At 37.9% G+C, this 144179-nt stretch overlaps 6 protein-coding genes across 16 annotated transcripts; 4 read left to right on the top strand and 2 right to left on the bottom strand.

Annotated features, from left to right (window-relative positions):
* Positions 1–25640: 25640 nt before the first annotated feature.
* Positions 25641–28220, bottom strand: LOC129249138 (uncharacterized). The gene is made up of 5 exons (XM_054888791.1): positions 28106–28220; positions 27920–28017; positions 27477–27857; positions 27262–27390; positions 25641–26812 (listed from the first exon to the last, which is right to left on the bottom strand). The coding sequence occupies exons 2-5, from the start codon at positions 28010–28012 to the stop codon at positions 25706–25708; spliced, it is 1710 nt and encodes a 569-aa protein (XP_054744766.1). The 5' UTR covers positions 28013–28017; positions 28106–28220; the 3' UTR covers positions 25641–25705.
* A 1671-nt stretch (positions 28221–29891) lies between these two features.
* LOC129247825 (uncharacterized) lies at positions 29892–36823 on the top strand. 2 transcript variants are annotated; one of them, XM_054887145.1, is made up of 8 exons: positions 29892–29989; positions 30065–30753; positions 30839–31757; positions 31821–32575; positions 32642–32728; positions 32796–33041; positions 33309–33438; positions 36088–36823. In XM_054887145.1, the coding sequence occupies exons 2-8, from the start codon at positions 30247–30249 to the stop codon at positions 36210–36212; spliced, it is 2769 nt and encodes a 922-aa protein (XP_054743120.1). In that variant the 5' UTR covers positions 29892–29989; positions 30065–30246; the 3' UTR covers positions 36213–36823. The 2 variants fall into 2 exon arrangements, with proteins under 2 accessions (XP_054743120.1, XP_054743121.1); XM_054887146.1 differs by having other exon boundaries at positions 30038–30753.
* A 1755-nt stretch (positions 36824–38578) lies between these two features.
* Positions 38579–40329, top strand: LOC129248182 (SUN domain-containing protein 3). 2 transcript variants are annotated; one of them, XR_008582606.1, is made up of 6 exons: positions 38579–38858; positions 38938–39366; positions 39435–39527; positions 39766–39932; positions 40007–40167; positions 40247–40329. XR_008582606.1 is itself a non-coding variant. In XM_054887643.1 (5 exons), exons 1-5 carry the CDS (start codon positions 38715–38717, stop codon positions 40035–40037), a joined length of 864 nt encoding a protein of 287 aa, XP_054743618.1. In that variant the 5' UTR covers positions 38579–38714; the 3' UTR covers positions 40038–40200. The 2 variants fall into 2 exon arrangements, 1 of the variants encoding a protein (XP_054743618.1); XM_054887643.1 differs by lacking the exon at positions 40247–40329 and having other exon boundaries at positions 40007–40200.
* Positions 40330–44252: 3923 nt separating this feature from the next.
* Positions 44253–103542, top strand: LOC129247810 (protein real-time). Of its 4 annotated transcripts, none has more exons than XM_054887125.1 (8): positions 44253–44403; positions 45024–45364; positions 94733–95710; positions 95773–96031; positions 96109–96230; positions 101953–102238; positions 102313–102413; positions 102479–103542. In XM_054887125.1, the coding sequence occupies exons 2-8, from the start codon at positions 45302–45304 to the stop codon at positions 102668–102670; spliced, it is 2001 nt and encodes a 666-aa protein (XP_054743100.1). In that variant the 5' UTR covers positions 44253–44403; positions 45024–45301; the 3' UTR covers positions 102671–103542. The 4 variants fall into 4 exon arrangements, with proteins under 4 accessions (XP_054743100.1, XP_054743099.1, XP_054743098.1 ...); XM_054887124.1 differs by having other exon boundaries at positions 44253–44529; XM_054887123.1 differs by having other exon boundaries at positions 44253–44687.
* Positions 103543–111092: 7550 nt separating this feature from the next.
* LOC129246912 (protein adenylyltransferase Fic) lies at positions 111093–142568 on the bottom strand. Of its 4 annotated transcripts, none has more exons than XR_008582527.1 (7): positions 142496–142568; positions 141630–142423; positions 141223–141569; positions 140945–141148; positions 140095–140232; positions 133828–134788; positions 111093–111111 (listed from the first exon to the last, which is right to left on the bottom strand). XR_008582527.1 is itself a non-coding variant. In XM_054885648.1 (6 exons), exons 2-6 carry the CDS (start codon positions 142290–142292, stop codon positions 134500–134502), a joined length of 1641 nt encoding a protein of 546 aa, XP_054741623.1. In that variant the 5' UTR covers positions 142293–142423; positions 142496–142568; the 3' UTR covers positions 133629–134499. The 4 variants fall into 4 exon arrangements, 1 of the variants encoding a protein (XP_054741623.1); XR_008582525.1 differs by lacking the exon at positions 111093–111111 and adding an exon at positions 133629–133734; XR_008582526.1 differs by lacking the exon at positions 111093–111111 and having other exon boundaries at positions 133629–134303; positions 134388–134788.
* On the top strand, positions 116337–133580 carry LOC129246911 (peroxisomal acyl-coenzyme A oxidase 3). 3 transcript variants are annotated; one of them, XM_054885646.1, is made up of 8 exons: positions 116337–116425; positions 126369–126531; positions 131314–131451; positions 131523–132013; positions 132070–132818; positions 132886–133040; positions 133105–133392; positions 133465–133580. In XM_054885646.1, the coding sequence occupies exons 1-8, from the start codon at positions 116394–116396 to the stop codon at positions 133573–133575; spliced, it is 2127 nt and encodes a 708-aa protein (XP_054741621.1). In that variant the 5' UTR covers positions 116337–116393; the 3' UTR covers positions 133576–133580. The 3 variants fall into 3 exon arrangements, with proteins under 3 accessions (XP_054741621.1, XP_054741622.1, XP_054741619.1); XM_054885647.1 differs by lacking the exon at positions 116337–116425 and adding an exon at positions 123188–123381; XM_054885644.1 differs by lacking the exon at positions 116337–116425 and having other exon boundaries at positions 126043–126531.
* Positions 142569–144179: the final 1611 nt, after the last annotated feature.

Below are 144179 nucleotides of genomic sequence, written 5' to 3'. Positions count from 1 at the left end.
TTACGTTCTGAACTTTGCTTACATTTCCCTCAGATTCTACGGTCCTATTTTCTCCAGCATTCTGAGAATCTTACTACCAATTTAAATAAGAAATCCATCCCCGACATTTGACATTCGGATGTACACGGCGAAAGAAAACAAGGAAATCAGCTGGTCTACCGATACCGCTTTTAATATATTCGCCTTGAACTAAACTCCTTGTCCACAGTGTCAGTTGTTCGCGACTACTTATACATATTCGAAAGCTACTTTTTTATTATTTAAATAGTTTATGTTACAAAATGTACACAAAGTAAAGATCGAGCACATGACCTATCGACTATGCCACGAGTTCAGTTGAAACTGCTACAATAAAGTGGCTTTTTGAGACAACAGCGAGGAGAACCAAGCAGGTTTGAATTTGATTTGGCCAGATTTTCCCCGAAAGAAATGAAAATAGCTTTGAAAGACTTATTGAGATGCATAAGTGATTCGCTCTTTATTTATAGAAAACTTGTGTGAACCTGTTTCCGTAGGAATGCGTGTTTTTTAACTGAAATCGGCGATATTTCATAACTTTTGCATTGTTTTTTTATCAAATATTTCTCTTTATAGGCAGCTCATAACACTTGAGCGTACTGTATTGGCGCACTTAGTGACAAACCTGGGCTTCTTATCGCTTTTGTGGATCTTGCAGAGCCCTTTGTTGGCAGTTCCTTATTGAAGTGCACTTCTAGGTGGGTTAGAGTCAGAGATAGGCAAAGTTCATTATAAATTTCGAACTTTGCTAAGCGTGTGCTTGAAGGCACCTGAAGATGGAGCGCAATTTCTAGAAACGTGTTAAAAAGCGAACGGCTTCACCCGAATAGAAATCATATTTTTCCTTTACTACCATTTTATCTATTATTGATTAGGTTCAAGCCTATGCAAGATCTCAGATCGTATAAGAAACCAAAGAAATGTGTGCTTAGTTTTCAAAGAAGGAAGAAGTTATGATCACCTCCGACTGATCGAATCATATGATAATAATATATTGAGAAGAAATTCCGAAAGGAAAGCTCGGACGTAAAGATCGATAATACTTTCATGTCGAATCAAGACCGTAACCGAAAATTGGCGCAAAAGCTATTCTTCTCAAGATCGCTTGCGTTCTTTACTGCGTTTTTTTACAGATATTAGCGATTTTATAAGTATTTCGCTCCGTTAAGAAGCAAAGGGCCGTAACAAGTTTTTTCCAAGCTGTTCTGTCGTTTGCATAAGTTTTGTCCTCCTTGCAACTTAGCTGAAGGTTCTCCATTTTGATTTCCAGCTGCCTTCTCCAGGTATGAGCTGGCCCTCCTCTATATCTGGTGCCTTGTGGGTTCCATGTAATGGCTTGTCTAGCGATTTTGTCGGGGGGCTTATGTAGCGATTGATCAATCTAATTCCAATTACGTTTTACAATTTCTGTATTGATCGGTGCAGTATTCCACGTTTCGCATCCATACAATAGATTTCACGTTCGATTCGAAGATTTTTAGTTTTGTACGGGGCGAAATGACGCCTAAGTTTCACACTGGGCCTAGGGCGCTGAAAGCTTGTACATCTTTTGTAAGCCGATTAACGACATCTGTCGAAGAGCCGCCCCATTTTTCATTCTGATGGAGCCTGAATTTATTTGAGTATTCAATATTTTTTTTTATAAAAGTATTGCTAATAAAATCATATAAATTCAAATTTTAAACTTTTTGAAAAAAAAATTACAAAAAATCAAAGATTTTTAAACATCTTAAAACTTGCACTTTATCGTACTAAAATTTAATAGACTATACAACTGCATACCAAAAATGAGTTTAGAAATTTTAATTAAAATCCGTACAATCGGAATGAAAATTTTGTAGAAATTTTCTAATTTTTGTATAAGATCTGAAATTTGGATTTATGTGGTTTTTTGAAGATAATAAGCTATACATTTGTACAAAAATAATGAACATTCAATAAAATGTATCAAAATCTTTATATACTAGCATTTTCTAGTGGGGTGTATCAATATTTACTTCTCTCAAGTTTCCAACTTCAACTTCTCTTACCCGTCTCTGCAGCAATCAACGAATAATGGATATTAAATAACCAAGGTTAATTCAAAATATAGAAAAATGGTTAATAGCTTAAATTACATACTTAAAGCCAGATACAGCAGAAGATAAACAAAACCGCAAAAGCCAATGGCTTACAATTGTTCCCACTTTTTGTATGCTAATTTATTAAAAAAAAATGTTTATGATGGATGGATGCACCGCATAACAAAATGCATTAAATGTATGTCTGTATGTGTGTTTAAATGTTTACAAGTTCCATTGTGTTGAATGTCAATGCGAAGCCTGGTAATACGAGACCACGAAAAAGTTCCCACCGTTAGCCACCTTAAAGCGGAGAATTAAACTAAAGCTTAATGTAATCTGTGACGCAGCGAATAAAGCTGAGACGGTTAGCGATGAAATCAACATCACAATAATGAATAACGGTAAATAGCGGTAAGTATAAAAAATGCATAAAACAGGAAACAAGGTGCTGATAGATTATTATTATTATTATTAGAAGGCCATTACGCACTGCGACCAGAGTTGATCTATTGTGCAAGACCTATTTTTGTAACCCTAGAGTTTAAGGCTTTTTATAAATTTTAGCACTATTGTGGGTTTGTTGTTCCAAAGATTACATGGAGATACTACGATACCACCAAGGTGGTGAAGTCTTTGTCTGCCCAGCGCAGGACATTCATAAAGCACATGTTCTGAGCTTTCTATATCCATTTCGCAAAAGCGGCAGACATTGGTCTCTGATAGACCAATGTTATTTAAATGATACCTCAGGCTGCAGTGACCTGTGAGGTATCCTGTTAAAAGACGCAGATCTACTCTGTTTAGTGAGAGTAGCTTGTCTGATATTCCTTTGTTGGGACTAAGAAATTGTTTGGCTTGACGCTGACCGGCACAATTTAGCCAGTGTGCAGCAAATTTCCTTTCTTCCCATTTCCTGAGGAATTCATTAATGTGGCTTTTCGTGAGTCCACAGAAAGGCTCAGGACCAGTAAGTTGCATATTTGCTCCTTGTTTTGCGAGGTCATCAGCCATTGTTGATAGAAGGGCTTTTAGAGCCGCTTGACTATCTGAGAGTATGTAGATGTGAGTACCTCTCATTTTCCTGCGAAGGCATTCTCTCACACATATTTCAATGGCATGTATTTCTGCCTGGAATATTGTTGGGTAGAGTCCCATCGGAATCGATTTTTTAAATTTAGGGCCATTGATTCCTGCCCCTGCTCTACCATCTTCCAGCTTGGATCCATCAGTGAACCATAATTGAGATCCAGGCTTGAAATTGATAGAATTAGTTCTCCAAGTTGTTCGTTCATTAATAATAATTCGGAAGTTTCTGTAGAGAATGGGTTTGGGAGATATTGTATCCACCCTGTGTAGTATAGGAGTGTGTCGAAAGTCTTCTAAGATCTTTAGATGTCCTCTCATATCTCCACTTTTAAGATCGGCGTTGCCTTTTAGTCTTAAGGCACTCAATCTTGCTTCTTTTTCAATTAAGATGGGAAGCGGTGGTATACCTAGGAGCACGCCCAAAGCGTCAGTTGGGCATGTTTTCATTGCTCCTGTTATACCGATGGAGATGAGGCGGTACAATTTGTTAAGATCGCTTGCCGCCTTTCGTTGCTTAACTTTGGGCCACCATGCTATGGAAGCATAAGTGACTATAGGCTTAACAACTGTAGTGAATGTCCAGTAGGTCATTCTGGGGCTGAGCCCCCATGTTTTACCAAAAAGCCTTGTGCAGGCATAGAATGCCCTTGTGGCTTTTACAGTAACTTTCTCAAGATGCGAGTTCCAGGTAAGCGCTTTGTCAAGGTTGATACCAAGGTAGTTCGCCTCTGTGGAGAGTTGTAGAGTCGATTCATTCAGGACAGGACATTTGATGTTGATATTCCTTTTCCTGGTGAACGGCACTAGCGCAGTTTTAGATGGGTTGATAGAGAGCCCTTTGTCAGTGCACCATTTGTTTATTATGTTGAGGGCTTGTTGCATGCGGTTAGAGATGGTCTCTTCATGCCAGCCCACTATATATACTACCAGGTCATCAGCATAGCCCTGGGTGTGGAATCCTAGGTTGTTCAGTTTGTGGAGAAGTTCATCTATTACTAGTGTCCACAGAAGAGGAGAGAGTACTCCCCCTTGCGGGCAACCTCTTGTGGCCTTGATAGACTTTATTCTTCCTCCTAATTCTGTACTGATCGTTCTGGATTTCAGCATCGATATAGTCCATCGTCTGATGGGTTTAGGTATGTCCTTTTGAGATAGGGCATTGTTGATTGCCTCATAGGACGTATTATCGAAAGCTCCTGTTATGTCAATAAAAGCGCAAAGTGCGATTTGTTTTGACTCAATAGCTTTTTCAATAATGGTTACCAGACTGTGTATTGCAGTCTCAGTAGATTTACCTTGTTGGTAGGCAAATTGAAGTTGGTGCAGTGGGAAATTAACCAAGTTATTCTCCCGTATGTGCTGATCCAAAATTTTTTCCATTGTTTTTAGGAAAAATGAGCTAAGGCTAATCGGTCTGTATGACTTAGGCAATTGTTCGGGTTTTTTCCCTACCTTTGGAATGAATACGACCTTTACCTCAGCCCATTTCGTAGGAATATAACCTAGCAATAGGCTTGCTTTATATAGTCTGGACAAAGTAGGGACAATGTATTGGCTTCCCTTTTGCAGAAGGCAAGGGAATATCCCATCAGGTCCAGGAGATTTGTATGGGCTAAATGTAGCCCATTGTACCCGATTTTCATGGAATAGCTTATTTGCCAGCTTTAGGTCCTCCCTGTCAGCATAAGTGGTAGGTTCTACCAACATTGTGGACTCATGTAAAGCATGGCATCCCGGGAAATGGGTGTCCAGTAGAAGTTGGCTAGTTTCTTCTGGGTTTTTAGTGTAGCTACCATCTGGCTTTTTCAGGGTACATATGCCGTTTGAGTGATCCTTTGATAAGGCTTTCTGGAGGCGGATAGCATTAGGAAGATTTGAAATCTTATCGCAGTGATCCCTCCAGGAAGCTCTCTTAGATTTCCTCAATTCTTTGTTGAAGTTGGTTAGAGCTCTTGAGTAGGAGTCCCAGTCCCCTGTTTGTTTAGCTCTATTCCATGATACTCTGGTTTCATGGCGTAGTCTTGAAAGCGTACTATTCCACCAGGGGACATCCCTTCGTGGTTTTTTCACTTTTTCCTGACAGCTCTCATGAAATGCAGACGTAATGTTTGAGTGGAGTTCGTTTGCCTCCATCTCAAGCTCAGATTTAAGCACCAGGTGATGCTTAGAGTAGTTAGCACTTTGTTCTAAGTTAAAGTGAAAGACATTCCAATTTATATTCCTTGGATTTCTGTAAATTGTTATGTGCGGTAAGGTAGCACCTAAGTCAAACCTGATAAGACTGTGGTCCGACATTGATGCTTCCCCGGACACATGCCAATTTGAGACTTCTGATAGTACATTTGGACTACATAGGGTAAGATCAAGTACTTCTTCCCTTATTGCATTCCTAAATGTTGGTTCATTGCCTTGTGCTGATAGATACTTATGTTATGTTGCAGAGTGAAAATTTGCTGATCATTTTTCTTTCAATTAGAATAAGGGGAAGAATATGCAGCAAATATTTATTAAAAAGGAAATAAAGCGTTTTTCAGTAAGAGCGCTTCAACTTTTTTTTTTAATAAAACACAAACGGTTTGACTTTTCTAACTAATTTTTTTTTATTATCGAGTTTGAACATATACATTTAAGTATGAAATTCGATTTCTTTTGCATGACCACCGCGTGCACGTTTTACGAAGTCCAATCGTTGAACCCAATTTTCGACCACTCTTTTGCATAAATCGGCCGAAATTCCAGCAATTTCACAAATCGTCGCCGGCTTCTTACTGTAGACCAATGACTTCACATAACCCCAAAGAAAATAGTCTAGAGGCGTCAAATCACACGAGCGCGGCGGCCATTCGACCGGTCCATTTCTGGAAATAATGCGCTCATCGAACTTACTCTTCAACAAATCAATTGTAGCGTGTGCTGTGTGGCTTGTGACCCCGTCCTGTTGAAACCACATGTCGTCTAAGTCCATACCATTCAATTCCGGCCAAAATTAATCGTTTATCATGTCGCGGTATCGATTTCCATTCACAGTAACGTGGCGATCGTTCTCGTCAACGAAAAAATATGGGCCAATTACGCCGCCGGCATGTAAACCGCACCAAACAGTGATTTTTTCGGGATGCAACGGTGCCTCATGAATCACGTGTGGATTGCTTTCTGCCCAGTAACGCATATTTTGCTTGTTGACAAAGCCATTGAGCCAAAAGTGAGCTTCATACTGAAGATGATTTTTTGGAAAATTTATAAATTTTCATAAAAAATGTCCACGATTATTTTCATAAAAAATTTGCACGATTTGCAATCGTTGCTCAAGTGTGTAGCGTTCCATGATGAAATGTATACTAATGAAGTTTACAAATGACAAGCGAAAAATAAAAAATATTGCGTCGTTCGCCCTCCCTATCGGAAAAAAGTTGAAGCGCACCTATTGAAAAACGCTATAAAATAAGATAAGAGCAACTCTCAAAGCATGCATAAAAAAGAAAAAGATATTTGTGTTTGTAATTCTGTTGGGTGTTCCAGTAGAAAAGATAATTTCGATTTTTTTTTTTTTGTACAGCTTAGCTTTCACAGTTTGATCTGCCTCTCATTGCAATCGTAACCAAAGTACAGAACCGCAATAAAGTTCTTTCTTTTATAAAAAAGTTCTTTCTTATATATTATATAAAAATAATGAATATTCAAAAAAATTGGTCAAAGCATTGATGTGCTACCATTTTGTGGTTGGGTGCATCTATATTTATTTTTCTAAAATTTCCAACTTTTGCTTCTCTTACCCGTCTGTGCAGCAATCAACGAATAATGGATGTTAAATAATTAAGATTTATACAAAATATAGAAAAATGGTTATGTGTGCTCCAGAGTTAGTGCTGGAACAAATTCTGCACTGCTCAGACGGTTTTGGTTGTCAGTGCATTTACGCCCAAATCTACTGCATTTCGATTTAGTTGCACTTTCTTTTATTGGCTTTTTTTTTTAATTCTATGTAAAACCGAATTTTTTCACTTTGGCGGCTCAGAATCAACGCTTTGCAAATCATACAAAAATTTTAGGAATCAGATCATTATTAATTTCGATGCCGATGGAAATGCAAAGTAGGCCCGTTTATTTTTTTTAATTCTTTTCCAAATCCTACATTTTTTCCTTAACGTGGCGAAACCGGACGCACTCTATTGAAGTATCGAATTTTGTAAGGAAATGTTCTTTGCCACGCAGCCAAGGAAATGAAGCAAACGGAGTCACATTCACGCACACAATAAAAAGTATGTATGTATGTAAGCACATTCACACACGCTTTTAGGCCACTATTCCGCAAAGCCGGCCACATTCTCGAAAAGGTTGCGAATAATAGTTGCATATGCACATACATATATACACAGTAAGTTGCCACCAAACGGGTTCCCGGAACAGGTTGCCGATCGCCACGATCTTTTTCACGCAAACTCAGCCAGCCAACAGATCGAGCCACCAACTAACTCGTTTTGTTAATTATTTTGCGTTTTTTTTACACTTTTTTCTTTCTTTGCTTGCACGCATCCACCTAAATGTCATTATCCTCACGTGAGCACTACTTAATGACAGTTCTACCGCACATCTTATCGCACTTCATGCGAAACTCTGCCTCGTCTTGTGGCATGTCATCACATTTTAACCGCTTTACATTCTCTCTCTCTCTCTCTATCGCTCTCTATCGCTCTCTAAATAGCTGGTTTCATTTGTTGCAGAATTCTGCGGTAGTTATTAGCCAACTGACTAACTATGCGGCTATGTTACGCATGAAATGAATTCTTAACTGCTTGCGACTCAACACAATTTTGAACGTTGCAGCACACAAAAAGAAGGAGAAGAATCGAAAATTGCATGTGACTAAAAAATTGTGTGAGTGCATGCAACGTGGCCAGCCAGACATGCAACATGAAACGCAATATGAAACCCATGCAGCATATGGCTGGTGTAAAGTGTTACCAGATGTATTGAAGAAATGTTTTTTTGGTTAAACTTTTTTTACTTTTCAACAGCAAGCAGTTCAGCCATTCAAAATATGAATAATAAGCATTTTACCAGTAATAAAATTTGTCGATGTGTTTTTGTAGAGAATTAAGTTGTTATATTTTGAAAACAAGAACGCCTGGCAGCACCACAAAACCGCCGGCGACATGCAATTACCAATATCAGCGTTGACCCATACACATACATACATATATGTATATATAAATATATGCATTTTTTTATATTTCACTGTTTGCATGCAACTAACCCACCACGGCAAGGCAATGGCAGCATTTGCAGCAGCGGAAGAATGAAAATGCACTCATCCTAGAAATTGTTGCATGCCACAGCGAACGCGCAAAAATCGTCCACTCACATGTGCATTGCATGTATGCAGTATAGATTAGAAAAGGAGGACGAGAATACAGAAAGAAAACAAAGGTGTTGCGAAGAATTGAAAAATTGGCAGCTCATTTCATTTTTTACTCTCTAAATACAGAATTGGATATAAAAAACTGGATGGCATGCACTTAAAATAGTATCCACACGCTGGGACTCAGTCGGTGGGCTGCCGGTTGCGGCCTGCGAGTCAACTGTGACACAACGGAGCTGGTGGTATTTACCAGAAAATATAAATCTCTACACTTTAGACTTCCCAAATTAAATAACCACGTACTCCCGCTTTCATCGGAAGTTAGGTATCTTAGAGTGATACTTGACTCCAAACTCCATTGGAAGCTACAGATTATAAATCGGGTAAAGAAGGCCAGTACAGCTTTCTGCTCCTGCAAATCTATGTTTGGCAAAAATGGGTACTAACTCTGGTCGTGCTATGGATTTACAACGCAGTGGTTCTGCCAATTTTAACGTATGGATGCCTGATTTGGTGGGAAGCACTTCGGAAGGGCTGTAAGTGCTGCCCTGAATGTCGTTTTGCTCTTACTTCCCATTGACTTTTACGTTATTTTCATCGCTGCGCAAAGTGGAATCAAGTTAAGGCAGGTTGGCCTCTGAAGGCAATCTCTAAGAGACATGGTAGCATTAGCATGGGCAGTTAACACCGTATTTCTCTGAAGTTCGAACAGATCTCTCTATCCGCAAACTGGAGTTTGATGATCGAGAGGGAAATCTGCACCGAAGATGGTACATCTGCCTTCAGTGACGGCTCCAAGATGGAATTGGCTTTTTCTGGTGTTTCAACTTTAAAGTTAGCGAATACTATGCAGAACTCTTTGCAATCCTGCAGACATGCAAAGTGCTTAAAGAAAGACGACGCTATGGTGCAGACCCGAACTAGTCAACTCCTGTAAGGAGGAGATCAAATCTATTATTTCGAAAGCCCTTTAACCCCAATACAATAAACGGAGGTTTCAGAAAGTACCGGGCACTCCACGCCATACAATTTCCAAACTCATAGCTGTGTTTACCGGTCATTGGAATATCGGCACACAAACAGAAAAGCTGGGTTTATCATTCAGTCTCCATGGCAGAAGCTGTGGCGACCTTTCAAAGAAGGAGACTATTGAGCACTTTCAGAACATTTCAGAAAAAGCATTACAACCACCAAAATGTACTATTTATTGTGGCTTTTAGCTGGTTGAATAATTGACCCGTTTTTCTTCGAAGATCAAAATGTAAGATCTGTTACTGTCATTGGGCATCGCTGTCGACAACTGATTGAAGACGTTTTGTGGCCTGCACCTTAAGAAATAAACATAGCCGATCTTTATTTTCTGCAGGATGAAGCTATAAGTCACACAACACGGGAAAGCATTGCATTAATGCGATCTTAGTTTCCTGGTCGTTTAATTTTACATTATGGTGACATAAACTGGGCGCTTAGATCATACGATCAAACTCCACTCAATTGTTTCTTGTGAAGTTTTTCCAAAAGTAAAGTATTTTGAATGAAAATAGTCAAACCTAAAAGAGTTTAAATTTTTGCATGTTTTATTTTAAAACAGCATCTACGCGCGTCTTTTCAAAGGCCCTTTATAATTTTTTAAGGAAATTCTCTTTGTCTTTTCTGTGTTTTTTTTTTTGTTTTTTTTTTTTTATTTTAGTCTTGTATTTGTATATAAAATTTTGTGCATCACCTTAACTAAATTTTAGCACGTTTTTCTAAAGTAAATAATTACTTTTTAAAAGACTTGAAAGTCTACTTTACATTTATTCAAGTGTGACTGCTCTTCCAAATTCGAGCAAACACTCCCACACTAAATATCTTTGCTGTCATATCTGACTTCACATCGCACGCTGACACAATTTCAGACACGACTTGAATTAACTTCAGTAAAAAGAAAGAGTAATAAAAAACACAAATAACAAACACTCCCTACAACATTTCCAATTTGTTTATAAACAAAGCAGAAGTAAATAAATATTTTTGGCATTTTGCGTTGATGGCGTGGCAAATGTCAACTGCTTTAAACGACCAAAACGAATTATACCAAATCGGGCTACACATCTGTGTAAAGTGAGCACGAAAAAGGTAAAAGATGAATATATTTTTACCCACACACGTACATATCTTCATGTAAATAAATTTGCCTATGAAGTGGTTTTGCCAAATTTATAAATTTGTGTTATTTATTTATTATATTTGAACTTTTGCTGAACACCGCAGATGATGCGTTAATTTATGAGCGATTCAGCTCGATAGTTGTCGTTATTCAATTTTTTATACGTACATATTCATATACATATGTATATTCATTGATATTTTTCTTACATTTTTTTCGTGGTAATTTCATTTGTTAAATCACAAAACCCTTAGGCTACCATTTTTGGAAAATGATAATCAATAATGCTAATCAACGCCTCTTTAATTCTCAATAGGTAATTGAGTCATGATTTGAAATTGATGGAAAAGTTTTTTAGTAACATTTTTTTTATTTTTTAATGTTATTTTCATGAAAAAAATGACTGTAACTGCAACTGTAAACAAAAATGTAGTTTTGTCATTAGTGTCGTAATGACGCGCATATTTCTCGTTTATCATATTTCTGCGCACGGACCTCAGTACTTAAGGGGACCCGGTGGTCTAGACATTTCAATAAATCGATTTTTTTTCGATATTTCGAAAGTACAGTATCTTAAGAATATATTGTGAAATTTTGATGCGGAAATTCCCAATATTATAGCTTCTACATCCCATTAACTAGGTAGAGAGCGGTCCACGCGCTCCTGTACCTCAAACTTTAAACTCATTTATCCCGAAACGACTCTTTTCGGCCTGATGTTGTCAAAAAAAAACTTCAAATCTCTTGAAATTTGAATAAGTTTTTCACAACATCAATGGCAATCGTCCGTACTAGAATCATGTTATTATTTCAATTATTTCGTATTTTTTCGATTAAAAAACTGAAAAAGGCACGATTTTTAGAGTGCCAAATTCAAAACCGTGTAATTTTGTCAAACAATTTTTTTTTTTTCATTCTAGTACGGGCTACAGTCATACTGATAAATATTTTTTTTCTGGTTTTCGTGTTTCAGATAAATAGAAGAGCCAAAATGGACAACACCGTCCAGGTCCAATTTTTCGCGCCATTTTTTAAATTATTAAAATAAAAAAAAAAAAAATTTTCATTTTTGTATGTAAAAGAAGTTAAATAAAAAGCTTCAAAAAATTTAAATATCGTTTTTCATTATTTTATTGTAAAAAAAAATTCCTGAAAATACCCTAAATTCTCGAGCTCTAGACCACCGGGACCCCTTGAGGGAGTTGGAATTTCACTCACTGGCGCTCACTCAACTCCACTATAAACAACATAACTATTTTGGTGTTCAAAGATACAGTATTTTTTTTAGGAAAATAAAATTGGATGTTTTGCATTTTGAGAAGTCTATTAGAAGCTGATAAAAATACAATTATATGTTAACAAAATTTTTTTTTTAATATTAACTTTTTTTCGATAATTTACAAACTAACTAACACATGAGCTGAAAAGTCCCGATCCTTACAAAGCTATAATATATTCAGCAACGTAGTTTCCATCAAGAACAATGCAATCATTCCCGCGCCGCTCTAATATTTCAATAGCATTTTGTAGAAAGCTGTATCTTTTGCCTCAAAATAGGCCTCTTCATTCGAGCAAAATTGCTTACCGGCAAGCACTTTTTTAAGTCTGCCAACAGCCAATAGTCGCTGGGAGCCAAAACTTGTGAATACAGTGGATGCGGGAGCAATTCTAAATTCAATTCATGTAATTTTTTCCTTAAGGGCGAGCCTGGTTTATGAGGTCTAAAAATTGCATCTCTTTGCGATTTTTTTTTTAAGGAAAAAATTAATTTAGCACTGCAAAGTTTTTTCTATCTTTTAATGAACATTTAAAAAGTATAAAAAATTTTTGTACTGGTTAAAATAAGTTGAAAAAAATGTTTAACATAGATATTAGTAGAGCGCTGCAACGCTGGAGTTTCCAACTGGCGTACAAGATACAGCTCGTAATTATTATCTAAAGCAAAAACTTCAAATGGATTTCTAATTATCATGATTTTTTATTCTAGATGAACTAAGAAAACTGAGAGAAATTTCAAAATTTCAACTTTTTGGAGGTTTTAAAGAAAAAAATGCCTTTCTATAAAAAAAAAAATTCACTTCAACTTGGTATAAAAGTCTTGAAAAATTTTTTTAAATCTATTTTGTTAGTTCAAATAGAAGAGAATTTAATACTGAAGGGAACATTTCCAAAGGTTCATTAATTTTTTTTCATTCATGTACGCCAATTCAAAGAAATCATAAAAATGAAAAGTCGTCCGGTCACAGCGTAACTACGTAACGCTCGTCTACCTTTGGCTTTGTATCTACGGAAATAATGAGAATTAGGACTGTAACTTTGTGTGAATATTCTGAAATATATTAGGAATCGCTTAAAATGGAAAAAAATTGATTTTTTTGACCTTATAAACCAGGCTCCCCCCTTAAAGAAGAGTTTGTTTGAAAATAGCAAAAGAATCGTCACTCTTAGCACAAAAACTCACGAACTAATAAGTATAAATAATATCATGAAATTTTAACAGCTGTCTTTTTAAGGTTAAAACTAACTGAAAAAGAAGTGAATGCAATAATATTAGTTCCATCTACGTGTTAAGCCCGAGACTTTTTGGTCCACGTGTTATAAAGAAAATTCTAGTAAGAACACTCAAATTTTGGGGAGTCTGCGTATTTATGGTATGTAAATACATTTAGGCTGCTTGTCGAAGGTCTTTGATTTTTACATCCGATCCTTTTTCCATGCCTACCTACTTGAAGCTTAGAATGCAATATTACGGTCCGATCGATTTAAGATTTAAGTTTGGAGAAGTTTGGTGAAGTTAAAAATTAAGCTAAGCTTCTTACATACATACATACGTGTGCGATGAAATAAAATTGAATTATATTTTTTTCTGAATTATTTTTATGTCCACAAAGAAACCCACTGACAATAGTAGGCTGCTTTATTTTGCTAAGTAAAGTGCCGGACTCAGATGCTAAGCCTTAAGCAGTTAAGAAACCAAAATCAAACAAAAAATACCGAAAGAAATTTACACATTTTCTAAGCAAATTTGGGCATCGCTAATGTAGATATACAATATATATGTATGTATTTATGTGCATGCCTGAATGTATTTTCCAGCACGTCAACAATAAAATTACTTTCAATTTTCATAGTCGCGTAATTTAAATAATCTTAGTACATGAATTTGTAAATTGAATGGTGGCAGAGAATGACTCATTTTTTGTCATTCCGAAAGGCAGCTGATTTAATTTCTTTTCTAAGGTCGAAGTATGCGAACAAATTAGTCAAGCATCAAACAGCTACAAAACTAGTTTTGCAAAGTTAAGATTCAGCTCATGTCTTGCAATTATTGTCTAGAAAATGTTAATAAAACTAACAAAATTTTTAGTGCTACTTCAAATATTTTGAATTCGTAGATAAAAAATTGGCACCTTTTATCAGAGTTAATATCAGTTTTTGCACGCGAAGTATGTAAAAATATAAAATTTTAAATTAAAAGTCAAACAAAAAATCGAAAATCAAATGCTTACTCACTTTTTTGACATTATCCTTCGAAGATAACGTAAAAAATATCCGCTAGTCGCTACTGTAAAATTTCATTTGGAAATCTGTTTCGTAAATCCACATAAAAATGCTTCCAAAATGATAGAAGTGTTTTTGATGGAATATGATGGGTTGAATTTTGGTTGAAAACTGTGTTTTGCTGAAGTTGATGTGATGTTTGGAGGAGAAAATGTTGTTAAAAATCTCTTTTTATTCTTTGTAGATGTAGGCAAGAAGGATGATTGAGTTATTGATTAGTCAGTTGGTGATGAATGAAATACTGTTTTGTTGTTGTTATTATTATTATTACATATTCGCATATGTAGGTTTATTAAGAATTTTACGTACTTTCAACAGCAGACTGATGAAATATGATTAGAAAAAATAGAATCTGCGACGTTCTGCCTGCTATTTTTAAAGATACGTTTTACTTGTTTTTACTTTTTTTATTATGTTTTTTTTTTAAGAACTGCTGTTACTTTTGTTTTTACTTACTGATTTGTAAAATATTTTTTTGATTTTTTTTAGAATTGTTGGTATTTTTTTACTAACTTGGAAACAAATGTTTTTTTTTTTGTTACTTTTTTTAATTTCTAACACATTTTTTCTTTTTTTTTAGTATTTAGTATGAATATGTGTTGTTATTTAAAACTCACGCAATTAGCACATTTTTTATTTACTTCTCTAATTCGCATACGCATTTCGGCTATTTTAGGTCACAGCCAGAAAACCAGCTAAGGAAGACTTCACAAGTAATTCAACACGCGAAAATTAGAGGAAAATGTAAATTTGGCACATTATGTATGTACACAAAAAATTTATAAAAATTTCGATCTCTCCTTATGTATTATATATACGTAGCTATTTTTCACGTTTTTTTATGACTTGTACTTTTTCAAGTTTTCATTTGCATTTTTAAACGATTTATCTTTACTAAAGAAGAATTGACGGTTTCTTTCCAACTTTGCATCACTTTTTTTCTTAAATTTACTTAATAACCATTTTTTAGAACCTTTTCACTTCTTCCAAAATAATTACTTTTAGGCTTAAACGTTTGAACACGAACTTTGTGACGCATTTTTGGCTTTGCGCTATTTTTCTTTTAAGATTTATGCCATGCACTACATGCCTTTGCTTTTTGTTGTATCGCATAGCACACACTCTTCTACCCGCGTTCGCGCAATCCTTTGCTAGAATTCCAATTAACTTAACTTTGCTACGTTTTCCGAAAATCAAGTTGCGCTTAAGTTCAACGTTAAAAAGTAACTGATTGACTACCAAGTCTACGCTCAAGCCGCCGATCACTGCATTGGTAAGATCGCTTTACACTCTCCCGGCTGGGCACTTTCTTAACATCAGTTTTGCTTTAGTCGTTTGTCTAACCAAAAAGACCGGCTTCAACAAGTCCAAGCGCATTGCCAGTTTGTTAGCTGTTAGTTGTTGGAATCGCGTACGAAAGACTAAACAAATACACTCATTTCTGGCGCTAATTACCTTTACTCCCGGCCAGTCTAATACTTAAATATCATTAATTTCAAATGCTCTCAGTTGTTCCAACTCTCTCATACATCCCATGCTGAAGCTTGTTTCACCTGGGGCTGATCGTTGAGCGCACTTAGCCTGTGCAATTGTGTGTGGTTTGATGGTATTCCCAATGGGTTTATCGTATGTTCGATTGTGTTCGTTTCGCTTGCGTTCGCATTCGAACATGTTCGTTCGCTGCGCATAATCTTATTTACTGTCTAGCTGGGCTTTTCGACGCGCTAAGAAACTGGTTAGTTGGCTTACATAAAAAGCGGTCGCCTCACTTTGGATATTCCTGATTCTTAAGTATTGTTCTAACAGACCGTACGTGCCACACTAATAGCCATCGTGGCTTACGAGGTACGAGAAATCGACACGACATTGACTTTTTGAAAGCTATGTATGAGCAAGAAGAAAACTACATACATACATACGTACATATACGAGCACATATGAAGCATAAGAGTAAAAGAAGACACAACAATTCGCTTGAGTATGTGGCCCAGTCTTTGCTAGAGGCAATGACATGGCAAAGGCTTAGTTGGCAGAAAAATTTTATTTACAAAATAAAAGACGGCGCATTCATTGAACAACTTCATGGTTTTGGGAATTGAAGTTCATTAAAAAATATTTGAGCGACTTAAGCAAAATATTGTCAGATTAGTAAAAATATAATAATTTATGGTTTATTTCTGTCTTTTGGCGAAATGTTTTAAACCTGTCTAACTCTAATGGCAGAGTATACAAAAACAGATTCTGAAAATCAAAATCGAAAAAGTTGAGGTCTGAGCACACTCTAAAACGCATGTTTAAAAATGCTGCAGCTATCAGATCTCAGATCTCACAATAAACAATGCAACTTATAAATCACTTTAAAAAGCTTGAAAGCTTACAACTTTACTATATCTGTGCAGTAAGGCGGGTCGATTTAAAAATCGCTCATTGCTCTGTGAAAATCGTATTCTAGGGATCAAAATAATAAACTTTGCCGAAGGAACCATACCTCAAAAACGAATTCTGATGTCCCCCAATTTGGGTCGAACGAAAAATCCCACTTTGACCCATTTAGAGTGCTCCAATCGAATCCAAATGTATGACCGACCCCCACTAACTTTGGACGGCCGTTCCACCCATGCCAGTGGCACACCCACCGGAACTCCCCTGGGGGGTTCCGCATACAATCATTTCAAAATATCACCATTTTTGGCCTTTACATGAGAAAAGAAACTAAAAAGTTACACCCAAATTGGGAGACATCAGAATTCGTTTTAGAGGTATGGTTCCTGCGGCAAAGTTTCTTATTTTGATCCCTAGAATATGATTTTCACAGAGCAATGGGCGATTTGTTTGCCTCCCCACAAATCGACCCGGTCTACTGTGCAGTTATGTCATCTCCTTGAGTATTTCATTACATTTCGAATACTTTTCTTCAACACGACTGAATCTAAGTATGGGATGGTATACAGTCTGTATCAAAAGAAAAGAACCGGTTTTTTTCTTATAACTTCAAGATATATTTCGTTCTGCCTTTTACTGCGTAATAGCCCCTCTCAAGGGCTACGACGCCAGTGAGAACTCAAGTTAGTGTCGTTCGAAACATTCCCGTAAGCGACACCAATAACCTCAGCTTATTGAAATAGATAGGCTTTCACGTCGGTTGCCATAGCCGAAGGGGTTGGTGCGTGACTACAACTTGGAAGTGCACAAGTTCGAGTCTGCGAGCATGAAACATCAAATGACAGAAAAAATGTTTCTCTAGAAACGGTCGCCTCTCGCCAGGCAATGGCAAACCTCCGAGTGTATTTCTGCCACGAAAAAGCTCCTCATAAGAAAAAATCTCTTTTACCGTGCGGAGTCGACTTAAAATTGTAGGTCCCTTCATTTGTGGGAAAACATCAATGCAGCAACCACTACCTTGGGACTGTGAAGGTGCTGTTGATGTTTTAATAGTGGGGTCTGTTCTTTAGGTGGCCCATAACGCCAATTTTGCTTTTTTATACTGTCATTTAAACGAAAATTGGCTTCATCATTCCAAAATATAGCGCTTACCGTACGAAGTCGTTCCAATATTGTTTCGCAGAAATTTTTGCGCAAATTGTAATCGTTAGGCTTAAGCAGCTTAAACGAGATTTGAATTTCGAAGGGGTGAAGTCTAAGACCTTCCTCAATATTTCCAGCACAATCATTTTTGGAAGTACCAGGGCAGCCTCTCTCTTGCGCACAAACCGACACAAATTTGTAGCGACCAGTTCAAGATTTTCATTTGTTCTCGATGCCTGGCTGGGCCCCAGCTGTGGCCGGTGGCAAAAAGAACTTGTTGCCCGAAACCTTCGCATCCATGAATGAGTCAAGTTTTCACTTGAGACTTCACGTAAACGTCGAATATTGTAAAATCTACACACGAATCATTGGCCTTGAAATACGCTTCGATTGCGAACGCAATGTTGTTCAACCGTCCGCTGCGACATCGTGATTAAATAGTCCGCATTAATAACTAAGCTAACGCGGTCCCCTCCTCATTCACAGTTAAGGAGATACTTTAAATTTGAAATCTAATTCTGCCACCGGGCACCTTGCGCTTTAAAATAAAATTATATATTACTGCACACGCAGGAGGGGCAAGTGAGGACAACATTTACCAATTTTGTTCAGGGGAAAAAATAAACTCATGGCTATTTTTGAACTCGCCAGAAATAGTTATAGTGACCCGCCCGCATAGTTAAAGTGTCAGTCCAAGTAGAAAAAACAAAAACAACAAAGAAAGTTTACGTAATATTGATTGAATACAAACTAACCCGGAATGTAATTTCGAAATAACTTCATTGCAACCAAAAGACTTGCATCAATCACTGAGGATTACCATCTCCTTTACTAGCATTTAGCAGAAGAGAACTTTTGTCTAGAACAGAGGAAACATAAAACCTAAAATGCGTAACGTGTAAGAATTTTAATGGATTTTTTTCGACCACAAAGCCAATTGGTGTATCTCCTCCATAGCAAATCATAGAATGAAATAAGACAACCAAAAGAACAAAAAAGTTTACAGTCAAACCAAAATCAAAACACAAAACGCAGCAAGCAGATCAACTGGCCAGCCAAACGGTCAAGTGTTAGTGGGAGAGACAAGAGATGTAGTACTTGTACGAAAGAGATGTGTCCATAAAGAGTCGATGTATTGCAACAGTTAAATTTATTGGCAACACGTTGCGGGAAATTGTTAAAGAAAGATATGACAAAGAAAACAAAACAAAACAGGTGATAACAAAACGCTAAAAAAAATATATTTTATAAGCAAGAAGTCAGAGAAACACTGAGGTCATGAAAAGAACAGAAGCGACGGTCATAATGGACTAAGAAAATATAAAAATAAAGAAAAGCAAGTTGAGTTGGAGCATACAAGGGACCACTACTGAAAATTCCAAAATACAAGTCACTACACCAACTTGCATAGAGTGGACAGCGGGCGACGGAAGACAACGATATGGTCCGTGCAAATAACCCAGCAGTAAATTTTCCTCTTTCAATATCCAGCTTTAACAACAACAAATACTTTCAACTCGCAGTTGAGATAAGACTAAGTTCAAACCTTGTTGCTTAAATGCCTAAATAGTAGACAAGTTTTCTGTAATAGCGGATGGGCCTGGTGGTGAACGAGAACAAAACGAAGAACCTCCTGTCATCAAACAAACACTCGCGTATCGCACCCACACCACTGTTGATAATTATAATTCCGATCTTGTAAGTGACTTCAATTATCTAGGAACCAGCATTAACAAAACTTGCGTGGACTTCCACATATGGAACCACCTTTCTGCGAAAGATTTTCAGAGCATATTCTGTGGAAGATTTTTGGGCCTTTGCACTTTGGCGACCGCGGGTATCGTAGGCGTATGACGACATAGACACAGCACGGCGAATAAAGATCCAGATCCGAATGGATACAAACGATCTGACTCTGAAATTATTCGATGCGGTACCAGCTCGTGGTAGCAGAGGAAGAGGAAGCCCTTCTCTGTCTTGAATTAATCAGGTGAAGAAGGAGTTGTCCTCACCTGGTATGTCCAACTGGCGCCGGTTAGCATGAGAAAGAGACTGGCGCGCTTTATTAAACTCGGCTAAAATCGCGTAAGCGGTTGTCGCGCAAATCAAGAAGAAGAAGAAGATAACTGCTAGCTCAAGTTGCGCTGCCCTCAAGGCTATCCCGAGAGAAAATTCTGATGCTAGTTTCGCGTTGACCTAAAGTTTTTGACTGAAATTACCCCTCACTATGCGTGAATATGCTAGCTACATATCGCACCCTAAATACAAAAGGGTCACAACTCAAAATTTTCCACACTCGAGGAGCTTGACTTGTTTACAGTAGCACAGAAAACAAACTATGTGACATATCACGCTGAAATTTGCCATGTAAGCTTATAACAGTCCTACCAAAAAACAAAAAAATTATTTTTGCCATATGTCATCCGCGGACCGTTTTATTGATAACGTCTCGTTCATATTTGAGCAGAAGTACATTTTGAGTTGTGACCCTTTTGTATTTAGGGTGCGATATGCGCGGAGTATCATTTTTCTATGCATTATATATGATACGAATTACATTATTACCCATTTTCAAGGTCATAATGCAAAAATAAAAGGTTTTATTATGGGTTTACAAATTCTCAATGTGAACTTACATATATTTTTCCAATACAATTTTATACTTTCTCATTTTTATTTACATTTTCTCATTTCAACTTTCATTTCTCAATTGCAATTTACGAATTCTCAGATTCAATTTACACTTTCTCCTTTCTCGATATAATACGGGGTTTTCCAATAAGAGGTGTTATTTTGACATTCAAAGAAAAATGATATTTTTTAATATAAATGATCGGATGTTTATTTCATTATAAAGCGGAAGGTATGCCGTTAATAGTGGAAAATAACATCAGGCAAATGACCGCCACGACCACGCTTACAGGACAATATCCTTTTCATGAAATTTTCCATAACCGAATTGCAAAGTGGCTGCCCTATGTCCTTGATAGCGTCACGAATTCCATCTTTGAGGTCTAGAACCGTCCCTGGGCTGTTGGCGTAGACCTTCTCTTTCACGTGGCCCCAAAGAAAAAAGTCACAAGGTGTTAAATCAAAAGATCTCGGTGGCCAATTGTGATCACCTCTTTTTTACTTTTCCCGTAAAAGATCAATAGTTTCGGTACTTGTGTGGCACGCCTTGTTGAAAATAAAAGTTGTCCAGATCAATACCATCCAATTCCAGCCATAAAAACTCGTTAATCATCTCCCCTATTTAACACCTAACACCTGTTATTGGAAACCCCTTTATTACATTTTCTCATATCATCCTACATTTTCGCATTTTGAACTTGATAAGGCGTAGTGTTATTGAGAAAGTATCGTATAGAGCCATCTTCATTCACCAGATTGTTTCAGAGTCGGAATTTCCGCACACTCAGTGCACTGCCGATGTCCACTATCAAATTAACATCTAAATTGATAGTAAAAAGTATTGCACAAAGTAAGTAGTATGTAACTACTCTTGTTGTGGGGTTGTTTGATTTTCTGCTGCTGTCTATGGCCAACATATTTATGTATTGTATGTATGTAAACACAACCATACGCGCCAAACGTAGGTATGTACGGTGTTCTAGGTACTGCGTTTGCTTGTGGGCTCCTTCATATATCATTAATTCAATGGGGCATTCAAGGTAACAAGAAACGCTGTCGCCGCAAGGAAGGCCTTGCCTTAAGGTGTTTAAGAATGATACACCCAAAGATATCGGACTCTTACCGTTGCCTGTGCAAGTGTGCGTGGTAATCTGGTAAATTGTTTGCTTCTTTGCCCACACACACACGCACACAGCAGCGTGCTCGAAGAATTCTTTTGTGATAATTAGGTAAGCGATTTGGTGGATACTGCAATTGGTTTCGTTTGATTTCAGGTGTGATAAACAACAGTAATTGGAAATGAATGGTTGAGATATGAGTAAATGATAATTTGTTTCTTTTATTGTTGTTTTTTTTTATTTTTATATTAGCTGTGTTTGATAAAGTGTTTAGTGCGAACTTACACACACATACATACTTATACTGGGATGATTGATGGAAATACAAGTGTGTGATGTGTGATTAAATTTAATTCCAGGCTTAGTGTACTTATGTACGTATTAGGATGGCTCGAAAAAAAATGCTTTCTTGATGCCATCTCTAAATTTATTCTATGGTAAAGGAAATGAGACACCCAAATATTATTATTTTTTTAATATTATTTTTATTTAATAATTCTTTGTTCTCTTTTACTTTCTCTTCACAAATGTCCATAAAGCATAGCTATTTTATGTTAAAAAAAAATATTTATCTCGTTTTTTTTTTATTTTTGGTATCAAGCGTTGAGGGCAAAAACTGAAACAATTTCGTGTCCCATTTTGTGGCCAGAGAACAAATTTGGTGGAGAACGATTTTTTGGGTCATCTTATTATACATGTAAAGGGTGATAAATTTAGAGGTATCGGACTTAAATCGAAATAAAACAACAAAAATTCAAATTGATTGGGAAATCTTTATTATTTTTGTGTAGAATCATGCATGATATTTATTTTTTAAAGACAATCCCTTTCAAATGTTGGTCGCAACTGCGCCATAATTCGGCCGTCCGTAAACACCAATATTTAATGACTCGCTGGAAGACTTCTATCGGTATCTCGTGAATAACTTTAGTAGTGTCGGCTCCAAATACCTCAATCGAAAGCTGGTTTATCTACAAAGCATTTAAACTTTACATACCCTCTTGGTGGAAAATCCACTGGTCCGCAACAAGAGATAAATGTGTCACCGAAACGACTACGCGGTAAATCCATTGCTTCACGGGCTGTATGGAAAGTAGCACCATCCGCTCTTTGTTGGGACCAAATGTTGTGAAGATCACAGACTTCAATTTCCGACATTAAAAAAAATGTTTATCATGGAGCGATAGCGTTCGCCATTCCCTGTTACTTTGATGCCAACCTCGTCTTTGAAAGTAGTCACGCATGATCAGTCAAAAATGCCCTACTGGAAAATGTATCTCCAATCCTATCAGTTCAAAGTAATCCCCATGAAATATTATGCACTTGTGCCAACGTTTTTTTCCAATCTTCGAAGCACTTCAAAAAATCATTTTTTTATCTTGTTCAGCTCGTCTTTCAATGCCGTCCTTATCTCGTCAATCGTAGCGTAGCGTCTTCCTTTCATGGCCCCTTCAGTTTCGGGAACAAGAAAAAGTCACAGTGGGCCGATCGGGGGAATACGGTGGCTGTGGCATCATTAGTGTGTTGTTTTTGGCCAAAAAGTCGCGCACAATCAACGATGTGTGAGCAGGGGCGTTATCGTGATGTAAGAGCCAATTTCCATAAATCCGGGAGTTTCTGGTGGATTACTTCACGCAAATTGCGCATAACTTGCAGGTAATATTCCTTATTGACCGTTTTACCCTGTGGCAAGAACTCGTGATGAACAACGCCCCAGCAATCGAAGAAAACGATAGGAAAAACTTTTACATTCGACCGAGCCTGGCGCGCTTTTTTCGGTCTTGGTTCGTGCGGCAGCTTCCATTGAGACGATTGAGCTTTGGTTTCAACGTCATAACCACTATTCGGCACCAGAGCAAATTTTGGTCGTCGCGGACATAGTCTAACATCTCATTAGCAGTGTTCATACGATGCTGCTTTTGGTCTAAATTGAGCAGTTTTGGTACGAATTTTGCGGCGAACCGTCTCATGCCCAAATCATTGAAAAAAAACGAATGGCACTAGCCAATCGATAGGCCCTCAGCAACTCCTCTAACGGTGATTCGACGATTGGCCAATACCATTTTGTTCCCTTCATCAATTTTTGCATCTGTTGTTGTAGTGCTCTGGCATCTGGCGACGTTCTCGGCCTTCTGAGAACATTTTGTAAATAAACGTTGCTTTGGTCCAAAGTAGCTTCTCCGTATGAAACAGTCAGCATTCGGAATGCATCCGCGCACTTAATTTCGCTTTTTGCACAAAATTTGATACAGGTTCTTTGATCCATCTTTTTGAAAAGGAAAAACTCGAAGTCGAGCCGAAACACGGGCAAGCAAAGCAGCTGTCAACAATTAACTGAACATTCAAAATGGCCGAACTCGTCGACATGAGTACTAATATATCGCTACAAAAAAATCAAAATTCGAGTAAACGTAACCTGTGAAAATTCAAAATTCGCGATACTTTTTAAACATGCCTCCTATACCACCTTGATCAAAAGGTTCCCGGAATATATTCTGAAATTTCAAAATATAACTTTATTTCTCAAAAGTGATATTGCCGCCTTCAAAGTACTCCCCATAAACTGCAACGCACTTACGTCAGCGTTTCATCCAGCTCTCGAAAGATTTCTGGAACTCTGTTTTCGGTATAAAGCTTCCGGTCTTCAGGTTTTCCATTACTTCCTGTCGGTTGTTAAAACGCGTTCCGCGTAGTGGTTTTTTGACTCGATAAAACAGAAAAGCAATTGCAGGGAGCCAAATCAGGTGAATTCGATGGCTGTTCGATGGTATTCGTTTCGTTATTGCTCAAAAATTCACTGATAATCATGGCAAAATCCACGAGTTGCTTTCCCACAAATCCTTTCTTTTTTGGCGAATTGTTTCACGTAAACGTCTCATAATGCGCAAATTCCTTAGTCCTTATTAACTGTCTGACCTTTTAGCGAAAATTCGAGATGGGCAGTACCGCTGTAATCCATAAAAAACATAAGCATCACTTTCTTTTTTACGGAAAACCACGTGTTTTTTTTTTGCCTTGGTTCATTCGGAGCTCTCTACTTACTCGGACTTACAGAACTCAAATCAGTTGACGCTCTAAGCGTCACCTGGCGGTTGGTCGGGGAAATATTTGGTGAAGGGGGTAAACTACTCTTTATCGACGATATTTTGGTGTTGAAAGTGGGCGAAATCGGCCAAAAGCCACACCCACTTCGCATAAAACGCCAATTTTCAAAAAAGAGCCAAAAAATCGCGGTTATAAATAAAGCAAAATTATTCAAATTTGTTAAAAATAATGAATCTAAGAAAAGGAATACTAAGCAAGTAAAATTTAGGAAAATGGGCTGTGCCGCGCTGACGACTTAATAAAACTTGGTACACATGTTGCGCCGCATTTCATTCAGATCCAATATAAGGCCTCTTCTATTCGCCACTTCTCTGCTCGCTTTCTCCCTGTTCGACTAACTTGACGAAACATTTGCATGCAAAAGCAACAACAAAATTGCCGAGTAACATTCGTCGCTGGTTATTACTCATTAGACTGGTATAACTCACTGTCGTACAAATGCATGTAATTTAAGGCAGCTCTATTCCTGCGTTCCCAAGATATGCTCATTTATACCAGTTGCTTCATATATTCGCCATTTGCTAACGCTTGGCGAAAATAAGAGGTCTCATATTGTATAATGCTTCTGTTGCGTTCGTGAGTGCCGAGAAGAAGAATCATTATCTCCGGTACATCTTCACTTAAACGCACATGTCCGAATCAGCGAAATCGTATTTTCATGCGTTTAACTATGCCCGTGTCACATATACATATACATACAGCCCGACATACATAGCTATAAATGTTTACCTGAGCGGCAGAATTAAGGGCGAAAATCGCTTATAAAATATAACAATGAACTATTTGCCTGCTTGTTTATTACCAGAAGTGCTTTAGAACTGACCCAAAGGAATCTCGCGCTTCCACGAAATCGGGATGGGGAAATCAGTTGCTAAGGCTAAGGGATACTACAGATATTGCAACGGTATACTATAAGCTAATATATATATATTTATTACAAATAATAGGAATTTACACTAGCTACACATTTACATATATACATGTGCATATGTATGCATGTACAATACAAGTAATAACAATTTTACATATAAACAATATAATACTTTAAGAACTTTATAAAGTACATTTTTGTATAATACTCTGTTATTATTCAATCAAAATCCGCCAGCAGACCGGGATCAATTAAATTCAAATTCGCATAGACATATTGAAAGTCGAATTGCGGCATTTCACGCTCCTGCTCCTTAATCGAGCGTAAGCCAATATGCGGACGTAGGAAGCTGTCGGCTAAGGGAAACCAACGCAATTGTATATCCGGGTCGTGATTTTGCTTAGTGGCCTCCAGCATACGTTTCCGATGCTGCATATAAGTAATGCGAAAAATTTTTATTTTCTTCGCCACGTAGTCAGCGTCCAGGCCATAGCCCATAGCGGCGGCAATATCTTCAATAGCAGCAGTACGCATTTCGCGCGAACGATAATCTGGATCGTTGAGATCCCAAAGACAGCGATGCGACCCATAGAGACGTAAAAATTTTACAGAGTGCTTGAGTGACCATTTACCTTCAAGCAGATCATCTTCTAGCCCATTCCAAATGAGTTTCATAGGTGGCTGGCTAAAGATTTGGTGATCCGCGAAAGAGCAACTACTCATGCCATTACTGTTTTCGTTATTTGGAAGTGGTGGTGAACAAACTCGGCACGCAGTTGGGGAAGAACATGCGCTTAAAGCAAGCGCATCAGTTGATTTATAAGCAGGCGCATCCAGAGCTGAATGATCCACAGGCTTAATTTTATTGTGAATAGCCTGTTTACCATCTATAGCGCTTTCATTGGCATTTACTTGCTCCATTCTTGTGTTCTCAATGTACTCCTGCACCATTGGCCACCATACGAAATTCGGTGTGTAATTGGTATCTTTCGAGATTTTTTCCATCTCTAACCTGTAAGTGGCAAAGAAAGTTTGTAAACGCTTTCGCAAGCGTTGCTTAGACAGCTGCATTATGCGAGAAATATCTTCTAACGCATTTTCTTGTTGAAACGACTGCTGCTCAATCTTTTCTGTGTCGTTCAATGACAAGTGCCAAAGCAACGGATAAGAGCGTAGTAGAAAAATAAACTGCAAGGACTCGTGCGTGGTCCATTTTCGTTGTTCGGCAACAACACTTTCACTTTTAATTGGGGAGCTAACTTCAATTTCGGTTGGCGGGGACATCTCGTTCACTGGATAACTTTCATTTTCCACTGTTTTCTGATTCTGAATAAAAAAGGTAGTGTTAATACGAGTATAATGCGACTGGTTTTAAACTATTTGGTAAAAAAAAGAGATATTTTGGTAAAGGCATTTTTAATTTTTGTTCCACAAATGAAGGGACCTACAGTTTCAAGCCGATTCCGAACGACAGATATTTTTATGAGGAGCTTTTTCATGGCAGAAGTACACTCGGAGGTTTAGCATTGCCTGCCGAGCGGCGACCGCTATTAGAAAATACTTTTTCTTTATTTTGATCTTTCAGCGAGATTCCAAATGGTACCAATGCACCAACCCATTCGGCTATGGCGGCCGCCGTTCATTTGTGGAACAACATCAAGACGCACACCACAAATAGGAGGAGGAGCTCGGCAAAACGCCGGTAAGGGTGCACGCGCCAATTATTTATATATTTTTAATTTTTTTTTAAAGTCTGGAGTTACGATAGTCATTACCTCCACGGTCTCCTTTTTAATATACACCTCTTCGTATTGAGAAAAATCGTTGGTTTCTACTGTAAACAACGTGTCGGGATCTATGGTAAACACGACCACATCTTCCAAATCCGAATTACTATCGGCATCCTATTACGTACATACATATATGTATATGCACATATCACATGTAAATGTATATTAACTTAAGGGAAAAATAATATCGAATATTGTACCTCTTTCTTCCTGTTTCTCTCGGATCTAGGCACTTTCCTTAAGAATGAATCCGCTAAAGCGAACCACTTTAACTTAGTTTTAGCGCCTATCCCTTTACGTATGCGCTGCTTAATGCGCCGTTTTTCATAACGATAGGTTGCCCGGAGCACATTGATCTTTTGCAATACTTGCGCACATGTTCCACCATCGCCCATAGCCGCTGTGATATCCATAAGCGCAGCCTTACGCAGTTTCCGATTACGGTTGCCAGGATCGGAGGTGTCCCAGAGACATGTGTGAGCTGCGTAGAAACGCAGGAGACGGAAAAGCTGATTATTATTCCACTTGTCATTGACGGCATCTAAGTTGAGTGGAAGCGGCGAGCCGCATGCATTCGTAAGCTAAGTGATATGAAGAGATTAGTGAATAGATTTTCCCAGGCAGCAGGCATTAATTATATCACCTGTTTACAATCAGCTGTTGCCATATGTTGGGCTTCATCCTCTTGGCGTGGCGTCCACGTTTTGGCAGTGCCACGAAAGGAGTAAGTGGTCATTGTAACTGTAGTAAATAGCATGTTTTGTTATGTATTATGCAGCTCAAGACAATGAACAAAATAAATACACGAAATTATTTTTCATATTTTTACCTGAAGAAATTACCAGCCAATCCTTGCACGATTTCTGTGCTTAAAATAGCATTTACCTGATTGTACCCTTATTTTACTTTTATCTATTTATTACAAGCTCACGAGCCGCGGCGGTCAATTTAAAAACAAACAAATAAGCAGTGTTGCCAGCTTCACGAATTGTAACCCTATTCATAAATTAATAGTGGGATTGCCTTGCATGCACTTATCGGTTCTATTTTGGTGGATTTTAACGCGCACACTTCAAGTGCGCATATGCTGTGTAGTTAAATGGCGATCCATTCATATTTATTATTAGCCTTGGTTAGGTTAGGTTATGGTGGTAGTCGGTCTGCACGACCAACTCACTTAGACCTTACAGGTCCGTTGTGATACCACTGTGCTACACGGCAACCTCATTTATGTTCCTTCGTGGAACCGTTTCGTGGCTCTTATGAAGCGTAGTATTGATGCCAACCCCGCGCCAGATAGTTCTGTAAGAGAATTAAAAAAGTATTTACCTAGACAACCTGCACTGATTTTAGCTAGAGCTGGACAATTGCAAAGGAAGTGCTCAACTGTTTCTTCCTCTTCATGGGAGAAAACTCCTAGTCTCGAGGAATGCCTGCCAAATAGCCAGTGACCGGTTACACAAGCCACGACCTTCGAAATATTATCACTTGAGAGACTAAGCAGTTCCTTTGTTCTTTTCTTGTTTATTTGCGGCCATAGTATCCTAGCTGTTAGACACGTATCTTCATTTCTCCATGACCTATTGGCCTCTTGGATAAAGTGGTTTTTTACTATTAGTTTACTCGTGGCCATGAGTATTCCAATGGTACTTTTATCACTCAGCAGTTGGAGAGCGGTACCCTTTCTGGCTAGCTCATCTGCTTTACAGTTTCCCTCAATATCTCTATGTCCCGGAACCCAAATAAGGCTGACCTTGAATACGTCACTAATATCATTTAGAGCTGCCCGGCATTCCTGTGCAACCTTCGATCTTAGTAAAGCCGCATTCATTGATTTGATGGCCGCCTGGCTATCCGAGAATATATTTATAATCGTTTTTGTTACGGCGTGCGTATTTAGGTATGTAGCCACTTCTTTTAAAGCTAGTACCTCTGCCTGACGCTGCAGTAGTCTGGTAGTCGAACGGATAGTTCTAGTCCTAATTCCTTCGAGAAAACTCCGTAGCCAACCTTGTCGTCTAGCTTGGAGCCATCTGTATAAAAGTTTAATTCTCCCCTTCTCCATGGCCTTGTTGTATGTCACTCCCTTCTTGACGGTATACTCGTCTTGAAGAGCCTTTCGAAGGTGAGTCTAGGGATAGAGTAGTCTATTTCTTGTTTATGACTATTCAGAGAGTGCAAAATGGAAGCGTGGCCAAAGCACCGGTCTTTCCATAGTGCCATACTTTTTAGTCTGAGCGCCGAGGCGGCGGCCACGTGTTTTCCTACCAGATTTAGGGCAGGTAAGTTGATTAGTACTTCCAGCGCTTTGATTGGAGTAGTCCTTAAAGCCCCAGAGATGCATAAAAAAGCTGTTCTTTGGACCTTACTCATGATTTTAGCGTGAGTCACCTTATTAGCCTACTGCGCAGTAAATGGCAACAAATGCTAACCACGCAATAATGAATATTTAGTAAATGGAAATATTTATATTCAATGAAAAGCATTTTTATTGGTTTAAAAAATTTTGCATAGGGCACAAATAATCCCTATGCCTCTGCATGGGTATGGCATCACTGTTAGGCATCAAGAATAAGATGAAGCAAACAGAGCACAAAACATTCTGTCAAAGTTGTTGCTGTTTTCAACTTTTGTACATAGGAAAAATTTTCCGCTTCTTGTAATAAAAGAATACTACACAAAAAACAAAGAAAATGTTGAAAACTTAAAACAGGTAAGAAACAACTAAATTTTCATCGGCCGTGGCTGAGTAGTAATGCAGAAGTTCGAAAACGTTAAATACGCATAGACAGCCACAAAGTAAACACGTCGTGGACCCCGCAGACTTGAAGTCGAAGAAAAAAGTTGAAATTTGCAAACACCTAGATTTTGAAGAAATAAGTTGGTCAGTGAAAAGTGTTGTGAAGGACAAGTTTCATTTGAATTTTCAACGCAACGCCAACGCCTTAACGAAAGTGAGCAGCCGTGGCGATGGAAAATTTGCAAGGGCGCAGCGGTAGTAGTGGTACTTTTTTCAAAAAGAATTCAGATGCGGAAAAATTAGCTGCTGGGCGTTGTGGCACCTCGGCACATGTAGGCGCAGGCATTGGAGCAGCAAACAATTTCGCAGCAGTGCAGGATGACTGCAATTGCATTGGAAATGGCAGTGGCAGCGGTAGCTGGCTAACTTGTGGCCAACAACACATACAAAATAACAATAATAATAACTCAACAGAATCAAATGTTCAGGCCAAGTACAATGTTGGCATAACAACAACAGGGGTGGCAGCGGCTGCTAGCATTGCGACCGTTGCGTTGGCAATTTCGACAACAGATGCGTCATGTACCGGCATTGGAATTAAAAGTGAAGGTGGTGGTGGAATCGAAGATGACAGTACTGAAAGAAAACCAGCTGGCGTACGCGCAGGCTTTGCCACGGCAGATAGCACTTGCAATGCAATGGCGGGTGCAACAGCCAAGAGCATTGGCGATCTAAAGGTTTGAAACTCTTTGCTTATATTTTTGAAACATATGTTGCCAAATTCAAAAGCTCACATGTAATTATATATACCTTTTTTTGTAGCAAAATTGCGCCTCCTGCATTGCCCTTACTACGCCTATCCCGTCACAGGATGTAATGGCAGCGGCGGCTGTTGATGTAATAACGCCCAGTGATTTCAATGCGTGCGCATTTGATGTTTTTTCAGCAGCAGCCGCCGCTGCGGCCACAGGAGTGGTATCCCGCAGTGCCTCACTCAACAACTCCACCGAGAATCTCAGCTACACCAGTGATAACTACTATGCGGATGACTTATTGCTGTTGGAAGGCGACGATGACATTGACGATGTAGATGTCGATGCGGAGGAGATTTCGCTCAACTCAGATGATTGTGTTTATGCATATCGTGGTGACGGTGCGGATTTTGATCTCGCTTTAGATGCCATTGCCGGACGCGGTCATGGCACTAGCAATACCTGTATGGCCGATGATGAAACAGACTTCCTTGAAATGGATTTCGAGCCAGATCCGTTGTCAGAGGTGGAGTACGGTTCGGTGGAAACGGCGCCTGGTCACGCAGACGCCTTCCTAATGCAACGCGATGCTTGCCACTTGAGTGGTCGTCATTCAGCGACACTGAGTCACTATACCAACGCTACAACTGGGGCGCAGCGCTTGCTTTTCAGTTCGCCAATCGATGACAGCTTGCCACCGCCACCAACCAAGACACTTCAGTCGCAACTACTTTTGAGCAAGAACTACGCACGCATCACCATGCATTTGGATCAAATTAAGGGAGAGAATGGCGACTGCAATGCTTACGAGCGCACACACAGTGACCGCACCTCAGCGCTGGGAATGGTCGATGACACAGTCGATGCGGTGCCCAAAACTGGTGTGATCAATGCGGCTCATTCGCTGCCCAATGCGTTGCTCTCGAATTTCGGGCGTAATGTACTACACACAAAGGAGGAGAGCAAAGCCAACCCCTCGAAAGTAACAGGTCCGTGACTAATGTTTTCTTACTTCACAAAGTGTTTATATTTTTCAATGTTAATTTTAACAGGCGCCAAACCAAAACGCTATTCAACATTCTCTACATCCTCATCTACATCTTCCAAGAACTCTTCGAAATCTCGCAATTCGCTGCGCTCGACATATGCACCGACAACGCTCTCCAATAGCGCAAGCTTTGATGAGCGCAGTGCCAGCTGTACTGAATTTCGGTGCGCAGCGCCCAAGATGGGCGCTAGCACAGAAGATTGCATGCATGCTGAAACCGGCCTAGTCACCAACACAGCCACAACAACTAACGACTGCGACGATTCGAGTGCGAATGATGACACTTGCCTGGATTGCTTAGAGAAAGAATTTTTGGCCAATACCATTGGTAAGGCCGTGGATTTGAATGAGTGTCCCAGTTGCCGCAAACGCAGTAGCAGCAACATAGCGCTCTTCAAACGTGCCGCACAAACATCGACTGGCGCTACGCGTTGTCGTAGTGGTTCTCCATTGATCTTCAGAGATACCCGTGATGATTGCATTTTCGAAACCATAGGCGGTGATAACTTGCAGCCAAGAAATGTGGACTGGGCGACTTCGGCTTTCAGAGATATACGCATGCTGAAGGACGATAGATGGCTGGGCGATAGTGTTAGCTGTGATGATAGTGGACCGTGTGCCGGCAATAATAAACTCAAGCCGCGCGTACGTACGCGTGTGCGTGCACGCACTTGTGACGCTGAGGAGTTGCAGCACTTGAAGAGCGAAGAAGAGGGGATAAACCAAAGACGGGCAACGACTGACATCAACAACGAGCATGTAAATATTTGCAAAACTGGGGGCGCTTGTTTAACTGTTAATAAACTTTTGTTAACTTGCTTGCAGCTGCTGAAGAACTTAGTACTGACTGAAAAGGAATTTGTCACAGTTGCCACTTTAAACTTAAGCGAGGAGTTGCTAGTGCAGGCACTGGTAAGAATAACCGAAAAACGGCGCTGAGTATTTGCGTGCCTTACGCATTTCTTCACTTCACTTTCAGGACAAACTTCATGTATCATACAATTTGGAGCTCATTAAATCCTACTTTTATTATGCCTCGAATGCTGCCAATACAACAGCAACAACGACAATGCCTTTAAAGTTGAAGATGCATAAAAACGTTAAAGAACTTAAAGATTTGAAACATTTACTAATGCATGAATCGAAGAAACATTGCAACCATCATAAGCTGAAATGTTTGATTGAATTTGCCACACGGCAGCAGGTGGACGTGCAATTTGAGCAGGTAAATATTTTGCGAATTTAGCCACAAATGCGTTTTATATACCGCAGGCAGGCAATGGCAAACCTCCGAGTGTATTACTGCCATGAAAAAGCGCCTCATAAAAACCATTTGGCATTCGGAGTCGGCTTACAACTGTAGGCCTCTCTGTTTGTGGAACAACGTCAAGACGTACACCACAGCTAGGAGATGGAGCTCTGCCAAACGCCTAACTAAGGTGTAGGCGCCAATTACTTACTTTATTTTTATACCTGCATTTACTTTTTCAAGGTTTCCGAGGAGACTTCAACAATACTGGTGCCCATCAGAGTCACCGACATACTGCAACATTGGGTGCGAACGAAAAATCTCGAGGTACTCAAGCATTTAGATAAGCGCTTTGCAGAGACAAACGTTTTGGGTAAGTTGTTAACGACTTAAAAGTCACAAATTATTTGAAAATAAATAAATAAAGGTAAAATTGCCATATTTACTGATAGCTTTTCGGTAATACAAGGGCTATCCAACATTTACGGTAGTAGTCAAATTCTCTCCCAAATACGGGATTACTTAATAAAAAATGGAGACAAAATACGTATCGTCTGGATGCCAAGTCACAAAGGCATTCTGGGAAATGAATCTGCAGATCTAGCGGCCAAATACATGTACCGATCCCCAGTCTTTCTATTTACTCCACTTGTCTCTAAAGACCTTCAAGCCTACATAAACAGCTATCGCCTTCGACAAAAATATGCAGCCACCCAGCCACCAGGGGGGGTCTCACTGGTCTCATACGCCGACGACTTGATGGCCTATGCACCAAAGTAAACGACTACCTTGCCCGCCTTTCTCGCTTCTTCACTGCGAGAAACCTAAAACTTTCTCCCACTAAATCCACGGCGACCCTTTTTACCACTTGGACAAAGGAATATTGGCAGTCACCTTTGACAGCTTGCTCTCCTTCTCCGCGCACACAACCGCTATTGCAACGAGAGTACAGAATCGCAACAAAGTCCTCAAGTCGCTCGCCGGCAGCACTTGGGGCAAAGACAAAGAAATGTTGCTGTCGCCTTTCAAAGCAATAGGCCGACCGGTTCTTAACTATGCTGCGCCTGTCTGGTCGCCCGGAACCAGTGATACGCAGTGGACGAAGCTCCAGACCTGCCAAAATACTGCTATTAGGACAGCGCCAGGATGTCTCCTGATGTCCCCAATTCAACACCTGCATGACGAGGCTCACATGCTTCCTGCTCGGCAAGCAGTTTCTGCTAGGGTGTCACCGTAGGCCTCACCCATGCAGACACCTGCTTGAGCCTGAGCCACCTCCCAGGCACATCAGGAGATACTTCCGCAACTACGTGAACGAGATCCAGGACAAAACAGACAGACCACTCCAGGATCAGACAGTGCACAGACAGGCCATAAACGACATTCATCGGGAGGCCCTTACCACCTTCTTAAGCTCCCGACCCCCGAATGCCGTTATCGGAGTCCAATCACCACCTATTGCAGACGAAGAGCTCCAGCTTCTCCGAGAGTCCCGCGTAACCTTGGCACAATTACGTTCTGGATACTGTAGCAGGTTAAACTCCTACTGATCCAGAATCGACCCCGACATACTAAACATATGTCCGGCATGTGAAGGCACCCCGCACGACCCTAACCACCTTTTCACATGCCCCATCAAACCCACTCATCTAACACCCCTCTCCCTCTGGACCCAACCCGTCGAAACAGCTAGTTTCCTGGGTCTACCGTTAGATGAGCTAGACGAAGACGACCGGTGATTACACTACACTGACAGGGTGAAGATACTGCTACAACAACAAAAATATGCATCGTGGGCGCAATTCAGGGACCCGTATATAGCTTTTAACCCAGAGTGTGAAAAAGCAATATATGCATCCACATTATCAAGGAATCAAATTTCTGTATTCGTACGTTTAAGGATCGGTCACTCTAAGCTAGCCCATGAACACCTTCTTCTATCCACGTCTCCTCCCACATGTCCTCTCTGTAACGATCAACTTAACCTTATACACATAATAGACATCTGTGCAAATTTAAATACTAAACGTGTACCTATCTTTGGTTCCAAAAACCCCTCTGAACTTTTGAAAAATACCACAACAGAGAATGTCATTAAAATATGTAACTTTATTAAGGGGTTACTTGGGTTTCGTCGGGTAAAAAAAAAGCCTACTTTCAATATTTTTTTTTCTATATAAAACATTATTTATTTAATTCAAACTTTTTTCTATCTTATAGATACATATTTAAAGAATAATTTCTGAAATTTTCAAAAAAATTTATAACTCCTCCATTGTGACGTCATTACCGGTGACCCCTCGAGCAAAAGGTGCGTCCGCGTTGTCAGCATAACTCCTGGCAGGCTCATCAAATATGAAAAAACAAAAATAAGTGCTTTAGTTAAGACCATAAACTCGTGCTTGAACGAAGGAAAGAAAAAAAAAGTAAAAATTGGAATTTTGGCAGACATTTTTGCAAAAAAATGAAACTTTCTGTCAAATTTGCTTGACATGTTTTTTTTTAGTAGTTGTAATTGAAAAAAAAACAAAATCCTTCGTTCAAGCACGAGTGAATTGTATCTTGAACACCTATGTTAAATTTCATCAGGATCGGTTGAGTAGTTTTCGAGAAAATTTGACAACCGACTTTGAAAACACGGTTTCGAGAAAAACGCGTTTAAAGTTTTGAGTAACAATAAAAGTGGCTTGGAGCGCACACATTCCGAAGGCTGTATCTCCGAAACTATTATTGGGATCGACTTAAAAATTTAGGATAATATTCCTGAGATGTTGTAGAAATTAATAAGCCAAAAAAAATATCGATTTTTCGAAGCCACGAAACCCATGTAACCTCTTGGCCTAATTGAAAGCTTGTAAAATTGTCATTTATCCTACACCTTATAACTTAAACATAACCTTATAATTACCAAGCACCGAAGTCCCAAGCAGCTAATCTGCGCTTTTTTTTGTTTTTAAGTTAGTGTAATATTTTATATTATTCTAATAAATAATAATAATAATAATTTTTCTTTTTTGTACAGGCAAAATTGCCAATATCATACGGCAGGCGCAGCAACGTTGCTCACAACGACGGGCACTGCCTGAATATATAATGATACCACAGTACTATCCTGCTGGAGTTTTAAGGCTTACAAGAAAATCTTAAATTTGCTACACTTAAAAACTGCGATTTGCATGGCTGTTTTATACATTACGTTCAAGCATAAAAACAAAAAACAAAAAAAAAAAAAACAAAAAAAATTATACTATGAGTTATTTCATGCGCAAACGAAGGCAACAATAATCACACATAATCATACGCATATACAAATTGATGTTGTTATGCATAAACGAATGCAATATTAAAACTCAAACACAGAACTACGAGTATATAGAATTATTAATATCAAAATGAAGTAACAAAAACAAACGGAAGTAAACTTAATTATGTATTACTTACTAGTAATTATTAAACATATGACATATAAACGTCAAGTAATCTACCAACATAACGCAACTTACACAGATTAACTGATATGTTTGTATGTAGGCATAGCAAATATGGCAACTCGATTGTTTAGCGTTTGTTCTGTTGAGGCAGCGTTTGCTCAAGCGCACTGCAAAACGTTGCATGTAAAATTAATTTATTCCTTTATCTATATATTATATATATTTACATATATATTATACACCATTATATTTATATACTCAAACTTTATATGTTGAAGCAAACAACAAAATATGATATAAATATATAATACAAATTAGTCGATAGCATTTAGGATGTTGTAATTTTGCACTCATTCACCTGCATCAAGCGAATATTAAATAGTTCACATTCATGCAGCTAAAGCATATACATGGATGTATGTACCGTAAATTTATTGTAGTATGTGCGTAGCAGTGCATGCGCGCCCCTATATGGAAAGCAAGGAGCTCTGTCCACAACCAAAATCTCTGCAGCACACAATTCGGCATTGCATAGTTCACTTAGATGTATGTATGTATGTATTTAGAGAGATGCAGTGTAGAAAATATGAATACCTAATACGTATGTACGATGGATAGCGTTAATTAGTGCGTTTAATGTTAAAGACCAACATTTTTGAAAATCACTGAATTTAATTTCTTTTTTATGTTTCTTGTTTTTTTTTTTTAATTTTTTTTAAGTATTCTAATGCGTTTGATATTTACGCGTTGGCGCTAAGGCATGACAACTTATAATAAAAATAAAAATGCATAGTTAAAAATATATACTTAAAAAGGCATAGCAAAGCAAGGCAAATAAATTACTATATACACAATCACATACATTCCTTCTAAAGTTTTTAATAAATTCACGCTTTAATCAAATCGTAGTTGGGAAAGTTCATTGTTTGCTATAGATGAGTGAGAATCTTTGCCATTGAAAGGCCATGCAAGCGTTGACTGTGGTGTGGTGCGATGTTTTGTATTTCTCTATGTAATTCCCCCAGGGTTCCCTCCTTTCATAAATATAATGATTTTATACCGTTGAAAAAATTTTCTTGGATGGTTGGTTGGTTGAAGTGGTGATTCACCAATAATCCAATTAGCGCCTCCGCGCCCTTTTCTTGCCATACAGAGTTTGATAGAAAAGTAATGAGCCTTCCCGCGCGGAGCGTCTGCCAAGCGATCAACCGAATCGGCTGGTAGGGGAAAATGATCGTCGGGCCTTCCCCTTCCACTAGAAACCGGTCCCAGTTCGCTGGCAACAGCGGCGCATTCAGCAGCGCTCCGCGCGTGAAAGCTGTTTTAAAAGTGTGTTAGGATTTAGCAGTGGAGAAAATGCAGTGATCGTTGGAGCAGCGTTACTCGATCGAATACAGGAACTTGTACCTCCAGGAAGCACTGTAAACGCGGCATTTTACAAAGAAGTGCTCCTTCGTCTGAAAAACCGCGTCGTCCGGGTTCGGCCCGACCTCGTCAACAATTGGACCCTTCATCACGACAATGCGCCGGCCAAGTTGGGGGTTCCGGTGCTTCCCCACCCTCCCTACAGCCCAGACCTGTCCCCTCCGGACTTCTTCTTGCTCCCGCGCTTGAAAAGAAAACTGAAGGGGAGGCGTTTCGACTCCATCGAGGCGATTCAAAAAACTGTGACTGCCGAATTGAACGCGATTCCGGCGGTTGAGTTTAAAAAATGTTTCCTGCAGTGGAAGGACCGCTACCAGCGGTGTATTGACGCTCAAGGGTCCTATTTTGAAGAATATTAGTTGTATAAGCCAAAAGGTTTAATAAAACTGCTTAAAAAAAATAAGACTCATTACTTTTCAATCAAACCCTGTATATTCTATTTGTCTCAAGAACGTATACTATTTTTGAACTATTACGTTTCGAAGCTTTGTGAAACCGAAATATTCAATATTTATTCATCCGAGATCGAGTTTTCTGCTAGAAATTTATCGATTTTGTTATTAAAAACTATATAATATTTTAAACCCGATTGCAAACTTTCACACCCATCGCATTTTGAATTCTACCAGTAGGTCTCCATTGTGAATGCCTCCTTTTTTACGCTACCCAAACAAATACACAAAACAATCAAATTTTACCCTTCAAATTTTTTTAAAATTTGACTATCGCCAAAGAAATAATGTAAACTTCAAAAACACACATTTTGTTGTTTTCTACTGCGAATACACAGGCGATGGAACCGAGTCGCACACGAGTTTGCATTTGCTATTTGATATCGACATTACTAATTACCTTCTTCATCTACATACTAGTTTCGAGCAATTTGGAAAACAATCGGAAACTCAGCCGACTGCGCGAGGATGTGGATGAGATTGCGGTGAGTGTGTAATTGTGAGAACCACTGTAAAAATAATGACCTCCCTACCGCTTCTTCCTCTCTACCTCCTGCCCCTTAGCATGTTGTGCTGCATACCGTGCCAGGACAGGGTGACACAAAGCATTTAAATGAAATCGTTGATGGCATTTTGAAGAAACGCCTTGCCGGTATCTGGGATGATTTGTATGCGATGAAAAAACAATTACGACTCAGCGAGTGTATGGGACGTTCAACGGGGTCTGCACAGAGCACGGCCGAGGGTGGTGAGGGTGCGCTAATGGAACGTTCAATGCCAGCACGTGTCAACTATGCGGCGGAGGAGTTGGGCGCAAAGGTGCTAGATGTGAAAGCGGAGCCGATTGATGGTGGAAATGTGGTGAGAACGGCGCTGGGGTTAAAATACAGCGCGAATCCGCCCATAAATATGTTAAAGCCAGGCATGGAGCCGGGTAATTGCTTCGCTTTCAAGCGAGTCAATGCGGTAGTCACCATTAAATTGGCGCAGGCGGTATGCAATACGAGTTCCGTGTGTTTGTGTAACTAATGGTGATTAAAATATTTTTAATTCACACGCAGATATACGTGGAGAGTTTTGAGTTGGAGCACCTTTGCAAAGGGAATGCGCCCAACAATGACACAACGAGTGCGCCGAAGGACTTTGAAGTTTATGTGAGTTTTGTTTTTGTAAAGATAAGTAATTTTGAAGAATATCTGCTACGAAAAATATTGCGTGTTCTACAAAGAAAGGTGAATTTTTAAAGTTAGTCAGATCGATGTATTTTGTGGTTGTGGCCTAAAAGTATGCAGCGAGATTTAGAAAATAACGCATTTCGCTAGAATTACTCGCAAAAATAGTTTTGCCGAAATAATTTCATATCAAATTTTTAATGCTATTACATTTTTACAGGGCATCATGGCCACTTCCTGGAAGGAATTCAAAATGGGAGAATATACTTATACAAATCAACAACCACTTACGCAAAATTTCGCAGTGAAGTGTGAGAATAAATATCTTTACATGCGTTTCAAGTTCAAGTCGAATCATGGACATCTGGAATACACCTGCGTTTATCGGTTAGCGATTTATATGGGCAAATGAAAGAGAAAATATTTCACTAATTACACTCACTGCGCTTTTCTCCTTGCAGCGTGGCAGTCTATGGTCGTAGTCAGAAGTAAAGAGGGCGCTTTGGGTCTCCTATTTCGTGCGTATTTGTTCGAGGACGTTGCTGAGTAGGCATTTTATTGTGTATATCGTGCATTTTGTACATAACGGTGTATTTATTAAATGGATTTTTTTATAACTGAGGTATTGTATTTGTTATAAAAAATTTACACCGCTTCAGCTTTCATTTATGTTTTATGTTATTATTTTTATATAATTGCAGAAAAACTTTACTCAAAAATTGTTTACATAAGTGCCATGTGAATTGTATTTGTAATAGTTTTTTTAATTTATTCTGTTAAAATATATTAAATGATGATTTTAATTTAATAATGATTTATCGCGGCATGGCATGAAATAAAAGTGCTTTATGTTTACCCAAGTTAACTTACCAGAAATTTCGAGAGGGGCTCTTTCCAAAATTAGCGATCTAAAACAAAGCCACACTAATCTAACTTTGGGTTTTTAGAAAGTTTCGGTGAATTTTCGCATATAAAAAATAATATAAGAATTTTGCAAAATCTTACTGTATTATTTTCTGAGGCTTGAAGTGTACTTCCTTTGTTATTATGACTCTGATCATATTTTCTGGACTCAAGTATTTTGCTTCTGACTCGTTGAAATGGAAAGGATGTATTCGATCTTGCTCGGAATTGCAAAAATCAACACGATTAACTTTTCAATTGGATTCGGAATGCAGAACAGGCCTGAGTGTTACTTTTGGAAAAGCGTTGGTTAGCTGAATGGTTTAACAATTGTGTAGCATCGAGGTTAAACTATGACAAAGGGTGATCAGATTGGAGGTACTTTATTCAATAAGGGTTTTTGATAGATGTTGTTGTAGCAGCAAAAACATTCTCCATACTTACATACGGGGAATGCTGCTGAAGTGTCCTTGGCCTGATATAAATCCGGGTCGTTTCGGTAACGTAGAACCGACTGTCGTGGAAACGGGTTTTTAATAGATCACGCGTGATTACTGTCAAACTGCAGTAAATGTATAATTTTTTGAGTATTCATTAACATTTCGTCATGGAAAGGCTTACACCTCAACAACGTTTACTGATCATACAAAATCGACGCTCTGTGCGAAGTATTCATCGCGTGCTCAGGCCGACTTATGATGTTCAGCGATGAGGCCCATTTTTGGCATAATGACTACGTCAATAAGCACAATTGCCATATTTTGGGCTGAGGAGCAACCCGAAAGCATTCAAGAACAGCCATTACATCCATTGAAAACAACCGTTTGGTGGGTTAGGGGAATCATCGGACCATATTTCTTCAAAGACGTGGCTGGCGCGAATGTAACAGTGAATGGCGAATGCTATCGCACCATAATACACGACTTTTTGATGTCGGAAAACGAAGAACGTGATCTGTAGTCCTACCTGCCATACAACCTGTGAAACAATGGATTTACTGCGTCGATGTTTCGGTGAGCCATTTATTTCTCGTCTCGGACCAGTGGATTGGCCACCAAGATCGTGTGATATCACATTTTTGGACTTTTATTTGTGAGGGGAAGTAAAGTCTAAGTGCTTTTTGGGTATAAGAGCTTGGCATGAGCCATTGGAAGCCCACATTATTAAAGTTATTCACAAGATACCGACTGAAGTCCCCCAGCGAGTCATTCAAAATTGGTGTTTCCGAATGGCCGAATTACGGCGCCAACATTTGAAAGGGATTATCTTAAAAAAAATTGTTCTACACAAAAATAATAAAGTTTACCCAATCAATTTGAATTTTCGTTGTTTTATTTCAATTTAAAATACGATACCTCTAAATTGATCACCCTTTACAATAAAACAGTTTACCTTTGCTCAACTTGTCGGAACAGCTTTAGTGCTCCGAAGTCAATCGGTTGCAGAGCTTCATAATCAGTTCATTGGGGTTCCCAATTCTGCCATTATTTTTTTCTCTTTCGGAATAACTTGACTTATCAATATACAAAAAGCTATGCTTAAGACTTGAACGCCAAAGAAGTCTAAAAGTCGGCAAATAATCTCGTCTCAAGTTGAATAGTCAGTCTTATATTTAAGCAATTTTCCAACACTTGAATTATACATAAAATAGTGGGAAGTGTTTCAGTGGAAGCAAATATGCAAGGCGTACCCTGCAGGAAATCCACTAATACCGAATTGATTTACTTATAGGGATTTACATTCCCTTGGTAGCCTGTCCTACGTTACCGGAATGACTCGGGGTTTTCCCAACCAAGTGCTGCCGCCCAGTAAACTAGCCCTGTCTAGTGTACCATATCCCACAACAACAACAACAACTTATATGGAAATTGTATTCATGAGTAATTCGTGTTTCTTCTCTGTTCATTTTTGAAGTTGATGTATTTTGCATGGGAAAAATTTAGGAAAAATCAATTCTCTAGTCGATCGCTTTTTCGATAGCACCGAGTTCGTTTACTCAATTCGGCAGATTAGATCTTAAACATTTTGATTAAGTTCTTTCGTTAAGTTCTTCGAATAATATAAGTGAAAAAGAAAAATGTGTTCTAATATAGCTCACAGTGTTCCACTGTTCGGATAGCTGATAGGGTGTAGCATCCGTCAATATGCGCCAGGTTTAGTTCTTCGTAGAGGCGAAAAAGCTTTAATATTTTTAAAATCTTATTTACATTTTTTTGTACCTAAAGTGGTTTAATTTAGGTTAGGTTAGCCTGGTTGGCAATAAGCCGCGCATAGACCTTTTGGTCCCTAGCGATACCAGATGGAGACCGACCTCTATGAATACCTGAAGTAGACATCATGTAGGATGTCAGCGCTTTTAGCGAATCTAAGTAGGGCTGGGAGCTCCGCTTTAGAGATGTCTTCCAGACCCTCAAACAGTGGGGCTCCCAGGCATTTTAGTCGCGTTTTTAGTAATGCCGGACAAGCGCACAGAAGGTGTTCTAAAGTCTCCTCAACATCCTCTCTGCATTTCCTGCATTTGTCCGTGTTAGCAATCCCTATCTTGTACGCATATGCAGCCAGTAGATTGTGGCCTGTTAGCATACCTACGATAGTTCTGCATTCCTTTCGCGAGAGCGTAAGTACGAATGGAGTCAGTTTTTTGTCGTTAGTTCTACACATGACTTTTGCTGTTTTGCATGTGGTCAAGTTAGTCCACCTAGCTTCCACTTGCCTTTTCATGTGGTCGTCCATTTCGTTGTATATTGTGTTTAGCGGTTTTGGTATGTCGTTCTCTTGATCAAATGGTAGCCTCACAGCACTTTTTGCTATCTCATCTATTATTTCGACCTAAAGTGGTTTGATATAATAACTTTTAATATTTAAAATTTGTGATTTAAATTTTTTTAAATGCAAACTTGTGTCAGTAATTTACTTTTATTAAATTTCAGAACACCATATATGGTAATTTTTCAGCATGAGACGAATCAGGAACAAGATAGAAATCCTGTTACGGCGCTAAGTTCACTGTCTCATTGATGCCACTACTCACAATGCAATATTAAAGTGGTTCTCCCTTCTGAACCAGGAAATTTTTTTCACTACTTTACATATTCCCTGCAGGGACTTATCTACATATGTATATGTGTATAAAAGTGGTGGTAGTAGCAGCTGTTCGCTCTGAAAAACCGCTATTCCAAACAAATGATAGGTGTACTATTATTGGTATGTGGGTGCGTAGATATGTATATATTACAAGAATAATCAATTGTTTATATCGCATATGTATATGTGTGCATAAGCACAAGTATTTTGGTGAGAAGCAGACAATAGAAAGTGGGCAACGTCGAAAGTGATGAGTGCGAATGCTGAGTGTATTTATATTATTTAAAGTAGAGAAGAGAGAATTTACAATAAATACATACCTACATATGTATTTTTGTTTTTAGAGGCGTATAAAGTTATAAGCGGATAACAGGAATTTTAGAGTTTAAATAATTTGATTATTTTTTAAAAGTATGTACATATCTACGAGTATATTTAAATCCCTTTTGATGCTCTGTGAGAATTTGAACAACGACGAGAGTGAGAGAGCAAATAATAAAAACTGGCGCTCAAAATGTGCATAAAAGTGGTAACAGTTTGATGCTTTTCAATGCAGATACACAGCCAAACATAAGCACTTATGTGTGTGTATATATACACATCCCAATGAAAAATATTTATGTATGAGATGCATGTACATATATATGGGAGAGGCGTCAAAAATGTAGGGGTTTCAATCAATGAAGACCCACTTGAGCAGCTTATTTGCTCACGGTTTGTGACATTTGCTTTCTATTAGGAGAACAACACGGACGCACAAAATTATAGAACGAAAACAGCACAATTTTGTAGCTACTTTGAAGCACTCTTCACAAGTAGAATGCAGAATTGAAGAATTTTTTTATGATTTTTCCGGAAACGTTCACTAGTGGTAAAACAGAAAATATACAAAATTACAAGTACAAAGTGGCCGTGGCAAAGTGTTTTGTATTTCGCGTTTGAAAGCGAAAGAGGCAGATACATAAAAATAAAAAATAAAATCAGAAAAGCGTTAAAAGTAAATGCACACGCACACACATAAGTACATAAGTTAATAGTCAAAGAACACCTTGGTTTATTGTGTAATGTCTGCGAACTCCAACAAAACTGGTTGAGAAAACTACCAAGTTGAAGGGTTAGCCTAATTTTCCAGCAGCATTAAAAAAAACAAACAAAGTAAATACAAAATACCAAATAAAATAAACAACGACGTCTGAACTAGACCAACCAGCAAATAAACACCAATTAGCGGAAATCGATTCTGCCTTTGTGAATTTGTAGAGATTTCTTAGCCAGTTGGTCTAACTGTCGGTCGTTCGCCTTGTGTGGCATTCGCTCCGCTACATAAGCAGCAGATAGTCAGTTGGTCGCTCGCTGGGTCGGTCGTTGGCGTGTGGAGGCTCGAAACCAGCCACTAATTTTTCTTTTGTTCATTTTCATTTCCCTATCAATTTTTACTTATGAAAAACTCGCTCACCGCAGAAAATTACCTACACTTCTCTTTGTAATCAGTAATTGGTGACAAAATAAACTGTGTCGACGAAAAGTGGAAAAGCTGAAAGCACAACAAATTCTACAAAAAAAAGTGACGCCAGTCAAAGAAGCTAAGAAAATACAATAAAAGTGAATATAAGACTACTTATACACATTAAAAGACAACAGCAGTAAAAAACCCAAACAACGAAGCAAATACTGGTGGCATAAAAGTATAAAAGAAGAAGCAGCAGAAGCTAGGCGCATTTCTTGCTCACGAGTTTTCTTGTAACAACAGTGGAGAAGAGCATTTAACAATGGTGCAGAAATTCCAGTCGCCCGTTAGGGTCTACAAACACCCATTCGAGTTGGTAATGAAGGTGAGTACAGCAAATAAGGTGGTGCCATTAGTTTTAAGGTAGTCTGACGTTATTGATGATGCTCATGTAATAATAATTGTTTACTTTACACAATTTCTACTTTGGAGAACAGTAAAGTGCTGTTTCATGCCCAACACCCAACAAATAAATCACATTGAGATAGAAATGGGCACATACGAGTGCAATTATGCGAATAAAATAGGTTTTGCAATATTAAAATATTTTTGTTGCGTAAGGGTAAAGTAACTTTAGTCTAATAAATTGCGTAAATATTTTCGTTAGAGACTTTATCGCTTTGGGAGATTATAATATACTCTTTCAAGTACCTCCTATGCGAATTTCGTATGTGAAAAAATGAAATAAAATTACTTTAAATTTTATTGAAAACAACAATAAAGTAATAAAATAAAGCAAATGCTTAAAACTTTGTAAAATATAAACAATTATCCATGACCGATTCTTATTATTTCTGAATTGAATCAACTATGTTTTGATATATAAAAGTTGTGTATGAAAATATCACTGTTCTTATCGATGCTTGGACTTAAAAAAAAATCTTTTTATTAGTATCACTAAATCGTTTATCTGAAGAACGCTGTTACCCTTGTTATTTTGCACATTCAATGTTGATAATTTTATTAGCAACAAATATGACATTATAACAACAACAAGAACACAATAAACATGATATTATAACAACACAAAACCAAAAAAATAAAAATAAAAATAAAAAAAATTATGAAGCAAAATTAGTAATGCAGTCATTAAGTAGATTAATTTCAATTCCGCTTTGTTTTTTTTTTATTTTTTTTTACGGTTTTAACTCAGAATTTCGATAGTCGAGGAATGACCCAGATTTATATCCGGCCAAGGATTGTCACTCCAGCAGTATTCCGCAAACATTTAGGAGGAATGTTAATGTTTTACAATAACAACATTTACAAATACAGAAAGCATATATTAGGAAAAAACCAACAAAAATTGCCAAGCAAAATTTGTATTCTCTTTATTTTTTATTTTTGTTTTGCAGCCAGGCAGTTTTAACTGAGCAAAACGAATAGCGAATGCCACTGAAATAGTTAGTTTAAATTTTTTACACAAAATAAAGTACATATTCTAATAAAAACTTTATATTTCGAATTAAAAAAAATTTTAAAACTTTACAAAAATCAGTACATTCCATTTCTATTACAATTTCAAAAACTGTAATCAGATTTTTTAAATCTTTTTCATATATAATATATAAAGCAAACTGTCGAAATTACAGAGGCATATCGCTACTGAACTCAGTGTACAAGGTCTTCGCAAATATACTATATGTGAGGCTGAGTGAATGTGCTGAAGATAACTGATGCTAGATGCTTAGACTGGCAGATGGCACTTATCGCATTAGGCACAATGCCGAACTGGAGGACATAGTTAAGAAAGAAACTATAATAAGATTTATTAAGTCTCAACGATTCAGATGGCTGGGACATGTGGCTAGAATGCCAAGGGTGCGATCAACGAGAAAGGCACTAGATCTTCGTCCAATTGAAGAAAGAAAAAGGGGACGCCCGAGGAAAAGGTGGATAGAAGATGTGGAAGCTGGTCGTAGGAAAATACACGTGCAATGTTGGAGGGAAGTGGCTGTAAATCGTCATAGATGGCAAGAAGCTGTGAAGGAAGCAATGGTTCACGAAGGACTGTCACGCTAAGAAGAAGAAGATTTTTTTTTGGTGGGTGAGGTAAGGTTCAAAATGCTTTCGCCCTTACAGCGAACGTCGTCTACTGCGTCGTGTGGTGTGGCCACTAAATCAGTCCCTCCTCCTCTCCTGGGGAGACTCCCCTCCCGGAACTGCTTTGTGCATTACTTCGGGAGGGCCCAGAACGGTGTCCATGAAAAGGACCAATTCTATTCACCCACGTCTGGGTCCACCATATTTGTAGCCAGCATTCATGCTATAGGCTCGTCTTCTTGTGTCTCTATCTGCGGGGCTTCATGTTGTCGGCTTATCTTCTAGTCAGGTATATTAGCATGTCGGTTAGGCATCTCTGTCCATGTCAAGTTTCTTGGCACGTAGGACCCGCTCTATATACGTGCGAATAATTTGCCAATTTTCTGCGCTTTCTATCATTTTATCAGTGATGTTGTCAGCTCTTAAGGGGCCTAGTCTGCCTTCGACAGCTTTGCGATCTAGTTTCCATCTCTCACATTTGAAGAAAGTGTGATCTGCGTCGTCAATAAGTGCATCTCCGTAGATGCATTTAGTGGTTTCTGACTTGCCTATTTTGTTAAGGTATTTGTAAAAGTATCCATGTCCAGATAGCATCTGTGTAGTATAATAGTTTACCTCGCCGAACTGTCTATTATACCATTTGTCTAGATTTGGTATAAGTCTCTTCGTCCATCGGCCTTTCGTCTCTGACTTCCATCGCTCTTACCATATATGCAGTGTATGTGCTCTAATTTACTGCTTTGCGCTCGTTTTGGTGCGGGCTAATAATGAGTACTGCTGCTTCTTATAAAGTGCGATAAGCTGAAGCAACACGGAGGGCGGCGGTTCTTTGGGCCTTGGCCAGGATCTTGCGACGACACTCAGTTTTAAGTGTGTCCGCCCATACTTCACATTCGTATAGTTAAATGGATACCGTCGTGTCCATGAGCAGCTTCCACCTGCTTGCGATGGGTCCTCCGATGTTAGCCATTAGTCTTGATAGCCTTGAGATTGTTTTGGTGGATTTTTCAGCAGCGTACTGGATTTGTGCCCAGTATGTCAGCTTGTTGTCGAGTTTGATGCCCAGATATTTCACCACTTTTGAGGTTGTTTTGTTCTCTGTGTAGACTGGCATTGTCACTTCTACAGGTATGCGCGCTCTCGTGAATAGTATCAGTTCTGTTTTTTCCGGAGCTAAGCTAAGATCTTGCGAATCGAGCCATGTCTTGATTCTTGTCATCGTTTGTGTAAGTTTCCACCTTGCTCCGTCTACATCTCGTGCGGTAATTACTGCTGCGACATCGTCAGCGTATCCTACTAGGTAGCAATCGTCGGGCATGTCGTTGGTGAGGATGCCGTCATAGTTAGTCTATATTTAATTTGCATATATGGAAAACTGCGATTAGTCAAAAATTAATTTGGTTTAAAAAATTATAGATATTTACAACTCAGTGAGTCGAGACTTAGTATGTGTAACTTAATTTAACTTAATGTAATATTTTTCCCAGGTATACAGGTATATGTAAAAGTGTGTTGGTGCTTAGATAAAGCTTTAGCGAAATTGAGCCTATAAATTCTCTGATACATTTCCGAACTAATTGTTATGGGAAATTTACCGAAATTACCTGTATGTGCCCACGAGAGTTGGTTCTAAGTTGTCAGAACGATCCGGACTTATATCCGGTTAAGGACTGCTATTCCAGCAGCATTCCCCGTATATGTATGGGGAATGTTTACGCGGCTATAACAACAACAATAAAGCTACTCAAGAATCAGAGTCATGTTTTATTTTAAGTATATGAATATACAGAAAATAGCAGGAAAAAAAGAGCAGCACTAGCTCAAGGCCATCAGCTGGTTTTACAATAAACTAGGATTAATTACAATATTTGCTAGTCTTATATTTAAAATAAGGAATACATATTATATATGCGTAATACAAGTAAATAAAATATATCTAAGTATAGGTATATTAAATTAAATGAGCTATGTTACAAAGTAAAAGAAAGTTAGATATAGTATTTATTTTTGATAATATTGTATTTACTAGAAGTTGTGATGGGAGAGCCAAAACTACTTCGCCTGGTATTGGTAAACTGGGTGCATTCATCTAGGATATGCTTTACTGATGTTCTAGATGACCCACAAAAACAGCAGAATGCATCTCCAGAGTTTAACAAGTAACTGTGAGTGATCTGCGTGTGACCTAAATGAAGTCGTGAGAACAACAAAATGTCTGCATGCTTAGATTCCGTTCGATAGGTAGGCTTTACTCTGGAGGGATTAATTGTCGCGTAATGATGAAAGTACTCAATAGAGCCTTGTTATGTAGGTAATGCCTTATTAGACGTTTTAAGTCAGTTTTTTCCAGAACGTCAAAATACAGAGCCGGTTCCTTATGAACACTTTTTGCGACACAATCAGCGAACTCATTGCCCTTAATTCCGCAGTGACCTGTTATCCAAATCAATTTAATTTCGTTTATTTGTTTGACAAGTAAATCTCTAATACGAGTTACTACAACACTGTTATTGTTGAAATTTCTTACGGCATCAATGGTCAGTACAAATGCAAAATTTACCTTTCTTTTTGGAGGCTATTAGAGTGGCTTAATATATAGCAAAGATTTCACTAGTAAATGGTGAGCAGTGATTGTGCATCAAACCTTTTTTCAGAACTAGTAGATCCTCAGATATAAGCGCAAAAGAGGTTGAGAAGTAAGTTTTGGAGCCATCAGTAAATATGAATTTGAAAGATTTTTGATTTAACTCTCGTTTGTGCTGAAGGAAAATTTGTCGGTAGATAAGACCACAAGTGTAGTCCTTTCGATAACCTTGAAAGCAATTAACAAATGACGAGTTCGAAAGAAGCCAAGGCGGGCACTTACTGTTGGTTTGACGAGTAGGTTTAAAATGGATGCTACTCAAGAGATACAATTTGCCGCCTTTGCCTTTGTGTCAAGCGTGCCATTTTTAGAGTCGAACTCAAAATATTCTCGCCGGTTTACTCTTATTTCAGAGTCGAGCACGAAAAAGTGGGGAGCAATAAGAGGCAATATTTTTTGGGAGAAACAAAATCACACTTAGCTGTCAACTGGTTATACTTGTATACACTTTGTTCTATAAGTACCACATACATAACACTGTTGGAAACTACTGGCGAGATTTGAAGTTGAGTGTTCGATTAATTAAGTCAAACACCTTTACCATTCTTGTTGTTATTAAAATGTACTTAAATTGGAAAGGTGCTCATTTCGGCCTTATTTACATGTGCTGCTTGAAGCCAGTAAAGCCACTACCAGTTCATTGTAATTACTAGACAGAAGCTCGATGCTTATGATATGAAATATTTCAAAAGCGTGTTACGAAAAAAAACAAAAAAAAAAGGCAATTATGTAAGAAAAAAATATTTCAATGGCTAGCGTATTGATAATTCAGATATCAGACTGCCAAAATCTATGAAACAAATTTTTATAGCAGTCGGTAAAGACGTGCACAAAAATGGAACACTGTGCAAAATGAAAACAACTCATTATTGGGATATTCTCATAAGTGCTTAGATGTTATTTACAGCTCTTGGCAACAGCAAAGTTTGCTTGTCTCGCAGCCAATTTTGTTGTGAATAATTAGCATCTTTTCACAGCGTACACAGAAAAATATTATATAGCCGTAAATATGTAATTATGTTTGCATGTACAAAGTAGGCGTCCAAGTGCAACAAATTTTACATAGCAGAAATGTCACAGGATCGTATAAGACTTTGCAAAACAAATGGAAGACGAACGACAGCCAAGTGAGCGCGGAAAATAAATACTTCATACGAATAGCTTTTTCATTTTTGTTGTTCAAGGGTGTTAAATAAAAATGTGAATAGAAGCAGACTTGCATATTAAATGTTTGCCAGCCAGGCGAGAGGGCACTTATTTTTCACATAATTATTAACAAAACCATTGTGAAGGTAATTTGTATATCCGGTTTCGAAGGCAGTTACTTTCAAAGCGCGGAAAATGAATGGAGCGCACGTATAGGCATTCCCTATTGAATTGTCTCCACGTGCAGTCTGCGTTTCGCCAACAATTCATAGTCGCACTTTATTATCTGTATCTGACGTCTTCTTGTGCATTATCCACAAGCACATGCATGCTTACATACGTATGTATGTATGAATGTATGAGCTATTAATTCAAGTGGTTTGAGCGGAAAAGCTATTATTTTATATTATATTTTGCTTGCATAAGATTCGCGATTCGCTACAGAACAATTTTATTTAATTTCTTTTTGAGCACTCGTATCTCAATTTTATGATTTGTTTGATGAAAAGTTGACGAAAGACATAATAAATGTAGTGTACACACACATGAACAAATATAAAAAGATTTAAAGATGCTTTGTTTAACCTAGAGAATGGCAACTATTATTTAATTTATCATTAAAATGACACTTACTTTTTGCAAAAATGGAAAAATGCAAACAGGCAGTCAGGCATATGCACATACGTACGTACGAACCATTTAAGCTTTTGAAATCGTTTTCATTTTATAAATGTTTTTACAAAAAAATACATTAACAATGCCATCAAAACACACCGGGTGGGCTGGTATGCGAATGCGCCAGTCATAAACACTCATCAATAGAGCAGACCTTCAGCCATAATCACTCTCGTATTGTATGAAAGACGGGTGCAGCAGTCTTTTCGCAAGCGCAATAAATCGGTTTTGAAAAATTAAATGGAATGTATATCTTTTTTTGCTATTGTTGTTGTTATATCGTAAGACATGCAAAGTAGAATATAGAGACTTAAAAGCTAATAATGGAAAATTTCTAAAGTGAGATGTGTAGAGCTGTATGCATATTTCCATTCGGATGTATGCATGTCTGTATGAATGAAGGGCCTTTTCCTGCATTTTTTCGCTCTTTAACTTAAGTATGAAGACATAGTTTATGACTTCAACGAGTATGGAAAAGAATTAATGTACTTCAATATTGCATACAAATGTTCAAATACTCACTAACTTTAGCTAAAAGTAAAAAGATTAAGTTGCGGATTTGAAAAGCAGATAGTTAAATGGCGTAAAGTGCTTCTACTTTGAGGAGAGTATTTCAAATAGGCCCTTATATCTTTAAAGAATCGAACATGCTAAGGAAATCCATTAATAAATAATAAGCTAGATTCTGTCAATAGTGGACAGCATCAAAAGTGACCAAGGCGGTCGGTTCTACGTAACCGGAACGACCCGGATTAATATCCTGCCAAGGACAGTCACTTCAGCAGCAGAAATATTATACAAGCAAAAACACGTTTCTTCCTGTTGATATTGACAGGCACCTTGGTGTATGATGCTGTGAGCTCTTGGTCCTTTTGCTTTTTTCTTTTTTTTTTTTTGTGGGAGGGGAGGATAAAAATGTCAGAAACATTCAATTGATGCCGTCGCGCCAATGATATGTGGGGCACGCTCTCACTAAAACAGACCTCACCTCTTCGGCTGACTTCCACCCCGGGACCGCATTTGCACTACATCGAGGGTGGAGCCGTGATTGTGGATAACAACCACAACAGAAACCTGCGCCCAGGCTCTCTACCTATGACGTATGGAGGTTGTAGGTCGGTGATAGTCGCCATTACTCCATTAAGAAGTAAATGGAACTTGGAAAGTGTGCGGTAATCTCGTGTGCATTACCGTCTTGTCTGCGTATGATATGGTCGTAAGTCATTAACTTGAGCGTCCGTAATTGTTCTCGGTATGTTTGAGTCGACCTCCTCTGGAACACTGTTTCATGTTAGCTTATGCACTTGTCGGAAAGTCCGGTGTGATCAGACGCGGCACAGGGCGTTAATATTATTTTGCTCTAGCTGCCGTCTAGCTCGTGTAGCGTACGCAATACTTGTTTGGTAAACTTGCATGCAGCATCCCAAAAATGTTTTGAAATGCACAGACTCCCAGTTAAATTAGTCTCGCCCAAGGATAGTGGCTAACTCATCACTTTTTTACAAATCTTGGACAGTAGAAGAGTACCTCTCTGGGCAGGTAGGACAGAGTGGTGAAGTGGAGAGACCAAACCTATGCAGATAATACTGAAAGCACCCATGCCCGCTTAGCAACTGCTATAGGAAGTAATCCACTTCTCCGTGTCTTCGCCGTAACCACGTGTCAAGGTTAGGGTTAAGTTCGTGCGTCCAGCGGCCTTCAGAAGAATGAACCCATCTTCGCTGCCATTCGTCAAGTGACGCCATTCGCTGTGCCAACTTTTGGTCCTTTGTAGGTTTTGCACCTTGCCTTGCATAGAGACGGTTTAGTTCACGTGCTCGGATATCTAGTGGAATTTTTCCCGCAATCACGCAAATTGCATCATCAGATACTATCCGGTATGCACAGGCTACTCGCAAAGCACTCACTCTTTCCCTCGTAGGTGTATTTCTCGGGCTTCGGATCAAATGGGAGCGGCATATAGCAGGATGGAGTCTGTCACAGTAGATAGAAATCTCTATCTTGCACCTTGGCCTCCCCTAATATTCGGTAGCAACCGTGTTAGAGCATTTGCAACTACGGCGCCTTTCGTACTGACTTTCACCGCGTGCTCTCTGAAGGTCATGCGCGAGTCAGTCATAACCCCTAAGTACTGTATAGCCGGCTTGGACTGGATGTTGAGACCTCCGACGTTTACCGTCAAGTTCTCCCACTTCTTCTTTTTTCTGTTGTTGTTGTTGTAGCAGCATAAACATTCCCCATTCTTACATATGGGGAATACTGCTGGAGTGGCAGTCCTTGACCGGATATAAATTCGGGTCGTTTCGGTAACGTAGAACCGACTGCCGTGGAAACGTTCTTCTTTTTGCTCAAAAAGACTGCTTCAGTTTTTTGCGCTGCTAGCTGGAGTTTGGCTTTGTATAACCAGCTCTCAATTCTCGCTATCGCACCGTTGCAGGTGAGTTCCACGTCAATGACCTGTTTCCACATTGCAACCAGCGCAATATCGTCTGCGTATCTTAACAGGGTCGCATTCATGGGCAGCTCCATTTTGAGGATGCCATCGGACATTTTGCTTGAGCGTATTGGCGGGCATTTGGCATGGCAAAATTAGAATTTTTATAGTAACACTGAAAATAGTAGAATAACGGTAAAAAAATAATATTTTTGACTTGGAAAATTTACAATAACAAATATTTTTAATATATTTCTTTGTTATAAAAAAAAATAAATAAATTTCCAAGACATTTCTTTTGATTTTTTGATATTCTAATATATAAAATTTAATCATATTTTATGCAACCATGTTACATAAAATAACGTTTTGGAACCCCGTGATCTCAGCTGTGGGAATATTTTGACGACCAGCTGAGAGTGTTTTTACGTACAATGATAGTGACTGAGTGATGTATATCTTTGTTGTCGTCTTTGCGCACTTCATTGCTTGTCTGTTTGTGTACTACAGCTGTCTATTTTACAAGTGTCCTATATTATTGATGTACGAAGACATTTGCAAAAATTATACATATTCCGGCAGTGTGCCACCTTGTACAAAAAGCAGATAATTTTTACTTAATAAAATACCATCACATCTACCTTAATTTAAATCTACAGAACTAAACATTTTTTTCAGATTTCACTCATATGCTTGGTGGGCAAAAACTGTCTGGTGCTGAAATCTGCACAATAATTAACTGTTTCAAGTTACAACTTACATTTCTATGTACATGTTCGAAGCCACGAAGTAATCTGTACATTTTGGCGCTCAAAATATTGCCGAAGCAAGCATCTGCTCCAGGTAGAATTCTAATTACTTTTAGTGATTTCTCGACAAAATCAAAGCTCGGGAATCTGGTGCGGTTGTTTTGTAGATTTTCTCTACGTTCATCGACTGCATTTTGCTCAAGAAGTTTAGCTAATTCATCTGTGCTGATATTTAATTAGAAAACTTTTTTTTTCTTCCAATACTCTTTTAGTTCTTGTGACTGCAGCAACTGAAATTGATGCATGCAGCTTTGAATTTGGCATTTGCAGCGTTGCTCTTTTTTAATTAAATTTACGTTTTGCAAAATATTTGTGTTTGATATTAAAAATAAAATTACAGATTCGAGATGGGAGAAGAGAATATTGAAAAACTTTTGATTAATATCGATAGCATTGAAAATTATCGATGACTTCATGAAGGCTAAAGTGCCATCGATACTCTGAGATCTCTGAGCTTAAAACAAAATTATTGAAAAGTTCAGATTTTTACGTTAATAAAAAAATTAATTAACATTAAAACTAAGATTATCCCATTTACGCGGCTTTTGAAAAGCAGAATGACAGACCTTGGTGACACTGACATTTTTTCCGTAAGGCGTTGCTCCTTCATGATTCAGTGACGGAATAAAAGCTCACAAGGTGGACCCCTTCTTAAGAACCTCAAAAAAATCTTGAAGCTTGTCACTGAAGAAGATATTAAAAAAAGTGCGTGTAGCGTAGTACACATAACAGAAATGAAACTTTCAAGGCAGACAAAGAAAGAGGGAGAGACCCGAGAGAGAATGAGAGAGAGAGAGAGGGAAAGAATATATATCTAAATAAATTCACAACACTGGCAGAGAATACAAATAGACAAAATTTACAAAAAACGGAGAAGGGTCGGCCAGTGTAGGTAAACGCCGGACACAAACCGAGACACAAACGCGCACTATTCCGAGCGTTTATCACCCGCACAAACGCAGCGATTTCAGGACCGCAGCAACGGCACAAATTACCGCAAGGCAATACCAATAAATCCGACGCAGGAATGGATAGCACTTTAAGGTACGCACAAGCACTAGCCAGGAAACGGAAATAAGCGCCAAACAGGAGGCACCAAAAAAAACGCCAAAGAAATTGGGACCAAAAAACGCCCCAAACAGTAGGCATCAAGGAAATATAACGCCAAAAAGTAGGCACCAAAAATATATTTCCTACAAGTTTGCACTCATAAACAAGCGCCAAAAAGTAGGCAGTGTTATTTCTCACTAGAAATTACCAACCACAAGGAAAAACTCAGGAAAAATAGCCTAAAGTGTATCCAAGATATATATGAGGTATAGCTCTCTCTCCTTTTTCTTTACGTTACATCTTTTTTCTCTCTCGCGGAACGAAAATGCCCAAAACGTTGCATTGCCTTGAAATTTTCCTCTCCATTCTCGCTCGTCCATTGACGCCTAAGAAGTTTCACTTCAAAAATCCACTCCTACTACGTGGAGACTCAAAAAGTAAACCATCTTTATCTTCCGGATCTCTTAAGATTCATCAATGAATCCAAGAGATTTGGATTTCAAACTAATTTTTCCGTCTTACAACCCACATTTTATCTTTCCCATCTCTCTATTATTTCTACTGAAATCGACCCGAGTGTAGTACAATGGTCTCCTGACTGAGTGCTTGGACTTGTCCAACCGCCCACAAATCTAATCTAATCTAATCTTCTTCTTCTTCTTAATTGGCGCGATAACCCCTTACGCGATTTTGGCCGAGTTTAACAAAGCGCGCCAGTCATTTCTTTCTCGTGCTAACCGGCGCCAATTGGACACACCAAGTGAAGCCAAGTCCTTCTCCACCTGATCTTTCCAACGCAGAGGAGGCCTTCCTCTTCCTCTGCTACCACCAGCTGGTACGACATCGAATACTTTCAAAGCCGGAGCGTTTGTATCCATTCGGACGACATGACCCAGCCAACGTAGCCGCTGGATCTTTATTCGCTGTGCTATGTCTATGTCGTCGTAAAGCTCATACAACTCAATCGTTCCATCGTCTGCGATATTCGCCGTTGCCAACATGCAAAGGTCCAAAAATCTTACGCAGAATCTTTCTCTCGAACACTCCAAGCGTCGCTTCATCGGATGTTGTCATCGTCCAAGCTTCTGCGCCATACGTCAGGACGGGCATGATGAGAGTCTTGTAGAGTGTTAGTTTTGTTCGTCGAGAGAGGACTTTACTGCTCAGTTGCCTACTTAGTCCAAAGTAGCACTTGTTGGCAAGAGAGATTCTACGTTGGATTTCAAGGCTGACATTGTTATCGGTGTTAATGCTGGTTCCTAAATAGACGAAGTCTTTTACAACCTCGAAAGTATAACTGTCTACAGTGACGTGGGTGCCGATACGCGAGTGCGCCGACTGTTTGTTTGAAGACAGGAGGTACTTCGTTTTGTCCTCATTCACCACCAAACCCATTCGCTTGCCATCTAATCTAATCTAATGCACATTAATATCGAAAAATCTGTTTTTGTGGTGTCCTTAAATTTTACTTGGCCTGGTGCATATAATACGTAACCACCTTTTAACTTTGCCTTAAGTAAAATATTCTGCCAAAAACCATTTTTTTAAATACATACATGAATTTGAAAATTTCTTACACAGGTACAAACATACATATGTATGTATGTAGCAAATATGTAGGTAATATACATTCATACGTCAAAGTATAAAGCAGCTAATGACGCGGCTTGCAACGCGAACATCCGCATGCTGAACAACCACGCGTGATTTACAGTAATTTCACACATTCACACAAGTAGCCGATTTAATGAGGCACTTAATTATAATTATAATTTTCAACGGATAATTTTGACTTCAAACAGCAAGAAAATTTCATATGTGAGGCGTTTATTTCGAAAGTGGTGTAAGTTCATTTCCAAAAAGAAAAAAATATTGAATGCACATTCGATTTATAAAAAATGTCTAGTATATTTATTTGTTATAGTCTACAAAGTACCTACAGACTACAAATTATCATTAAACAATTTAGAAAATATATTATTTTGGACGTTGATGAAGTGAACGGATGGTTATTACTTTTGATATTATTTTTTATTTTTGTTTTTTAATATAATTCTTTTCTAATTAATTTTATAGCCAAAATAAAATTTAAAACATTGTGTTTAAAGTCTAATACATTAACAGTTTTAAAAAGAAATGACTTTGTATTTGGAGAATCATTAAGAAAATGGTGTAAGTTCATTTCCGTGTAACAACAAATAAGTAATTTTAGTTAAATTCAGATAAAAATTGTTTGCATATTTCTAAAATCGTTGAAATATGCGCTTCGTTGAAACCGACTAGCGGTTTACTGTATCGAATCGAGAAATACAGTAGGAACTCGATACTTACCACACAATTTTTTTTTAATTTGCTGACGCATGACTGTTTTGAGTTAAAGAGCTACGACGGTCAAATATCAGTAATGTGCTTTCCTCCAAACTGTACGGTTCTAATACCCATGGATCAAACCGTTATAAGGCTTAGTAGGTAGGAAGGTAGGTGAAATGGTTGAGGTGCCGGTCTGGCACTCCTCAAGTAGCTCTGAAGCGCCGCTTTGATACCATTAGGAGACCTCCAACAGGCAGATATCTACAGCCAGAGCTGTTGATATAATGGCGAAAATTGGTGGCATTGAGGTTGGCGCACTGCCCCAGGCTGTCGAAGAAAGGAGCACCGAGTGATCTTAATTGTCAGCTGCAAAACCCGGACATTTACAGAGAAAATGCTCAAGAGTCTCCTTCTCTGAAAGGTCCCCACAGCTTCTGCAATGGAGGTTAAATGTAACCCTAGCTTTTCCGCGTATGTGCCGATCGCCCAGTGACCGGTAAACACAGCTACGAGTTTGGAAATTGAATGGCGAGGAATAAAGGACTTTCTGAGCCCTCTGTATATTGTACTGAGGACAAAGGGTTTTCGAAATAGCAAATGAAGAAATGGAGTTCCATCTTTTCTGTGCTTTCCTTAGAAATAATTTGTGCAGTTCCCCTTTAACAACTGTCAGGGGGATGCCGATGCCCGGTTAGGAGGTCTTTGAGGCCAATTCAGTCCCCTTTCTGGCAAACTCATTAGCAATTTCATTTCCCTCTATGTTCTTATGTCCTGGAACCCAGATTAGAGAAATGTTATCTGCACGCCCAAGAGATTTGATCTCCTCCTTACAGGAGTTTACTAGTTTTGTTCTGCACCATGGCGTCGTCAGAGCCTTGATCGCGGCTTGACTATCGGAGAAAATGTTAATATCTCCCTCGCTCCCGTGAAGAGTTTAAAGGAGATAGATAAATTGGCTGATTTAGAGAAACCTCCTGCTCTGACTCCCGATTCCATCTTGGAACCGTCAGTGAAGACAGTCGGTTCTACGTTATCGGAACGACCCGGTTGAAATATGCGGCCAAGCCCTGTCACTTCAGCAGCATTCCCCATATATGCATGGGGAATGTTTATGCTGCTACAACAACACCAACAGAGGTGCAAGCTTCCGTGCAGATTTTCTCCTCGATCAAATCCTGCCTATTTTGAAAGATTGTTGTAGCACGACCCTCAAACTCTAGTTTGCGGATAGAGAGATCTGTTCGAAGTTTGGAGAAATACGGTGTTACCTGCCCATTTCCTTTGAGAAATTGCCTCCAGAGGTCAACCTCCTTTAACCTGATTGCACTTTTAGGCTTATTAAATTGAACTAGAAAAAACTCTCTAAGCCACATTGTTACTCGTGGAGAAACTATCGATGAGTCATTGCGAAATACCGACCTGAAAAATGCAATATGCCTTTTGGTAGTGCATGGGATGCTCTTACTGCGATTCAAAAACTGTTTGAAAAAGCATCTGACTGGGATTGTAACGATATCATTCCTCTTTCGGAGTTACGATTCTAGATAGCTGATGATGCATCCAATATTCAATGCATTGCAACTTTGCTTCGGGAGGTAATATAGAACCATTGCAGCAAGTCTCCGAATCTGAAATCGAGCAATGGATTGTTGAACCTCATTAGAAACTCACAGCCTTAAATGAAGAATACATTCCTCTAGCAGCCGGTTCTACGTTACCGGAAGAACTCGGGTTTTTCCCGACCAAGGGCTGCCGCCCCAGTAAACTAGCCCTGTCTAGTGTACGGTAAGAGTACTTTAATGAAGACGACGAAACAGTTGGTGAATGGCCTAACGACGTGGTGCTAAATACGAATAAAATGACATCGGAGGAGGCAATATCAGCATTCAATATGTATACAAGTATGATTGGATTGTGCATAGCAAAACAATGCTTGCTTAAACGATGTTATGACGTCGCAGAGGCTCAGAAACAAAGTGGTACTGAACAAGCGAGTATGCACCACAATAAACTAAAATCGAAAATTTGTGTAATATCAAATGAAACTTATAGCTTTAAAGAGTATTTAGTTAATGTAATAAAAACAAATAAACTTGGATTCCTACCAGTAAAACAACCATTTCAATTTGTATTAAAAAAACCTCAGTACTTGCGACAACCTCGAGTCTTGCACCGGGCCCTGTATTTATGTGGCTTATGGCTTAAATTGATGTGCCAATAAAGTACATTACAGTACAGTAACTATAAAGGCATATATCTGTATCAAATAAGATACAGATATTTTGGTCAGGGTCGTACATATTTAGGCATCTCTTTGATTCATAAGATGGATATCATCTAAGCCATTCGCACGATAGAGCCAGAGACCGTTCACAAAGTCTTGGGCACAATTAGGTTGACCTAGGCGAGGCAGCCACGTGAATTGTGTTTTATGCAAAATTAAAATGTTTGTTCTTTCTAATAAAACCACACACTAAACTATAATCAAATTATTACTGCACATTTCACTTTCTTTTTTAATAGTTTTTGTATCACCCTCTATAACAAAAACAAAAAAAAAGCGCTGAGAATGTCAACGAACATTTATTTTTGACACGCACAGCTCATTTGCAACACCCACGCGCTATTAAAAATATATTACAAAGAAAAAAAAAAATACATCGCAGAAGCGTGCGAAAAAAAACAAAGGATGCCAACTTGCATATTTATTTATGTTAATACAGTCATTCATTAAAAATGTGTTAAACTTATACTTATGCAAATGCAAGCCTGGGGTTACCTTAAAAAAGTATATATTTTATTTATATGAATTAAAAAAAATATTAAGAGCCATAAAGTCAAGAGTAAATATCTGCTTTTTACGTACATTTTTTTATATGTGACGCAGAACAAGATTCATCTTTGTTGTTGTAAGCATGCATACATACATACATATAAGTATATATCTGTGTGAAATTATTTTATCATGCATGTGGGAATTTTCCACATGAATATTGATTATCAAGTTATCTGACAAAGTTTTGCGCGTAAAAAGCAGGAATGCGGAAAATTCGACTGAAATTACTTCATGCGCTGCCGGTGCGTGGGAATGCATAAACTAAAATGTATTATTGCATAAATTGAAATAATAACAACGAAATGACGCAAGGGGTGCAGCTTCAAGCGCGAAAACGCATATTGTCGTGTTGCAGTTTTCCACATCCCTTTAAGAAGGGCAAAACGAGAAGAAGTCCAGATTACAGGGTATTGCAGGCGCTCGTTAAAATCTGGGTATTCGTGAAACACTCGATGAAAAAGCTGCAAATTCGAAAATAATGTGAGCAAACTACACTACATGGTCCAATAAGTTCATAAGGTGAGAAGGTAAAAACAATTTTTTCAACCAAAATTCATTTTATTCTTCAACATAGGTCCCTTCTAGGGCGATACACTTTTCCCAACAGTTTTCTAACATTTTGATGCCTTTCGAAAAATAATCGATAGAAAGTCCTTCAAAATACGCGTCTGTTTCCCATTCAACTTATTCAATTGATCGAAATCTCTTTACCTGAAGCCATCTCTTCAAGTTTGGAAGCAGCCAATAGTCTGGAGAATACGGTGGATGGGGAAGCAATTCGTGCAATTTTACCATGACAATCGTTGATTTGTGAGCCGGTGCATTGTCTTGGGAGAACAACACTTTTTTCTTTGCTAAATGAGGCCGCTTTTTCTTGGTTTCGTCGTTCAAACGGTCCAACAAGCTGGCATAATACTCGCCGGTGACCGTTTTACCCTTTTCAAGATAGTCGATGAAGATTACACCGCAAGCATCCCAAAAAATGCTGGCCAAGACCTTTCCAGCCGATTGTTGCGTCTTTGGACGTTTTGGTCGGCTTTGGCCGGCTTCCAACCAATCTGCCGACTGTTTATTCGACTGTGGCGTGTAGTGGTGGATCCATGTATCGTCCATTGTTGCGGCGAAACAGCTCCAAACAATGCTCAGAATCCATTATTCGTTGTTGTTTTTGGTTGATTGTGAGAAAACGCGGCACCCATCTTCGGACTAGCTTTTTCACACCCAAATGTTCTTGCAAAATTGTTCCTACTGACCCTTTCGATATGCTTACGGCCTCTGCTAACTCGCGCACTTTCACTTTACGATCATTCAGAATGATACGATGGATTCTTTTGAGGTTTCCTGGAACAACTGCTTCATTTGGACGTCCTGAACGCGCTGCGTCCTCAGTGCCCGTACAACCGCATCTAAATTCACGAAACCATCGTTCAACGGTTCCGATCGACGGAGCGGAGTCCGAATAATACTTCCGTAGCCATTGGTGTGTTTCCACAGTGTTTTTTTTTTTTAATTAAAAAACAGTGTTTTATCAATACGCGAAATTCTTTTGAATCCATTTTTTTTCACAAAACCAAAAGTAGCTTCAATTAAACGACTGTAACTCACAAACTAATAGGCAAATTGTCTTGAAAATTTGACAAGTAGCTCCTAAAGGGCGGTTCTCACTATGAACTTATTGGACCATGTAGTAATTCATTATCTCTGCGTGTGCCCAGTTACTCTCCACGGAAGGCACCAGACACTACATAGACCGTTTCTTAAAGCAAAATCTTGTGGAGTTCTCCAAATGCTCCTTGCTCCAATAATCGCACTATTTTTTTTTTAATTTTTTTTCGTTATTTTTTCTGTAATAAAAAAATAGTACATTATGTAACAAAAACCTTATGAATCAAAGCCCCAAGTTTTCTACGAAATTCACAAAATCTTAACAAAATTCAAAACATTTTTTTTTTAATTTTAAAACTTTTGTTCAGAATGGTTAGAAAACTTCTGGGTATGCAGTTTTACAGCCCGTTCAATTTTAATTAAAATTTTCATATACATAAAGCACACGTGCGGAAGTCTTTTATATGCAAGAAAATGCTCAACATTGTACATATGCAAAAAAAATTAAAAAAAAAATCAACTTTTTTTCGAACGACTTGAAACTTACATTTTATTATTTTAAAAATAAAAGTGGCGTTAAAGTAATTTGTCTGAATATTAATTGCGGAGAGACGTTCACAGCTTATTTGAGGCTTTTCTAATAGCAACACTGAAAAGCAAACCCAATACAAGTATAATAGCTTAGATAGACGGCGGCATTAATCGGGATTACCGGCGCAGTTAATTCCAATTATAATTGTAGTGTGATAAATAGATGGTTTGTAGGGAGATTAGTGAACAGCTGATTTGCTTATAGGATAGTTTTGTTAGTAAAAGATGAATAGCAGACAACAAATACGGGCCCTGATACTAAGAAAAAATTATTTATTTAAAGAAAATCTGAAATTGATATTTTTTTAACAGCTCTGAAATATCAAAACAATTAATGTAATTTCGAAAGGGTAAGTGCAAACTAGTATTGCTTCCAGTCTTTCTTGTTAGTTTTTTTTTAGGTAGGTAGGATAAATGGTTGAAGTGCTGGTCTGGCACTCTTGAATAAGCTCTAAAACGCCGTTTTGATACCATTATGAGACCTCCAACAGGTAGATATCTACAGCCAGCCAGAGTTGTTGATATAATGGAGAAAATTGGTAGGATTGAGGTTGGCGCACTGCCTCAGGCTGTCGAAGAAAGGAGCGCCCAGTAACCTTAGTCGTCTAGCTGCCAAACCCAGACATTTACAGAGAAAATGCTCTACAGCCTCCTTCTCTGAAAGGTCCGCACAGCTTCTGCAATGGAGGTTAAATGGTAACCCTAACTTTTCCGCGTGTGTGCCAATCGTCTAGTGACTGTTTACCGGTATACGAGTTTGGAAATTGAATAGCGAGGAGTCCAAAGGACTTTTCTTTAAAACTTTCATTATTTTTCAATCACAATAAATGTCAACTGTCATTGTTTGGAAATGTTCCAATCGAAAATTTCCCTAATCCGCTTAAATTGTGAGAATTAAGTCTAGTTGTCAATCCTAGTCTAGTTGATCCTGAGACAATTTCGAATTTAGTCGTTAATCTCGATTAACGCCGCCTATAATGGTTAAGACTTGGTTTTTTGTACTATATCTTTTAAAAGTGCATCTTATACCTATTTTAACTTCAAATATTCTTTCTTTATTAGAGCATGTCATTTCAAGCATGAACTTCTCGCCTACATTCGTTGTAAAAAACAATAAATGTTAAGATAGTCTTCTTAGTCTTAGTCATAAGATAGTCTTCTTCCCACAGCGGGTTAGAACTTGCCCGCAGTAACGGATGCCTGTCGTAAGAAGCGACTAAAATTCATACATCAACCTGCTAGCTATGAACTTTAATTCGATGCTAATAGGCTGAGCGTCAAAGTGCAAATGCCATAAGAACTTAACTGTATCGAAAATAAGTCGGCAATGCAACTCTTGTAATGTTAACAATTGATCGGAGTGAGCTCTACGCAAGCTCTATTACTGTTAAAACAACAACAACAAGCTCTAAGCAGACCTTTTCTAATAGTTTTGGCCCGAAATCAGTTCTATCATTTTTTCTTTCTTGCCCACAGAATCTCAATTTAAAAAATATATAATTATGTCCCTGACCTCATTTAATTGGTGAAACAAATGATTCATGAATATTTTTCCATTTTTCATTTTGTTCATTTCACTAAAACATGACTAGAACATACAACTGCCGTCAAACAAATAACAAAGCAAGCAGCCACGATAAGTGAAATAACAACCATGGGCTCTCTTTGAAAAATTCCATATGTACGAGTGCATGTATTTATTTTTAAAATAGCCTCAATTCAATTCAAAATAAGAATAAGCACATAATTAAAAATTAAAAAAAAACGTCATGTCTTAAAGGTTATCTATTAATAATTTTTTTGAAGACATGTAAAAAAAGTCACTTTCCATACAGGCTTTTGTTAAACGTCATTCTTCGCAATTTTTGAACTCATATACACTCAAGATTCTATACTGCTACAACAACAAAAACTCTTCATTTGTTCGGCCTAAATTCATATAAATCTATTGGAGAGAGTGCAGACAACTTTCCTACGTTTTGCTTTGCACTCCTTACATTTTTCTGAACCGATTCCTCTTTGTAATTCACGTTGCCAATTAATTGATTTATTATCATCAAATAACAGACGACCTCTTTTGGCCTTTTCATTTTTTCTTGAAATTCTTTCGGGTAAAATTGACTGCTCATTCCTTCTTGGGTTAACTGATTTTAATGTAGAAACCTTCTTACTTTTGATACTTTTCGTATTTTTCTTCTTCTTCATTGGTACCATAACCGCATAAGCGATTTTGGCTGAGTTTAACAAAGCGCACCAGTTTTTTCTTTCTACGCGGCACCAATTGGAAACACCAAATTAAGGCAAGTCCTTCTACATCTGATCTTTCCAACGCAGGGAAAGGACGTCTCATCGGATGTTGTCATCGTCCAAGCTTCTGCGCCATATATTACACCGCGTTACACAGATTCTGTCCTATGAACCAAATATACTTTTTCGGAAAGGGTAAAAAATAAAAATACACGTGTATCGGCGATTTTCATGTACACGTCACAATTTTTTTTTTTTGTATTTTATAACTTTAAACGAGCAATTCTTGTATGCATATCTGTATAGCCACACGATCTCAGGATTAGCTTAACGGATTTGAATGAAATTGGGCACACAGATAGTGTATCACATTTCTAGACTTTTCACCTAGGTGTTGCCACTGACAATGTTTCACAGGGTTGCCACCTGTTCGAAATTAAAAAAAAAATTGCATGAGATATGCCGATGTGGGTATCAAAAGAAAGATATTTCCTCCGCATTACAATAGAGATATAAAACCCCGATTTTTTTTATTAATTTTATGATATAAAAATTGTTACATCAAAAATTTTAATGCTTTTAAAGAAACTTAGGCCTTTTATTTTTGCGTTTGTAAGCATTTGTGTCAGCATCACGATCGGCTGTTATTTTAAAATAAGCCGCCACTATATTCCACTGCTTAAAGCGTGATGCAAAGAGTTCGGCTGTTCTCTTTGCCTTCTCGTACAAGGTCATTGAAGTCGGCTTGCGTTACTAAATGCGGCACTGCAGTCCCAAGTTCACTGGGTGTTGGTACAAATTCCGATACATCTGGTTCCTCGCATCTCGCATTCGATGCAAGAAATGTTGATAGCATTGTTGGTGGTACTGTTGGTTCTCCATCCCTTAATTCGGGAACATCATCAAAAATCTCCATTGAAGCCGCTATACGTTCTTCTGGTGAGTACAGAACCGCTGGAATAACCGATTCTACATTAGCGTAGCGAATTTTGTTGCGGCGAAAGTATTGGTACCCTTTAGTTAGAGTAAAAGTTACGCAAAAGTAGCACAGTTCACTGCAGTGCTCCGTACGTGGTAGCCAAATTGTTGGTACAGAGTACTTTATTGTTGACCTTCCATCAGTAAACTTGCATAAATTTCTATAGCAATAGTCGCACACGACTTCCGGAATATACCACAAGTAAGGAACATAAGCAGTCTTGAATATTTTCTGAAACGAATTGACCACTGTTTTCGTAATATTTTTAAAATTTTTACTTGGTGCGAATAAGCCACAAACGTAACAAAAGTTATTTCGAGTCGGCCACTGCATTTTTCGTAAGATGAAATATACAGAAAGACGTTTTCGCGCAACAGAACTTAAAACAATTGTCAAAGTATACGTCTCCTAGTAGCGCAACTGTCAGATGATCGGAACTTCCGGAACTGGAACAAACACACAAACGGCACAGAGTGTGTTGTATGAAGCAATAAATTAAAGGTTAATAAGTTGTTTAAAAATTTGGAGTCCCTTAAAGTTATGCCGAAAATTTAGAAACAATTTTTTTTTTAGAAAAAAAAAATCAAGAAAATCTGAGAATTGATAAAATTTTTTTTTTTTAATTTTACATAATAAAAACATTTCCACGAGTCTGCCTGCAGAAATTCAGCGCGATTGGATCACGGAAAAAGGGTTAAAAATTTATCCAAAGTTTTTCACACAGGCGGGCTACGAGCTCTATATTTTATACATAAAAAAAATATTCTAACGTGTACATGAAAATCGCCGATGCACGTGTATTTTTATTTTTTCTCCCCTTTCCGAAAAAGTATATTTGGTTCATAGGACAGAAAAAAAGTTCGTTTTTGTAACGCAGTGTTAGGAAGGGCATGATGAGAGTCTTGTAGAGTGTTAGTTTTGTTCGTCGAGAGATGACTTTACTTAGTCCAAAGTAAGTAAAGGCTGACATTATTATCGCTGTGACGTTACTATTCTAAAATTATCATTCAAATATTCCGGGAGAGCTCAGTTCTTGATATTGAAAAATTTTAGTATTAAAAATAAACAATTATTTATGTGAAATATATTATATAAAAACAAAACATCAAAGAATTTCGGTGGCTATAGCGTACCAAGTGACTCACACCTATTGATGGCGTAGTATGTAGGTTTGCGTCCACGAGCTTTTATTTTTTTTATAAATTACTGCATTGCATTTAAAATAGATTTTGCTAAACAACTGAAAACATTCTAATTTTTTTTTATAAGTTTTACCTCTTGCATGTGGGTCTCTAACCTACTTAAATAAAAATGTCTTTGAGTAATTAGTGCAATAATGAGTTTTGGAATTAAAAAAAATTTTTTTTTGTAAGAATTAAAGTTTCCGCGCAACTATTTTGTGTACCCAGATGAATTAAAGTCAGTTGGGTAACTCTCGCCCTCACTTTTTGTATAAGGAAGAAGAAAAATATTTAAACCACGGATGTTAGTATTGGACAATAAACTATTATTGTGATAGACCGTCACGAAAATATTTACACATATGTAAATTTTAAAAATATTATATGAAAAATCCCATTCGTTGAACCTTCTATATACAAAAGGGCGTTGTCAGAGTCTTGTTATGATTATTATTTTTTTTTTTTGCTGTTAAAATTTATATAACAAATTTATATTCCGTATTTATTTCCATTCCGCATGACTGCATATTGTCTCGAATTCGTCTCTGCACATAACTAAGTATTTATTCATAAAGCTCTTTTCTCTTTACAAAGTTTTGGCAGACATTTTTCAAATGCAAAAAGCGCTCAATTGAGTCGCTTAGTTAAGTAAATGGATTGCTTAAAATGACACGAAAAAACCGCAGCAGGTTGTTAGCACCTCTGTTTAGTGCCCGCTCTGTGAACCACCTACATACATACATATCTGCGCAGTGGACCACTCAGCGTGGCTGCCAACTTTGCGCGTGCAAAATTTAGGTTTCCATTGTGCTCATCATCAAGCGGCTGAGTGTTAATTTAACTCAATTTAAGGTTGTTTACATGCATACCAAAATAAGTACACACATACATCCATCCATACATCGTTATTGACATACATATATCAACACTTATGCGCAATAATAGGGCAACAACATTAGCCAGAAACATTAAATGTGTTGAAATGCTCACACGAGTGCGAGGGAAAGTTGTGGCCAATTTAATCAAAGAGATGTGAGCGTTTAGCTGTAAGCTGCCGTGGCTGTGACGCTTGTGATAATATTATCACTGAGCCAGAGATATCTGGTATGAACAGCTGTGCGCGAGAAAGCAAACAAATGGAACGAAAATGCCAAATGTTTAAGTAGTTTAATGAAAAAATTGCGCCGCACGATTAACAGCTGGGAAAATTGCAATTTAACTGCTAGTCTCCGAAGAGGAGGTGGCATGACGCGCAAGTAGTTAGAATCGAAATTATTCAATTGGCAGAAACGCAATAGCCGGCCACTGAGCAGCTAAAACCCGTTTGTGTTATGGGATATGAAAATTGATGTGTATTGAATGAGAAAAATGCACACTAATTTATTCGAATGAGATTTTTATTTGCATTTGAAAATGCCGCAAATTGCTATTATCCACAACAAAGCGGTTCTATTATTTATTGTTTGTGAAACAAATGCATTCGTTTTTATCAAAACTCATTAGAACTGTTATTAGCTGCTACTTTTGTCGCTTATTTCACATACATACATACGTACATACGAATGTGCTCATCACTTCAGTTATTAACTCATACTGATCTAAGCGAGCACTGAGCCACTTTACTAGCGTTACGCGACACGTTATAGCGTTTTTGTTGCCATTCAGTGAATAATATCGGGAATAAATATTTCAAGAAAACGGCTGTGAAGTTAAGTAGTGAATGTCTAAGGGCCGAATGCTTGTGTTAACTGCATTCTACGACTGATCAAATTCGATCATTCCACTCAACTAACATCCCTTTCCCTCTGGACCCAACCTGTCGAAACAGCATGTTTCCTGGGCCTACCTTTAGATGAGCCTGACGAAGACGACCAGTGAGATACCCTACACTGACGGGGCTTTTCTTACTGCTACAACAACAGCAACAACTGATAAAATTCATCAGGTGGTTAATATTTGGGCCTCCTTATCCGCGAACGTAGCAAAGAAATGAGAGCCAATATGCCTCAATCTTAGAAACGTGAGAACAAGACGGCTGGAATGAAGTTCAACGCACTGAACAGGGCTCGTCTATTGGCGGCAGTTCTTGGTCGGGAAAATCACGAGTCATTCCGGTATGTAGAATCAGCTGCACAACTAAAACTACTGGATCAGACAGTTTACAGACAGGCATTAAACATTCATCCGGAGTCTCTTACCACATTCCTAAAGTCCCGGCCTCCGAATGCCGCCATCGGAGTTCAACCATCATCCATTTATTTATTTATTTAGCTTCAGCTGCCTCGTGATACTTGGGACAATTTCGTTCTGGATACTGCAGTAGGTTAAACTCCTACTTATCCAGAATTGACAAACTCAATAAACGATGACGATGAGTGACTATACCGTACTAGAAGGGCTTTATGAATTGCTACAAAACAACAACAGCAATGAGAAGGTCCTCGGTAAAGGTAAAATTCGAGAGCTGCGGCTTTATTGATCTTTGTTAATGGTTAATGGTTAATGGTAGTAAAGGGTTAAGGTATGTCCCTTTAGCACTGCGATCATATTGATCTATTGTGCACCCTATGCTGATGACTATTAAGTATGCTTATGAATTGTACCAGCTCCTTCAGAGGGCGTGATTGGAGGTCTTCATCTGTAAGCATGAACTTGTTTAAAAACCTTTTCCTTCTATGCGTCAACCCCGGACATTCGATGATGAGATTTTCTATAGACTCCTCATCTTCGCAGCAAAATCTGGAGGTGCTGGTGTTAGTTATGCCTAATTTATGTAAGTGTTTGTTGCAGGTGAAGTGACCCGTGAGGGCGCCTGTGAGGGTGCGAATGCTCTTTTTGATCTTAGTCCGTGGCCAGAAGAATCTCGCGACATTGCAAGTTGATGCCCTTGCCGTGTGCTCGCTAAGTTTCCTCTTGGCATTAGAAACCAAGTAGCTAAAAAAGTGAAAATCGATTTTTACGGACGATGACTCCCTCTTAGCTCTTCAAAAACACATTATTCACAGAATTGTATAGCGTCTTCTTCACTAAAACATACGCCGTCTGTTAATTTTTCAATTCCTGTATCATTTCTGGGCTTGTTGCTTGACGTGTGCGTTTCAAAGTGACTACAAAATACCAATAATTTTTGAATTTTTTGTTTTTCGCTTCTATTCAAAGCATAGAATTTTTTATATGAAAAAAAGCCTATCACCAACAAAAACAAAAATTGCCAAAAATCAGTGGTATTTTATAGTCACTTAAAATTTGCACTTTGTTATACTAAAAATCAATGGGCTACAAAATTACATACCTGGAAAAATACATACTAAAAATTTTGTTAACAGATTTCAAAGTTTTGATGAAATTAAAAAGAAAAAGATGGTGCAAAGTATGTAACTTGGTTGAATATGGTTTCTGTTGCAGTATAAACTATAGTTGTATAAAAAAAGGATTTGTTTTTATAATTTTGCAACCGGGTGTATATGAGAGGAAACCGTGATGGTGCGAATTAATAGTGGTTAGGGCACGCAGGTCCTTTTCCGTTTAATATTTTTGTTCCGTTAAGTAGTTAAATTTGTTGTATTGATTACTGGTTGGGTCCTTAACAATAAGACATTTCTCCATTCCAGATGTCTCACCCGCAATGATACCAAGTTTTGTGTTTTCCTCAATAGTCGATATTTAATATTTCGCTTTGTGAAACACTTGATATTTGGCTTTTCGACTTGATATGAAAATATTAAAAAAAAAAAAATGTAAATAATAATATAATATAAAATATTGCTTAATTAAATGTATATTATAGTAGCATTGAAAAAATCGAGTAGGCCAAGTGTATGCTTATACCCACATTTGGCTGTAAGCCTTTCGATAAACTAACCAATTATCGGGTATCAAATTGCTCTCATTTTCACATATATACGTATATCTATAATGTGTAGTGGATTATATGTAACCGAGTATATATTAGATTCAAGTAGAGTTTAATACCCCAAGTAATTTCAATTATATGGCCTGTGCAAATAGAAGTGGTGTGGCGTATAAGTAACCGCACTCTGCCTGTGTAGGCTTAGGTGTTATATGTATGTATGTGTAGATTACATACTATTTTGCTGTATGTGCTTGTAAATAAGAGAAGAAGCAGACCTGAATTTAACGCTTACAAAATCACATCATAATATTTTGCTAAATTTATTTATGCATTTATTTGCATTGAAATCAGTGCGCCAATTTGATAAGAGTTCGAATTCGAACTTAATTTAAACCTTTAGTGAGGATGAACATGATTTTATAGAATTATTGAAAAGAGGTGTATTTATACCTTTTAATTGCTTATGTATTTTGTTTGTTAGTCATTTGAAGTTCACAAAACGATTACTCGAAACTAACGCCCTTCATTTGAGACACTTTGCCTTTGATAAGAAACAATAATTCGTAATTATAATAGCAGATAGACAGCTGCAGCGCAAAATGTTATATTTAGGGAGGTGTTTTTTGTGGTGGTAGTATTCAAATAACTGCGTCAATATACCACTACTCTGATAATAGTTTGCATTGGTCTCATGTTTGCATTTAAGTATAGGGTGATTTTTTAAGAGCTATAGCAAAGTTTTTCAAAAAAACACACCTAAAATTCAGAAAAATGCATGAAATTTTTATTTAAATCGATAGTACAGTCCATATAACTTAATGTTTGACGATTATTTCATGCAAATGTTGACCGCCACTGCGCTTCAAATGGTCCATCCGCTTAGTCCAATTTTGGCATACTCTTTCCAATGTTTCGGACGGTATCTCACATATAAATGCTTTAATGTTGTCTTCCAATGCGTTAATTGAAACAGGCTTGTCTGAATAGACCTGAGCTTTAACATAGCCCCACAAAAAATAATCTAAAGGCGTTATATCGCACGATCTGGGTGGTCAATTGACAGGTCCCGAACGTGAAATAAAATGTTCACCGAACTCGCCTCTCAACAAGTCCATTGTTACGCGTGCTGTGTGGCATGTGGCACCGTCTTGCTGAAACCACATGTCAGGCAAGTCAAGCTCTTGCATTTTGGGAAAAAAAAGTTGAATATCATTTCACGGTAGCGGTCACCATTCACAGTTACGTTACGATTCGCAGCATCTTTGAACAAGTACGGTCCAATGATACCTCCAGCCCATAAACCGCACCAAACTGTGACCTTTTCCGGATACATTGGTAGCTCTTGCAATTCTTCAAGCTGATTTTCACTCTAAAATCGACAATTCTGCTTATTTACGTACCCATTGATCCAAAAATTAGCTTCGTCGCTGAACACAATTTTTCGACTTTAAACTTTCTTAACAAAACACGCATCCTTATAATAAAATTCAATGATTTGCAAGCGTTGTTCGTTTGTGAGACGATTCATGGTTAAATTATAGACCAAACTGAAGATGTTTGGTAGTGAAACAAAACACGAAACGTGCGTCAGCTGTATAAACCAACTGTTAACAAGATAATAGCTAAAAAATCACCCGTTGGCTGTTATTTGCATTTAGTAATGCGAACTATAGGCACAATCTGTCATTTAAGGTATTGCTGATAGTTATATGTTAAGTATAGGGTTTTCCAATAGCAGGTGTTACAGGTGAATGGATTGCGCTATCGAGAAATGATTAACGATTTTTTAAGGTCGGAATTGGGTGTATTGGTATTGTTGTTATATCGCAAAATAGCCCCGAACATTTCTTAGTGAATGCGAGCTTTTCTCGCTCGCTCTAAAACCGGAGCAGATTATCGGTCTGGAGAATTTTTTCACAAACCAACAAAGGGAGCCAAAATCAATGTAACAACAACATGCTAATAAAAATAATATTAAGGTTTGTTAAAATTTGAAAACATTCCAGCATAAACTTAGATTCCTCACTAATGATGCTATCACAAAAAGAGCGCTTGTTTAAAATGATTACAACATTTAAGGGCTTAGCAACTTCAGTTGATCTTGGCTCATCTCCTTTATAACACTATTTCTCTAAGTACTTAAGCTAGTCAGTCACACGGTTTGCCAAATAATTATTTTATAGTGAAGATCTATTGTATTTTTTAAGTTAAGAAATATTCAGCTGTTCTTGCGCGTATATTTGTGAGTGGTAAACTGGAAAAGAAGCCTTCCGAATTCACTGTGTTGTCAGAGCCCATGAATAAACAAACAAAAGGAAGAAAATTTACTTGTTTGTGAAGAGGAGGTTTTATATTCCTTTTGTGCTTTCACAATTTAACACATGGCACTTCGTTTTTATTAGTTGATTTAGTTTAGCCGTAGCCGAATGGGTTGGTGCGTGATTACCATTCGGATTTCACAGAGAGGTCGTTGGTTCGAATCTCGGTGAAAGCAAAATTAATAAAAACATTTTTCTAATAGCGGTCGCCCCTCGGCAGGCAATGGCAAACCTCCGAGTGTATTTTTACCATGAAAAAGCTCCTCATAAAAATATCTGCCGTTCGGACTCGGCTTGAAACTGTAGGTTCCTCCACTTGCGGAACAACATCAAGACGCACACCACAAATAGGAGGAGGTGCTCGGCCAAACACCTAACAGAAGTGTACACGCCAATTATATATATATATATATATTTAGTTTAGGTCTCACAAATTACATTATTACCAAGCCACTCACTGAATTTTTACAATTGTAATTTCTCCTCTTGTTTGTTTTGTTCCATTGCTTTGTATTGGAAAGGGACCTGACGTCAGACTTGAAGAAATCGCGAAAAACAGAGTAACTGTTTTGGAAAGACGCCACCTTCAGTACTCAATTCGCCTTGAGTTTGTATCTTTCAGCTAATTAAAAGAAATTCACCTGCTTTTCCGATAGGTGGCGCTGTGATGGGCATATCTCAAAAAATCGTATTCATGGTTCGTTGTATCTCAAATTCTAAACAAACACTGCGTCAAATACAGGAACTTATTTACAAGTTTTAGTAATATTATATATTTGTTTCTCACTCAATTTTAATAAGTTTCTGTTGAAAATTTACTTAATTTATTACACTATAAAAATCATATAAATCCGAGTCTAAAAATTTGTGCAAATTAAAAACAAAATTCAAGAAATTTTCATCCAAATTTCACACCTTTTTAGTAAAAATTTTAGAAAAATTTCGAGTATGCAGTTTTATAGCCCATCAAATTGTGGTATAATAAAGTGCAAGTGTCAAGTGGGTTAAGAATCGTGTTGACTTCTGACAATGGTTTTTTTTGCCTGTCTTGTTGCACTTATACCCTTTTCGGGTGTTTGGCCGAGCTCCTCCTCCTAATTGTGGCGTGCGTCTTGATGTTGGTTCGCACCTGGTCGGTACATGTAATAAATGCTCGATATTTTTTTTTATGAAAGAAAACAGCGAATACCGTTGTGAGATGTTATGTTGTTAAAAATATGTAAAGCGTCACTGAGTTCACGGGAATATTTCAAGGTCTATCTGCTGGTTTCTTGAAAATTATAATACTGAGGGCACTGAAATAGGTAATGCTATGACCAGGCAGAGACTGCTATTTCTATACAACCTATTTCTGAAATTGTTGACATTGTCCGGAATACCCTGTGGAAATATGAGGCTACCCAAAAGCTATGAAATATGAAAATTTAAGTCAATCGGAAATTCAAGCCAAAGTCGTTTGTATTTCATTATTTTCTTGTCAGAACTGAAGAAACTGCCCAGCAAAATGGAGTCATAATCCCTTTTTTGTGCCTACAGATAATACATTTGGCAAGTTATTGTACCTTTAAGTAACTTTCAATTGGCTGAAGCAGTCATTTTCGAATTTATATAGAAACTACCTTGAGCGAATTAAATCCAATCGAATAAAATAAAAGTTTAGTAATTATTTGTTATTGCATTAAATTTGTCGACGTGTTATCTATGTCTCTATATATTTGAATTGGGAATTGAACAAACGCCCACATGAGTTATTTGGTATTAATTATGATTCGAAGTGATAAGATAATAAAAAACAAAATAGCAATGCGAATAACTATCTGGATATGGGTGTTTCCTGCGTTGCAGAAGTTTCGGTTAGACACACTTTTTTTCATACAAATTATTGTAGACTCTGAATCATTATTAATATTTGGTCATGAGTAGGTAATCAATGAAAACGTTCTACTCAAATATTATAAAGAAAGGATTTTTCCAGTCGCAGTGCTAAATCTCCTCATAACTTATATATCTATAATTGGCGCGTACATCCGTTTGGGTGTTTGGCCGAGTTTCTCCTCCTTTGTGGTGTGCGTCTTGATGTTATTCCACTATTCATTTTGGTCTTTGATGAAAGAAAAACCTGCTCTGCAGTATTCCTTGATATATCCAAGGCGTTCGAAAGTATGCCACTATGGGCTACAGATGAAAATAAATGCGTTGCTACCCAAGCAGTACTTCACCATCCTACATTCGTATTTATCCGACCGTTACTTCAGAGTAAAACAAGAAGATTCATATTCATGTCTCAAACCAATCAAAACAGGGGTTCCCCAGGGAAGCGTACTTGACCCTTTATTGTATTTGCTCTTTACATGCGATCTGCCATGCAATTCAAACTGCGTAACAGCTACTTTTGCCGACGATACAGCTATTCTTTCGATAGGAAACACGGAAAACACATCGACATCACAATTACAATTAGCCATAAATGAAATATATGACTGGACCAATAAATGGCATATTAAATTAAATGAATGCAAGTCTGTGCATATAAATTTCACCCAAAACAAAATCAAATATGTTCGAATATATTTAAATGGTAGACAAGTTCCATACTCAAATACTGCAAAGTATCTGGGCATGACTCTAGACGCCAAGCTAAGATGGAACGCCCATGTAAAGAAAAAGAAATGGAATTAAGGTATAGAAACTGATAGATTGGCTTATGGGAAAGCAATCAGCACTATCCACCAATAATAAAATGATTGTATACAAACAAATTCTGAAGCCTGTATGGTCCTACGGCGCACAGTTATGGGGCTGCTCCAGCCAAAGTAACATTCAATCTATACAAAGGCTCCAAAATAAAATTATTAAATGTGCAGTCGGTGCTCCGTGGTGTATCCGTAGCTCCGATCTTGAACGCGACCTAAATATTAACTCGGTGGCAGACACAATAAAAAAGATAGCAAAAGCCCACGATGAAAGATTAAAAAACCACGTTAATACGGAGGCCTCTATTCTTGTTAATCCAGCTACCTTATTTTCTAAATTCTAAACCAATTGCTCGTTAGTTAATAAAATTTTTCTTTGTAACCAGTCGCAATGTAAAATAAAATAAAAAAACAATTTTGGTCTTTCACCGAGATTCGAACCTACGTTCTCTCTAAATTCCGAATGGTAGTCACGTACCAATCCATTCTCCTGCGGCGGCTCACCACTTAAGAGTGCCAGTAAATATTAAGAGATTTGTATGCACGCAATAGTTTTTACTACGAAGAAATGCTGCTTTATCTACTTTTTTGCTTTACTAATGAATTCGCGCTCAGGTTACAAATTCTCGGTTTACCCAATCAATTTTAAATTTATTTTTCCTATTGAAATTGTACAACTTTAAATTTCAACCCTCTGATAATTGAGAATTTATTGCAGAAATTTTAATTTTTTTTTTAATATTTTAATTCATATCAGTAGCTGTGGGGCCTTTTCATACCTTTCCACAGCCTTATGCAAATGTGGAGAACATTTTCACATAAAATATTATCATTCCCGCAATCTGTAAAAAATGGTTGCAAAGTTTTCTTGATTTACTACGTAATTCCCTTGTATTTTTGGCATGCTGCTTGCCGCTAAACAAGAATTGGCTAATTTTCAAAATCATTTCGAACGAAAGAAACACAACACTAATGAATGCAGAAATGCAAAAACAACTATGCCTGCATGCAATTTATTGCTCCACAGTTGAAGTTCAAGGCTGTGAGGCAATGCTAAGCAGCAGGGACTAGTATTTTATGAGCAGATACATGCTTGCATATGCATGCACTATTACTTGCAGAACTACCATGTACATATGTATGTATGTGCGAGTATATATATAGTATATATCGCCAACAAAAGACGTTAGTCACTCATACGACACGCCGAGCTTAACTACGTCACGACGTTGGGTAGTAAAGCGGGTTGTTTTGGCATTTGAATTAAGACCCAAGAAGGTATGGGCATTATTAATGGCTAATGAGTGTAAGAAATTATGTGTGGTGTGTGGTATGGGTCTATTTTAACTGCTGAAATTGCATGAAATTCGACTAGTACCGAAATGGTTATACTTGTATTCAAGTGAATTCCACACCATGAGCGGTTCGAGACCGTCAAAGGAAATGTGAATTGCACCCGCGGCAACTATTTTCCGATATCTCAAACTAATGATAATTAATATGTTCTGCATTTCTTTTTGTTGAGTGAAATTCCAAAAATTATATTGTATTTATGAAACAGGAAACTGCATTCTTACTAGATGCAAGTGAAGCTTTGGTGTAGTGTCGTTAAGGAGGTTCTAGTTTCAATTTATTTTTTGTTTTTTGACATGAGACCAGTTCCGTTGTGGTTTTGTGCGTTGGTCACGCTTCTGGGTCTTGCACACGATTTTCTCAAAACTCTAATAATTCGCACTTTTGAACTCTATAATCTGGCTGGTTTTAATAAATAATTATTTCGTAGTATCAGGGCAGCTAATACCCGTGAATGTGGCCTCCGGTCCATCTTGTACTGACAGAACTGTCCAATAAGCGAATCAACTGTTCAAAAATCTCCGTAACAACCGTCTGTCGCACTACAATTTTAATCAGAATTAACTGCGCCGGTAATCCCGATTAACACCGCCGTCTGTCTAGGCTATTGCAGACTATATTTGTATTTTATTTTTTTATTTATTTAATAAAAAACGTTTAAAGATGGTTGACTAACATGACATACAGTCATGTAAAATCAGCACCAGAAGAACTGTGAAACGAATCCTCGCGCTCTTTTTACTTCGAATACAGGTGTATACTTTTCTGCTTTGACGCTGTCAAATTCTGTCGTCAACATAAGAAGTGGCGTGGTTCTCAATTGCTGAAATCCAACTAGCGGTAAATAAAAGATCGGTTTCGCCTGTTCAAGTTTTTCCTGCGGGGCAGGTTTCTTTTCAGATATCTGGTTGGCTAATAAATAACAACAAATGAGTCTGTTTATGCAACATTTTGTTTACTACTAGCACTAGAAGTAAACAGCGAAGAAAAGCAATAGATAGTCAATATTACTTACACGTGTTTTAAGTTCAAAGCTGTTGTGATAAGTTTAGTTATGTTAATACGAGATAAGCTCAAAACTTCGCTGATTATATCTTGGTAATTGTTACGTTTAAGTATTTTGTTTTTGTGAAACTGTTGAGTAAGATAACATCGTGGTTGCGTGTTGCTTGAAAAAGGAGATATTAATTCTTGAAAATTGCTTAAAACCATTTCATCCATAGGATAACAGAAGGATGATAAATTTATCTACAAGGTTTGGCCAATAACTATGGTGAAGAAGGAAATTGAGAGGAGGGGAACTTCGGCTGCCACGTCACTTGTGCACTTGGGCAGCCGAACACTGCACCACCGTTTCACACACTCCTCCATTCGGCCGTTGTTCAGATGACAACGAAGCAAGCCGAATTTTGCACGATCATTTCACATGTATTCACACACTAGTCCAACCAGTCGTTATTCAGACAGCAATGAATTGACATTTGATTAATTTTTTTTGTATATCACTAACACAATGATAATTTTTTCGTTAAAAAACCTCTCCGTGACCCCAGCTGCGTCAGCCACTCAGCTGATTAGTTCAAATTCGCTGAGAACCAGAATATGGTATGTTATTGGTCACAACATCTCACTTTGTTTCTCCATGTGATGCCAGCAGTAAGTCCAACTGAGCCTAATGGGGAATTCTAATGCATTATTTTTCATGCTTCTTCTTAGAACTTCTAACGAAGTAAATGCCAATGAAATTAAAGCAGACAGATCGTATAAAGCGATGAAAGTAACTAATCGTATGCTTTTTTTACAAAGGCTCATTGGAAGTCTATAAATTTTATAAATAGAAATAAAAACGTGTACATTTTGCATAAACATTTTTAATTCATTTTATATTTTTTTGTATTATCAAGACGATTCTGTCTTTCATATGTGCATCAAAAAACAATTATAATTTTGCTTGTCTATTGCTTGCCTGTTCGTGTACGGCAGCTGTTTAGTTTACAGTGTCAAATACGATTTACGTACGATTTTGCAAGATTATTTGTAAGATTTATCAACGCCAATAGCCGAATGGGTTGGTGCCTGATTACCATTCGGCAGTGCGTAGTTTCCAATCTGTGTGCATGAAACAGCAAAATAATAGAGAAAGTTTTTTCTAATATCGGCAGGCAATGGCAAACCTCGGAGTGTATTTCTGCCATGAAAAAGCTACTCATAAAAAATAAAAATCATTTCGCCCCCTTTCTGTGTTAACCTCGTATCTTCTTCTTCTTCTTAATTGGCGCGATATCCGCTTACGCGATTTTGGCCGAGCTTAACAAAGCGCGCCAGTCGTTTCTTTCTCGTGCTAACCGGCGCCAATTGGACACACCAAGTGAAGTCAAGTCCTTCTCCACCTGATCTTTCCAACGCAGAGGAGGCCTTCTTCTTCCTCCTCTACCACCAGCTAGTACCGCATCGAATACTTTGTATCCATTCGGACGGCATGACCCAGCCAACGAAGCCGCTGGATCTTTATTCGCTGCGCTATGTCTATGTCGTCGTAAAGCTCATACAGCTCATCGTTCCATCGTCTGCGATATTCGCCGTTGCCAACGTGCAAAGGTCCAAAAATCTTACGCAGAATCTTTCTCTCGAACCCTCCAAGCGTCGCTTTATCGGATGTTGTCATCGTCCAAGCTTCTGCGTCATACGTTAGGACGGGCATGATGAGAGTCTTGTAGAGTGTTAGTTTTGTTCGTCGAGAGAGGACTTTACTGCTCAGTTGCCTACTTAGTCCAAAGTAGCACTTGTTGGCGTGAGAGATTCTACGTTGGATTTCAAGGCTGTCATTCTTATTGGTGTTAATGCTGGTTCCTAAATAAACGAAGTCTTTTACAACCTCGAAATTATAACTGTCAACAGTGACGTGGGTGCCGATACGCGAGTGCGCCGACTGTTTGTTTGAAGACAGGAGGTACTTCGTTTTGTCCTCGTTCACCACCAAACCCATTCGCTTTGCCTCTTTATCCAGTTTGGAGAAGGCAGAACTAACAGCGCGGTTGTTAAGGCCGATGATGTCAATATCATCGGCATACGCCAGCAATTGTACGCTCTTATAAAAAATTGTGCCTGAGCGATTAAGTTCTGCGGCTCGTACGATGCTCTCCAACACCGGGTTAAAGAAGTCACACGACAGCGAGTCACTCTATCTGAAACTTCGTTTGGTATCAAACGGCTCGGAGAGGTCCTTCCCAATTCTGACGGCGCTGCTGGTGTTGAGCAACGTCATCTTACACAGGCGTATTAGTTTTGCGGGGACATCGCGGCATACAGGTAACTCCTTTCCGTACTGTCGAATGTAGCTTTGAAGTCGACGAAAAGATGGTGTGTGTCGATTCTCCTTTCATGGGTCTTTTCCAAGATTTGGCGTATTGTGAATATTTGGTCGATGGTAGACTTTCCAGGTCTGAAGCCACACTGATAAGGTCCAATCAGTTGGTTGACGGTGGGATTCAGCCTTTCACACAATACGCTCGCTAGAACCTTATAGCCGATATTCAGAAGATTAATCCTGCGGTAATTGACACAAATTGCAGGATCGCCCTTCTTATGGATTGGGCAGAGCAATTCCAATCGGCAGGTATGCTTTCATCCGATCATATTTTGCATAGGAGCTGATGCATGCACCTTACCAGCTCCTCGCCGCCATGTTTGAATAGCTCAGCCGGCAGTCCGTCGGCGCCCGCGGCTTTGTTGTTCTTTAGCCGTGATATTGCTATTCTCACCTCGTCATGGTCGGGTAACGGAACGACAATTCCGCCGTCAACGATTGGGGTATCGGGATCTTCACATTCTCTGTGACATGCGCAGCTGTCACTGTTTAACAGGTTCGAGAAGTGTTCCCTCCATAATTTAAGATTGCTCTGTACGTCAGTCACCAGATCGCCGTCTTTGTTCTTACAGGAAAACGCCCCGGTCTTGAAACCTTCTGTAAGCCGCCGAACTTTCTGGTAGAATTTTCGGGCGTTGTTCCTGTTGGCCAGCATCTCAAGCTCCTCGCACTCACTTATTTCGGCCTCTCGTTTTTTCTGTCGGATAATACGTCTCTCTTCCTTTTTCAGCCTCGTATCTACAAAATCATAATTTTCAGTAAATCGATAAAAATATTTAGAGTTACTTAACTTCTATGAAAAGTTATAACTTATTTGATACGATACTTATAGTAGATGCGAGGTTTTTGAACTCGAACATGTAAATACGAAAAAAATCGAAACGCTCTCAAAAAAATTCTATAATCATTATGAACATTGTATGTTTTGTTTTACGTAACAGGAGTGCTAAGGAGTGTTTTTCACTAAAAATCTCAATTTCGAAAAAAATGAAGTTACGAAGTTAACACAGAAAGGGGACGATTTGCGGTTCGGGGTCGGCTTAAAACTGTGGGTCCCTGCATCTGTGGAACAACACCAAAACGCAAGCCACAAATATTATTTATTTTTTATAAGATATTGGAATACTAACTATTTAAAGCTTGTTTCTATCATTCAGTCAAGCTTTAGCACTTTCGGGAATCGAGCAACACATTCTCAAATTTCATTAGTCAATATATTCGCCTTCTGAATTGAAGCAAAATTTTGTTCGCTTTCCCAAATTATCAAACGAGTTGTCAATGCCCTTTTGAGAGTAGTTGTTGTTGTTCTTGTAGCAGCATAAGCATGCCGCTGGAGTGACAGTCCTTGGCCGCATTTAAATCTGGGTCGTTCTGGCAACGTAGAAACGACTGTCGTAGGAATGCATTAGGGATATTTTTATATTGTATTTCCTAGACGTGATCCATAAGGAGCTCTCTGCGCTCATCGTCTCCTATTTTAACGTCTCGTGAGGGCCCAACCCTTCCGCATTCGCTTACCTTTCATGCCTGAACTCATGATTTGATAATTCACATCTGATTTCAGCGACCAAAATGCGATAATCGGTACTTCCAGTAGTACAGGGAATAGCTAAAATTATTTACACCCAAATGCCATACTGACTTCTTAGTATGGCAATACTGGACTTGTGTATCGAATTCAAAATATTGCGAGAGATTGCGCAATATCTTATTTTTATTTACGAAGCAAAAAGGCCCTTTTTCTTAGAGCAGGAGTGTGTAAAATACTCTGAATTTCAGTCACCAGGTCACTAATCTCCAGGGTGGTTATATATTGTATATGAGGGAATGTTACATTACACATACATACACACATACAAGCGCTATGTTTTCCAGTTTTCTTTGCAATTTAATATTTATTTGTTTATTTAGTATGCCCAGCTAATTAAATGACTTTAATTAGCAACTGAGGCTGCAAATCCAATGAATTATTAAATACCGCAAAACATATAAATTTCATTATACCTGTATGCGACGTACGTTGTTCTGCACAATGCATGAACAGCCGGTAATGCAATCGTGCATAAATGTTTACCATTAAAATTGTGTACATTGCTAATGGCATATAAAAGTTATAAATTTAAAATCTCAACAGCAGCAACCGCTCGTATAGCAAACAGGTGGACAGGAGCGCAGCGTGGGAATAAATTGCAATGCGATGCGAACTTCAAAGGAAGCACAACGAGAGCCGCAGTCACTAACAACTATTGAGCCACCCACTAACCAGGAACCGCAAAAAAAAGTTACTCAAAAAAAAACCAAGAAAGCAAGAAAAAAATGCATCGTTAGCATTCATGGCAACGCCCAGGCGTGGACGGCATGCAAATATTTGCAATCAGTAGCAGCAACACAAACTGCGCTTATGCTCGTGCGACACAAGTGTTAAACTTTCAATGCAGCTATAAATAGGCAAAAGTTTGCAACGACCGCAGCAACAGCAACAGCAACAGCCAACAAGTGCGGCAAATGGCTAGAAATTGCAAATCTTTGGGAAAAAACGGAGCTTCCAAAGCAACAGCGGAAATGCGTGCACACTGCACGCGACTGCATGGTTTCAATGTGATTGCCGCTCTCAAGGACGGCGCGCCCGTTAAGCCTGGTTAAGACCAACATCTACATGCGGGCACTTTATATAGACCGAATGCGATAGTGAGTCTTACAGCAGCTGCCACGTTCTATAAATTTCCACTTTCTGTGGAGGCGGCAGGTCATTTGCGCCTGCACGAGTAGACTATTGGCCTGCTCCTGCTGCACACCATGCAATTACTCTGTGCATGTGAGGGTGCGGATTTGCCAGTGTGTCTAGGGTTGCGGCACTCTGGGCATTGTGGCGTCCGTTTGCTATGCTTCACGCTGTTGCATTTAGTCATGCATACTCGAATCATATAAGGTTGGCTAGCAAATTGCAAATAATTGTTATTTTTTTTACTCATTTATAGTAATATAGTAAATGTAAAAGACAAACACTACACTCAAGATAGATTTGTTTATGCTTTTTTCATTTCTTGCGCCGAGATTATTTTCTCTTCTATTTTCCTTTTGACTACTTTTTACACAAGTTTTTCCAGTCGTTCAGTAAAAGTTTGCTTTTGCTTCCCTTTAAGTATATTTTTATGTCTGTTTGTCTGGACAGAAATAAAGTGAAGTGCAGTAACGAATGAAATTGTAGGATATCTGAATGTGCTGGCTTGTTGAATGAATGGAGAAACGAAATCGAGTGTTACCCAGTCAGCGCAAGAAAACTCGTGTGCTATATACTACTGTGGGCAAAAAGTAAGGTAATTTGGTTGTAAAATGAAAAATCTTTATTTATTTTTGTAAATCAATTTCATCCCCTTCAAAATAATCCCCTCTCGATGAAATACACTTATGCCAACGATTTTTCCAATCACCGAAACATGCCAAATAGTCCATTTCCGGTATAGCCATCAGCACCTTCTTCGATTCAGCTTTTATCTCCTCAATCGACTCGAAACGCGTTCCCCGGAGTGGTCTCTTGAGTTTTGGGAATAGCCAGATGTCACACGGAGCCAAATCAGGCGAATACGGTGGTTGCGGAACGATATGCGTGGAATTTTTGGCGAAATGGTCACGAAGAACGAGTGCAGTGGGAGACGGTGCATTATCGTGATGCAAAAACCAAGAGTTGTTGGCCCATAATTCTGGTCTTTTTAGACGAATCGCTTCACGTAAACGACGCATAACGCTCAAATAATATTCCTTATTAACAGTTTGGCCAGGTGGAAAGAATTCATAGTGCACCACACCACGAAAATCGAGAAAAACTGTCATCATGACCTTTATTTTTGAACGACTTTGACGTGCTCTTTTCGGTCAGGCCTCGCCTTTAGCACGATACTCGCTTGATTGGTCGGTTGTTTCAGGGTCGTAAGCATAAATCCAAGTCTCATCTCCCGTAATGATGCATTTGAGCTTGTTCTGATAGTCTGAAAGCATTGGTTCACACACATCAACGCGACGACTTTTTTCCAAGAAATTGAGAGTTTTCGGTACCAAACGAGATTTGACTTTTCGTAGGCCCAAATGGTCTTTCAAAATGGTTTTCACAGATCCTTCTGATATTCCGATCATATCCGTCGATGGTCGTCCGGAGCGCTCCAAGTCATCAACACGTTCTCGACCCTCTTTGAAGTCTTTGTACCACTTATAAACTTTTTTCTGCGACATGGTCGAATCACCAAATGCCTTCTGCAACATGCTAAACGTTTCCGCAGCCGAAATTTCATTCCGAAAACAAAATTTGATGGCACTTCTCTGCTCAATCAAATCAGACATTGTAAAAATCGAAAAATGCACTCTTGGCCGTTTGGTAAACACAAGCGTAAATATATTACTGATAATGACATTCACATGAAAGTTGGCCCAGATGTTATTAACAGTGCTGCCAACTCATGAAAAAAATAACTAGAGCGAAATTTTGGTCCCGCGAAGTTTGACAAATAAATTCACCTTACTTTTTGCCCACAGAAGTTTGTGTGCTGAAATATATTTTACTAACATTTCGTGAAAATACTTTTGTCTAAAAAATTCTTGGTACGCCTTTATGCTTATTTCCTTCAAAGGGAAAGCTCTTCCGTCCCAAATGATATTTATAAGAATCGGATCGGATTAATTTTCAAAATAATAATTTTTGAAATACTTAGTGCGGTATTCTCAATATTTGGCGACGTAATAGATCCTTCGTTTAAACAAGCGTTTTGCTAACTGTGAAACGTATTTTCGCACGAGCTTTTGTTCTACATTTATATGTATATATGTAAGTAGGTACATACACAACAGCAGCTAAACCACTGCAAAAAAGGCATTCAGCAATTTATCCTTATTTAAAAGGACTGCATGAAATCTGGACAAATCCTTTCTCTTTATGAACATTTATACACATTTACTTATTTTCCTTTGTGTCAGTTTGCCATTCTGCTCTTTGTAGCAGTAATTATGTGGTGTGGAGGCGCCGCATGTGCGCGTGGCACATATAAAGCAATGCCACCCTGTAGTAAAAATGGAGAGTGTGTTCTAAAGAGTTAGTTTCATACCACTTCTATACGGTTCGTGACTGTTTCTGAAGTGGTTCAATGCCTAGTGGGAGAGTTAGTACACAGGATGAAAGATTACCAAGTTTGGCCAAGAAAAACTATATGAGTAACTGCTTTTTAATGTAGGGTGTAACTTTAAATTTAAGGCGTTGTCTAGGTAGGTGAGATGACAAGAGGACCATGGGTACACGTGACGTTTTGATACCATAATGCAGACCACTACCTGCGAAAAACTAAAAAAATTAAAGGAAGAAAATCCAGTGTTTTTGATGTAGTGTAGGAGAGAAAATGAATCTAGGCTGGAGAACTATCCCCAAAAGGCACGATACGGAACCTCAAGCGCTTAGCTACCACACCCAGACATTTGCAAAGAAAGTATTCAACCTTCTCTTTCTCTGCCGGATCCCTACAGCTCCTGCAATGAGAGTTGTAGGGAAGTCCATGCTTCTCCGCATGAGGCCTCCTGTGACTGATGAGTTTGGAAATTGAATATAGCGGGCCCTCTAGGCGCCCGGCTGCTATCATGCAGAGGCCAAAGCTGTTGCCTACGTCGCATTCTAATAATTTTTTAAACTCTTTTCGCCCTTATATCATTCGTTTACAAATACAATTATTCCCTTAGTCAAAACTAGTAAAGAGCCATCGACTTAACCTAAACCTTTTTATACAAATTGAAGCCTCAGTACAAAAATTACAATCGTTTTGATGTTTTCACTCATATCTTCAGTGATGTGAGCCAATTTGATGTCATATTATTTGATTGGTATCTTGAAACCTTAAAAATATGTACCAAAGACTGGAAAACCCGAATCTTTAGGATACCCAAATTCCTAGAATCAAGTGGCACAACTAAAGTGGCATTTCTGGGAACAGGGACGACCATAAAGAAGCCGTCGAGTGGACTGCCACACCAGCAGCATGGTAAGTGTTTATGCTGATATGGCAACAACAACAATCACATTGATATAGTAGGGATTTTGTGGTCGCCGATTACGAATTTCACTTAAACAAGAAAAATATTCGGTTCTATTCGGTCTGCTATTTTAAAATCGGCCGCCTTAGACGAATGGGTTGGTGCGCGACTACCATTCGGAATTCTGAGTGAACGTAGCTTCGAAACCCGGTGAAACCCCAAACAGATCTAGCATCACACACGACTGTAACTACTGAATCGGACAGTATATAAAAAGACATTAAACGATATTTATCGAGAGACTGTCACCCCCTTCCTAAACTCCCGATCCGCGAATACTGTTGTCGGAGTCTTACCACCAACCATTGCAGACGTAGAGCTTTAGCTGTCTCGTGAGATCCGCGTAACTTTGGCTCAATTACGGTCTAGATATTGTAGCAGGTAAACTCCTACTTCCTCAATATATGTCCGTCATGTGAAGGTACCCCGCACGATAGTAACCACCTATTCACATGCCCTCTTAAACCCACTCACCTAACATCTCTCTCACTCTGGACCAAATCTGCCGAAACAGCAGGTTTCCTGGACCAACTGTTAGGTGAGTTAGACGATGATGATCAGTGACTATATAGCATTGAAAGCTTTGTTTTTTTTTTAATTTAATTAATTCAGCACACATTCCGAGAGTGACAATTGCCACTTCGTAGTAGAAAGCAAGGATAATAGAGCTACCAGGTTTGTTGTTGTTGTTGTTGTAGCAGCATAAACATTCCCCGTGCATATACGAGGAATGCTGCTGAAGGGACAGTCCTTGGGCGGATATAAATCCAGGTCGTTCCGGTTACGTAGAACCGACTGTCGTGGGAACGTACCAGGTTTGCTCTTTAACTATGGTGGAAAAGAATATTGTGAGGGGAACTTCGGCTGCCACGTCACTTTGGAGATACGGCAGCTGAGTTCCGGAAAATCATTTCACCATATTCACACACTCGTCCAATCAGTCGTTATTCAGACGGCAATGAAGTCTTATTGGTTGATTTTTTTATATATCATTAACCCAATCTCAGTTTTTTTGTAAATGCATCCCAAGTGACGTCAGCCCAACAGCTGATTCTGTTAAATTCGCTCAGAACCAAATAACGGTCTGTTGAAGAGCACATCTCTAAAATCCTTTCACTCATTGAGGAAGCTTTGCGTGGGATAGAGCGCACACCCTAATAGGCTATTTCTACTGTGGTTCTATACCAGCTCGACTTACTGCAGGGTAGTATGCACTGCATATGTAAAGCCTAATTAACCAATTTTTCACTTGAATGAAAATGCTACTATGAAGTAGTTCACATTTTGACAAATGAGCGAAATTCTTATAACAAAAGAAAAAAGAAAATGTAGCTGCTTATTAGAAATACACATTTGGGAGTAGCAAAAAACTGCTTTGCGCTTATTATACGAATTCCAAGTGGTACTTAAAGTGTTTCGTAGGCGTCAAAAGACATGGAATTTCTCATTACACATTTCAATAATTATTTTTTCTACGCATATAATTTGATAAATTGGATTTTAATAAATGCGTCCTATTTCATTTCCAATTAATTATTTGTGTTCTACAAATTATTTAAGTAAAATAATTTGAATTTCACAAACACACACATTTTCCCACAGCGCCACTAACTACTAAGTCGCATGCGATGTTTTACATGTGAATCGCCACAGCTTTTCCAGATAATTAAATATTAGGAAAAAAGATACTCTGTGTGAATTCACAAGTGTATGTTTACGTGTTTGCATTTTCTATTAAGATATCGGCCTATTACACGGCCAACCTCACTAAGGGTTGCGGGCAGAGGGCAGCCTATTTTAAAATGTAAACAAGTGCAAGTGCACCCGCATTCGCTGGCAGCCAACCTTGACACCTGCCACCACCAAGCTGAAAAGGTTAATTGCGGAGTACGCCGATAAAACAACGCAATGGAAATCCTTGAGTGCGATTGCCACAAACTCCATTAAATAAACTGAGGTCTTTAGGCGGCCAATGAGGTGAGAAACTACTTACAAATGCAGTGTCTTGCGCGTACCTTGATTATATCCCTCGTAAATATGTAAATAACATTGATGGAAGCCAAAGAAATCGATAGTGGTGCGGACGGTACGACTGCCCTCTATTTGATGGAGAAAACAAGAGCTTTTGTTTTTGGTTTCAATGTGAATTTCACGTGCGTGTTTGGGTGACTTTCAGCTGTTTCAACTATGAGTATTTCTACAACCTGTGACCACGTGATCGCATGCCGCAGCGCCTTGAGATATGCACACATTTACTGTTGCAGGTTTGATTATTAAAATGTAAAGAAATAGTTTTTAAGTATTCGCTTTGTAGTTGAATTTCGGAGCCAAGAAGTCAAGTAGATATTTAAGCAACTCTTTTTAGTTGATTGTAAATATTACGGGCGTCCTTTGCTTTCTAGATTCAATGGCGTGCGAAGTTATTGTGCATGCGAGGGTCGTTTAAAAAGTCCGTGCAGAGTCAGGGAGAGGGTACCACGGGCGCGTATCGAAGTTATGTTTAGTTAGTAGTTGGTAGAATACACACCAAGTTTTAGCTAGATAGGTGGGGTTCTTTGTATTTAACATTCGTCTGAATCGAGGAAATTGAGTGGTTTCGAAAAAATAGACGAAAAAGAATTTTGTGTGTGGAATTTCATGCCTCAGCAGTTATGGTCACAAAACTAATGGAAATAGGGTTTGAACTCGTTGCACCCACCTATTCTCCAGACGAGGACGTGACAGCAGAAACGAATGGCTATTTTTCAGATTTGAACTAATCCTTTCATTCAGATTATTCGGAAGGGATCAACAAACTACAACAACAGCGTTGAACAAAGTGTATAAGCCTAAAAGGAGGTGGGTAAGTAGTGGTTGAAGTACTACTCTGGCACTTCCCAAGTAGCACTAAAGCGCAACAGGCAGATATCTACAGACAGCCACAGCAGTGAAACAGATTGATGGAATTTAGGTTGGCGCACTGCCCCAGGTTGTCGAAGAAGCCTGTCGAAAAATAAAAAAGGTTTATCCTAAGAAAGTAAGTGGTTCTTATTTTTGCACGGACTTTTCGAAAGGCCCTCGTAAATGCGACATTTAATGCTAAAGCGTACAGTTTAATTTTTTTATGAACACCACCCAATTGGCCGTAAAATGTAAAATTAATTACGAGCTGGTGCAGGAATTTTTCAGGTAAAGCATTTTACGTGCAGTGGATGGATAAGTTTTAGATTGCATGACGTTTCGTGTAGCTGTTCTGCTCCCATTTTAACGACCTCTTCATATTGAGTGTACAGCGCCAGGTGCGGATAATTAAAAGTTAGTTCGAAATTAAAAGTTTGTAATTTTGAACGTTAATATTAGTTTAAATTTTATTTGAATAGTTTATTCGAAAGGTCGTTATGAGTTATTGCAGATTTTAAAAGGTTATTAAAATATTATAGTCTACTATAATTTTTTTTTACAAATTTAAGGCTTTTTTACAAATTTAAGAATTGTCATTTATTATTTTAAATCTATTTCGCCTCGGTGTCAGCTTGGGGAGAATGAAATTGTCATTTCCAGCTATCATACGGTTAAGTAACCACCATATAAGGACAATAATAACCAGACATTGAGAAAACCGTACTTATAGGAAACAGACATTCTCTTAAATATTTCGAAAAAATATTAAGATGCACGAGAGTTGGACCGATTAGAAAATAATCCCAAAAATCAAGTTTTTTTAAATAAAATTTGTTCTTAAAAAAATTTTTTCCAAAAGTGAACTTCAGATAATAAAAGAGTGTAACCTTAAAAAGTCACGAACATAATTTAAAAAATTTATCGACAGAATCGAAATGATCGGATTTTTATGCAAATATACAAGGTGGCACAAAATTAATCATTCAATTTTGTTTTTGAATAAATTGTTTGGAATATACAAGGTGGCGCAAAATTAAAAACCCAATTTTGTGTTTAAACAACCTTTTTAGAATATACAAGGTGGCGGAAAATGAATCATCCAATTTCGTTTTTGAATAACTTTTTTATACTATACAAGGTGGCGCAAAATGAATCATTCAACTTTGTTTTTGAATGAATTGTTTGGAACATACAAGGTGGCGCAAAATTAATAATCCATTCTTTTTAACCTATTTTTTTAGAATATACAAAGTGGTGCAAAATTAATTATCCACTTTTGTGTTTGAGTAATTTTTTAGAATATACAAAGTGGCGCAAAATTAAAAATCCATTTTTGTGTTTAAACATCCTTTTTAGAATACACATTTTTTTTAATTAATTTTTTAGAATATACAAGGTGGCACAAAATTAATCATCCTATTTCGTTTTTTAATAACTGTTTTAGACTATACAAGGTGGCGCTAAATTAATAATCCAATTTTACTTTTCAATAATTTAGAACATAAAGGTGGCGCAAAATTAATCATCCAATTTCGTTTTTGAATAACTTTTTTAGAATATACAAGGCACCGCAAAAATATTCATTCAATTTTGCTTGTGAATAACTTTTTGAGAATATACAAGGTGGCGCAAAATTAATCTTGGAATTTTGTTTTCGAATACCTTTTTTATTTTTCAACGGAAATTTTTATTTTCTTCTATGGTTCTATACTATAGCTGTCTATTTCACAAGTGTGAAATGTGGTAGACGTATGATTCCATTTGCAAAAATTTTAAAACTTCCGATAGGGTGATTAATTTTGCGCCACCTTGTATATATGATGCAAATGCAAGTAGACAAAAAGAAGACTAGAGATTTCGGCATTACAGCGAAGTGAAAGAAAATAAAAATTTTAAACATAAAAAGTATGTATTTCGTAGCTAATTCAGAACCCCAACTCGGATTCGTTGCATGACAGCAAATGTAATTAAAAAAACCTCACAAGCTAAATTATGTAATAATAATAATATTTGGTATTTTGTGGTAATATAATAAACGAAAGATTGCGCGTACCAGCTTGCTCAAATTAATATTTACCAACTAAAATTGCAATCGGAGTTTGCAAAGTTAAAATTGGTTAAGTGGAAGGCTGAATAATATGCCTTGTAAAAAAGTGTGGAAAACTGAGTGAAGAAGAGGAAAAGTTTAACCAGGCTGTTGCACATCATGCGGTTAGAGGCCGCTTCTGTGGACCTTTAATAGCTGTTGGTACCCATATTCGTTTAGGTAGTTGTATGTTTGTATAAGTGTAAGTGGGCACACGCAGAAGCTGTGGGAATTTAATTATACTTTATGAGCAAACTTTTAATTGCGTTTACCAAGTAAATTAGCTGGCAGTGCAAGAAGAGAAAATCTAAGAAGAATTTTTAATCGTACTAAATACTTGGAAATCTAATTAAGTTTTTGCAAAATTTAAATTTAGAAAACAAAAAAGTGATGGAAAATAACCTAAACACCTTTCACCTACTCGGCACCTGCTATAATCGTTGCAAGCGTTAAAATTTCTAAAATCTTAATTGCTTAACATTTGCGTGTAGAAAACATTTTTTGGCAACATTTTTTATTAATCCAAATATTTATATTCCACACCACTTGGCTATAATAAGCGCCGAAATTCTGTTTTACGCAAACAAAAATAATAAGTGGCGTCAATTTGCGTCACACAAATTCGCTAGAAGTCCAATGAAGACAAAACAAACTGAAACACAAAGGGAGCAACAGTAAAAGGAAAAGCAACCTAAAAACAATCGAAATTCCGGCAAAAAAGACTTGTACATATATATACATATATATGTTTATATAATTTTTACCACAATCTCAAGTATTGTACAAATAAATTAGCATTTTTGCAAAATACTCTGCTGCGCGTTGCCTAATAATAGGCGCAAAAGAGTCCAAAGCGTCAAGTTTTTGGGGTAGGAGTACTGTAAAAGTTCAAGTTCAAGCGCAAAAAGTATCGGCAACAATTGAGGACCACCCAGACAGTTTGGTGACAGTTACAATAGCGCAAACATGGCTATTTTTAGAGGATTTCTGCATGAATAGTGCATGGCAGGGGTTCGCAATTCGCACAAATTCACATTCACACACACATAACTAGAAATGTATGTACCTATGTGTGTACGAACTATTTTAAGTATGTAAGTGCCCTTACGGTGCTTCGCATAATTTGTGCGGATTTCTATAATAAAACTCAAAGCAAATGATGTGCCAGTGACAGCTGGGGCGCGAGTTCGCAAAGAGAAATGCAGGGTTGACAAAGTTATTTTTGAATTAAAGGGAGGTTAGTTATTCTCATGCTATGCGCTGCTGAGTAACCGGAACTTGAAGAAATGTTGGAAGATTTGAGTTTATGGGTTGAATAATGACTATAAGAAATACAATGATATTAATCATCTAATTTCGTTTTTGAATAACTTTTATACTAAATGAAAAAAAATGAGTGAGAGAATCTTTAGTTTGGCCTTTACGCGCCCCATTTTGCATATTTGTATACCACAAGTGTCCAATATAATTGACGCACGACGCCACTTGTAAAAATTATAAATCTTCCGTTAGGGTGATTACTTTTGTGCCCCCCTGTATAAGTATAGAACAACCCCATTGTTCAAGTATGAAGTTAACCCTTGAGGAAGCACTGATGAAATTTCCTACCTAGTAGCAGGTGATAACTCCCTTATCACGACTGGTGAATTTTTCGTCTAAATGATCTGACTTCAATGGTGTTTTTACTCAGGAAGGCTACATGACTGTTCATAGCGGACTTGTTCATGAGTGATTACTGATCGGCGTGTGGTAAACAAAAGAAAATGAGGAAGAGCTCTCTTTCGAACTAAGGAGGAATGAGTGATGATTGCTTAATGAAATATTCCTTGCTGATTCCTTAATGATTTATTGATTGCCTATCCGCTGTAAATCTAAATCAAAAAATACAGAATTGTTTTGTTTTAATTTACATGAATTTACATATACTTAAGCAATAGTCTGTCTTCTGTCAATCTTTACCGGGGTGCATTACAAATGGGTCTGAAGGCGAAGAATGGTAAAACGAACCAATTATCCATGTTCGCTTCGACAGCTGCTGGTGATGGCGGAGGACGGAGTAAAACTCCTCTTCTTTGGAGTGATTGAAGCACCTGATTTGTTTTGGACATAGTTGGCATCAGGTGGTACGAAGGTGGAAAGCACGCTTTGGTGAGCTCAACCAAATCGCTCAGCTGGTTAAATTTTAATTTAAAAAAATTAGGATATGAACTCTTAGTTTATACAGAATCGAACATACCTTTGTCTGTATCCGAATAATGCCTCCATTTCGATAATTTTTCTAGGTTTACTCTAATTTGAACACTTTCAAACATGAGTTGTTTGCGAGTAGAATTTTCGGGTATCAGGAAGAGCGCAGGAAAACCCAAAGTGCCTACAACATATTAAAAAAGCATTGAACTATCCTCTTTAAAATTAAATGAAATTAAATTAAATTTAAACCGTTTTATTTAGTGTTCTAGTATTAATAATTTTCTTTTCTGTCTAATAATTTATATCTTTTTCTCTCCCTCTCTCGAATTTCTCTCAGGCCTACGAATGCCGCTTCCCCAAATGTCCACAAATGCCCATCGTGCTCGACTGCGAGATCGTCAAAGATGAAGTCTTAGATAATGGCGCCAAACGCAACACAAGTCGTCGCTGCAAATTGGCCGTCGATGCGCCATACATTTTCAAAAAGTTAATAGGTGTGGACTTTGTATATTTCTTGCAACACAACTACCTCGATCTGGCTAATCGGACACTCAATATTGAGGCTGTGAACGAGAGTTTCTCGTCGCGCATTGAAATTTTCGAACGCTGCCGTTACTATGCGCATCCCGACAATCCCGATTGGACTTGTTTCGACCAGACAGCCACACTGGATATTAAGAACTTTTTCGGTTTCGAACACTCCATGGAGAAGATGGGCATGAAGCAGTATACGCAAACAACGCTAAAGGGTAAAGAAATCATCGAGTATTTCATAGATCAATTGAAGGAACAGGGTGTAACCGAAGTGGAGCGTTGGGTGCCGCCAGTCGATGCACCCTGTTCGCCGACCACGCGTGAGGCTAGCGAGGAACCAACTATGCAAAAACAAAAGGACAGCGAGAGGCGCCGCTCCTCACACGATGTGCTACTCGATGGTGACTTTATAGCGAAAAATTTGGGCGCTCTAACGCCAATGCAGGCATCAAAACTGTTGGAGCTGCGAAAAATGCTGAATGGTGTCGAGGACTTGGAAAAAATGCCAAGTTATCAGACCATACTGCGTTTTTTGACAGCACGCGATTGGCATGTGAACCAAGCATTCGCAATGCTCAAAGACTCGCTTAAGTGGCGAAAGGAGCACAACATTGACTCATTGGTTAAGGAATACAAGGCACCAGCAGTGGTAGTAAATCACTTTCCCGGCGCTTGGCATCATCACGACAAGGATGGGCGTCCGATTTACATACTACGTTTGGGGCATATGGATGTGAAGGGCCTACTGAAGTCTATTGGCACTGAAGGCTTGCTGAAACTCGTGAGTTGGTGTGTGATTTGAATGGGAAGATTTCGTCTAAAAGGCAACCTATTTCTTTACAGACGCTACACATTTGTGAAGAGGGCATGCAGCGTATCAAGGAATCGGCTGAAAGGCTGGGACAACCAGTGCTGAGTTGGTGTCTGCTTGTGGACTTGGAGGGTCTCTCTATGCGCCATCTCTGGCGGCCGGGTGTAAAAGCTCTGCTCAATATCATTGAAACAGTCGAGCACAATTATCCCGAAACGATGGGTCGTGTGCTGGTGGTGCGTGCGCCGCGCGTTTTCCCCATTGCTTGGACCATTGTTAGCACATTTATAAGTGAGTATACAAGAGGCAAAGATCCAAATGTGTTTAAAAATCGTAAAATATATCGAAATTGTTAAATTTATGAACAGATGAAAATACACGCTCGAAATTCCTATTCTACGGCGGACCCGACTGCTTGCACATGAAGGACGGCCTAGAGCAATACATCGATTCGGAGATCATACCAGACTTTCTGGGTGGCCCATGTAAGGTAGGTCGAGACAATTTTGTTTGCTACTGTAAATAGTTGCAATGAAATATTACAGTTTGTTTGTAATTTAACAGTTATTTATTGTTTTGTTAAACCTAATCAAACATCTCTTTTTTTAAATGCCTACGAAATGAAATTTTGTCCTTAACAAAATTCAGTCAGCACTGGTCTACATTCCGTATGTGGAACAAATTAATCAAAAGTATTTTACGCATTGCTTTTTTCCTATTTGCGATTGTGTAAGAGGCGCTTTTACTTAGCTTTTATGTTCCTAGAAATCTCACCACTCGTCCAGTCTCAAAATGTCTCATATGTCTCGTGCTCAGTGGTCGTATTAAATTTCTTTTACATTCACTATTGAACCATGTTTGTGCCAGTGCTTGTGTGTGTAGAAAACAAAGATAATTCAAATAAATATGTCATGTGCTGTACTTTGTACGATCGTCCCCAGTATTTCAATATGATTTTCCTATTTCACAGTAGCGATAATAAAGCGCTCGATTGTAGTTCACTGACCCACATACATACATACAAATATCACAAAGTTAAAAAAATTGTGTTTTCATTTTTCATTCAACAATTGAAACTAAATATCGTTAGTCAGATATGTGCTTCTGCGTTTGCTACAATCACGCCTTCGAATACGCTGTTAGAGCCCTCGATCGTCGCTTGCGAATCATCATATAGATGGCTTCTATGCATAAGACACCCCTACATTTTTTTATGATCTGTTGACAATGCCAAAATGTAGTTCACAGCTTATAAAGGGTGTTTAAGTTTCAAGGGCCGGTGTTGATTTTGAACAAAATACAATTTTTTAGGAAATTATTGCCATTTTTCTTTATTAGGAAAATATTAGTATGGCTCAATTACGTATGGAACAAAATATTGGCCAAATTGCCGCCGCGGTCTCGGCGGCACACTTCCATCCGATGGTCCAAATTTTTGATGACGCTGAGGCATAATTGAGGTTCTATGCTGTTAATGGGCCGAATTATCTCACCCTTTAGCTCTTGAATTGTTGCTGGCTTATCAACGTCCTTTTCTATCAAATAATTCCAAAGAAAGAAGTCCAACGGTGTTAAATCACATGATCTTGGCGGCCAATTGGCATCGCCGCGGCGTGAGATTATTCGGCAATCAAATTTTTCGCGCAAAAAAGGCATTGTTTCGTTAGCTGTGTGACAAGTGGCACCTTTCTGTTGAAACCACATATCGTCCACATCCATATCTTGCACTTCGGGCCATGAAAAGTTCGTTATCATCTCACGATAGCGAACACTATTCACAGTAACTACCTGGCCGGCCTGGCCGGCCTGGCCGGCCTGTCCATTCTGTCACTCTTTGTGGGTGCATTGGTTTTTCGGCAATCACTCTTGGATTATCATTCGCCCAAATGCGGCAATCCCGCTTATTGACGAATCCACTGAGGTGAAAATGTGCCTCATCACTGAAGATGATTTTCTTCGAAAATTGGTCATTCACTTGAAATGGTCAAGAGGCTTTAGTTCTTGAGTCAGTTGCACCTTGTAAGCGTGTAAATGCAAGTCTTTATGCATAATGCTCATCAACGACGAACGTGAGAGGTGCAATTGTTGGGCACGACGACGAGTTGAGGTGGACGGCTCTTCAACCACACTATCGCGAACAGCAGCAATATTTTCTGCAGTACGAGCTGTACGAGCATGCACTGGTGTTTTCACATCTCCTACAGACCCGGTTTGCTCAAACTTTTGCAGAATTTTTCCGATTGTACGCACATTTGGACGATTAAATTGACCGAAAAAATCACGAAGTGCGCGATATGCATTTTGATTTGAACACCCGTTTTCATAATAAGCCTGAATAACTTTAACGCATTGCTCGATTGTGTATCTTTCCATGGTTCAGATTGAATTAGTCTGAAATTTAAAAATGTCAAATCAAATGCAGAAAAAAACTTTACGTTTAGGTGTGGTTCACATTCAACATCGGCCCTTGAAATTTAACCACCCTTTATTTTCGTTATGGTGAAATTTACGAACTACCAAATTAATGAAAATTATTAAAAATTGCTATAAAATGATTAGCTCTAAAAGCTCTACTTCCAATGACAGAACGTTGATAAGAATTGAGCGCGCATCAGTCCACATTGTAGCAAATTTTTCATACAAATGTATATACAACTGGCGCTTACACCCTTTATTGGATGCTGCGCCGAGCTCCTTCTTTTTGCGTGGTGTGCGTCTAGATGTTTTCTACAAGGGGTTTCATTTTAAGCCGACACCGAACGACAGATGGGTTTTTATGAGAAGCTTTTGCATGGCAGAAATACACTCGGAGGTTTGTCATTGCCTGCCGATGGGCGACCGCTGTTAGAAAAAACGATTTCTATCATTTGGTGTTCCTGATTCATTCCTTTTGTAATCGATTTGCTACGAAACATATTTTTCAAATTTTACTTTTAAGCTAATATGACTTTTCATGCATCTTTTAAATCGTTATTACTTGGTTTAAGCATCTAAATAGCCTTCCATACGTGAAATACTTGTAAACACTGCGCGCTGAAAAAGCGCTCATTATATTGATTACACAGGCCTGACGTAATTTTTTTTTTATATTGGGCTGGTTTTGGATGTATTTTTATGCGCTAAACATGATTCTGGAACCCGAAAGTTTCTATCGTTTTTACACCTCCTTTTTTCCAACATCTCACGTGTTCGCGACTTCAACCTGAACATAAACTAAAGTTTGAATCTTACACTACAATTATCATGTATGCACATTCCAAAAAAAATGGCTGACACCCACAGCAGTTAGCCTGAATAACAAATAGCATAGGGATTTAACTAGCAGATAGTCATCTTTTCAGGATAATAAATGGTCGTATGATGCTCCAGCAGTTTTTAGTAAGGGAATTCAATTTCAATTTCTGTTCACAATCTAGCCAACAATAGGTGTGCTTTTATGCATACCACCGCTTCGCATTTTAAGGGGGTATTCTAGTCTAGAGGCCCGAATTTCGAGCATTTTTTGACGATGAATAAAAAAAAAGCTATTGATATTTTTACGATATATTTTTTTATCATTTATTTATTCATATATTAGGAACACACAAAATAAATTTGAAAAAAAAAATGAATTTTCATGGAGTTATGCGTCCTTGAAGTGGAAGGGGGGAAAAAGGCAGTGTCCCCGTCGTCACGATTTCTACCTTTGTGGTCATCTGAAAAAAAAAAAAAATACAAATTCTTAATTAATATGAATGTCATTATCGTATGAACCAGAAAAAACGGGGAAAAAAAATTTTTCCATAAAATGGCGGCTACTCAAAAAATTGAGGTCGATTTTTCTCTTATTTTTAAGCTTTCTCGAATTGTTTACACATATTAAAAAATTGAAATTTCCAGTTTTTCGAGCTTCATACGATAGAGATATATTTAAAGAATATTCATGACAAATTTCAAGCAAATCGGTTGATTAGAACTTGAGATATCGTGCCGACCGTATCGAACGAAGTAGTTTCGAGAAACACGCGTTTGAATTTCGCCGTCCGCTCAAACCAGTCTAGCTGTCGCGTCACTAAAATAGTTGTAATTTCGAAAATAATTCGAATTTTGCAAAATCCTTTTAGGGAGATATTTTTGAATACCTAAACTATCGAATTTTGAAAAAAAAAAATTTCGATTTTTTCAAATTTCTAGACTAGAATACCCCCTTAATTGGAAAATAAGCTCGTTTGCGCGCTCTAAGATTAAAAGGCATCTCCTATCTAAAAAGTGGATACCCAAAAGCACATTTAAAGATCTTAGAAGACTTCGGCATAAATCTATTCTTTATAGGCTTGATACATTACCACCCAAACCAATTTTCTTCAGGAACGTTTTAGTTCTTATTAATGGTCGTATGGCCTAGAGAAATAATTATATCAACTGCAAACCTAACTCCCAGATATAGTTTGCTGATGGGTCGAAATTAGAAGATGGTAGAACAAATCGATTCCAATGGGTTTTTACCCAACAATCTTCTAGGCAAAAATTCATGCCATCGAGATATGTGTCATGGAATGTCTCCGTAAGAAATTGAGAGCAACCCACATTTGCAATATTCAGATAGTCAAGCGGCTTTGGAAAATTATTAATGACTGTCATCAGCCTTCGTAACACGTTAGGTTACTTCAACACAGTATTATTAGAATCATTCCTGGACATGATGGATATGAAAGAATTTAAATTTAGCTAAAAAAGTGGCAACTATGCCTCTAATTGATCCTTACAAAAGGCTACAAAACAAATTTCTCAGAAAGTGTGAGGAGAAGAAATTCGTTGAACACTGGCGAAACTCTAGCGGTCAGCGATAAGTGAAGCAATGCCGGACAGGGGAATTTCTAATAAGCTATGCTACTTTCGCTCAGCAGATTATACTTAAGGCTTTTAACTAATAACTTTACAGAACAATAAAGCATTAGATATCACTTAAACAAAATTGGTCTCTCTGACCCAATCATTTGCCGATTCTATGAAATGGGCAGTGAAAATTCAGAACACATTCTTATTGAATGTCCTGCACTAGGCAGAAAACGGCTACACCAGCTTGGTGGTGTTGTTGTGCATTCGTATTAATTATGGAACAATAAACCACAGAGGAGGAAGCAATGGTCCACCCCGGACTATATGTAATGCCAATATGATGAATAAACCACAGAATGTGCTAAAGTTTCTAAAAAGCCTTAAAGTACAGGTCTCTCTTGGTCGCAGTTTACAGTAGCCTAATAAAAATAAAAATAATAATAAATAGCAATGCGAACTTAGCAAGACTCGTAAATTTCAAATTTCTGTCAATAATTCACGATTCTTTTTCTTCTTAATTGGCGCGATAACCGCTGGCCGATTTTAATAAAGCACTGGCGCGCGTTTCTTTTTCGTGCTAACCGGCGCCAATTGGACACAAGATCCTCCACCTGATCTTTCCAACGCAGATGAGGTCTTGCTTCTCCTCTAGTACCACCAGCTGGTACTGCATCGAATACTTTCAGAGCCGGAGCGTTTGTATCCATTCAGACGACATGACCCAGCCAGCGTAGCCGCTGGATCTTTATTCGCTGCGCTGTGTCTATGTCGTTGTAAAGCTCATACAGCTCATCGTTCCATCGCCTGCGGTATTCGCCGTTGCCAACGTAAAAAAGGTCCAAAAATCTTCCCAGAATCTTTCTCTCAAACACTCCAAGTGACGCCTCAACGGATGTTGTCCGAGTTTCTGCGCCATACAATAAAACGGGCATGGTGAGCGCCTTATAGAGTGTTAATTTTGCTCGTCGAGAGAGGACTTTACTACTCAGTTCTCTACTTAGTCCAAAGTAGCACTTATTGGCAAGAGAGATTCTACGTTGGATTTCAAGGCTGTCATTGTTAGCGGTGTTAATACCGGTTCTTAAATATACGAAGCCTTCTACAACCTCGAAATCATAGCTGCCAACAATGACGTGGGTGCCGATACGCAAGTGCGCCGACTGTTTGTTTGATGACAGGAGATACTTCGTTTTGTCCTCGTTCACCACCAGACCCTATACTGATAACAATTCACGATTACCCACATCAAATTTCAATATCACTTGCATAAAACTTATTGTGTTGTTGTACGTGTTAATGATGCAATTTTTAATTAAAATGCTTTCCAAAAACACCAGTCAACCAATGTTTTCTTTTTTTTTTGTGCTTCTCTCATTACAATTACACAAACACAGACACTCATTCATGAGGGAGGACTTGTGCCAAAAACGCTCTACAAAATGAATTCGCTGGAGGAAGACGATGCAGAAGAGGAGGAGAAGAAACCACAAGAAGTTGATGCCTTAGTGCACGAACATCGTAGCCTGTATAAGACAGTCGAATTGAGAACCGGTTATATGCACGAGGTGATCATACCCAATCAGGATCCGAAAAGTGTACTCACATGGGATTTTGATGTGACGCGCAGTGACCTACACTTTACATTGTATCGCGCAACAAAGGAGCTGCCGCCAAAAACCGGTAAGTTTATTGAAAAAATAAAGTAAAAGTACAAACAGTTTTTACACTAAAGAGACAATTTCTTATCATCACAGATACCGCCGTTTCCATATTTGATCTGAACGATTTCATAGAAGGCGAGCACTATTTTAAGGAGGAGCCCACGCTCATTTGTCGACACCGTGAAAGTGTACAGGTGAGTAGTAGCCTATCCCATAGGCATCAAAATTCCTATAATTTTTATTTGTCATATACTTTAAGGGCTCCCATGTAATGCATCACACGCACTCCTACATAATGCAATGGTTCAGTCCGTCTTGCGGCCCCGAAGGCCCAGCACAGCTGAACTTCTTCTACGAAGTGCTCAGCTCTGCCAACTACAAAGGCTCCATGACCAGTCTGCAATCGGGTTTCTCATCATCGTCAGCTGCCAGCTCATGTCAGAGTCGATGATATGAAGTGAAAGATGGTACGGCCTGTAGCAGTACATCAGCGCTGATGGACAATGGCAAAGTGTTGGGAAAGGCGGGGAAGCAGCAACACAACGGTGAGGAGCTGCATGAGCACGGCATTATTGCAGCCGATTCGCTGATGGAGAAGACACTGAATTGAGTTAAAAATGAGAGTGTGTGTGTAGAGCAAATGAGTACACAATTAACTTTAATATTCAATTTAATTAAAATAATTTTATAGTTTAAAATGCTAATATGGAATAGTTCGATAGTTTAATAATAAAATTTACACGCATAGATGCTATAAATTAATTTTAGTTTATAAATTAAAAAAAACACAAACAACGGTAGCTTGATTTTAAATAGAGTTTAGAGGAAAAAAATAAAGAAATGACACGCCAGTGAATGAGGTTGAGTAGAATTGTAATTTTAACAAAAATTAATTTTGGCGTTTCAGATTTACAAAAAAAAAAAAATTAAACAAAACTAAAAAATAAATTATTTGAAAAACGAAAAATCAAAAGTAAAATTTGAAATAACAAGCGAAAATTTCACTAAAAATGCCTGATAAAAAAAAGTAACGCATTAATGCATTGTATTTTTTTAATTGTTATCGACTAATCGATAGCGTAACGAACAAAACTTGTTCATCATTAGCAAGCAATCATTACCACAATAAAATATTAAACCGGAATCGAATGTGCAATAAAACACACGAGCATAAACTGTATTTTTGAAAAAAAAAAACTTACACAAACCACAAATGCGTGCTGATAAAAACAATAAAAGCGTTCAAAAGCGATACTGAAATTACCCTACAAATTTAGAGCGATTAATATTTAACGTGGCAGTAGTGGTTGAATGGAATTAATTTTACTAAGCGCGACTATAAATGACTAATCAGTTAACTAGTCATTAAGAAATTGCACCTCAAATTTCTATAAGATGATTTTTGGTCTACAATTTTCTAGAAATGTAAATTTTAAAAACTTTGCAATGCTACAGGCTTTCGATAATATATGAATAGTTAAATTTTTCCTAATGATATTGAAGATTTTTTAGGCTTTAAAGCCTCTTTAGCAGAAAGCGAACAATTCGCAAATTCAACTAGACATGATTCGATTTTTAAACTCACTCATTTCGAAGCTATTGCTGCCTGCAGGGCGGAGGAAAAAAAATGTAACCAAATGAATGCAAGTTTTTATGAGTTTTTCAATGCACCAATGGCTATGCAGACAGCATAATTTTTATTTACTTTAGTAACTTTGCTATTTTATGTAAAAAAAACATTTTTCGGCATTGAAAGTTAAATTTTGTTTTGTTCTTTTTTCTGGTTCCGACGATAGTTAGCTCATATAGTATTTACTATTTTTTGTTTTTTCTAGACAATTGAAAGGGCAAAAATCCCATAAGCAGAAAAGGCTGATTTTTGATTTTGGTGTTCATCTTCGGCGAAAGTTTACAAATAAATAATAAGGGTTGGTTAGTTTCAAGGGCCGGTGTTGATTTTGAATAAAACACAATTTTTTGGGGAAATTATTATCATTTCTCTTTATTATGATAATATTGGTATGGCTCAATTATGCATGGAACAAAATATCGGCCAAATGGCCACCACGACCTTGGCGGCACACCTCCATCCGATGGTCCAAATTTTCGATGACGCTTAGGCATAATTGAGGTTCTATGCCGTTAATGTGCCGAATTAGCTCATCCTTTAGCTCTTGAATTGTTGCTGGCTTATCAACGTACACCTTTTGTTTCAAATAACCCCAAAGAAAGAGTCCAACAGTGTCGTTGACGTTTAGGTGTGGTTCACATTCAACACCGGCCATTGAAATTTAACCACCCTTCAGTTTTCTTTTGTACAAACATTGTTTTTTTGTTTGTATCAAAATAGTTTTTTTATTTTTTTGTGTGTACAAAAATGTTTCCTGTTTTTTTGCTTGTACAAAAATAGTTTTTTTTTGTTTACAAAAATATATATTTTTTTTTGTGTGTACAAAAATATTTTTTTGGTTGTTTTATATTTTGCAAGCCCTTTGTTTTTTCACCATCAAAAATTCTTGAAGTTAAAGGGCTTGCACTAAGCTTCATCAGCTATATTAAAACTCATACAACAAGTATTATAAAAAATTCGCATATCATAAAGTCCCTTGATTCAAGATTTCCTGCTTTTAACAAATGTAACGCACAGACGTTGTCACAATAATAGCACAATGACATTTTTCAAGTGTTGACTACTAACTTATTTAGTTTTATTTTTATTTTATAAAAATATTTCTTGTACTACAACGAAAATCATATCTCAAATTTCACATTTTTTACAATAATTTTAAAAACTCGAAAAATATTCATCAGTTCTTTTTTTTTTCATAAAAATATAGGTTATACTACAACGAAAAACATATGAATCAAACCTTCACAATTTTTACAAAACTAAAAAAAAACTCGAAAAATTTTCATCAATATTTCAAACGTCTGTATGTGTGAAAGCTCAAACAAACGAACCTTAAAATAGCAATTTTCTTTTAAGCACTGGAAACGTTAGTATTTTCAATTAGAAACGTGTATTTATAAAATAAATTTGTTCACTACATAAAATTTGGGCATTCAAATAATGTTCAAAATTATATATATAAAATTATAAATTGTAAATTAATATACAGAAATTCATTCATTTTTTATTCATTCAGGCTGAACACCTAACAGAAATGTACGCGCCAATTATTAATTTTATTTTTATAAATCTGAATATTAATTCAAAGTGATTTAAGTTAATTGATTGCTCTTAGGTGAGTTAACTCAGTTACAGGCGCGAAAAGATGGCAGTGATAGTTCGAGAATGATATTCCGCTGTTATATATATATTTTTTATAGACCCATATTTCTAATAAATTTCTGAAATCCTGGAAACATTGTGTTACACTGTGTTTAGAAATGCCTAAAACCTATGAAATTTATCTAAAAGTACGTTCGCATATGCAATAATTAGCAATAAATCCACAAAAATTTGTCTTCCCCTTTCGCATATGGCAAATTAGCTGCAAAATTGACAATCAGCTGAAAAGACAGTTTTGAAAGGTTTTTCTGCAAAGAAATTGGTTTGTGGGAATATTTTGGATTTCATTATTGTTAACGATATGAAGTAAGGGCAAAGAGAAGCAAGAGTTAATTTAATGGTGCAATTGGCTGCAAGTAATGGACAGTTGGAGGAGATCCGTAGACGACGTCTACTAAAGTTGCTAAGAATTATGGCTACGAAATTTGATATTACAGTTTATAATAAGTAATAAGAGGACAAAGCGTTTATAGACACACGCTTTTTTCTGTAATATGAATGCATAATTAGTAATATCGAGCAAAAAATGTATTAGAATTATATCTGGAAACCTCTTTTCTGTGCCAGTATCCATTTTAAGGGGACAGATACCTGTAAACGGTCATATTTGCCCTGATTTTCATTAAAATTATTTAAAATGAAAAAGTCAATATATTATTTTCAAAATAGGCCTACAGTTTATTTATACATTAAAATAATATACAAAATTTGTTTTTTATTTTAATAATTTAAAATGGCGGATGTACACTCAATTCTTCCAGGAAGGTCGCAGCGGGGCTTCTCAATTGGCGAGCTTTGTAGCATCGGCGTCTGTGACCTGAATACAAAAAAACAAAATTTTTTTTTTTATTAATGTCATAATTTTATTAATATGAATTAACAATAAATGAAAAAAAATTCGCGGAATAAAAATTTTCAAAAACTTGTAAATTCACATAGAAATTACTTTCATCATAAAAAAGATGTGTGCAAAATGTTAGGGAGATCGGTCAACAACTTTTTAGCTCTCCCAGTGCTCGAACGGAAAGAATAGTGTCGTCACGGTCTATGTATAATAAAAGAAAGAATTAAATTTACGTTCTAAAAATTTTTTGACATATTCTTAAAGGATTATATTAACATTTTATGAAAAACAAAAATAGTTTAAATAGTTTTTACTTTTACACTTCTCCTTACATTTGTAACAATAACTATCGATAACACAGAAAGCGCAGAGCTGTACAGGAAAAAGTATATTTATAACCTGAGATTAGTTTATAATCTCAGATTTCGAGAGAGAAATCTTGTGTGACTAATCTCGCTTTTTAATTACGGATTGGGAGTTAGGCTCGAAAAAGTAGATAATCTACTTATATGTGAACCTATTATAAGGGAGTTGGGCATGCATATGTAGATTTCGAAGGTAAACTAAACAAAAAAAGAAAAATACATTTTTCTTGTATTATAATTCCGTATTAAGGCAGGCCAACAGCTAACTATTAATTGAAATATGGAAGCTGAGAAAACTTGTTGTTTCAAGTAAAGTCAGTGCGATGTCATTATAAACGCGCGCTGTTGCTTCTTTATTTCAATAAATCTCGGGATATGGGCTTCTAAACTGTCTTAATAATAAATTGTGAGTAAAATTATTATATTATATTATTAATTAATATAATTTTTTATTTATATTTTAGTTTTATTTTTGTTTCAGTTTTAATAATGAAAGTTGTAATATGCATAATAAGCGCCCTTCGTTGGTTAGTTGGTTAAAGTGATGATTCAGCCAGAATCCAATTAGCATTTAGTTGCCACACTCGCTACCAACTTGCTCAAAGGTTATTTACAGTATGTCTTTACCCAGTTCGTGCAGCTTAAGAACCTTATTAGGTTGTTGACGTCTAACCAAGATAGTTATTCGACACTCTCGAACAGTTGTTTGCCAATGATTGATATTCTCTTCATCCATAAGGCAGGGCATTCACAGAGGAAATGGAATACGTTTCCTTATTCTCTGGTTGTTTACAACTGTGACAGTGTGTAAACGCCCTTAGATTGCAAAAATTTGTTTACAACTCCAACTCTTTCGCTTGTCGTATTCGATTCAAATGTAACTGAGTTAAAGGGGGAGCCTGCTTTAGAGGCTTCAAAAAATCGATTTTTTCGTGGATTTTTTTGGGAAGGAAAGAAATATTCGATTGAAACGAATTTCAGGTTTTATTGTTATATATTTTAACAGTCTTCTTATTAAAATATGTGTCATATTATGTCTGGTACAAGCATTTTGCCGAGGCGCCTCGAGTGTGCATGTGTAGTGCGGCGGGAACCCAAAAAAAAATTTATTTTAGTATAGTATCTAGTTAAACCAAGAAAATTAAACAAAAAGTGAGAAATCAAACAATTTTTCGCTAATTAAAAAAAATTCATTTTTTGGAAAACAAATTCACTTTAGATTGTTTAAAAAATGGGTTAATCATAACTTTCTTAAGGTTTTTTAGGTTCAACTAGAAGCGAATTTAATTCCGAATACAATCAATGTTATCTCGTTTCGATAGGACGCTTAACTTTTCCCCTATCTTTCTCGCCAATTAGGAAAAATCGTGAAAATAAAAAAAACGGAGAAATCGGCTAGTATTAGCTTCTTCATCGTCCGATGACGAAACATTATGAAACTGATTGCCGTGGAATCTGCGCTTCCGTGGCTTTCCAGTCCATTCACTTGAAGATGTGTTCCCTTTTGGATAGTTCTGCATGATTTCAAGATGTGCGCGTGTCGAAAAACAAATTAAAACTGAACTTAAATGCTTAATATGGCTTTGCTGAAGCCGACACAGCCAGGTAATATATACGCTCGTATACCTGCTTGTCGCTTGCTCACAATTTCTTCTGTAACTCCGAAAATATTTTGAATTTGCTTCTGAAATTTTGAGGACACATTCTTGGATAGTTTGGTAAGACATGTAGGCATGTAAAAAAAATCGATTTTTTGAAGCCTCTAATTCGAGGTGACGCCGAAACCTGCTGATATTTTTTCACTGAAATCTGCTAATTTTCGAAATTCAATCAACCTTTAAGTCCATCGATTAGGATGTAGAAAATGTAGTTGAAAAAAAAGTGTTATCTTTCTCAAAGCCATTTATGTGCAATTATTTTTTAGAATACTGCAGTTTTCGAAAGTAATAATCGCACATCAACTCAGCGCTCATAATCAGTTTTTGCATGAACTTTACGTCTTACGAACTTCACAAAAAATGGTTGTTATAAAAAGGAAAACTATTTCTTGACGAATATACAATACACACGCAATTACTCGTGCATGTGTAAGGGTTCACTTTTAATTTGTGTCAATTAACACAAACGGCTGAATAAAAACAAAAAATAGTAGAAATATTGCAAACAAAAATGTGCATACCCGCTGTACATATGTACAAATGGATGTATGTCAAACGCAAACCGCCTATGTGCTAAGCAAATAAATAAATGAATAAATATATAAAAATTTAGCAAACTTACTTTTAAGTAGACACTCATACATTCAAACACATGTATGTATATAAATGTAGTTTATTAGATATTTTTGCATACATATACACATACATATGCAATTGTGTGTTATGTGCATAACAATGCATACATACGAACATACAAAGAAATAATGCAAACTTTTTTAGCTTTTTATACACACAAGAAAATATGTGCTTGGAAAGTGAAAAGCGACGTGTGTTTGTAGTTATAGTTTGCAAACATTTGCGTTGACTAAAATGAAAAGGAAAGTATTATGGCGTAGTATTTTAATCGTAGTGGATAAATGTTCGCCTCTGATTTGCTAAATGAAATTCTAATTCTGAAACTAGAAAAAGTTAATAATTAAGTACCCCTGATATGATATACTACTTGTTACCTCTCATTTAGAAATTTTGGATAAAGAAGTCGAGAAATTAAAAATTATATAAATGCATATTTACTAGAGGCCATTTGAATGCCGCAAAAAAGTCAAAAGGCTTTGCATTAGAAATACTCAGAGTACCCTTATGTTAATTTGCAATACTTTGCGGTGGAAATCCCCATTTCGTTAGCATAAATACATTTGAGATAACTTGTAAAATAATGCAAAAGAGTTTAAATGCAAACACTTTGTTATAATCAGTTATATATGAATACACATAATTTACACACATACATACATATACTATATACACAAATACCAGATATTTCTGCGCTGAAGCTAACCACTTTCCAACTTCAAACACTTTTAACATTAGCATTAACTAAAGACATACACCTGTGCGCACAATAATAGCAGCGCGACATGTTGCAGTGGCTTGACTATTTATTTATTTTACATTTTTTTTTAATTTGTATTTTAATTTTTTTTTTTAATTTTTTTATTTTAAATTTTATTTTATTATTTTTTTTAATTTTTTTTTATTTTTTTAATTTTTTTTTTATATTTTTTTTTATAAAAATATCGTACTACAATATTGCGTGTTTTTTAGCTGCATGCGAACTATCGATGACTATGGCTTGACAGCTGAGAATGGCAAATTGTGTGACATTTCTGCTTAGTAAAGTTTGGATTCGTCCTCTCAAACTGGCGGATACTTTCAGATTTGCCAAAGAATCTGGGAAATTTTCACAAGACTAGCTATCACTGTCTCTGTCTCTATTCTATCCTATCTCTTTCTCTCTATCCTATTTCTTTCTCTCTGTCCTATCTCTTTCTCACTGCCACTGCTCTCCGTTCCTCCTTGGCTATTATCAACACTTTTACTTTTCAGAGCTTCGAATCCAATGGGCTTTTTAGCTTGAATTTTTTCGGAGCTCTCTCGGTGCTTCTTGGCTCGCCTTTTTCAAATTTCATTTTCAAAGTTTGGCAAGTCATCATGGCGTTTAACGAATATCGCTTCCAAATTGTGGACTTAATTTACTTAAAAATAAATAAATATGATCGCAAAGTTCATGAAGCACTGGCGAAATTATCGGTCTGTATTTCTTTGAGGAAGGCCCGATGATGTTTTAAAATGAAGAAGAATGACGTTACGGTGAATAGCGAGCGCTATTGAGCTATGCTGACTGAATTTCTGTCTCCAAAAATTAATCAGCTAAACATCGATGACATTGGGTCCAGCAAGACGACGAAACTAGCCATACAGCGCACTGAGCAATCGATTTATCACAATATTAAGTCAGATTTATTGAAAGAAGGAAAAATTAGCCAAAAAATGGATTAATTGAATGATCTTGTTGGACCTCGTAGCTGCGGCGGATATACGCCGGATATCATAAAATCAAAAAATAAATGCCATGAAATTATCTACCAAATTATAATAAAAAAAACTCATTCCAGCAATATTTCTCTTTTGCCTTAAAATTTTAAGTTCTTAAGGGGGGAAGTCCATGTAGAAGCCTCAAAAACGGTAATTTTTTAAACACATTCTTAAAGGTGATAAAATAATTATAATATTTTGAAGCTTTAACACAACTTTACTTAACTAACCTTTCGAGAGTACAAAACACATTTTTTTTCATTTTTTTCCCCAAATTGCGGCTCAAGATCATTTCTTGTCGGCTGCCTACGGCGCGAGGTCCCAAACTGCTCTATTTATTACTCCAAATCTATCGATCTGAAACAAAGAAATGAAATTGGTTTTTTTATAATATATCAACGGAAAGGATGAACCTCTATACAATTAAAAAACAGGTATAAAATTAATTATAAAATAAGCCTTTGAAAGAAAGTTAGAATTTAGGGATATTTTATTGACATTTTTAACCCCCAAAAAGTAATTTATCAACGCGAAATATCTGAAATTTTAGGTTTATCCTTCCGATAGTAATTTAAAGAAAGGCCTCACTAAACTTCAAACAAATCGGTCGATAACTTTTTGAACAGTCGATAACTACAGCACGAGCAGTTTTTAAAAATACAGTTTCGAGATAAATGAGTTTAAAGTTTGAGGTACAGGAGCGCGCGGACCGCTCTCTACATAGTTAATGGGCTATAGAAGTTAGAATATTAGGAATTTCCGCATCAAAATTTCACAATATATTCTTAAGATACTATACTTTCGAAATATCAAAAAAGAAACCGATTTTCGAAAATTTTACATGGACTTTAAGCTCTTAAAAACTCCCGATATAACTCGAAGTTTCAGACTTGATACAAATTAACAAATTTTCGTCAAAATCAAAAAAACTTTGTAGTCAACTATTTTAGAAAAATTAACATAATTTTTTTAATAAAGTTCTAGAAAAATATATAAAATTAATTAATATGATAATAAAAACAATATTGTACCAATTCAAAGTAGCTTAAAATTCACGTAACGGTGTTAAGCATTTTCTTCGATACCAACAATGCTTAACATTTTTTGTGCGGAGAAAATGCTAGTACGCCAGCAAAAAAAAAACAAATGTTCAAAAATTTCTGCGATTTTTGATCCACTTCGAACTTGCACTTTATTAGGTCAAAATTCAATGGACTATAAAGCTACATACTCTTATATTGCGAAATATTTGTTTAAAAAGCTTGAAATTGTTACGAAAATTTTGTGATTTATTTTTTAATTTTCTAAAATGTTTGAGACCTTAAGTTGTATGACTTCTGTTGTAGTAAAAACTGTATTTAAGAAAGAAAAAAAAATTAATTAAAAAGTAAACAAAAATAAATAAACCACTGCAATAAGTCACACTGCTATTATTATGAACGCAAGTGTACATACACACACATATATATATATATCAGAAAGTATTGAAGAACCAGAATACTGTACTAATCTAAGAAAATGTTTCATGTTATTTAAATGTATAAGCATAAATAAATACTATTTACTGAGAAAACCCCAAAACGTATTTTCTTTATTTTCTGTCGGGAAAGCCTTTATAATTCTTCCTTTTCTTCTTGAATGGTTCGATAGCCGGTTAACCCGATAAGCGGTCTTGGCAGAGTTTAACAAAGTGTGCCAGTCACCCAGGGCACACAAAGTGACGCCAAGTCATTCTCCACCTGATCTTTCCAACGCAGAAGAGCCCTCTTTCTCTGTTACCGCTTCGAATACTTTTAGAGCCGGAGCGTTTGTATCCATTCGGACATGACCCAGCCAACGTAGCGGCTGGATCTTTATTCGCTGCACTATGTCTCTGTCGTCATAAAGCTCATACAGCTCATCGTTCCATCGTCTACGATGCTCACCGTCACCAACGTCCAAAGATTCAAAAATCTTCCGCAGAATCTTTCTCTCAAACACTCCAAGTGACACCTCATCGGATGTCCACGCTTCTGCGCTTTATATCAGGACGGGGATGATGAGCGCCTTATAGAGTGTTAATTTTGCTCGTCCAGAGAGGACTTTACTACTCAGTTCCCTACTTAGTCCAAAATAGCACTTGTCGGCAAGTGCCACAATCATTTACCAACACTTTTAAATTTATACATAAATTTTCTTTAAAATTATCACCTTTTTCAATGACACGCAATTAAAAAAAAAATGAGCCATGGAATAAATTATTGTCAGTTTAATCTTCAATACTTTTTCATTGCACTTCATTTAATGAAGCTTCAACAGTTGACCCTTACACCCAAATGCACTTTGCGTATTTGATATTTCTTCCTAATGCAATAAAGGTTGCACGCTTTCTTATCTAGAAAAAGTGCATATTTAAAAGTTAAATAAATTCGCGATGCACCACAGCCATGTAATACAAGGTCCTTCAAGTTCGAGATTTTCCTTTAAATTCAAGTTAACCCAGGTAAATTCGAGGCAAAGATCACGTTAAATATTGACACACAGATGGGGCCACATACATATAAATCGCGTGCCAAGGGTCTAGAAACCAATAGCATTAGTTTATAGGTGATTGTGTGTGCGTGACCACGAAGAAGAAAAGATCGGTAAACGAGAAACATGGACACTCCGATGGACTTCAAATGCGCCCAACTGGTGCTAGTGTATTTTTAAATTAATTTTTTAAGCATATCTGGATTAAACTCATTTTTTTAATGGGAATTTATCTGTATTCATCATCATCATAATTCATCATATGTGAATTCCATATGAATAAAGTGAAAAAATTTGTTTCTGTATTGTACTGTAATTTATAAAAATATTTACTCAGATAGAATTCTCGTTAAGGCCGGATATGTTGCAGAGGATCAGCAATTTATGAACGATAAATTATATTTTCCTAGTGTCCCTGCATGAGTACTCACAGATGTCGATTCTTTGAGTGAAATTTTCGTCGACATTTAGATAAATTGGCATTCTACCTTTGCAATTTTACGACGTATTTCGTCCTTCAAGGCTTCAGTTGTTCCTGATTTATTCACATAACCTCGATCTGAGAGATTGTGTCACAGCAAGTGGGCTAAAGACACAAAATTGGCCAATCTTGGCGGCCAAATTGTTGCATATTAACGCGGAATTATGCTAACAATAAAAAATGTAGTCAACCTTTCTCGATATTGTATCCGTTGACGGTAAGCGGCTTCCCAAATGCATATCCCAAGAAAAATGGGTTAATGGAACCAATGAGGGTAAATGGCTGGGACGCACTGTCCGCTGATATTTTTATGGTGTGTACCGAGCAGGTCGACCCAAAGAATACTTGGAGAAGGTTGATGTTGTGCAAGCTAGCAGATGCCGATATCACATGGGACGGCTCAAAAACAAAAGCCAAGAACCATGTACGATGGAAGAATCTTGTCGCGGCGCTATGCTCGCGAGTGAAGTGAACAAGGGATAAATATATATCCAGGATTTATTAGATGTCACTAACGACCCAAAACAATATCCACATTCTGAAATAGCGCATCCTCGGAATTGTCATAGCTCCACCATTTTCGTATTAGTTTAAATTTTGTATGCCAAATTTAACTTGTTTACGTAAATTGTACATTTTCTACTGCCAATCAACAACCAACCAACATCTGTCAATTATAAAATGTAAACTGTAACAACAGTAAAAACCATAAATACTTTTAAAGAAGAAACTTGATCTTGAAATACCCTATATACGAGTATTTGATGAGCAACTGATACGATTAGAAAATTAAAAAAAAAAACACGTTTCCGTTTGATTTTAATGAGCAACAGAAGTAATGAAGGCACTTTAATGAGTATAAAAAAGCTATAAGTCCGAATGAAAATCATACAATTTTTTTCTTTATTTATATTGCGGATATAATTAAATTAAAAGTTCGTAAAGAGGGACGTGTTCATATTCAATGCGATGCATTAGTTCAATAGTTCTCTTCACATAATAACACTGTACGACAAAATCAAACTCTTACCAAAATACCATGGCTTCGGCAATGAATTCTGGTAGAGCAGTGAGCAGTGTTTAAATGAATGAATTGAACTTCGAGTTGCTCCCACATCCACCGTATTCGCCAGTTTTGGCTGCCAGCGACTACTGGCTGTTCGCAGAATTAAAAAAAAAATGCTCGCCGGTAAGAAACTTCGCTAGAGTGAAGAGGTTATCGCTGAAACTGAGGCCTACTTTGAGGCAAAAGATAAATCGTTCAACAAAAGTGGTATTGAAATGTTAGATCGGCGCTGGAATGATTGCGTTGTTTTTGATTGAAATTACGTTGACGAATAAAGCTAATTTTGAAAAAAAAAAAAAACTGTTTTCTTTGATAGGCCCGGGACTTTTCAGTCATTGTGCTATGTCGATTTATTATATGAATGCGTAGGAAGTAGCAGTGTCAATAAAAAAAAAATCAGAAGAAGAGTTTCAAATCGTTTGGATTACTTGGACACTTTGCTTTTGTGCCTCTGATAGCATCTATTGCCGGAAGTTTGTTATTTTTTTTTTTGTGCTGCACAGTGTAATTATTAAAAACTTTTTATTACATTTTGGTCTTTTCTTTTGGAGAAGAAGCTGCAAGTTTTTACTATTTAGATACATTTCTACTAGCAACAATTTTCCAGTAAGAAACAGAACAGTTTACAAGCATGTGGCCTTACAATACACAAATAAAATGCAGAATTTTGAAATAAATGTAATTACAAAAAAAATAAATAAAAACAGACTAACATGTAGAATGTGCAGAAGGTGAATTCCACAATTTTTGTTTTAAATTATTTAAATAGCGGGCCCTGAAAACTAGCAAATTCTCCTAGACCAAGTTACAACCTCAAACACATTGAACAGATCGTTGTAGTAGAACAAAAATAATAAGAGGAATGCATTTTGTTTTTGCGTTTGATCCCTAGAATTTACAAATTTTTGAAGAAAGATTGCCAGTTTAGAGAAATCAAACAAAGTTTCACAATTTAGGGTTCAAATAAATAAAAGAAAAAGTGCTCTGTTACTACCACCTACTCTAGGTGCTGTGGTTGCTGGCTAATTTGTACTGGAAAACGCAGTCAAAATGTATTCAGTAAAGTGTGATTGAGTTTGAGTTATAATGCAAAATTGAAAAAAAAAAAATTGTAAAATCCTTTAAATTCGTTAGTTTGTTCGGTTGTTAGTTGTTGTTGTCAGTAACAACTTATTTAATATATTTTTGGAACTTACACATTCGTCTTTTCGTGAACACACCCAACAGCTGTCAATGACATTTCCTGTAACAGCTGTTTTGCGTTTGTATAACAAAATAAGTCTGCAAAACCTTCAAACAAAATACGGAGAACGTTAACAAAATGTAGCGAAATACATAGTAAAATAATTAGAAAACGAATTTAGTGAGCACAAAATAAAAAATAGCGCAATTAATTAATCAGTAAACTACATAAATAAAAGTGAAGTGAAAATGTTAAGCATTTACTACGAGTAATAAACAGAGACAAAGTAAATAATATAATGAGAAACGAGAAATGCATATCCGCGTTGGTGCTGCTGCAAACCAGTGGCCTAGTAAATTACATACATACCTATATTTCGCGTACATTTGGATTTTTGAATGGTTAATCAAAAATGTTCGTTAATTCCCAGGTAATTATATAGATTGTGGGCCGGGTGCCAAAACTGGGCAAAAATAGTCGATAGGTACGAATCGACATGTGTTGGTGCCAGTACTAATAAACCAAAAACGGTGCTTAATTCTATTAAACCGCTCAAAAGTGTCTAACAAAAAAAAATTTGGGCTGGAATTTAGAACAATGTATATTTTGGAATTTCTGGCAAACTATAATGTTTTTTTTTAATGAAACTTGGTGGAGATGTTAGTGAGGTGTTAAGGAACACTCTTTATAACTTTAAATTATTCGGGAAATAATAATTTTTTAATTATTTACATTCAAAATGCCCTCGGGAACTTCACTATAATTTGCCACATTACACTATATTTTTTAACATTTCACTAAAATTCACTAAATATACACTCCCACGCGTGTTTGTACCGATTTTTATGCTAATATTCTAATTATATCTATTAAAATTAAATGCAAATTAATTTGCCTATGCAATCACATTCCAATTTTAAGCGCGAACAAGAAGAAGATTGGAATTACAACAGTATGGTGTTGCCGGATGCCTGCAAATGAAAACAAAAATTAAGTACTTGAGTTTAGTGTTAATGATGGGAATGGGGGTTATTGTGCCTTACTACATACACGCATATGACGTTTTCATTTTGGGTTCAATGGTTTTAACACGGAAAGGAGTTTTACGCAAAAATACTGTGGATTGCGTAGCCGGAGTTGGACTAATGAGGGTTATTTTTTGTTATTTTTTTGAAGCACGGCCGAAGGCCGCCTACGCGATAAGGAGTTCCACGCAAAAATACTGTGTTAATTAATTTAATTTAATTTTAATTACTTTATTATTTTTTGTGATACGCTTAATATCATTGTTTTTAAGTTTAAATGAGTTGTATGTTTTTATTTTCAAAATTATTTCTCAACTTTAAATTACAGCAAAAAATACTGCAGTTTTACAATGAATGAACATCCCTGCGTGCGAACTTCGTTTTCATTTCATTTAAATTATAGAACTTTAACATTAAATTACTTAAAAACTATAAGCCTCCGGCAGGTTCTGTTTTCAGTTTTAAGATGGGGATACACCCCTCTATCACCCCCTTTTTACCGTTTTTTCCAAAGCGATATACATTATACTAAATTTTAGCCAAAATTTGTTTTTGTTTCGTTGATTACTCATTCACTAACGCGCCAAATTGTCGTATCACTCAACTGGAAAACTAATTGCACTATATTCCTCATAATTTCAATAAGACATTTTGCTAAACATTGTTAATGAAAAAACCAAACTAATATAAAAGTAAACACAAAACGCGCGTTGAAAATAAACTTTGGAAAACGTTGGTCTGGTATTGCCATTTACCACACTTTTCTTTTGCACATTTATAACGTTTCTAGATCATTTTTTTAGTTCATGTAATTTAAGGCGATTTGAATATAATTCAAAATATTGTTTTATTTAAAAAAAAAAAAAAAAAGCCGCAGTCGAAAATTTGGAATAAAAAAGATTCGCCAATATAAGAAAAGTTTCATGTTAAAATGCATTTAAAATCCTAGTCAAATTTACAAGATAAAAATAGACAAAAATTAAAAGAAATTGCATTTAATGTGGTGGAATATCCTGGCGGTTTGTAGACGTTCATCCTGCCATTTAAATAAAAGTAAAAAAGGAAGTGCGCTCCGACATTGGAATATTAGAATTGGTACCAAATCCGGTTGATTCGTACCCAAATCAACTATATTTAACTAATTTCGACACCCGCACCGCAAACTACATAATAATATAACAAATTCCCATTGCCGTTGGTGTAGAAAAAATCAACTTGAGAGATTAAATTTAACTATGTGGGTTTCGGTGCAAGCACTCCTATTTGTACTATATTCATGTGTCACCTGCTGAACTTGCATTAAATCGTTAATGGGTATGATCGAGGAATTGATAAGAAAGGCAACAATTATCGGTTGGATAGATAAGCGAAAATAACAAAAGTTTTCAAACAAAATAACTCGTACAGGCGCTAAGAGTTGGCATGTATGTACAGCTGTTGACAGCTAATTAGAAACGACACTTATTTCAAAATAAATTTTCCATTTTCCTTTTAAACACGTATTTTCATAACTGTTTGCCAATTTTATTTAAACATATGATAAACTTAAAAACTAGTGGAAAACAATTTAATTGCAATTCTTTATTAAATATATATATATATTTTTAAAGCATGTGAAATGCACGATTTGGATAGGGCAACTAATTAGAAACAGTAATGTATTATCAGATCAACATAAAGATTATGTTAGTATTTGGTTCCATAACCCTTTTGCTTCAACACTGCCTCACATCGATTGCGCATTGATGTAATGAGATTCTGACAGCGCGCCACAGGTATTGCTTGCCATGCCGTTTTTACTTCGGCAAAAAGGACATCCATATTTAGGATATTTTTGGCACTCACGGCTTTTTTAACGTCACCCCAGAGATCCTCTATTGGGTTTAAGTCCGGACTGGATGATGGCCATTCCAAAACATTGATGGAATTTTCGTCGAAAAACTGTTTCGTCAACTTTGCCGTGTGCTTTGGATCATTATCCTGTTGAAACTTCCATATAATAGGCAAATTTTCCTCAGCCCACAGCAACATCACATTTTTTAGTATATCGACGTATTTCGCCTTATTTAAAATTCCATCAATCCTATGGATTGGGCCAACACCATTCCACCAGAAACATCCCCACACCATAATTGATCCTCCACAATGCTTCACTACCCGTGAAACGTAGCGAGGATTGAATTCTTGGTTGATTGGCCGTCGAGCATACCTTCTACCATCTGGGCCTATGCAATTTATCTTGGTTTCATCGCTCCAAACAATATATTTCCATTGATTTGGAGTCCATGACCAATGGGATCTCGCAAAGACTACTCGCCGTCTCCTTTGTATCTTGGTTAGAAGTGGCTTCTTGAGTGCTGCTCTGCCATGCAGTCCAGATTCCACCAGACGCCGAGCAATTGTCCTCTTGGATATTTCGAAATTATATTGATCCTGAATTTCCCATTGGATGTCAGTGGAAGTCGTTTTTGGTTCTCTTTTGGAGATGATTGCTATCTTGCGGTCAATTTCTGCTGAAGTTTTCCGGGGCCTTTTCTTACGTGGAACATTGTCAACAGTCTTAAAAAGTTGGATATGCTTTAAGGCGTTAAAAACCATTTTTTTGAGCATTTGACTTGCTTAGAAATTTCACTGTACGACTTTCCAGCTTTACGAAGGTCAAAAATGGAGCTGCGCAGGGCAGGTGTACAGCTGCTGCCTTTTCCCATTACACATCTTGAAGACGAATATTTTAGTTGCTTTTAAACAACAAATTTAAAATATATACACACCAAAAAGTCGATTATATTACTATTAAAATAACACAACTTGCCGAATATGCTTCCATTGAACAACTGTTTCTAATTACTCGTCTCAGTTTATTTACCTTGAACTAAGTAACCCATGCACTGCGTTGGATAATATTAACGGTACTTCAATTTCACAACTACAAAACTAGGCGCATTGGGTAGTAAATAGAGTAACAAAAGCAATGAGAATGATTTTAAGAGAAAAAATAACGGTAAATTTAAACAGTTTAATATTATGCTCATCAAGCGTTTATCAAAAGGGAGCGTTTCTAATTAGCTGACAACAGCTGTATATAGGGGGTTTCACTAAGAGCGCTTGAACTTTGAAATTACATAAAATAAATGTGTAACTCGCTCAATTTTTTTTTTTTTTTTTTTTGTTTTTTTTTCATGCGCATTCGATGGCGACTACATTTCTTTACGCATTCCATATGAGAATTAGAATAAATGAAATAGCTTTCAGTTTATCCGGGATAGGATGAATAAAGGGACAAATTTAATTTTGAGAAAAAACAAAATGTAGACAGTAGACGGAAGCCTTCATATGGGTTGGGTCTCGTTTCCACGATAATAGGTTCTACGTTACCTAAACGACCTTGGCTGGCTATTATTTTTTTGACCCCGGTATATTTGAAAAATGTTTCACTGGAGGGACTAGTTACCTTCCTAAAAAGATTCAAGTGAGTTGAGCAACTTAGTTAGGGGGTGAAAATCAAAGACAATTATCACAATGAGCCTTAGAGCCGCCGAGTGTCTTGTCTTAGGCAAGCAACCTAACTAACCTAACATAACCTACCGGAACGACCCGGATTTATACCCGGCCAGGGACTGTCACTCGAGCAGCAATCCCCGTACATATATGATGATTGCTTGTGATACTACAACAACAACATGGGTTGGGTTTAATGTAATTCAAGAGCAATTTTAGGCAAAGTATAATAACACTAGTCTACAAGGAAAAGTATCCGAAATAATTTAAACTAATATCTGCTTCTCTGTCCATGCAAAATTCGGATTGGTAACTAAAATTAATTTATTAGTTTGAGTTTTTACGATAATCGTATCTTTCGTGTTTAATGGAACTAGGCCGACAAAATTTAACCAACATTCAGACCCAGAAACCAGACTATATATTTCCGAAGGTTTATGATGCGCTGAATCCAAATCTGGCCTCAGAATTGCTCTATCAGCTCTGGTTTTCGAGATATCCTAACCTAAAAGTGCAAAAAATACAAAAAAAACATGAAAATTTCAAAATGCGATATCTCTGCGAAAAAAAAATGATATTTGAGCAAACAAAACGCCATTTGAAAAAAGAAGGATTGTATTTAAAGATGCCATCCTTTAATTTTGGTGAAAGAAAACATCTGCAAGGCTACATAACCTCAAATATGGGCAAAAATGGGGTTTTTTGCACTTTTAGGTTAGGATATCTCGAAAACCAGAGCTGATAGAGCAATTCTGAAGCCAGATTTGGATTCAGCGCATCATAAACCTTCGGAAATATATAGTCTGGTTTCTGGGTCTGAATGTTGGTTAAATTTTGTCGGCCTGTGTAATTTATATATTGAAACTTGGTAGAAGGCCGCCTAAGCGAAAATAAATTCCAATCAACAATACTGTGGATAGTGCAACCGAAGTTGGACTGATGGGGCTATTTTTTTTTTTTTTTGTAAGCGCAGCGGAAAGTGGGATGCAAAAATTCTACAAATCCGATAGTCTGAAAAATCCTACCTGTATACGAACTTCGTTCTGTTTTGAGGTGTCTGGCAACACTGACCGTTCGCTAAAGTACACAATTTTAACAATAAATTACTAAATCACTATAAGCTTCCGGAGTGGTTCCAGTTTTAGGATGGGGATACACCCCTCTATCTCCTCTTTAATCCCTTTGCGTGGCATTATACCAAATATTCTCCAATTTACGAACACCCTGCTAGTCCACGTCTCTGTGAAGTTCAACCTGCATACGAACTTCGTTTTTTTTAGATGTCTGGCAGCACTAACTTTTCGCTAAATTACACACCGTTAACAACACACTTCAAGGATAATAGATTTACCAGGTTTGCTCTTTAACTATGGCGAAACAGAAAGTTGTGAGAGGACATTTTGGCTACCACGTCACTTGGGGACTCGGCAGCCGAGTTCTGCACACTCATTTCACATGTATTCACACACTCGTCCAATCAATCGTTGTTCAAACGGCAACGAGGTATCATTGGTTGATTTTTTTCATATATCACCAACACAATCTCAGTTTTTTCGTAAAGACCACCCCAAGCGATGTCAGCCCATCAGCTGATTAGGTAAAATTCGCTGAGAGCCGAATAACGGTATTTAGCTGACCTCTAAAAACTGTTTCACTATGAACAAACTTTTTATAAACTGTAAACTTCCAGTGGGTGCGGTTTCAAAAAAATAATCGTCATCAGAATAACTCCTCCTTCGTCTTCCATAGTATTTTTGCTCAGAAGTCCTTTCCGTGTAGGCGGAAATCAATGATAAAATGCTGAACGAAAAACTAGCCAAATGATGCCTGGTATTGCTCTTCTATACTGTTTACTAACACATTTATAACATGCTTAGATAACTGATCAATCCAGCGACGCTTTATAAAACAATATTTCAACATATTGGACAATTTTCGCGATTCTGTGTCTGACGTTTTATCTGTCTCTATTTTAATTTGCCTATATCTGTATATAAATATTTCAGTAAATATGTAAATCCTGAATGTAATTGGCCTTAAATAGTAATTGACCCTAAAACACAATATTAACCTTAATGCCATATTTTTTAATTTTTCAATAATTGTTTTGTTATTTTTATTATCTTCTTTTAATAATAATAAATTGTTAACAACTTTTGATCGCAGAAAAAAAATTCTTTCCTCTATATTATTACTACTAGAGCCAATACCAAAAGCCATAACTTCAGGGAAAATGCCATGCCACTAGCTAATTCCATTGGACCACTTTAAGATGAATTTCTGCATAAACGGCACTCAATACATGAAGAACGCCGGATAGGCTGACCTTCAGGGCGGCAATCGTTTGTGATTTTTCTGTATTGACTAGTGACTTCACTTAGCCCAACGCAAAATAATCGAGTCGCGTTAAGTTGCATGATCTCGATGGCCAGATAACATCACCGCCACAGAAGATGCTGAGGCCCTCGAGCCTCTAATTCAGTAAATTCACTGCTTCCCTTGCAGTATGACAAGTGACGCAAGAATAAAAAATAAATTAAAAAATTAAAAATGAAATAAAAAGTTTCAAATTTCGAGCGCTCCTATTGAGACATCCTTTGCATGTATGTATATATATTTTATAAGTTAACTACTATTTGACTCGCGTTCGGTGCTGGACAATAGTTGGTGTTCGAGGCTCGTGTTGTGCGGTTGCAAAAACTTTGGCGGTGAAATTGGCGGTGAATTCGAAAAAGGCCGGCAATTCTTTACATTAAAAAAATTTCTTAAAAAATAGAAAAAATATATTTAAACGACGTTGACATTTAAGGTCTTAGGTGTTGTGGCATCACTGAACTTTCAACATGGTGGTAATTACTAACAAGTAAGTGAATAGTTTTTGAATATGTACTTTGCACATAAAGACTGAGGTAATTAGGAGATTTTTATAGGCAGCGGACTTAAAGTGCTTTTTAATGGAGCATTAAGAAATTAGATGGAAAATTGAGATAAAATAAACTAAATAAAGTGAATTTAAATAAATTTAAACGGAATTAAATCAAAAATTAATTAATTAATTATTATAACTTAAGGTAAAGTCAAATAAAAAATAAAACAAATTGAAATAAAAAAGTGTAGGCTTGTACTTATATTTATGAACGGTAGAAGCTTATTAAAAAATTTAAAAAAATATAATAAATTAAATGAAATAAATAAAAAAGTTGAATTATTATAAATTAAGTGGAAACTTATTAATAAATAAAATGAAATAAATTAAATTAAATTAATGAAGTAGCTAAATTATTTAAATTTGTCTAAAATTAAATAAAAATGATATTAAAAAATTAAATTAAATTTCAATAACTGGAGGTAAAATCAAATAAAAAAAAAATTGAATTTAAAATCTGTTTTCTTAATTTAAATGTAGACCGGCCTTAATATATTGTACAATGGGGGATCCAAATTGGGGGACATCAGAATTCGTTTTGGAGGTATGGTTCCTTCGGCAAAGTTTCTTATTTTGATCCCTAGAATATGATTTTCACAGAGCAATGGACGATTTTTTGCCTCCCTACAAATCGACCCGGCCTATTGCACATTCATATTCACACTTTCGAAAAAAAATGTTATTTTTTGATTTTGGTATGAAGTGAAAATTATGAGCAAGTCCAATAGCAAGTCGAGCAAGTCGAGCATGGCCGTTTCTTCAACCTTCTGCAAAATAGTGTGACCAATAAAAAATTTATAGTTCTGAAAAATATAAATCAAAATTCAAATGCGTTCATGTAAATATGTATGTATGTAACACTTTAAATTTCAATAGACTGACGCATATAGCCTTGAAAGGTATTTAGATCTTAGGTTCTGGAAAAGAAATCTAAACAAATAATAATCCAGAGGAAAAAAATAGTTTTTAAGACGGTGGCAATTAAAGATATCTTAATGTCCCTCTACATTTCAGTGAAATTTACATATCGAAAAAGGGTTTTCCAATAAGGAGAGTCGATGTTCAAATAAAATAAAAAATAAAAATCACAATTTTTTTTAAATAAAAATCATAATTTTTATAAATAAAAATCATAATTTTTTTTAAAGGCCCAGGTTTTCCATTATAAAGGGTGGTTTGTTTTTGTTGAATAAGAACTATCGACATCGATAACTATAGTTTAGCAGCTGAGAATGGCAAACTGTGTTGACATTTCTGTCCTGTATGAACAACGGTTCCACATTGTGGAAATTTTCTTAAAAAAAAAATAAGTCTGTTTCCGAAGTTTATAGAGCATTACGCGCGGCTTGTACGCTGGTGGCAATATCGGTCCTTATTTCTTTTGAAATGAGTTACGGTAAATGGCGAGCGCTATCGAGCTGACTGAATTTTTGTTTTCAAAAATGAATTAGTTAAACATTCAGTTCCAACAAGACGGCGCAATTTGCCTTACCGCGCGCTTAAGAATGGATTTATTAAACTGTTCGAGTGTAACTCGATGGAAATTATCTACCAGATTAAAATAAAAAAATTCATTTTAATTTCTCAAGTTCTTAAAAAACACCCGATATGTGGAACATGACTTTCTTTATACGTATATCCGACGCGGCGTCGCATGGCCTCAAGGATCCAAAAGGTCAAATCTTCAATGATTCTGCTCCTAAATATGAGTAATGAAGTAGGTTATGTTGCCTTTGGGGACATCGATTTTCTGTGACTAATTGGCATAGGTCTGAGTCGTGAAAAAACCCCTACAACAAAGTATCTCGGGTTAAGTCGCGCGATTTAACTGGCAAATTCACATTACTGCCGCGAGGTATAACGACATTCTCAAACAACTTGTGTAGAATGTTCATGCCGTTGTTGTTGTTGTAGCAGCATAAACACTCTCCATAAATATCTCGAAATGCTGCGGAAGTGACAGTCCTTCGCCGGATATATAGCAAATCCAGGTTCTTCCGGTAACATAGAACCGACTGTGATGAGAATGGCAGAATGTCCATCGTGGCGTTCGGTGTGCGGTACGTATCGCCATACTGCTGTTGGAGTCACTTGTTGCCCACATTATATTTTGACCAAAAGTAAGTGCTTGCAATCGGTCTGTAATTAGAAGAAGTAAGGCCACCGTTCGTCCCAAATCCACACCAAGCAATCAACTTTTGTACGTACTACCTGTTAACCTGGGATGACAATTTTGGTTGTTATTGACAATCAAGTTTTTGCGCTTTCAACTCAATTTAGTGTAACTGGTCACTTTGGCATCAGTAACTAAATAATGCACAACCCATTTAACAGGCGCCCCCAAAGCAATAATTTCACCACAGTCTGTCCCTAACGGAAACCCCTTTCATTTATTTATTTTTTATCTAAGCACAAAAAGAGCAAGAAAGCACAATTTGTCTAAAAAATGTGACAAAAAAGTAAACAAATACCAATAAGTGAAATGATAAAAAAGTCAATAAAATAAAATTACTATGGTAACCATTTATTTATAACCGTCTTTTATTGTTTTTGCACTACTTTGCCGGGTCGCATATTTCAACTCTCAATCAATATTTCCTCACGACAGTGCATTTGTGTGTTTTGTTTTTATCGCTCATTTCTTATAAAACTTACGTTGACGAATTCGCACCGCGAGCTCACTGCGTCTCAACAAATTGAGTGTTTCAACAAAATCAGAGAAAACCAGCTTGTAAATAAATATTAGCGGTTGGCTTTCACAACACAAAGTGACCACAAATCTAGTCTTTAGTCAAGCTTTCTGCTGCGCGCATATTCACTTTAGATTGATTACAATATTAAAAACTATCAAACTGTATTATACGTAATAAAAATAAAAAAATGGCTGCATTCATGAAATTCTTATCACTTTTACAAAATCCCAGCGAAACTGAGCAAGAGGGAGAGCCACCAAAGAATATACTCGAAGACAAAACCATCTTCCCGGACTTCAAAACTGGACCATTGAATAAATATCGTCAACTGTCAACTTTTTGCTACAAGCGCATGAGTATCCTGTTGGAGGGAGAGGAGCATATACGCCTGAAGGTGAGCAAGCAACTAAACTATTTAAAATTATGTGCCACCTGGTCATGCAGCACCTGTGAGAATAGTGATTATGTGAAAAATATTTACATTATACGCACTGATTTAATAATATATGTATGTACATACATATGTAAATGCGTCAAAATATGCTCGTCGTTTATCAATGAAACTTAGTTACGGTACAAAGGTCAAAGCGCTGATGGTACAAAGTGTAAAACAAAGTAAGATGTGCAGAAATGAAACAAAAGAGTTTGGAAACGGGTATATGTATGTATGTATGTATGTATGTGGATAGTTGAAGAGAGAGAGAGAATACAAATCGAGTTTCAATTATTTTGCATTTATTTTCTTTATAAATTATCCAACAAAAATTTCCTATATCTACATATTTACATCATTTGCACTCATAAATAACTGACTAAGTTCAATGCCTTCCTCGTACCTAAGTTTTAGTTAATCAGTTCGGTTAATTCACAGCAGTGCTAGGCACACTCATACTATGCCACTTTCCGTGTGGTGTAGGGTAGAGAGACGAATGTGCGATGTAACTTTTTAGATTTTACATTTGATTGCCATATGAAAAAAAAAATCTTTTTCCCTGATTGAAAGTAAGTAATGTATGTAAATGAGAGATTTTACACGGTTGAACAAATACAGAAAGTTGCGCATATCGCGGTTTCACAACTTGGTTCTTAGTGGATTTGACTGAATCAGCTGTGGAGCTGACGTAGTTTTAGAGTTTTTTTTTGCATTTTTTTGTTTTTATTTACAAACAACTTTTTTCATTTCTGTTCTCTTTTCCATCATATGGCTTGTTTATATTAACCCATTGGTGACCGGGAATGAAATTTCTCGTTTTAGCAATAAGCGTGATTCAATAAAAATAAACAATTTATTGACTGTTTTTTATTATAACGTTATTTCGTACTGCTATTGTTTTTGTGGCAGTCGGCTAGAATAGTGTAACTCAGGAAGCTTATCATCTAACCATTTAGACTCTCTTGTGAAGCGTAGGATAGGTTTTATCCCAGGATAGTGTCGCTATGTATCGAACGGGTGCGTGACTGCAAGTCAACCAGTTTAACTTAAACTAACCTCTCGTGTAGACTCTGCACAAGATTTTTGAACCTTTGCACGTTGGCAGCGGCGAATATCACAGGCGATGGAACGATGAGCTGTATGAGCTTTACGACGACATAGACATAGCGCAGCGAATAAAGATCCAGCGGCTACGCTGGCTGGGTCATGTTGTACGAATGGATACAAACGCTCCGGCTCTGAAAGTATTCGATGCGGTACCAGCTGGTGGTAGCAGATAGAGGAAGAGGAAGGCCTCCTCTGCATTGGAAAGATCAGGTGGAGAAGGACTTGGCTTCAACCAACTGGCGTCGGTTAGCACGAGAAAGAAACGACTAGGGCGCTTTGTTAAACTCGGCCAAAATCGCGTAAGCGGTTATAGCGCCAATTAAGAAGAAGAAGAACCTCCATGTAAAATTGCATATCTGCCTACTTGACAAATCTTAAAGATGACATAAAAAAACATACTGATATCTAGGCGTCACTTTTGAAAGACCTTTTATAATTTAATTCAAAGGATCAACCCAATTCCGCCAATGACAACTTCGATTTCACCTTTCAATTATTGAAACGTCTTTGAATGGCTAGCGGAATATTTATTATTCACGGCATCCCACAAAGTGTAGTCTAATGGTGTCAAATTGCAACTTCTAGCAGACCAATTAATATCTTCGTTTCGCTTGATTATTCGAGTTGTGCTTTGCGATATTCGATTTTCACCCTTAACGGCCGAGAGCTTTTTTCACTCACCCATAAGACGACGGAAAATTAGGTGAAATTCTAAAACGTTTATAAGGATGAAAACTTAAACTAAACATTTTAACTGATTTATTTAGATATAAATTCAATATATTTACTTGATTTATAATTCTATATGATCAACAAACCAGGGATGTACAAACTTGCAATATTTGCGGGGGTCTTTCGGCCGTTAAGGGTTAATATTTATCAACTTTTTCGAAGCAAAAGCGATATAATTTTTCTGACATGCCGCGTATATTATTTTAGCAGTTAAACTAAAAAAAATCGGTAGTTCAATTTCAAACGCTAGAGGCCCACCCTGCACTAACCATTCATTCTCATTAGCAATAACCGCTTAAATCGAAAATCATGTCCAAGAAAATCATTTTTTATGTCTGCCTATATTATACTCGTACAGAAATCACTTTATTTTTTATCAATAACTTTTCTAGGAAGATAGAAAGGATTTATGGGTAGGAATACAGACATTTTTTGGTAGAATACGGTGGCAAAGGCTACTAATTTCCTTCTTAAATCGGCTTACATAGGTGGTTAATGTTTGTGGCCAAAGCTATATTTTTACCCACCTGCATAGCACACACACACATACTGCCATATGTGATAAATGAATAAATATTTATGATTAGCTCCTAAAACATTTGTAATGGGATGGTTATCAGTTAACTGAAATATTTATCTATTCAATATAGCGTTAAATGTAGCGTTTTAAGGCATTGAGTTATTTTTGTATTGTTGTAATAAAGGCTAAAGGAATATAGAGGAAAAATAACGACACAGGTTGTAAATTTATTTATTTATTATTATTTAGGGAGACCAATTAGCTCGTCCTTGGCAGTAAGTGATCACTTTGCTGGTGTAATTGAGGAGTCAAAACACAATTCTAATCTTTCCGAATTGCTGCCAATAATAAAAGCAGGCCTACGCCCTTAAGCAGCCTTTAAATTTATAAGAGCTTTGTTAGGTGAAAATAGAGTATTGTATCACTACAACAACTTTAGCAATCAAAACAACAATCAAAAAAATTACAACTTTTCAAAACTCTTTTCTTCGGAAAAGTTTGGGTACTCCCCGTCAACTCCGGTTGCGCTGCTCTATGTGCTCGGGCACGACCTCCCTGCAGCTGAGAGAGTATTGTGGCTCATTGCCAAAGAAATCATAAAGCTAAAGCAATTCAATGTTAAGATGTATGACACAATTGCCAATAATTCTGGCACGAAATCAAATTACACCTGTGTATTTGAAAAATTTTCAGTCGTCTTCAGCAACACTAAGATTAGCGATCCTTTTCGAGGTAGTAAAAAACTTATACATGGACACGCAAAGCCTCCCGGGCGTTAAGAGAAAGGTGACCGCAGCAGAAATTAGAGCTACCTTTGCACAAAAATTAAATGAGTATTTAGCTGATGGCTTTGTGGTTTTTGCTGCTGAGGTTTCGGTCTTGCCCGAGTCGGTTGGCTGCGCAATTTAGGATCAGAACAAAAAAGGAAGTTTTACTTTTAAAAGAGAATGTCGCACATCATCCATCTTTGAAGAGTTATGGGTATTGTGAAAGACATTAGGTGTTACTCATCGGACACGTGCGGACAAAGTTGTTATCTTCTCGAACAGCCAAACAGCCTACAAGCTCTTAAGGGGTTACATGGGTTTAGTTGGTTCAAAAAATCGATTTATTTTTTTTTTTGGTTTATTAATTTCTACAACATCTCAGGAATATTATCCTAAATTTTCAAGTCGATCCGAATAATAAATTCGAAGATACAGCCTTTGGAATGTGTGCGCTCCAAGCCACTTTTACTGTTACTCAAAACTTTAAACGCGTTTTTCTCGGAACTGTGTTTTCAAAGTCGGTTGTCAAATGTTCTAGAAAACTACTCAACTGATCTTGATGAAATTTTACACAGGTGTTCGAAATACAATTTACTCGTGCTTGAACGAACAACAATTAAAAAAAAAAATGACAAGCAAATTTGACCGAAAATTTAATTTTTTTGGAAAAATGTCTGCCAAAACTCCAATTTTTACTTTTTTTTTCTTTCCTTCGTTCAAGCACGAGCTTATGGTCTTAACTCAAAAACTTATTTTTAATTTTTCATTTTTGATGAGCCTGTCAGGAGTTATGCTGACAACGCGGACGCACCTTTTTTTCCGAGGGGTCACCGGAAATGACATCACAATGGAGGAGTTTTAACTTTTTTTTTTTTTAATACCAGAAATTATTCTTTAAATATGTATCTATAAGACAGAAAAAAGTTTGAATTAAATAAATAATTTTTAACATAGAAAAAAAAATTGAAAATAAGCCTTTTTTTCCCGACGAAACCCATGTAACCCCTTAAAAAGGTAATTTTTCCAGCAATCGCTGTATCGTAACGTGAAGCTCGCATGCTTCGAATTCTCAAATGTTCAAGTGGTGTGATCTCCAAGCCATTCTGGTACACTAATTTATGAAAAGGCAGATCAAATTGCAAAAGAAGCAGCAGATAATGACACTGCCATCGAAGTTGAATGTTCTGTAGCAGAAGCTTCTATAATATTCGCAGTAGCATTTTCTCTGAATGGTACGATGGATTTCTGTCATACGCAAGTACGAACCTAGCCTTTTTGCACAAACTTTTACAAAGTTGCCAGCAAAGACCTGGTTCAAAAATTTAAATTTCGATGTTAAAGATATAAAACTTAGTATACATGTTTAGTGCCATCGACTCGGAGCTGTGTGAGTGCAGGCAGGTAAACTCTTATGCACATCAAGTTTTTCATTGTGTCAGTCCTAATCCAATAAGGAGTAAATATAAACTATTCGATTTCAGAGACGATGGAATATCCTGGCGTTATGTAGATTTTTACCCTCCCATTTAAATAAAATAAAAAAAAAATATATATAATAACTTTATTTATTTACTTACCAATACTTGAATTATATTTTTTCTTCTTATTCCATTTTAGCACCGTATTTGGAGTTTTTTGGAGAAGCATCCCGACTTTCAGCATGACTTGGAAACTCCTTCGTTGGAACATCAGCGCCAATTGGCTAACAAACGCTGTCAATTGCTTTGGGATCAGCAGTTCTATGGACTAAGTGACGTTAGTAGCGGATATATTGATTTAACATAAACCATAAAAATCCTTTTTCAAGCTTAATGCATTGCTTGCAGTATGTTTCCGCACCTAATCTCTCGCTGGCCATGTCCCAGGGCATGTTCTCGTACGAGTTCAGCTTCGCCGTCAAGTATTCACTCTCGAATTACATGTTCCCGAGCACCCTTCTATCGCTGGGCACCGAGCGTTTGGCCAAGTATGCGGCAAAAATTGGAAACAACGAAATTTTGGGCGCCTTTGCGCTCACCGAGATCTCACACGGCACAAATGCGCGTGGCATGCGCACGCGTGCCACTTACGATCCGAAGACGCGCGAATTCATCATTCATACACCCGACTTCGAGGCAGCCAAGTGTTGGGTGGGCAATTTGGGCAAGACCTGCACACATGCGATTGTATATGCGCAGCTGTATGTGCCCGATGACACGTATCAGGGACTAAATGCGTTCCTCGTGCCAATACGCAGCGAACGCACGCTTTTGCCATTCCCTGGCGTCACAGTCGGTGACTTGGGGGAAAAGATTGGCTTGAATGGCATAGACAATGGGTAAGTGCGTGGCTTTTGCTTTTAATTTTTTAGCGCTCATTTAAATTTTTTTTCAGTTTTGTGCTGTTCAACCAATATCGCATACCCGGCGAGAATTTGCTCTCCAAAACCGGTGATATCGATGAGCAAGGCAACTATGTGAGCAAAATAAAGGATAGTCGGAAGCGTTTGGGCGCTTCTTTGGGCGCACTTTCGGCTGGGCGCGTGAACATTTGCTCACTGGCATATGTCGCGCTCAGCAAAGCCATCACCATTGCCACACGATATTCTGCGTGCCGCAAGCAATTCGGTCCAGAAGACAGCACTGAAGAGTGGCCTGTGCTCGAATACCAATCGCAGCAATATCGGCTGATGCCACACTTGGTGACCAGCTACGCATTACGCATATTTACCATGTGGATCGGCACCGCCAACATAGATATGACCTTACGCAACATATCGGGCGAGGACACCTCGGACAAGGGCATGGAAATACATGCCATCTCATCAGCAGCCAAGCCAGTATGCACGTGGGCAGCACGCGACGGTATACAGGAATGCCGTGAAGCGTGTGGTGGGCATGGCTACTTGAAGGTAGCGGGCTTGGGCGATCTGCGCAACGACAACGATGCCAACTGCACGTATGAGGGTGAGAACAACACGCTTATACAGCAGGCGTCCAATTGGTTAATAAGCCTGCAACGCAGTGATGCAAATTTTGAGAAAGTATCGCCAATGGGCTCCGTGGTCTTCTTGAAAGACATGGACACGATTTTGCGCACAAAGGCCGACGTACATAGCGTGCAGGAGGCGCTGCATCCTGACAGTGAGTGACTGAATTATGCGAATTGTTGTATTAACTCTTACATGGTGGTTTTTTTTGTGTCATACAGACCTGCTGAAATGCTTGAATTGGTTGGTTGCCTATCAGCTGGATGTTACTGTGCGTCGTTTTGAGAGTTTGAAGAAACAGGGCCAGAACGCTTTTGAAACACGCAACAACATACAAGTCTTCAACGCACAACAACTGTCCATTGTCTATGCACAGGTACGTTTAGAAATATTCCACTGAAGTCGCTTGGGTTTGTTTGAACGTTTCGTTCTCGATACAGCGCACAATTTACTTTGTATTCCACCGCTTCGTAAACGAATTGCCGCTATCAGCTGAGAAAAAGGTGCTCACACAACTTCTGTCCTTCTTTGGCGCGCATTTGATTACAAAGTACATCGGCATCTTCTACCAAGGGGGCTATTTCCAAGGTAATACGCACACGGAACTCTATCAGCAAGGACTTTTAGAGCTGCTGCCGGTGCTGAAGAACGAGGCGATATCGCTGGTCGATGCAATCGCGCCAACTGATTTCATCCTCAATTCGCCGCTCGGCATGAGTGATGGCAATGTAAGTGCATGCGGTTTTGTGTGGAAACTTAGCAGTAGCTAAAATTATTAATACTCTACTATTATTATGCAGGTTTATCAGCATTTGGAGCGCTCCATCGTGCTGGCGCCAGGCGTTTTCGAACGGCCCAGCTGGTGGCGCGATGTCACCTACAAGGAGTACTTGCAGAAGGCGAAATTGTAGATTAGTCGTAGTAGTTAGAAATTTTCATATTTAACAGTGCTTAGCAAAAAATGTAGTTTTTACAATAAATTTTTTATTCCAGTACGATAATTTAGTTTTTGCCAATGTACATAATTTAAGTAACCAACAGCTCGTACTTTTGTGCTTTCAATAGGTTTTCTACACATGTAATAAATAAAATATATATATATGTATGTACATACAAACGTACTGCACATAAAAGCATGCAAATACGCTTTGATTTACACTCACGCCTGACACTCAAACATCACTGCGGAATTTTATACTTAAATTATTTGAGCTTCACAAAGAGACTTGATTACCGCTGCGCATGTAGCTGACAACGTGCCGTGATTAGTAGCTGTTAAATTTATAGATGCTTTGATGATTACGTTCTTAATTAAAAAATATATTATACGTTGTTGTAAATTGTTGCTGAAAGTCATTTTGTTTTTGGTTGTCGTTTACGTTTTGGCAGTACCTTTTATACAAAGTAGCTTTTTGGTATTCATAATTTTAAATTGTCTGCTGCCAGGGTTTTTAAATATATATACCATATAACTAAAAAACTAGATTTTACATCTCTCTTGCAAGTATGGAAGTTCTAATTTATACATATGTAAAATGTCATATTCCTGCACAGCAGCTTGACGCCTAGACGGTCAGATATGCCAAGTTTTTACTAAACTCCATACATTTCTAACAGATCACAGTCAGGTGTTGCATATCTACACACAAAAAAGTAAAATAATTAATACGTAAAATACATACAAATATCCTAATACGAATTTCGTTTTCTCTTCATTAACTACCTAAACTAATTTTTACACCACATTTAAGTTAAATTTTAATTAGTGCATCTACGACCTGCGTTTGACCGCTAAATTCTATGGCATACATTAATATCAGCAGCTGCATGAAATGTTAAGGAATTTCTCCGGAACCAGATTGAAATATATCCACCGGCGACGGTGTGGTTGCTTTCTGTGCTGTCAAAGAGTCGCCGTTCCCAGCGGCCACTCCCGGTGTTACCAGCTTGTCCACATTCGCCAACTCGTTTTCCGTGCGTGCTAGCATTGGTATCTGCTGTGGTAAATCACTTGTCGCCCAGAGGTATAAATCCAGTGTTTTTTCTGTGCAATCGGCTATGAAACGCACGAAGGGGCGTATGTCACCCTCGTTTGCCAGTTGAAGAAATTGGTAGTATTTGTGCCTGAAGTAATGCAGATATTTTTGAATATACTTAAATCGAGTCATAAATAATATTGGGTTGGGGAAAAAGAAATGTCGTATTTGTGATCGAAATTTGACGCTTTATTTTACGTACTTAGAATTATCCGATTCAAGTCAAATATGCCCCGTGTTGTTCGCAAACTTGTTGCCATTTAGAAGGCAACTTAATTATCCCACCTTTATAAAACCCCCCCTACTTATTTGCAAAAACTCAGACAACCAGTTTTCGCAAGTCTCTTTTGAAGCCAACTTGGTATCACCAAGGGCGTTTTGCATGGACCGGAAGAGATGATAGTCACTTGGTGCCAGGTCCGGACTATATGGTGGGTGCGATAGGACATCCCATCCGAGCTCCCGTAGCTTCTGGCGGGTCATCAAAGATGTGTGAGGGCGAGCGCTGTCCTGGTGGAACACAACACCATTCCTATTGACCAATTCTGGCCGCTTCTGGTCAATCGCCTGCTTCAAACGGTCAAGTTGCTCACAGTAGAGGACCGAATTGAAGGTCTGGCTATAGTTGAGCAGCTCATAGTGGATAATTCTCTTCCAATCCCACCAAACACACAGCAAAACCTTCCTGGTGGTTGTTGTTGTTGTTGTTTTTAACAGCGTAGCTAGCCCTGTCAGTGTAGGTATATCATCTGTCATCTTCGTCTAGCTCATCTAGGGGTAGACCCAGGAAACATGCTGTTTCGACAGGTTGGGTCCAGAGGGAGAGGGGGGTTAGATGAGTCTGATTGAGGGGGCATGTGAAGAGGTGGTTAGTGTCGTGTGGGGTCTCTTCACATGCCGGACATGTGTTTGGTATGTCGGGGTCAATTCTGGATAGGTAGGAGTTTAACCTGCTACAATATCCAGAACGTAATTGTGCCAATGTTACACGGGTCTCACGGGGAAGCTGGAGCTCTTCATCTGCAATGGGTGGTGGTTGGACTCCGATTACGGCATTCACAGGACGGGAGTTCATGAAGGTGGTAACGGTCTCCCGGTGAATGTCGTTTATTGACTGTCGGAATACTGTCCTGTCCAGTAGGTCTCGGTTAGTTTTGTCCTGGAGTTCGTCAGCGTAGTCGAGGAGATGTCTCCTGACGTGCCTGGGAGGCGGCTCGGGCTCAAGCAGGTGTCTGCAGGGGTGAAACCTGCGGTAACACCCCAGCAGGAACTGCTTGCTGAGCAATTTGTTGTGCTCCGCAACTGGGAGCATTTGTGCCTCGTTGTGCAGGTGTTGTATGGGTGACATCAGGAGGCACCCGGTCGCTGTCCGAATGGCGGTATTCTGACATGTCTGCAGCTTTGTCCACTGCAAATCACTAGTACCAGGCGACCAGACAGGCGCAGCATAGTTTAGAACCGGCCGGCCAATTGCCTTAAATGTCGAAAGCAACAGTTCTTTGTCCTTGCCCCAAGTGCTGCCGGCCAGCGATTTGAGGACCTTGTTGCGATTTTGCTCTTTAGTGGCAATTGCGGTTGTATGCGCAGAGAAGGAGAGCAAGCTGTCGAAGGTTACACCCAAAATTTTGGGGTTATTCACAGTCGGAATTGGTGTGTCATCGACTTTTACCTTAAGGGACAGCTTGACCTCCTTTGTCCAGGTGGTGAAAAGGGTCGCCGTGGACTTGGTGGGGGAAAGTTGGAGATTCCTCGCAGTGAAAAAGCGAGAAAGGTCGGTGAGGTAGTTGTTCACTTTGGAACACAGGCCATCGATGTCATTGCCCGACGCCATTATCGTGCAATCGTCAGCGTATGAGATCAGGGAAACTCCCGCTGGTGTTTGGGGGAGCTTTGAGATGTAGAAGTTAAAAAGCAAGGGTGAAAGGACACCACCCTGCGGTACGCCTTGCTTAATCTTCCTCTGCTTTGACATTTGATCTCGAAAAATCACTGACGAGTGCCGACCGCTCAGGTAGTTCGCGGACCACCTCTTCAGCCCTGGCGGGAGTGTCGACTGATAAATATCATCTAGTAGCGTGGAATGGCTGACTGTATCGAAAGCCTTCTTTAGGTCCAACGCTACTAGGACAGTCCTCTCGCAGGGGCGGTTTTGGTTAAGCCCGCGATTTATCTGGGCGTTTATGGCGGTGAGTGCCGTGGTGGTGCTGTGCACTCGTCGGAATCCGTGCTGATGTGGGGCTGGGGCCAGGTGTGTCGTGAAGAATGGGAGTAGGAGGGCCTCAAGTGTCTTCACTACTGGGGAAAGGAGAGTTATCGGCCGATAAGACTCCCCTTGGTTGGCGGGTTTCCCAGGTTTCAATAGTGGGACCACTCTCCCTGCTTTCCACTTGTCAGGGATGATGAGAGTGGCCAGAGACAAATTGAAGACCCTTGTGAGATATCCTACTCCCAGGGGTCCCAGATGATTCAGCATCAGCGCGTTAAGTCCGTCAGGGCCAATGGCTTTCGATGTTTTCGCTTTGTTGATGGCCCCCTGAACCTCATCACCGGAGAAGGTAAGTGGCGCACTGTCGTTCGTCAGTTTGTGCAGCCTTCTGGTGACACGACGTTTGGTTCTGTCGCCCGGAGGATGCAGTGTGAACAGCCGGCTAAAATAGCTCGCGCATCGCTTCGGGTCCGACGAAGTACAACCGTTGAAGGTGATTGCCACCTTGTCGTTGTGTTTCGTCGGGTTCGACAGGGACCTAACGGTGGACCAGAGCTTACCCACTCCGGAGGTGAGGTTGCAAGTCTTCAAGTGCTCAACCCATTTAGTCCGCTTGTGTTGATTTACCAGTTGCCGGATCTCCAAATTAAGATCCCTTATGCGGGGATCCCCGGGATCGGCCTGGCGTAGGTGGTCACGCTCGGTTGCTAAACTGGCTGCTTCTGCTGGGAAATGAGGACGTATGTCCTTATAACATCCAGCTGGGATGAAGCGAGCCGCAGCAGCTGTGAGCACCTTGCGGAATGCGCGTTCGCCAACGCGCACATCAGTGGGGATGGGAAGAGCGGCGAAGGTGTCCTCGGTGAATTCCGTGAAGCCGGCCCAATTAGCTTTTTTAAAGTTAAAATAGGACCGGTGATTCGCGGAAACGAAGTCGGCAGGTCTCTCGATCGAGATGATAATGGGCAAGTGGTCTGATGCAAGCGATAGCATAGGTCGCCACGTTATGCTATTTATCAGACCAGCGCTAGCAATTGTTAGGTCGGGCGAGCTGCTGCAATTGCCCACTACCCTGGTGGGGGCGTCGTCGTTTACTGTGCTGAATGTCGAGTCGTCTATCTGCTCTGCCAGTTGCTGTCCCCTACGATCATTTGGCAGGCTTGAATGCCAAAGATCGTGATGCGCATTAAAGTCACCTACAACCAATCGGTTTTCACCTCTGAGGAGCGCACCTATATCAGGGTGATATCCAGCCGGGCAGCAGGTGACAGGGGGTATATATATATTAAATATTTCGAGCTCGGAATCGCCTGACCGGACAGCTATGCCTTGACATTCTAAGGTGCTGTCCCTGCGGTCGATTCCTTCATCGATAAGACGATACTGCACAGTGTGGTGGACTATAAACGCTAGGCCACCACCATTGTCTCGCTCGCGATCACGTCTGTGCACGTTATAGCCATCCCTGGTGATCAGAGATGACCTAGCGTGCAGCTTTGTTTCTTGGACCGCAGCTATCTTGATACTGTGCCGGCTCATAAAGTCGACCTTGCTCGTAAGTCCGTTGCAGTTTAGCTGGAGAAGCTTGAAGCTTCTCGGTGAGGTCAGTGTAATCCGGGGGGTGAGGGACGCGTGGTGTTGTCTGCGTTGGGCCTGCTGCGCAATCCACTGTGGCTGTTGCGGCCTGATGGTGGTGGGCGGCCGCGCCTCCGAGGGCGGTTGTGGGTGCAGAGCTCTGCAGCAGGGGGCAACGTAGGCAGTTGTCCACTCACGGGTGGTGCGCAGGCCGGAACATCTCCGAAAATGGCACCAGCCATTGCAGGAATTGCACTGGACTGTTACCAGATTCCGAGGTATTACGGCCTGACACACGGAACAGACTGTGCGGGGGACCAGGAGCTGCTGGTTTGTCCCCGCACTGGGGTTGGAGCTGGAAGGGAGGGGAGGGGTTGAAGGGGAGTTGTGTTGCTCCGATAGGCTCCTCACCGTGGAGGTGTGGGTTGTGGTGGCGGTTGGTATTGCCGGCCTATCAGGGGGTGTGCTAGCCGTGGAGGCATCAGACGCTTGTTGGCGGGAGCAACACGTGGCCACATACCGTGTGGTCCACTCCCTGTGTGACTTAAGGCCTGAGCAGGTCTTAAGGTGGCTCCACCCGTTGCACTTATTGCACCTAACCGAGGTGGAGTTCGGGTGGAGCCGTTGGTGGCAGACGCAGCAGTAGAATACTTCTGGCCCAGGGTTGGATTCAACTCCAGCCCTGAGGAGAAGTATTTGGAGCAGGTTTGCTGCGAGAGTTTGCTCCTGTGACGTAAGGGTTTGGTTGATATACGGTAAACTAGACAGGGCTAGTGTACTGGGGCGGCAGCCCTTGGTCGGGAAAAACCCGAGTCATTCCGGTAACGTAGAACCGGCTGCCATGGGAATGCTGGTGGTCGATCCGGGCGATAGCGATGGTTTGGGCCGGCTTGCCGCTTCTCGACTACGTACTTTTTCGACTGGCGTTGTCGTAAGTGATCAACTTTTCATCGCCAGTCACCATCCGCTTCAAAAATGGGTCAAGTTCGTTCCGTTTCAGCAGAGAATCGCCAGCGTTGATTCGGTCCAAGAGATTTTTTTGCGTCAACACGTGTGGCACCCAAACATCCAGCTTTTTTTGGAATCCAATCTTCTGCAAATGGTTCCAAACGGTTTTGTGGTCTACACCTAGTTCCTGACTAATCGAGCGAATGCTCACATGCCGGTCTCTTTGGATAATTTCAACGATTTTATCAGTATCTACAACGATTGGCCTACCAGTACGAGGTGCATCTTCGACATCTACTACACCAGCACGAAATCGATCGAACCAACGCTGTGCTGTGTGCATCGTTACAGTATCAGGCCCATAAACTTCACAAATTTTTGCCGCCGCCTTCGTTGCATTTTTACCTCTAAGGTAGTAAAAACGTAAAATATGACGAATTTCTTGCTTGGTGGACTCCATCTTTGACGCGCTATAACTTAAGACTGAAACGTACGATCACAACATTGTCAAAGAGACACTTGTAGTGCAGAATGTCGTCTTCAAATCGCCGTTTAGTGTGACCCGATGCAATAAGTACAACGCAAGATATGTTTAAATGTCGCGCTCAATTGACAAAACACGACATTACATTTTCCCCAACCCAATATTTAGTTTGAACAGTTACCTCTGTTGCTTTGGAATAATAATGGGCGGATACCCAGCGCGCATCAGCAATGCATTCATAAGCAGACGCGACGTGCGGCCATTTCCATCGATGAAGGGGTGTATGTGCACTAGTTTATAGTGAGCCAAAGCGGCGTGTCTGAAAGAAATTGAAATAGATTCGTGAAAATATAAAATAATTTAACAAAATATAAAAAAGTTACAAAAAATATAAAAAAAATTACAAAATACGAGTATATAAAAAAATTACAACATATAAAAAAATTACAAAATTAAAAACAAATTACAAAATATAAAAAAAATACAAAATATAAAAAAAAATTACAAAATATAAAAACAAATTACAAAATATAAAAAAAAAAAATTACAAAATTAAAAAAGAATTATTATACAAAATATAAAAAAATTACAAAATACGAGTATAAAAAAAAATTACAAAATACGAGTATATAAAAAAATTACAAAATATAAAAAAAATTACAAAATATAAAAAAAAATTACAAAATATAAAAAATAAAAAAAGTTACAAAATATAAAAAAAAATTACAAAATATAAAAAAAATTACAAAATATAAAAAAAATTACAAGCTATAAAAAAAATTACAAAATATAAAAAAAAATTACAAAATACGAGTATATAAAAAAATTACAAAATATAAAAAAAAATACAAAATATAAAAAAAATTACAAAATATAAAAAAAATTACAAAATATAAAATAATTTACTAAAGAAATTAGTTTTTGAAAAAATTTGTTTTCAAAATATTTTTTGTTTTGTTTTTGTTTTAGATTATAATGTAATCATTTATATAGGAAAATCTTGCATATCCACATTTTCTTCGCTTTCTTACTTTACTGGATGCATTGAAACCGATTGCTCTGCATTCACCCAAATCTCGAAGCGCTGCATGAGTATGGCCAAATCACCCGGACCAGGTGGAACATGGCCGCCAACGTAAACTTGTGTACGCCGAAATTCTCCGCCCTCAATCGGGTCAACATGACCCAGCACACGTCTGTGTATTTCTAAAATATCTTTTAAAGTTATTTCCATTCTAATGAAAAAATGTAAAACAAATTTTTGTTAAATTTTTGAAACCTCAAATTTTCTCTAAAATATTTTACATACTTATTTACCAAACTTGCATTGATGTACTTCATAGCCAAATCCAAACCCAGAATTTCGTTATGCTCGTCAATCGACTTGCCATCGATAGCCATGCGTGTCTCCAAAATAGAGCGCGTCTGCGCCAATGTCATAGTATTGCCCTCAATGCCCACTGAGTGGTAGATATGTTGAAAATAAGCCTCCTTTTTGGCGCGCCTCAATGCAGCATTTGATTCGTGCACTGCGGAGAGTGCGTCACGCTTCAAGTCAAGCAATTTCAGCTTGCGTTCATCAATTGATTGTACAATAGCGGCGGTACGTTGACGATTGGCCACAGCTTCTGTGTTGGTGGGGTTCAGAATCAGCGCCTACCGCAAACAAATACATTAGAATACGTTTCGTGAAAGCATTTCGTGTATTGAACTAACCTGAAAGTAATACTGATCCGCCAGCACAATATCGCGTTGATTGTGCTCCAGATACTCGCCGTAGCGCAGCAGCACCTCGGGATGTTTTGGCGCCAGCGCAAAAGCGTGCTCATACAACCGTTCCGCCTTATCATTTTTGCCTAATGCGCGCATCTCCTTCGCTAATTTCAGCGAATCGAGCGCCTCTTTCACATTCGTTGTCGAATCCTGTGCACTCGCATCCTCTTTCAAATTACTATACATTTCTTTAAACGCGTCCAAATCCAATGTGCCTGCGCCAGGCGTCGCATAAAGAGCGAAGTCATCGCGAATCTGCAGGAAGTGCTCATCAGGTAAATGCTGCAGTTGTTTAGTGGCCTGGCGCAAGAGCGCACTATATGGAGAGAAATGAAGGAACTCGTAGAGAAAGAAAGCCACGCTGGTGCCCGCTATGAAGATGCACAAATTCACAAAACTAGCGGAGAGTAAGGATGTATGCACTAATCGTTGTTGTTGTTGTTGCACCTGCATTATCGCATCGCTATCACTGCCTGCCAACATGGCTCTGCTTGTGTTTTGCACAGCATCTGTTGCTACAAGGCTACAGGGGCGCAATTCATGGGGCAAACATTGACGGCGATTTGTAGAATTAGACACGTCTGCTGCTGTTTGCACACTGTCCATTGTGAAAGTGTTTGTGTTTTAGAAGAACTGCTAATTCGGTTACTAGATATGCAAATATATTTCATTTCGCACAGCTCCCGCTTTCGTTTGATTTCTTTTCTATTCTCGTTTCACACAATGACATCTCTTTGCTGAAGATTAAAAGCATTTAATGTAGTTTTCTTTGTTTCTAAATGTATTAAAACGAAATATTTGGCACTCACCTCTACGTTAACGGCTGATATTTGGCTTAGTAACTTACCTTTGAATAGTTTTATGACGTGTTTTTTGACTTCATTTCATTGACAACGGCCTTGCCAGCTATTTCGGCGAAATTGCACATGAAAAAAAACTATAAAAGTGGCAAAATTTCGGAGATGTTTCACACACCAAAAACCATTAGTGGCGCGGAATTAAAGTTGTGTGCATAGCAATGTGTTAAATTATGATATTAATACAGTTCTTAATAAATAGCATACATGAGCTTACGAGTGGAAATATTCAACATACTGGCAGCATGGTTAGTTCTAATTAGTTTTGTAAATATTTACGAAAGGCGATGAGGAAGAGAGACAGACTAGTCGTTTGTGAATGTAAATTGCGAATATAAAGAAGAAGAATTGGAGCATTTTAATGGCTGCATTGAGGAATTTGGCAGTAATAGTCCCAGCAAACGTTTTCAATCACATTCCTTAAAAGTGATTCAAACTGATTCAGAACTGAAATACAAATTTGCAATATTTAATATTAAAAAGTGTAGTAAAATTAGAGTATCAACATAAGAAGCCATTAAATTGGTAAAAATATACTATACAAGTTACAATTGAATTATAACGAAGTTAATAATTATGAAACTAATATAACAAATATATACGAGGTAATTTTTTGATTTCTTACATAGAAAGTATTTTTTTAATTGTATTTGAAATACTTTGTTTGTTACGGTCCAAATCCAAAAGGGTTGAGAAATAATTAAGGTCCAACAACAAAGTAGCGAGTGGCGCATTGGCACTATATAATGTCCTACTAAAGAAAACGCGAAAAATCTTGCAACGGCGAAAACTTCTGCAAGTAACATTAAACTGTATTTTTTCTAGAAGGACCGGGCAGTAAATTTTGCCATTAACGAGATCAAAGATAAATGATGCTGCCTGAAAAATACCTCTGCTACTTAATGGAAAGATACTAATCAAACGACAGCGGGATTCGTATGATGGTTTCGGATGGTTTCCCTCTCCACTCCATTTATTGGACTGCATGATAATGTCTCCCAATAAAAGCAGCATAATCTAATTTGGACCGAACAAGCGCAGAGTATAATATCTTAAGAGCTATGGGTCAGTGAAGTCCGATTAGTGACGTCTAACAAAAGCGAGCCTAGCAAGTGAATTGGAAAAGGCATAATTTAAACCATTTTCGGCAGCTGGTCGATTTTTTTTATTGATCAGTTTTCCCAAGTTTTAAATTTGGAATTTAGTTAATTTCAAGAGCATAATTTAAAAAAAAAAAAAAAATTCAGGGCAGATTTTTGTAAAAGAATTAAATTATCACTATTTTTACGTGTTTTTTGTGCAGATGGAAAAATAATGAAAAACAAAAAAACAAATAATTGTTACTAATTTATTCTGAATGAAATTAAGAGAGTAATTTTTACTGTTTCATGGACGTAAACTTTAGTGGTCGAGAAATCGACCGCTGGCCAGGAACTGTCATGTAGGATAGAACAAAATCTAGCAATATTTTTTTCTTATTGAAAGAGATGGAAGTGATTATCTTTGTGGTATAGGAAAGGTACTACCCCTGCAGGGGAAATCACTACTAGTGAACCAAAATTCTAGTTCAGCACTAGTACCTTACCTCCAAAATCGAACCTGTCCTATATTGGATAGTACGGGACTATTAGAAAAT

This window comes from Anastrepha obliqua, chromosome 5 (assembly GCF_027943255.1).
Source record: "Anastrepha obliqua isolate idAnaObli1 chromosome 5, idAnaObli1_1.0, whole genome shotgun sequence".
Classification (NCBI taxonomy): Eukaryota; Metazoa; Arthropoda; class Insecta; order Diptera; family Tephritidae; genus Anastrepha; species Anastrepha obliqua.
The sequence above is the reverse complement of the archived record's forward strand: the minus strand, read 5'-3'. Positions and strand labels throughout refer to the sequence as shown.

Excerpts from the sequence above, each read along its gene's own strand:
- LOC129246912 (XM_054885648.1), bottom strand. The coding sequence starts at position 142,292 with ATGGACAGTGTGCAAACAGCAGCAGACGTGTCTAATTCTACAAATCGC. Across the intron at positions 141,149-141,222 it reads AATGCAAGTTTGGTAAATAA|AATGGAAATAACTTTAAAAG; the intron begins GTATGTAAAATA and ends TTTTTTCATTAG. Across the intron at positions 134,789-140,094 it reads ATTATTCCAAAGCAACAGAG|GCACAAATACTACCAATTTC; the intron begins GTAACTGTTCAA and ends GCATTACTTCAG.
- LOC129248182 (XM_054887643.1), top strand. The coding sequence starts at position 38,715 with ATGGAACCGAGTCGCACACGAGTTTGCATTTGCTATTTGATATCGACA. Across the intron at positions 39,367-39,434 it reads CCATTAAATTGGCGCAGGCG|ATATACGTGGAGAGTTTTGA; the intron begins GTATGCAATACG and ends ATTCACACGCAG. Across the intron at positions 39,528-39,765 it reads CGAAGGACTTTGAAGTTTAT|GGCATCATGGCCACTTCCTG; the intron begins GTGAGTTTTGTT and ends ACATTTTTACAG.
- LOC129249138 (XM_054888791.1), bottom strand. The coding sequence starts at position 28,012 with ATGACCACTTACTCCTTTCGTGGCACTGCCAAAACGTGGACGCCACGC. Across the intron at positions 27,391-27,476 it reads AGAGAAACAGGAAGAAAGAG|GATGCCGATAGTAATTCGGA; the intron begins GTACAATATTCG and ends TGTACGTAATAG. Across the intron at positions 26,813-27,261 it reads TTAAAAAGGAGACCGTGGAG|AATCAGAAAACAGTGGAAAA; the intron begins GTAATGACTATC and ends TTTTTTATTCAG.
- LOC129247825 (XM_054887145.1), top strand. The coding sequence starts at position 30,247 with ATGGAAAATTTGCAAGGGCGCAGCGGTAGTAGTGGTACTTTTTTCAAA. Across the intron at positions 30,754-30,838 it reads AGAGCATTGGCGATCTAAAG|CAAAATTGCGCCTCCTGCAT; the intron begins GTTTGAAACTCT and ends CTTTTTTTGTAG. Across the intron at positions 33,042-33,308 it reads TGGACGTGCAATTTGAGCAG|GTTTCCGAGGAGACTTCAAC; the intron begins GTAAATATTTTG and ends TACTTTTTCAAG.
- LOC129246911 (XM_054885644.1), top strand. The coding sequence starts at position 126,325 with ATGGCTGCATTCATGAAATTCTTATCACTTTTACAAAATCCCAGCGAA. Across the intron at positions 132,819-132,885 it reads GGAGGCGCTGCATCCTGACA|ACCTGCTGAAATGCTTGAAT; the intron begins GTGAGTGACTGA and ends TGTGTCATACAG. Across the intron at positions 133,393-133,464 it reads TCGGCATGAGTGATGGCAAT|GTTTATCAGCATTTGGAGCG; the intron begins GTAAGTGCATGC and ends ATTATTATGCAG.
- LOC129247810 (XM_054887125.1), top strand. The coding sequence starts at position 45,302 with ATGGTGCAGAAATTCCAGTCGCCCGTTAGGGTCTACAAACACCCATTC. Across the intron at positions 45,365-94,732 it reads CATTCGAGTTGGTAATGAAG|GCCTACGAATGCCGCTTCCC; the intron begins GTGAGTACAGCA and ends AATTTCTCTCAG. Across the intron at positions 102,414-102,478 it reads GACACCGTGAAAGTGTACAG|GGCTCCCATGTAATGCATCA; the intron begins GTGAGTAGTAGC and ends ATATACTTTAAG.